Here is a 144,179-nt window from a genome sequence, read left to right as displayed (position 1 = left end):
GAAAATGATAGAAGAAAGACTAACAAGATCCAGAACCATGATTCGACAACCGGTGAAAATGAGGTAGTCCAAGTTCAGATGTTATGGCCAGTTGACATTATTCATCATTGCACTATCATGTCATAGCACAGCCATGTCAAGGTGTATTCACACAATGCACCACGTGATGGTACATCGAGTCGATTCAAGTCATGTGATCTCAACTCGCATTGCTGTCCTCAACTGATATTATCGCGGGAGTTGCAATCTTCGCAAGATGATTTACAACTGTTTTTACACGCGAAGTGCTCATACACAACGTGTAGCTCATGTACCTGTGTGCTCGAGTCCGAATTTGTACACAAATGACATTTATTGGACTCAAATGGTTTGCAGTTTGCAGGGAGAGCATGTATGTTAGAGAATGGAGAAACTTCCTGGCAGATTAAAACTGTGTGCCCGACCGAGACTCGAACTCGGGACCTTTGCCTTTCGCGGGCAAGTGCTCCACCAACTGAGCTACCGAAGCACGACTCACGCCCGGTACTCACAGCTTTACTTCTGCCAGTACCTCGTCTCCTACCTTCCAAACTTTACAGAAGCTCTCCTGCGAACCTTGCAGAACTAGCACTCCTGAAAGAAAGGATATTGCGGAGACATGGCTTAGCCACAGCCTGGGGGATGTTTCCAGAATGAGATTTTCACTCTGCAGCGGAGTGTGCGCTGATATGAAACTTCCTGGCAGATTAAAACTGTGTGCCCGACCGAGACTCGAACTCGGGACCTTTGCCTTTCGCGGGCAAGTGCTCCACCAACTGAGCTACCGAAGCACGACTCACGCCCGGTACTCACAGCTTTACTTCTGCCAGTACCTCGTCTCCTACCTTCCAAACTTTACAGAAGAAAATCTCATTCTGGAAACATCCCCCAGGCTGTGGCTAAGCCATGTCTCCGCAATATCCTTTCTTTCAGGAGTGCTAGTTCTGCAAGGTTCGCAGGAGAGCTTCTGTAAAGTTTGGAAGGTAGGAGACGAGGTACTGGCAGAAGTAAAGCTGTGAGTACCGGGCGTGAGTCGTGCTTCGGTAGCTCAGTTGGTGGAGCACTTGCCCGCGAAAGGCAAAGGTCCCGAGTTCGAGTCTCGGTCGGGCACACAGTTTTAATCTGCCAGGAAGTTTCATATCAGCGCACACTCCGCTGCAGAGTGAAAATCTCATTCCAGAGAATGGAGAGTCCGAATTTGTACACAAATGACATTTATTGGACTCAAATGGTTTGCAGTTTGCAGGGAGAGCATGTATGTTAGAGAATGGAGACAGAAGAGCAAAACAACACAAAGCAAGTGCGTGGGTCCGAAAAAATGTCATTACCTGGTACGGCAGGGGATACGGAGGAAGAGAAATCTGCATTTTATATTTTGGAAGGTCAAAGTATCAGTGTCTTTCGTTTGTTACGTCAAACTGTACCCACAATTACTAAAAGGAACACAGTGTTCCGAGTTGCCACCATATCCTGTTAAAATTTGGTTGGATTTAAGATTGACTTTAGTTGCTAGTCCAGTGCCAATTTTTGTTCAATAGTCATATCTCCCTTAATACTTTTCCCTTCAAGGATATACAGGTTTTCTTCAAATGTTGTATTTGGTTTTTAATAGTTCAAGTGCTTTATGTGTACTAGGGTTAGCTGATGAATCCATGTAAGTAATCACCATTGATGGTTACAAAACTGTTTCACTCACAATTCAGAGAGCTACTTAACAATAAATAGGCCAGCCTCAAATATCTATTCAAGCAAACAACTTGCAGTATTTGAAGGTTTCTGTGCATTTCTTTATGTAACTCAACCATTTCCTGACAACATATAAATAAATTTCACCTACTAATCAGTCTGATTCTACCCACTGTATTTCTTTCACTTCATGGAGCAATCCATTTCATTAGAAAAATATCAAATATGGTACTGACATGTATAAAAATAAACTTTATAAACGTAGTAGAGAGCAAGTAATTTAGTGTCATACAATTCAGACTGCTGATTAACTGCTTCAATTAATCTTTAATCATTATTATAAATGTTAACAAAATAAATAATGAAGCAAAACAATTATATAATAAATAATGAACAGAAACCAATTAAGTTTTAAATTGTGGATTAATTTGAGAATGTTACTGCTAATGATATTGTTGCTTCAGAGGAAGGGAACAGTATAACTGATTCTTGTGCAGATTGAAACGAAACGAAATATGGAGATCTTCACATGGCCATGTATTGGGAGAAAATGAGCTTGGTGATCACATGATCAACAACAGACGAATGATCGCAGCCATCAAAACTTTCTTGCTGAGAAACCTTGATAATGTCGTGATGTGACATGATGAGATGGGATAGCCAGTCTGTAAATTGTGGTAATGTCTTATGGGACCAAACTGCCGAGGTCATCGGTCCCACCAGTGTGTATGTCGCCATTTGAAATGCATTGCAGAATGATCTGACGGGACGGGACATGATGTGGCATGACGGCCAGTGTGAATTGGCCTTTAGCAGGCGACACCGGCCTCCAACACAATTTCAGTAGCGAAATTTCTTTCGCAAGAAACTTTGTGATGTCCTGTACGTTTGATGGCATTTGTGAATCGAGAAGTTTACAATCAAGTATTTAGCCATAATTTGAAATGCATTAAGGCCAATTCACACTTTTCGTCACAGCACCTGCACAAGATGGCCCCCGAGTGAAATCACAGGTATTTTTTTCACCCGCTAAAAGAATTTATTTAAGAGGAAATAGTGTCAAATTTAAATTTTCTTTCTTTTGTATACTTGCTGTAGTGTCCATTCTTCTCACACAATTGAATATTAGCGTCCCAGTAGAGCTTGTACTTGAAAAAACTTCGTGTTATCTGAAGTCCCGATAATTGCGACATAACCCACAATTTTGCGTGATATAAACACAAAAGAATCTATTAAAGTTTTCTTGATAGTGCAAAATTCGTTAATAAAGACAGCTACTAGTTTCATCAGTATCTGTTGCCGCAATACAAGTGTAAGTAAACGTTTCTAAATCGTATTTGACTAATACATTTCGTCCTGTTTACTACTATGATAGACGCGATCTAGGCCTAAATTTTCCGAATTATTAACGTTTAAAAACCTGGCCAAACACGCTTGATAACGTAAATTGTCTAAAGGCAAAGTAATTACTAATTAATTCTTCTGTCATTGTATCTCTAAATAAGTACAAAAGCAACGACAACCGAACATAAGACCTTTGTGTCGTTTTTTGTTTACATATAGCCAGTCTCGCGTCCTTGAGAAATTTAAAACATTCTTTAAACTTAATAATTCTTTCAAAACTGACCATGAGTGAGAAATGTGGAAGCTGTTATAGAGTAGTGAGTACAGGGATTTGAGGAAGAAAGGAAGGAACTGATAAGGATCAAGGCAGATAGGGGGAGGAAGGTGGTTGGGAATTGGCAGCTGGTAGGAGGATAGGAAGAAAGAGAACGTGATCTGACATTTTATCATCAACACCAAAAACAGGTATCTACCACTGCCAGAGTTAAGTGGAGAAGAGCCTCAGGTAGAACGAGGAGCAAGAAATGTGCAGCAACTTCAACTGAGGTCAAGAAGCCTAGGAACGTACTAAGTGTTAGGAAGATGAAATTGCTGCTGCTAGGTAGTAGCCGTGGGCGAGGTATACGCCCTCAGTTACAGGAAGGTTTAATGGCAGCGTATCAGGCCACTAGTAACTTCAAGCGAAATGCAGGGCTAAGTCATGTGATAGAGGACTTAGAGTCTTTATGTAAGGACTTTCCAAAGAGGACCGTGCAGTGATGGCGGGTGGGGTGGAAAGCAGTTTGGACAGGGATGGGGCATATGACATAGGTGGTGACCTGGACAAGATAGCTTTCCTGATTTATGGCACCAACGTACACTTTGTTGAGCTGTTCCGCCATCATAATCGACCACACCTTGATGGAGCTGTGAGGCGAATGAATGTGGGGCTAGGGATGGCTTTGAGGGCGGCCAACTTTGCTCAAGTTTCTCTGGTGCCTGTCGGTACTATCAGCAGGTGGGGGCCGGCCGCTGTGGCCGAGCAGTTCTAGGCGCCTCAGTATAGTAACTGCGTGGCTGCTATGATTGCAGGTTCGAATCTTGCCTCAGGCATGGATGTATGTGATGTCCTTATGTTAATTAGGTTTAAGTCGTTCTAAGTCTTGGGGACTGATGATCTCAGATGTTATGTCTTAGATCCATTTGAATCATTTTGAACAGATTCACTAAGGCATGGCCTACACCTAAACAGGACTGGGAAGGGAAGATCGGTACAGCTGATTCATGAAAGTATAGGGAGTGGATCTCAAGCCACACATGGTCAAATATCTTTTGTCATGGGTAGGAAATGTCTTTTTTTAGTATAAATCCAGACAACAGGTTCCACTACCTAACGAGTATCTCTGAAAGTTTAAAAAATACTGAAACAATCACTCACAAGACAGATTTTAACACCCCAAATATCACACATACCAGATGTCACAAAGAAATACAAACCATTGGCAAGAGTAACATGGGACATTTCACAGATTTCACAATCCTTCATAAAACATGCAATCAATAAAAAATAAAATACAGCTATTAGAAGTTGTGCTCCAATCTTTGAACTGTACAGTAGTTTGTTACTGAGCACTGGTGTAGAGACACAGAAATCCAACATGTGGCATTATGATTGTATGAAAGGGCCAACTCTTACTTCAGAACTGCTTCAAAGGGTGGAGGATCGTGCATTAATATCAGAAAAGGAACACAGTTCAAGTCAAGACATATCCTCAGTACAGTAAGTGAAGATAAACATTATGAAATATCAGCTACTGAATTAACAGGATGTTATATATATATATATATATATATATATATATACGTGTGTGTGTGTGTGTGTGTAAAAAAATAAATTCAAAGTATATTACAATTGCGTTATTAGCAATGTTGTACTTGTAGGTTTTTTGGCTAATCGGACTTCCTCTCTTACATTTCAATTGTAGATGCAGGCAGCAGACTTCAAGGACACCAGTTCATGTCAAAAATACGAAAATCCTCCTTATTTGGTTCCACTTCACTTCAATAAGAAATACTTAATACTGATATCAAAACTTCTCTTATTTCGAAACGTATATATGGTACAAAACAGTCATAGCCCATCATACTCCGAGCTGCACTTCTTAACAGAAACTTCTACACATGCCCTTTATTTGTTGGCTTATTTTTCATTTAATGGAATGGATATGTCAGCTCATCCCATGTTTGTTAAAGTTCTATGAGAAATTAAAAGATAATATAAATAAAATAATAGTCCATTAAATGTTTGAATTTAGTGTGCTGACTATAATGTTCAATTTACTTCGGCCTCACTATAGGTTTTCACGTATACGCACTGGCAGAATTGGCGACTAAGAACTAGTCGCTAATGGTCAACATGTTAGCTACTACCATCACATGTGCATGCACTCGTTTTCTTAGTGTTGGTTTCACATTGAGTGTCACACTTTCACCTCAGTACCAAACATTTAAGAACTGCTGTGGCGTTTGTCTTCATTCTGGGTGCAGTGGGTGTGTGATTATTGTTCACAATCTGAAGATCTCCATTTTTACGGCCTGAGCTTCATTATTACCCGTTGTACTCGCATTTTCAGCGGAGAGAACCCTCGGCAACAGCATCCGTCAATGAGAAGTACTGGCTCGAACGACTATAGGTCACTTATTAATGTGTCAAGCATTGTGAGCCACGATACTCAGAAATTATTTCGTTGCACACACATGTTAATGTCACCACACTTGACCAGCCACTTGTTGAAAGACACATTATAGTGGGCCAAAACATTGGATAAATTGCTTGTATCTAAAGTTCATTTCTTCACATGGAGTTTAGTTTCAAATACAAATTCATAAAAAGTATTGGGTTACAACAACATACTTTACATAATAGCTTAAACCTATGGTTGACATTCCACCCATAGCTTACATTACAAACATAAATTTCTTAAGTTTTAAAACTTCATAAAATTTTCATTAACTGGGTTCTGTTACTACAGTTTATTTGTTAGTTTTAACTTATTCCTGTTCACATCAAATATACAAATTGATTACATAACACATTATTGTGATACAATACCAGCATATGATAATTTATACTTCATTTTATAAACAGGCTTTTCTCACTTATGGGAGCTCATTTCAACCTTAGGTAAACTGGGTTCTGTTACCAAAGTTTGTTTATTAGTTTTAACTTATCTTCTTTCACATCACATGTACAAATTAATTACATACACATTATTATGATGCAATACAAGCATATGATACATTTATGCTTTATTTTATAGATAGGCTTTTATCACTTATGGGAGCTCATTTCTTCCTTAGCTAGAAGAGGGAGAAAACCATTGGAAATAGGACTAAAACATTATGCATTGTTGACCTAACTACACTTGGCGCTGTCTCCTTTGTTTGGGAGGGAAGAAAGGAAATACTCATCTAATGGTTCAAGGATTTATGAGGAAATGTTACTTGTACAGTCATGGGCTGGTTGTCAAGGAACTTTTGTTTCTTGGAAATAACGTGTACTGACTAATCATTCACATAGTATCATGTTGTTTCTTCCTGTGCTAGTGCTATTTACTTCAATTCACCCATATCATAGTGTGAAATATGACGTTTTAACCATCGTAGACTTATCTTTCTCGAATACATGGACATGTCATTATTCAAGCTTTCATGTGACATGATAAAAAATTATAAATTTTTGAAGAATCACATGCTTAAATGTTTATGTGTACTCTGCAGCGAGATAGGTTCTGATAAATGTCATGGAGATAGACTGTGATGATGCATATTTTTATTTTTCACTGTCATCTCCTTCTAACTAAATTGTTTACTCGAGGTGTGGCCTGTTTCCTTACTTTGTACCTGCTACTCCCGACGTAATTCTCTTCTTCTGTACTGTGATGATGCATTGGACACTGAAAGAAAAAAACTTAAAACTAAACTAAAACTAATTGCATTAAGTAGCTCAGTGGCCACTGATACATTTGACCATATTCACAGATATTTCCAGATTTTGTTTAAATTCGTAGACATTCGTTCATGACTATTTACCATGCAAAGAAAATTATTTGACATTACTTACGGTATTTTGTAATTTCCTCCTAACTTCCATGTCTCGTTTAATTTTTCATAATGCTTCCTTTTGCTTGTAAATATGTTGTATATAGCTCAGTACTTAATTGAATCTCTGTGTACATATATCAATAGGTTCTTTAGTTCTTAGACAGTAGATGCAATTGCTAAGTATTTCTGTTTACTTTGTATTTAAGTTAAGTACTTGTACATAATGCATTCGTATTTCGTTGCACATTCTGCCAGTCAATTGTGCTTGCACACAAATCAATGCCTCCTCTCCTACTACTGACCTCGGCTTATATTGTTGAGCACAGACAGATGAGCCATAGGCTACTTTTGCTTATACTTTCGCTTCACATGAAGTGGTGTATTATTCCTTATTGTGTTAATTTTATGATTACATGTACAAATCAAAAGAATTACTTGAGCCTGTACACACTACTTTATCTTAAAATACATTCCAGAACAAAAATTACACTTAGAGTTATGTACACTATGAACAATTATCTTGTGATAGAAAGAAAAATTGCTACCTAGCTTCATCATTCTATAAAAGCTTTTGTAACTTTGTGAGGGTGGGGACCCTTGTCTCTGCCCATTTTCTCATAGACTAATCTGCATGTTCCAGGGTATTGTATTTTGGAAATTACATATGGCCCTGAATAGAGTAATTGCCACTTCTTACTCAGTTTGCCAAATTTTGTTGATTTAAGGTGTGTCTGCAAAAGGGCTCATTGCCCTTAAAAAATAGCATAACACATTTCAGTTTCTTATTATAAACTTTCTTTCTTTACTCAGCCCTGTTTTCTAGTGTAACCATAGCTTGTTTGATTTTGTCATGTAGTATCATTTCTCTAGTGAGTGTGTTTGGTATTGGCGACTTCCACTCATTTGTTTGTTTTGTTTGGAATATCAATTCGTTAGGTGTGAAACCTGTTGAAGAATGTGGAGGGTTATTGACAACTTGTATGGAGGGAGTTACATATTCTACCCATCAAGACTGTTTGTGAGGGGTGGATGGCCTAATAAACCGGTTATATTCTTTAAAGACTCGCTCTGCTGGGCTTGCTTTTTGGTGAAAAAGCTTACTAGTATGTGCTTTATGCCCTGTGAGGTCATAAATTCTTTCCATTTTTGCCCAACGAAATATGAAGCATTATAAGCTATTAGTACGGCAACGGCCTTGCCACAGTGGTTACACCGGTTCCCGTGAGATCACCGAAGTTAAGCGCTGTCGGGCGTGGTCGGCACTTGGATGGGTGACCATCCAGGCCGCCATGCGCTGTTGCCATTTTTCGGGGTGCACTCAGCCTCGTGATGCCAATTGAGGAGCTACTCGACCGAATAGTAGCGGCTTCGGTCAAGAATACCATCATAACGGCCAGGAGAGCGATGTGTTGACCCCACACCCCTCCTATCTGCATCCTCCACTGAGGATGACACAGCGGTCGGATGTTCCCGGTAGGCCTGAAGACAGAGTGCTATCAGTTAGTAGTACCTTTGGTTTACCTACTCTTTTCAAATAGCCTCCGTCAATTCTTTTTCTGATATTTCTGTCTGTTGCATTTTTAATGGCATACCGTATAGTACAACTACGTATCTTACTTCTCCTTTAATTCTTGGGTATGGACCAGATATGTCCAAGGATATTATATCTAAAGGTTTTTTTTGTGAGTACTGGGTGTAGCTCACTATATTTTGACACATTGGACTGTTTTGATTTTTGACATATTGCACATTTTCTTAATACTGGTATGACTCGCCTTCTTAAATCTGGAGAATATCAAAGTGTTGCAATTTTTCCAGTCCATTTGCCTGCTTTATAATGTGCCCACACTTCATGTGTGTGTGTGTCTTATAAATTCGTCGATATAATCTTCAGCAATACATGATCACCATTGATAAGATTTTTCATGTTTCCTATGAAACATAACGACCTTGCCCTCCTGAAACCATTTATTTACTTTTCCACCTTCATCTTGCTAAAGGTTTTGCATGACTTTACTCCATCTGTGATCTTGCTGTTGTATAATTTCCCTCGCTCACAGAACGTATGGTAATCAGACTGTTGCATTGTACCTTGCATTAATAACGTTTTGATTTCTGCACCTTGCTCTGTTAATTCACCAAATACCTCAAAACCTTGTGGTAACCTAGACAAGCAATCTGCAATAACATTCTGAGTTCCATTAATATAAATGATCTCGAAATTCAATTCTTGTAAATATAGAAACCACCTAGCTAATCTATGGTGCAATAGTTTACATCGTAAAAGAAATTACACTGACTGATGGTCACAGTAAACTTTGGTATTCTTGCCCCTCAAAAAATATTCACTTTTTAAATGCCCATATTACAGCTAATCTTTCCAATGCTGACACAGTACTAGCAAAACTGATGACCTTGGGTACTTCTTTACCTTCTTCTTCTCGCATCTGGAACAAGCATGCCCCCAGCCCTTGAGATGAGGCATCTGTGCATAGACAAAAATCCTTGAACATGTCAGGGTGGCCAAGAATGTCTGCATTGTCTAATGCCTGCTTAATATCATTTAAGTCCTCCTGACACTTATCATTCCACAACCAAGGCCTATTTTTTCGTAACAAGTTCAGTAATGCTTCACTGTTCATAAGCTGCTGTGGTACGAATTTACGAAAAAAGGATGCTATCCCTAAAAAAGCTTTTGGTTGTTTTTTATTAATTGGAGCTTGACAATTGCGTATGGCATCAAGTTTTTTCCGATCAGATAATATGCCTTATTCTGACACAACGTGTCGTAAAAAGTTGACTTGCTCCCTACCAAAACCAGACTTTTTTAAATTGGCTGTTGCTGCATAATCTGCAAATCAATAATGCAACTGTTCAGTGTGTTTGATATGTTCTAACCAAGTGGTTGTGGCTATTAGCATGTCATCTACATAAACAGTAGCTTTGAGAAGCAATCCTGGTCCTAAAACCTTGTCCAATGCAGATATAAACACGCCTGCGCTAATGTTCAGTCCAAAAGGTAGAACACGGAATTCGTAAGTTCTGTCACCACGAACAAATGCTGTATATTTTCGACTTCCTTCGTGGAGCTTTATTTGCCAGTAGGATTCTTGAGATCGAGTATGCTGAAATATTTTGTAGTGTAAAACTTTTGAAGCTGTTTGTCCAAATTGTCTGGTCTTATGATTACTGGTAGTGTAATCTTAGGGATAGTCTGGTATCGAGAACTAATCTTAGAGAACCGTCCAGTTTACTTACTGGTAATACAGGACTACAATAGAATGAAAATGAAGGCTGTATAATTCCCTGTTCAATCATATGCTTGATCTTTTCTCTTACCGCCTGTCGTTTCGGGCATGGAATAGGATATGACATTACACAAAATGCTTTATGTGGATAGACTTCAAATTTATATTCCTAGTCTTTGATTACTTCTGGCTCCTTACTGAAAACACTTGCATACTTAAATAACAAGATAGAAAGTTCTTGTTGTTGCATATCATTTAATATGTCTGATTCACTTAGTTTCTGCTCTACCATTTCGTAACTAACCTCAGTGTTTGCTTCTTGCTTAGTATCAAATCTGTTTGTGTAACATATGGTTGAAAAGGAATACTGTACTATTACATTTGACTCTGGTTTGTTTCTGTTACTTTCATCACGCGTTTTGACTGAATCAATAGAAAAAACCAGAACCTTTACATAAAAGTGGCATTTACCATTACCTATGTCGATCTGTGTGTTGTATGTTCTAAGCCTGCCCATGCCAGTAAGACAATTAACTATAAGTTTGTCAATTATAAGAAAATTTCACTTCATTGTAAAATGTTCAATTTGTAGTGGAATAAATTCTGATGTTTAATCAATATAGTCTTACTGCCTGTAGCAGTTTGCACCTTGTGATTTTGGACAGGAAATGTTAGGAATTTCACTCTCTTCTTCAATTTACAGAAAAATTGATTTGACAGTAGGTTGGTAGTTGAACCTGTATCTAAAATTAACTGTGTGTGAATATTAAATATTTCCACCTTAATGATTGGTTGTACTTGTTCTTCCTGGATATTATTTGTTTTATCTAACTCATGCTGATACAGATCATCCTTGCTGTCACTTTGTTTGTCAAACCTTATGAAACATATTTGTAGCTTTGCTTTGCCCCCATGCCCAGAGAGCTCAGTAACGTGGAGTTTAACTACGACTTGTTGGTGTTTTCCGATGGGGAAATGTGACTTAATACATTACTTGGAGTAATTTCAGTTAGATACACTGTGTGGGTACTTCACCAATTTGTGTTGTTAGTTGCTGTGCCGTTATTTTTCTGCCCAAAGGTCAGCTGTAGTACAGCATAAGGCATGTCATTGTTGCCGCGCATTGGCCACTGATGCGGCTGACTGTTTCTGTTTATGTTCAGCATAGGGCCTTGTGATGATGGATTGTAATTCACTCGTGCGTTGAAATTACTCCTGTCGTTTTGAAAATTTTATTTAAATCATTTGATTTTGCCATTCCCATTTCTGTACTCATTACCTGTGGATATGTAACTTTGTTGTTGTGTGTACCATCCTTGCTGTGTGTTTAGATTACAGTTTACTGACTAATTTACATAACTATGTTGTTGATATGCCTGATTTTCTGTTGCTCTATTGGGTACAGGTCTGTCCTCATAGATTAAGCCGATAGAATGAAGGACTGAAAAAATATTCGGTGTCGTGCTCTGGCGCTGTGACTAATTTTTCTCTAATGTGCGATCGTAAATGACTTTTCAGAATTGTTAATAAATCTACCTGTGATATTGGGTTCATCCAGTAGCGTGTCTTGTTCAGGTATTTTTCTAAGTATCCACGTAGACTACCGTATTTACTATTGAAAGATGCGGGACTGAAAACCTCACGTCTGAGTCTCTCTTGCACTGCCTCAGACCAGTAGTTGTCGAGGAAAGCTCTTTCAAATTGGATATAAGTGCTGCAACAATCGGCCACTTCAGTTGCCCATGAAAGAACGTCACCCTGCGTATATCCCACGCAAAATCTGATTTTCTGTGCTTCCATCCAGTTGCATGGAAATACATGACGAAAAGCACTGATAAATGCTACTGAATTCATTCTTTTACCTTTGGTAGTGAATGTCGGAAACTGTCGATGTCTCAGCAAACCTTCATGTACAAAAATAGTTGCTAGACACATGGCATTTTAAGTCGTATTTATGTTGTCATTGTAGTTACCTGTAATTCCGATTGGTAATTGTTCAGGTATCCAATTTATGGGTATGTTTAAAATTTTCACTCTAAAGTGTCACTGGAACCTGCTATGGGACTCGTGACAGTTTGTGGATAAATACCGACAGGTTGTGGTTTGTTCACTGTAGCCTGTGTATTACTTACGTGGATATTTCGAGATCCTGTGATATTTTCTTTTAAAAGATCGCGGATCCTATTTTCGGCAGCTTGTAGGTTAATGTATACCTTGTTCAACCTTTCATTTTCTTTTTTCTGAATAGACTTTTCTACAACATCTGTGTATAACTTACAATCTGTTACTAACATCTCTGCAATGGTATATCCCTTATCTATCATACCTGCTTCAGCTTGACTAATGATATCACTCAGATTTTCATTGATCTCTCTCTACTTCTTAGCACATGCTGAGTCAACTTCTAATGTTGCTACCATTAGAGTAAGCTCTTCTACAGCGAGAGGTACTCTCCATAGTCTTTATTTCGTTTGTTAACGACGGTGGTTACCTTTTCTACTGTCGAAAGCAACTAGTTTTGTGTGGCTTCAATATTTGTGTTTGTGTCTGATTTTCTTTATCTGTTGCTCTACTCGATCATGATGCTCGTGAAAAGAATCTAACTCCTGTCTTATCTCCATAATGTTACCGTTAACTTCAGAAAGTACTTCATGCTTTACTTGTTTTTTCACATCATTCAATTTTTCGTCGATTTCAGTGCGAAAATTTTTGGCTAAGTCATCGAATTTCTGTGAGACCGTGTCTTGCAAATCCTTGAATACTTGTTTTTGTTCTTGTTTTCTTGTATTTAGCTCTTCTGTAATAGTGTTTTGTTGCTGTCTTACCATGTTCATATCCCCATCCATATCACTGAAATTTGAATTGATACTACCTAATTTCATGTTTATGGCAGATAATAACTGCCATAGCAGTGTGGCAGTTGTACTGCCACATGCAATTCCTGTCAGCTGTACTTTCCAAGTTAATGTCTGTATTGTGACCAAGTGGTGTTTGCAACGTATTGTCAAAATTCATGTAGGAATCGCTCTCCAATGTTTCATTTGTAAGTGGTATGTAACTCTCAGAGGTGCGTGACATTGTCTCATCAATTATAAACCTTGCAGCATCAAAGTTATTCTGCTGTGGAGCATCGCTATCATTTGTCACACCTATGACACCCATCTCTGACCTACTTAAACCTTCTGCAGTAGGCATGCAAGGCGCCTGAACATCAGTCGTTCGATCTCGCAATTCTACACCGTCTTGGCTGGTTTTGTTTTCGCTATTGCTGGCAATAATGGACATATATTTATCTGCCACGCTCTACGAATATACAAAAAAATAAAATTTCACAAAAAACCTTAAAATTTCATATGCTAACTATTAAACTTGATAATCGTAATTTACACAATATCAAAGCCTGCTTTACGTCTATTATGATACACAAACAATTGTATTGCAATTCTTTATGTTTTTACTGACAATGTGTAACACACTGGAAAAGTCCTGTAAATTTTTCACAATAAAATTCAAGGAAGGCGATAATGAGAAAAAGGTTTGTATCTACATCAAAAGAGGCACTACCAAGCTTAGCCATGCAAGCAACTTGCACAGCTGTCATACGTTGCTGCAATGAACAAAACAGCTTACTATGGAATATTTTATGAGACCTGGGTACAATTCTCATTACTTTCCAAAATTTTCTCCTCAGTTTTTGCCTTTTTGTAATACTTACTCCTTGTCGTGATTCATGCAAACAGAAAATACAGGCAATTAGTTTTTATGATTCATAATAACACCATAGAAGTTTCTTACTTTAACAACAGTTAACAAACACTGCTCACAATTGGTGCCCTGAAGTCCTGGCACATCGGTCGCATATAATACATGTATGAATGGAAAAAAATTATTTGAAGCATATTACAATCGCATTATTAGGAATGTTGTGCTTGTATGATTTCTGGCTAATCAGACTTCCTCTCAGACTTCAAAGACACCAGTGCATATAAAAAATAAGAAAATCCTCCTTACTTGGTTCCCCTTCACTTCAGTAAAAATACTTAATACTGATATCAAAACTTCTCTTATTTCGAAACATATATGATACAAAACACTCATGGCCCATCATACTCCGAGCTGCACTTCTTAACAGAAACTCTTCCATATGAGGGAGTGAGAAACAAATCGTGTACAAAGAAAAATGAATGACAATTTCTTTTTCATTTGTCTGCACCTTACTGCGCGTTCATAATTAATATCTTTGCTAACGATTATGGTCAATCGGTGTTTAATTTTTTTGTTTGTAACAAATTTTGACTTTACGAAATCCTGGGGGTCTTTTACCATGTACGTACACAAGGGCTCGATATCACCAAGAAATTAATCACTTTGTTTGTGTATATATATCTCCCAGTGGTAGTGTGCCACTTTTTTCAATAAAGTTTTGGCATTATTTATTTATTTATTTACTCGTCAAGTTCTATAGGACCAAATTGAGGAGCAAATCTCCAAGGTCATGGAACGTTTCAGTACATGAAATTACAACATCAAAGTAATAAGAGATAAAAATAAATGTTCATGGACGTTAAAAAAGTCAGTCCATAAGTTTAACTAAACGCTATCAGCAATACAATAAAAATCAGCTTACTTTTCAAGGAACTCATCGACAGAATAGAAGGAGTGACCCATGAGGGAACTATTCAGTTTCGATTTGAAAGCACGTGGGTTACTGCTTAGATTTTTGAATTCGAGTGGCAGCTTATTGAAAATGGATGCAGCAGTATACTGCACACCTTTTTGCACAAGACTTGAGGAAGTCCGATTCAAATGCATATTTGATTTATGCCCAGTATTTACCGAGTGAAACTAATATTGGTAACAAGAAGCGATAATAAGGAATATATGTATTGAGAAGCCAATGTCAAAATACCCAGACTCGTGAACAGAGGTCGACAAGAGGTTCATGAACTTACACCACTTATTGCCCGAACCGCCAATTTCTGAGCCAAAAATATCCTTTTAGAATGGGGAGAGTTACCCCAGAATACAATACCACATGACAATAGCGAATGAAAGTAAGCAAAGTAGACTAATTTTCGTGTCGAACGATCACTCACTTCTGATACCGTTTGGATAGCAAAAATGGCAGTATTAAGTCTTTGAACAAGATCCTGAATGTGGGCTTTCCACGACAGCTTACTATCTATCTGAACACCTACAAATTTGAACTGTTCAGTTTCATTAATCGTATGCGCGTTCTGTGAAATTAAAATGTCAGGTTTTGTTGAATTGTGTGTTAGAAACTGTAAATACTGAGTCTTACTGTGATTTAGCGTTAGTTTATTTTGTACATGCCATGAACTGGGGTCATGTACTACACTATTTGAAACCGAGCCAATGTTGCACACAACATCCTTTACTACCAAGCTAACATCCTTTACTACCAAGCTAGTGTCATCAGCAAACTGAAATATTTATGAGTTACCGATAGTACTAGAGGACATATCATTTATATAAATAAGGAACAGGAGTGGCTCCAACACTGATCCCTGGGGCACCCCCCCCCCCACTTGACAGTACCCCACTCAGACCCCACATCACAGCCATTATCATCATTGTGAATAATGACCTTTTGCAGCCTGTTGTTGAAGTAAGAGGTGAACCAATTGTGAGCTACTCCACGTATTCCGTAATGGTCCAACTTCTGGAGCAATATTTTGTGATCAACACAATCAAATGCCTTAGATAAATCAAAAAATATGTCAAGCGTTCGAAACCTTTTGTTTAACCCGTCCAGTACCTCACAGAGAAAAGAGAATATAGCATTTTCAGTTATTAAACGACTTCTAAAGCCGAACTGTACATTTGATAGCAAATCGTGTGATATAAAATAATCAATTATCCTTACATACATAGCCTTTTCAATAACTTTTGCAAACACTGATAGCATAGAAATAGGTCTCAAATTATCTACATTACCCCTTTCTCCCTTTTTATAAAGCGGCTTTACTACTGAGTACTTTAACTGCTCAGGAAACTGACCATTCCTAAAGGAAAAATTACAAATATGGCTAAATACAGGGCTGACATGTGCAGCACAGTACTTAAATATTCTGCTAGACACTCCATCATAACCTTGAGAGCCCTTAGTCTTCAGTGATTGAATTATTGATTCGATCTCCCTCTTGTCTGTATCACAGAGGAGTAATTCAGACATCAATCTCGGAAAGGCATTTGCCAAGAAAGTTATATGATTTCCTGTAGAAACTAAATTTTTATTTACTTCACCAGCAATGCTCAGAAAATGATTCTTAAATACTGTACATAAATCTGATTTATCAGTAACAGAAATATTTTTACTGCGAACTGACTTTACATCATCGACCTTGTGCTGCTGACCAGACACTTCCTTCACAACAGACCATATGGTTTGAATTTTATCCTGTGAATTAGCTATTCTATTTGCATACCACATACTCTTTGCCTTCCTGATTACATTTTTAAGTACCTTACAATACTTTTTGTAATGGGTTACTGTTGCTTGATTGTGACTACTTCTAGCATTTTGATAAAATTCCTGCTTTGTTCTACATGATATCCTTAACCCATTAGTCAGCCACCTGTGCTGCCCATTACTGCTAGTACCCCATTTAGAATGTTCTAATGGAAAGCAACTCTCAAAGAGCATGAGAATTGTGTTAAAGAATGTATTGTATTTATCATCAATGTTATCGGCACTATAAACATCGTGCCACTCTTGTTCCTTGACAAGTTTTAAAAACTCTTTATTGCTGTTGGATTAACTTTCCTACATAGTTTGTAATTAAATATGGCCTTGGTTTGAGTACAAAAGCCTTTTACTGGTAAAATTTTTGCATCATGGTTTGAAAGGTCATTCATGCTTTTACTTGCAGAATGCCCATCTAGTAATGAAGAATGAATAAAAATATTGTCTATGGCTGTGCTACTGTCCCCCTGCACCCTATTTGAAAAAAAACACATTTTGCATCACATCATTTGAATTTAGGAGATCTAACAATATCCTTTTTGTTGCACCATCATATAAAAAATTTTTATTGAAGTCACCACATGTAACTAGTTTCTGGCACTTCCTACAAAGTGAATCAATAACCCTCTGCAGCTTGAGCAGAAATGCTCTGAAGTTAAAGTTAGGGTACCTATTAAAAATAACAATTAGACGTTCAGTTTCACCAAATTCAACTACCACTGCACAACATTCAAATACCTGCTCAGTGCAGTGTCATGATACATCTACGGACTCAAATGGAATACTGTTTTTTACGTGCAGAGCCACTCCCCCACCCCACAGGGAACTCCTTGAGAAACAGCCAGCTAATCTGTAGCCTGGTAAAGGAAGCCTCTGAATTGTCAAATTATTTAAGTGGTGCTCTCATATACCAATAATTTCATAGTCGACATCTATAAGCAGTTCACTAACTTTATCTCTAATACCTCTTATATTCTGATGAAATATGCTAATTCCTTCTCTACTTGGAAACATTACATCCTCTGAAGGTGAGCCCTTAGTCAGAGGGACTTCCTTTAAGCAGGTATACCTATCAGCTGACTTCAATCTAAAAAAGGTGCACCTCTAACACCATCTACTACAGGAATTTTTTCATGAGAGACACCACCACCACCACCACCACCCACTACACTGTCACCTATAAGCTTAGCCAGCATCCCCTTCCCATACCTATTGAGGTGCAGGCCATGCCTAGTGAAACCCGATCTACTGATAGACCCAACTGGCACCACAGAGATGTGACCCATGCCCTCTGGCATCTGCGCGCTCTCCAGCCCTACGGTAGCGCACCTAACAGCCGCATTAAAGTGAGGTCGATCATGACCCTGAAACAGTTGCATGAAATGCACATTAGTGCCACCGGTTTGAGTAGCTGTCTTTACCATGTTACCACCTCCATCATATTCCCTGTCCCTATTGAGACTGTTCCCTGCTCCAGCCATTATCACAACGTGATCCTCCTTCGTAAAATTCCTACATAACTCCCCTATGCTGTCAGTCACCTGAGCCAACACTGCACTAGCCTTCACAATGCTGGTGACCTGGTACTCACTCACCAACACTTCCTGCAACTGCTGGCCCACACCTCTACTGTGAGAACTACCTAGCAGCAGAACCTTCTTCTTTCTGCTAGACTTTGCGACTAACTAGCCCTCCTATTTGCTGAGGACTGCTGCATGTTCCCTACATCCACAGCTACACGAGGCTCCTCTCCACTCAACTCTGACAGTGGTCATATCTATTGCATGTGCACAAAGTAAAACTGTCTGAATACCTCCTCTTCCTAGCTGCCTTCTTGCCAACTGCCAGTTCCCATTCCCCACCACCCTTCACCCTCCTGAACCTACCTCTAGTTCCTCCTTTGCGCATTGTAACTGCACCTGAATGGCACAGATCTTACGCTCCTGCTCCTCTATCAACTTATTTCTACTACAGATTCTGCATTTCCAGGAGAGGATCTCACTAAAATGACCACTGGCTTCCCCACTGCATTCCCCCTAATGAAAATACTTTGAACAAATCCCACATCGTAACCCACTACTCACAAACCTATGACAGAGTCCACACTTCTCACTCATGGTAAAAATTTACAGTTACTGAAAAAACTACATGTCCACGTTAGAAAAGTACAGTTACACCAGTAGAACTATTTAAGAACTATCAATAATGGTCTCGAAATTTTCTGCCTATTAAGAAAGCAACTACTCGTACTAATACCACGACACCACAGCTAATACCAGTACCAACTAAATTTCACAAAATTTTTTGCTAAAACCAAAAAATTCAAATGGCCACTGGAACACTAAGCGAAGTTAAAACACTGAATGAAAATGTTACTGAAATGTTTCACTAGAAACAATAATAAACGTCAGTTGAAAACTAAATTACGAAATTTATTAAACGACTTCGACAAACAGAAACTCTAAAAAAACACAGCGAGCGAACGACTACAAAAGTTTATTAAATCGTTATTTCACCACAAACGGCACGCAACACCGCTGAAAACTATTAAATTTAATAACTGTATTATAGAGCACAAATGAGTTTGTCAGTACTTAGCTTTATAACAGCTACAGCTGCAGTGCACACTACAAAATGTAAACACACTACTGATGCGCGAGACTTGGACGAACGACGCAACCACACTCAAGAATAATAGACCACCCGAGTCAATAACACAGGAAGAAAGACTGAGATTAATGAAAATCCACTAATAACTTACTTTTACGGCAAATACTAACACAAATAAAACTTCAAAATAAGTGAATGAAGTCAAAAGTTTTATAAAATATTAACGAGCAATTTCAATAGCAGCACGTATGCACGTGATGTCACACCAAAAAGGACGTCCTATTGGTCAATAGTGCAACAAGATTGCTGCATCAGTAATTGACCATATGGCCACAAATATGGACAGGGAAAAATGTGATGTAGCTGTAAAATATCTCAGACTATCAGACCATCTAAACTAAGGAACTCAATGTGAATATGAAATTCTCTAAATTCTCCACATTATTTAAATTGATAATTGAAAAGGCATTTCCAAAAGAATGCATGTCTGTATCAACATCTCACAAAAATGGATGGGTAACAGTAGGTATTAAGAAGTCCTCCCAAACACTCAAAAAGAGTCGCAATGATACAGAATTCTTAAATTTCTGCCATATATACAATAAGATCTATGAGAAGGTGCTTAACTGTCATTTAATGACATAATAATATATAATGCAGAGAATAAAAGGAAAGCAGCCTGCGATGTTATAAAAATGGAAATTGGGAGAGGTAAACAAATGCAGAAAAACGCTCTGCTAAGGGAGGGGGATAAGGTAATAAATGATCCACAATAACTAGCAAACTATGTAAACGAGCATTTTTCAAGTATTTCAGCGAAGTTACAGCAAAAATTCCCCAAAACAAATATGTTATTGTTGTTGTGGTCTTCAGTCCTGAGACTGGTTTGATGCAGCTCTCCATGCTACTCTATCCTGTGCAAGCTTCTTCATCTCCCAGTACCTACTGCAACCTACATCCTTCTGAATCTGTTTAGCGTATTCATCTCTTGGTCTCCCTCTACGATTTTTACCCTCCACGCTGCCCTCCAATACTAAATTGGTGATCCCTTGATGCCTCAGAACATGTCCTACCAACCAATTTAGTTAAGTTGTGCCACAAACTTCTCTTCTCCCCAATCCTATTCAATAACTCCTCATTAGTTATATGATCTACCCATCTAATCTTCAGCATTCTTCTGTAGCACCACATTTCGAAAGCTTCTATTCTCTTCTTGTCCAAACTATTTATCGTCCACATTTCACTTCCATACATGGCTACACTCCATACAAATACTTTCAGAAACGACTTCCTGACACTTAAATCAATACTCGATGTTAACAAATTTCTCTTCTTCAGAAACGCTTTCCTTGCCATTGCCAGTCTACATCTTATATCCTCTCTACTTCGACCATCATCAGTTATTTTGCTCATTTCCTAATCTAATTCCTTCAGCATCACCCGACTTAATTCGACTACATTCCATTATCCTTGTTTTCTTTTATTGATGTTCATCTTATACCCTAGTTTTAAGACACTGTCCATTCCGTTCAACTGCTCTTCCAAGTCCTTTGCTGTCTCTGACAGAATTACAATGTTATTGGCGAACCTCAAAGTTTTTATTTCTTCTCCATAGATTTTAATAGCTACTCCGAATTTTTCTTTTGTTTACTTCACTGCTTGCTCAATATACAGATTGAATAACATCGGGGATAGGCTACAACCCTGTCTCACTCCCTTCCCAACCAACGCTTCCCTTTCATGCCCCTCAACTCTTATAACTGCTATCTGCTTTCTGTACAAATTGTAAATAGACTTTCGCTCCGTGTATTTTACCCCTGCCACCTTGAGAATTTGAAAGAGAGTATTCCAGTCAACATTGTCAAAAGTTTTCTCCAAGTCTACAAATGCTAGAAACGTAGGTTTTCCTTTCCTTAGTCTAGCTTCTAAGATAAGTCGTATGGTCAGTACTGCCTCACGTGTTCCAATATTTCTATGGAATCCAAAGTGATCTTCCCCGAGGTCAGCTTCTACCAGTTTTTTCATTCGTCTGTAGAGAATAGACGTTAGTTTTTTGCATCCGTGACTTATTAAACTGATAGTTCGGTAATTTTCACATCTGTCAGCACCTGCTTTCTTTGGGATTGGAATTATTATATTTTTCTTGAAGTCTGAGGGTATTTCGCCTGTCTCATACATCTTGCTCACCAGATGGTAGAGTTTTGTCAGGACTGGCTCTCCCAAGGCTGCCAGTAGTTCTAATGGAATGTTGTCTACTCCCAGAGCCTTGTTTCGACTCAGGTCTTTCAGTGCTCTGTCAAAATCTTCATGCAGTATCGTATCTCCCATTTCATCTTCATCTACACCCTCTTCCATTTTCATAATATTGTCCTCGAGTACATTGCCATTGTATCGGCCCTCTATATACTCCTTCCACCTTTCTGCTTTGGGACCGATGACCATAGATGTTACGTCCCATAGTACTCAGAGCCATTTGAACCATGTTTGAGCCTTTCTGCTTTCCCTTCTTTGCTTAGAACTGGGTTTCCATCTGAGCTCTTGATATTCATGCAAGTGGTTCTCTTTTCTCCAAAGGTCTCTTTAATTTTTCTGTAGGCAGTATCTATCTCGCCCCTAGTGAGATAACCCTCTACATCCTTACATTTGTCCTCTAGCCATCCCTGCTTAGCCATTTTGCACTTCCTGTCGATCTCGTTTTTAAGACGTTCGTGTTCCTTTTTGCCTGTTTCATTTACTGCATTTTTATATTTTCTCCTTTCATCAGTTAAATTCAGTATTTCTTCTGTTACCCAAGGATTTCTACTAGCCCCCGTCTTTTTACTTCCTAGGTCCTCTGCTGCCTTCACTACTTCAAATCTCAAAGCTACCCATTCTTCTTCTACTGTATTTCTTTCCCCCATTCCTGTCAATTGTTCCCTTATGCTCTCCCTGATACTCTGTACCACCTCTGGTTTAGTCAGTTTATCCAAGTCCCATCTCCTTAAATTCCCACCTTTTTGCAGTTTGTTCAGTTTTAATCTACAGTTCATAACCAATAGATTGTGGGCAGAGTCCACATCTGCCCCTGGAAATGTCTTACAATTTAAAACCTGGTTCCTAAGTCTCTGTCTTACCATGATGTAATCTATCTGAAACCTGTCAGTATCTCCAGGCTTCTTCCATGTATACAACCTTCTTTCATGATTCTTGAACCAAGTGTTAGCTATGATTAAGTTGTGCTCTGTGCAACATTCTATCAGGCGTCTTCCTCTTTCATTTCTTATCCCCAATCCATATTCACCTACTACGTTTCCCTCTCTCCCTTTTCCTACTACTGAATTCCAGTCACCCATGATTATTAAAATTTCGTCTCCCTAAACTATCTGAATAATTTCTTTTATTTCATCATATATTTCTTCAATTTCTTCGTCATCTGCAGAGCTAGTTGGCGTATAAACTTGTACTACTGTGGTAGGCATTGTCTTCGTGTCTATCTTGGCCACAATAATGCGTTCGCTATGCTGTTTGTAGAAGCTTACCTGCACTCCTATTTTTTTTTTGTTCATTATTAAACCGGCTCCTGCATTATCCCTATCTGATTTTGTATTTATAACCCTGTATTCACCTGACCACCTGCCACCAAACTTCACTAATTTCCACTATATCTAACTTTAACCTATCCATTTCCCTTTTTAAATTTTCTAACCTACCTGCCCGATTAAGGGATCTGACATTCCATGCTCCGATCCGTAGAACGCCAGTTTTCTTTCTCCTGATAACGATGTCCTCCTGAGTAGTCCCCGCCTGGAGATCCGAATGTGGACTATTTTACCTCCGGAATATTTTACCCAAGAGGACGCCATCATCATTTAATCATACAGTAAAGCTGCATGCCCTCGGGAAAAATTACAGCCGTAGTTTCCCCTTGCTTTCAGCCGTTCGCAGTACCAGCACAGCAAGGCTGCTTTGGTTAGTGTTACAGGGCCAGATCAGTCAATCATCCAGACCGTTGCCCCTGCAACTACTGAAAAGGCTGCTGCCCCTCTTCAGGAACCACACGTTTGTCTGGCCTCTCAACAGATACCCCTCCATTGTGGTTGCATCTACAGTACGGCTATCTGTATCACTGAGGCACGCAAGCCTCCCCACCAACGGCAAGGTCCATGGTTCTTGGGGGGAAAACAAATATAACACCTGAAAATAATAAAGGGATGAAGAGATGGTGAGTTAGGGTAAAGTCGAGATGCACAACAGAGAGTGAGGGAAGGAAGAGACAGAATAATATAAGATTGGAATAAATAGATATCTAGTCAATGCCAGGTACCTCATCTAGTAGGAAATAAAATTGAGGCTGTTGTAGTTCAGTCAAGTGAGTTGAAGAAAAATGACTTTCAAAACATGTAGAAAACAGCTGTGATCATGTCTCATGTTACATAATACGTTTAAGTATAAGTCAGTTTGCTGTTATTAACCATCTGTTCACAAAGACAATGCAGCAACATTTCATCTGGCAATTACAGTGTTAAAATATATGGGTCATTGAGGGTGGCAACAGAGAACTTTCTTTATGTAATGGTCCGAATGGTATCGACTACAATGATAAGTGCTAGAATGTCAGTAGTAAACCTCTCGCTTCTTTACTATAGCTAGTCTATTAGAGGTTCATAACACATCATTTACGTGGTTTATCAGTTAATAAAAAGATCTGGACATCTGCAGCCTGAGGTGCCACATCATATTGTTAGTTTTGGCCCTCAGGTAAAAAAGTTTGACGACCACTGCTCTAGAAAAATTTTTGTAACTGCTTTTTTAATATTTTCATATTCAGCTTCAACATTGTCATCTTCTGGAATCGCTTTTAGTTCATTTTCTAATCTATGTTGAAATAAATCCTTGATGCTGAACTGATTCAGGAGAAAGAGTTTATACCTTGCCGGCTCTAACTTCTCATGATTGTGTGGTCAGCCACTTGTCCAGCTGTTGGTGGTTTTCTCGTAAATGGGTATGTCAACTTTGCTAAAACTAAGTAGTGATCATCCCACAATTGGCTCTCTGCATGACTCTACAATCATGCTTAGCAATGATGTAATCAATTATTGATTTCTGCTGTAATGATGGTCTCTCCAATGTATATCTATGGATATCTTTATATGAATAGTGTGTGTTCAGAATTTTCAAGTCATATTGGTTACAGAATTCTACAACATTTTCTCCAGAACTATTAATAACATTTTCTCCACATCTTCCTACTAATCCATCATTTATCTGTGAGCCAATCCTCGCATTAAAATCTCCTGCTATTATTACTGCTTGATGTTTTTTTGACTTGGTTCAGTAGATGGTCTAATTTCTGGTAGAAATGGACTTTGGTTTGCTGTACCACATCGTCCTTTGGTACATACATCCTTATTATAACTGTTTCAATGCCATGTAACTTGATGGTAATAATGACAATTCTTTTGCATATAAATGCTCATTTTATGTTTATTAACTCCAGTCCAAAAATGGATGAAATTTCCAAATTTCACATTCCCTTCTCCCTTCTTTTTTTGTTTCTGACAGAAAAATTATGTCCACCTTCAATTGACTAATTTCATTCTCAATTTCAGCATGTTTATTTGTCAGGCTTTGAACATTCCATGTACCAACTCTCAATGTTATTTTCCTTGCCAATAATTGTTGTAAAGAATTTCTATCCAATTTCCGAGGCTCCACTTAAGATTTTCGAGGTTGTAAAAGTTTTTTGTGGATAATGGTGTGCCGGACCATTGACTCAACCCCTAAGTTGGAGGACCAGGATTTGATATCAGGGTTTACTCCCCTAGGAGGGCTGGGTTGACCACACCTATAGAGAGCCCCCTTCCCCAGTTTGGCCACATTTCACATCAAAAATTACTGCACAAACAACTCAGTCCATGACCATGGAACAAGAGCTAGACTCAAACTATATTTAACAAGAAAGGATAAACATAAAACTCAAAACAGCACTTTCTACCAATGAAAAAAGCCGTACAATAAATTACCAAAAGAGATGAAAGAAATTGTAAAAAATACACTTATTTAAAAATGCAGCTATAAGATACCTGTTGTGTGGTACATTTTATACGTTGGAGGATTACTTAGATAAAACAGAGTAGGAGTTTGGTAAAAAAATTTATACCAATAAATAATAATGGTGATTAATGAAACGCTATAAGCTGTTGCGCTGATTGTGCTGTTAGCTTAATAGAACTTCCTGTGTTGTTTCTTATAAAATATCCAACATTTCACAAACCACCTTCACACTATGTTTTCTTCCTTCTTTTTTCCTTTTCTAGAAAAACTTACCCCCAAGCTATTCTTAGCACAACACTAACACCTTTTCTTCTTTCAGAGCTCAACATCTCACTCATTATAGGGGGATGCTGACTCAGTTTTTCAGGATAGCAAATGGTAAGTTGCGGTACAGAAAATGTCCCAGAGATCACCAGTTTGTGTATGCAGTAAGTGAAGTATTATGAAACAATGTGTGTATGGTGTGTGCAGTGACTGATAGTGTGATATGAGTGAACAATGTGGTATTACGTTATTCAATAAACTATTTATAAAAAAGGTATTGTATACCAGGAGTTATTTGTAAAAAAAAGTATTGTACATCAGGAGTGTGATATGAGTGAACAGTGTGGTATTACATTATTCAATGAACTATTTATAAAAAAGGTATTGTATACCAGGAGTTATTTGTAAAAAAAGTATTGTATATCAGGAGTAAATCTAATGATTGTCTCCAACTAGAAATCTGTAAATATATGTGTATACGAATTAGCTTACTTTAAATTGGTCTAAACTTGTAAATACTGAGACAGATCTAAAAACAGATCTACAGATGAATAAAGCTCCTACTGCTAGTACTATTACGATCACATTATGGTACCATCACATCAAGATGTATTCACACTGTCCATCATGTGACGGCATTCATATCATGCAATCTCAACTCGCATGGCTGCCGTTAACTGTTTGTTCGCGGGATTTCCGATCTTCGATGGATGGTTTTCAACTGCTTTTACTCACGAAGTGCACATACACATCGTGAAAGCATATTTAAGTATACATTGAGTCCGCATTTGAACGAAAATGACAATTATTGGACTTAAATCGTTTGCAGCTTGCAGGTATTGCATATATATTAGAAAGGGAAGACAGAAGTGCAAAACACCACAGAAAAAATGTGGGCTCGAAAAATATTATGTGGTGCAGAAAGGGAATTCCGCATGTTATACATGGAGGTCGAAGAATATGAATATTCACTTTATATTTCAGAAAGTTGAAGCACTAGTTTTTTATTTGTTACATCTTATTGCACCCAGAATTACGAAAAGAAACGCAGTGTTACGTGCTGCCATCACAATGCGTGATAAACTGGTTTGTTTAAGGTTAAGAGCAAATTTTAGTGCAATAGTCATATCTCTCTCAATACCTTTCCTTGCAAAATTAATATGTATTCTTTACGTATTGTATTCGGCTTTTAATAGTTCAAGTGCCCTATTCGTACATGGGTTTGCTTGTGAAACTATATAAATGCTTACCACGGCTACTTGCAAAACTGTTTCAACCGGGCACTTATGACCGTAGCAGTTTGCGCCCAAAACCTACAAGAAAAAAAAACTGTTTCACATCAGAATCAAGAGAGCTGCTTAACAATACGTAAGCCTGCCACGAACAGATATTTAAACAAACAACTTGCAGTGCCTGAAGGTTTCAAACCACTTCTTTCCAAAATGGTTCAAATGGCTCTGAGCTCTATGGGACTTAACTTCTGAGGTCATCAGTGCCCTAGAACTTAGAACTACTTAAACCTCACTAACCTAAGGATATCACACACATCCATGCATGAGGCAGGTTTCGAACTTGCGACCGTATCTGTCGCGTGGTTACATACTGAGCGCCTAGAACCACTCTGCCACTACGGCCGGCAGACCACGTCTTTGTGAAATGCTACAAATGCTGACAGTGTACAAATAAATTCGACCTAATAATCAATCTGATTCTATTGCAGACTCTTTTGACAGAACGTGACGTGATGGACAGTGTGAATTCAATTCAATTCCATTCAATTCGGTTCAATTCCATTCAAACCAATCTCTTTATTCATTCATCTACAATATACATTGTATGGATGTAGTCAATTACAATATAATTTCTTATATTTAATCTGTTTCAAAAACATGGATAATAAATACAAATATTTTATATCAGTATATATATATATATATATATATATATATATATATATATATATATATATAATATTACTTTTCCATATTCAGATATTCTTCTATTTTATAAAAACTATGTGTTAGTAAAAATAAACTAAGGTCTACCTTGAATTTATGAAATTCATTAATTTTCTTTATTGTAGCAGGCAATAATACTAAAGAGTATTATGGGCTGGTAGTTTACACTTTTTTGGTAGAGTGCTCCTTTGTGGTTGTCACTGTGAAAATCAGCTGTGTTTCTTGTTTCATGGTTATGAACCGGATTATTTAATGTTGAAAAATCCTGCTGAGATTTCACAAAGCAGACACATTCATAGATGTATAAGCGAGGAAGAGTCATTATTTTAAATTCTTTAAATATTTCCCTGCATGACACTCTACAGCAAACCCCTTTCAATATTCTAATAGCCCTTCTTTGAAGTTTGAAAGCTTGTTTTGGCATACCTGTATTTCCCCAGAAGATCACACCATATCTAACCTAGCTGTTCACATAAGCATATTACGCATACAACAATGATTCAGTGTTGCGACATTGCTGAAGCATTCTTAGCACATAGCAGCATTATTTACTTTTTTACTCAAAACTTCTAGATGCTTTTCCCATCGGAAGTGCTCATCCACCCATATACCTAGGAATTTTGTGTATAGAGCTTGTGCAATAACATAGCTCCCCAACTCAGTTTTTCTAACTTTAGTTTTAATATTACTGAAATTCATCAATACTATTTTATCCTTCTTCATTATCAAAGCATTGTCGCTAAACCATTTTCCTGGCTCGTTTATTGTCCTAGAAACACTCTGCTGCAGATTATCCTCCGTGTATGCTTCTATAAAAATGATAGTGTCATCAGCGAGAATCACCGTTCCTGCAACTGAGAGATGGTTTGGCAAATCGTTTATATACACCAAGAACAACAGAGGGCCTAACACGGAAATGTGGGGTACTCCATAGCTAGTTTTTTTGAAATCTGAAGATAGTTTTTTCCGTCATGAGATATTTGTACTTTCTGTTGTCTATCAGATGGATGCGACTTGAACCATTAGAAGGCAAGTCCCCGGCCCACATAAAAATTCTAGTTTCATAAGCAATAAGTCATGGCTGATTAGATCAAACGCTTTAGATAAACCTAAGAATATCCCGTAGCTTAATTCATTCTTGTCCTAGGCATTTTGGACCATTTTCATAAATTAGAAGACTTGCGTTTCTGTGGATCTGTTCTTTCTAAACCCATTTTGAGCATTAGCTTTGAGATCCGTTCCATCATGTGTGACTCGATCTAGATACAAATTCAAATGGGTAGTTGAGACATTATTCACATTTGTAAATCATTCCTGTGGGGTATCAGCAAGATTTTGAATTTCGCACTTTTAATTGTGATATATACAAAATCTGTAGTAAAAACGTAATTTTTTGTGACGAGAACCGTGTGCGCATGCGTTAGCGCAGGGAAATCGAACTTCGGCGTGCGATACGACTCAGTGGAGCACAGCAGTCATTCGAGATTCTTAATTCATCCAGTAGAGTTGTGTTTTGTAGCTGTTGTCACGAAGTGTAGGCCATTTATTCAAGTTTTTGACTAATCTAAATCTTAATTAGATATGTTTAGTTGTTTTTATTTACAATAGTTTAGAAGACTAACTCGAACTTTGTATTGCAGGAAAGAGGCCGAGACTTCAGTTTCGGCCGTTGGTGTAGGGATGATGGCGTGCATGGCTGTTGGAAATGGCTTGCTGAGGAGTACGCTTAAAGTTTCCCCTGTTATTTCGGGCAAGTTTCATATTTATACACAGATTAATAGTTGCTACTTAATTTTAGGTATATTATTCCTGTACTCGTTCGCAGTATTGTGGTACAAGGTTCACTCAGTTGGTCGTTAACCTTTGACCGACTGTAGCAATAATTCGCCTGTTGTTCACACCTATTATTTATAGTACCTGGGCTGTTGCTATTGCCCAACAAATTTCTCTCTAAGATTTTTTTGGAAATTTGTTGGTGCCATAGCACCAATAGTCATAAATGTAACAAAAATTTACAGGCCCGGCAAGATGTTTAAGTGTTACCTCTGCTGCACCTGGAAAGAAATCAGTTGTGGACAAGACTGGGAAGAATGTAGTTTTCGTGGATGGGGTCCGGACACCATTCCTGCTGTCCGGAACAGATTATGCCAAGTTAATGCCACATGAGTTGGCAAAAAATGCATTATTGTAAGTATACGCACTTGCACTGACGTAACAGTTTGATTACTTCGGTTTTGCTACAAGAATGTTTATATCATTTTAGCATAATTAATTTTATGGGAGGTGCACTGTAACTTCTACATGTTGCTGTTGTGCAGAATTTGTGAGAGCTTGTATTTGCGAAAGAAGTATATAATGATTTCTATTCAGGCTCTGTAATCGTGGTATAAATTGTAGTTTGATAAGCTGTTCATTAGGGGAACTGTATAAATCACCATACCTGTTTTTATGGGATACAAAGTTTCTTCAATAATTAGTAAAGTACGCCGTGATGACGTTAGTCTCATAAATCTGGGCTAAGAAGAGCAAGGTGCAGTTTATGTGTTTGGAACTTTCCATAACTTAAGATTTCGACAATGAATTAGGCCTCCATCAAATCTTGTTTTTTAATCAAGATCGCGTGCAGTACAGTTATTACAAATTACTTCTCAGTTATTGTGTGAATGGACAAGAATAGGTGAATCTAGTATATTTAAGACAATACTAGATGCAGGATATACAGATCTTCTTATAGCCTTAAAACACTTAATTGGTCTTGGCCTCTTTAAAGTTTCTCCCATTCTGTCTAGTTGCTGCCTACATGATCTTCCTCTCTGTTGTGTTCATACCAGCTACTATTCAAAAACCTTTTTTTTTTTTTTTTTTTGCCATTCTTTCAGTATCTGCCCTAAGGACATGACCAAGGCAGGCTATTCTCCTACTTTTTGTATATCTTAGATTGTCAGCTCCTTTTATGGAGTAGTCCAGTGTGGCATTTGTGTAGATGTCCAGAAACCATTGTTATATGAACTGCCCCATAGGTCTTTTGCAGGATTTTTTATTGAAATGTCCTTTGCTGCTGCTCATGAGTAAAATCTGTAGTTAAAGCTGCCCTTATCGTGACCCTATAATTTTGCAATTTTACTATTACACACACACACACACACACACACACAGTGTGAGGAAATATGATGGTTGATAAATATGCTAGGCCTAATGTAGATTTTAACTTGTAGCTAGCTTTTGATCTTAATCATAGTTCGCTATGAAACGGAGAGAAGATTGAGTATGTAAACTTTTGACTAATGTGATAGTGAGCCCCTCCTAAAATCTGAGTTGTGATTATTGATTGCTCTGTAGTGTAGTGCAAGGTCTGGGTTAGTTCCGATCGTAAAATGTTGCAGCCTTCCCAGTATGGACACGGTGAGCTGTCGCTGCAAGAGAGAGAGTATAGCAGCAATATTATGAAAAAGAAAGTTGCTACTCAACATATAGTGGAGATGCTGAGTCACAGATAGACACAACAAAAAGACTGTCACGAAGATTTCAGCCAGCAAGGCCTTCGTCAAAAATAGACTGACAAACACGTGACTGCAGTCACGGGTAACAGAAGCCACACTGCAATGGTGTGTGTGTGTTTGTGTGTGTGTGTGTGTGGGGGGGGGGGGCACGACGAAGGCCTTACTGGCTGAAAGCCTTATTTGCGACAGTCTTTTTGTCGCCAATCTGCGACGCGATATCTCCATTATATGGTGAGTAGCAACTTTCCTTTTCATCCTATTGCTACATTCCATCCTGGATTTTCCAGTGTTAGAAAACTTAATAGGTTACATTCAGCAGTCTAATTGCTTAGTAATAATTACAACTGGTCCTGTCTCCTTTCCTATTCATTGGTTTAATTATACCTAATGTGCACTCTTCTGCCATTCTTTCCTGATTCCATCTTAACTATTTTGTGGATTTCTGTATAGAAACCAGTTTCCCCAGTTTTCAACAGTTCTGTGATAATTACATCAGTGCCTTATGCTTTGTAATTCTTGAGGCAGTGTAATATCTTCTGTCCTTCCTCTTAATCTGAGCTGTTTCATGTTTTAGATCTACGGAATAAGAGTGTAGCTGCTTACATCTGGCAGTAGTATTGCCTTTGAAAATTCCCTTGAAGTACTTGCTTCGTACATTCAGGACATTTGGTTTACCTGTTGCCAAATTTTCCTCTTTGTCCTTACATGCTATTGTTCTTAGTTACTACTTTAATTTCTCTTTAAAATTGTCTATTTCCTCTTACCTTTCTCTGTGTGGCGTCTCTCTTCTTCTTGCTACGTATCCTTGCGGCCCCTGTTGTCTTAATTATATAATGCCCGAGTTGATTGAGTATTTTGTTGTAAACATTTCATCCTTACTTTCTTCTCCTGTTGTATTTCTGTCTATTTTTCCCATTATGCCACTGTTCTTTTCTAAATCTCCTTGATTCCCACAATACTTTACATACTGTTCTCAAAAGGCATTTTTCATAGCATCCCATACTTTATCTGTATAGTCACACCATCTTTTGTATATAACTTACGTCTGTCGTGATACTCTTGAACAGTAGACCAACCTTCAGTTGTTCTGTATTCCATTTCACTATAGTTATATTTCTTCCATCAGCTATTTCTGCCTCATTATTTCTCATGTTAGATAATTGCCAGAATCGGAATAAGCTGCTTAGTAAGTCCACGCATTTTCCATATTAGATTAAGGAAATTTGCAAGCTTTCGGAGCCAGTGGTAGAACAGGTGAAGGGGAAGGAAGAGGATGAAACAAATGGACTGGTGACGTTTAGGAAAACTGGGGAGTTCAGAAAAGTTGCCCCGAGTCAGGGCAGACTTGCCTTTCCTTCTCATCCCATCTGGCAAGTCTTCCCAGACCTGTGGCTCCTTGCTATATTTGGAACTCTCCCCATTTACTAAACCTTGTCAGAACTTTTTCTTCATTCCTTTTCCTTTCCCTTCAACCCTTCTGCCAGGAACAGCCACTGACTCCGAAAGCTTACAAATTTCCCCAACAGTTTTCTTCTTCCTTGTTCTGTTGCTGCTTGGGGCATTATTTTTTACCTATCCATCATTACAATGCCATACTCTTAAGTTGTATCATCTTTTCCTTAGAATAAAGGGATAGTTTCTACCCGTGAACCTGACCCCTTCTTTCACCTGGTTCCTGGAGTGCAACAACTCCCATTCCGTACCTCAGTGTTCCTATCTAAAACAGTGTACACACGTTTCATTTTCTAAATTTTAGGGGGTGTCAACCCCATGAACCATGGATCTTGCTGTTGGTGGGAAGGCTTGCATGCCTCAACCACACAGATAGCTGTACTGTAGGTGCAACCACAGTGGAGGGATATCTGTTGAGAGGCCAGACAAACATGTGGTTCCTGAAGACGGGCAGTAGGCTTTTCAGTAGTTGCAGGGGCAACAGTCTGGATGATTGACTGATCTGGCCCTGTAACACTAACCAAAACGACCTTGCTTTTGTGGTATTGGGAACGGCTGAAAGCAAGGGGAAGCTACAGCCATAATTTTTCCTGAGGGCATGAAGCTTTACTGTATGATGAAATGATGATGGCGTCCTCTTGGGTAAAATATTCCGGAGGTAAAATAGTCCCCCATTCGGATCTCCGGGCGGGGTCTATTCAGGACGACGTCGTTATCTGGAGAAAGAAAACTGGCGTTCTATGGATCAGAGCGTGGAATGTCAGATCCCTTAATCTGGCAGGTAGGTTAGAAAATTTAAAAAGGGAAATGGATAGGTTAAAGTTAGATATAGTGAGAATTAGTGAAGTTCGGTGGCAGGAGGAACAAGACTTTTGTCAGGTGAATACAGGGTTATAAATACAAAATCAAATAGGGGTAAAGCAGGAGTAGGTTTAATAATGAATAAAAAAATAGTACAGGTAAGCTACTACAAACAGCATAATGAACGCATTATTGTGGCCAAGATAGACACGAAGCCCACGCCTACTACAGTAGCAAAAGTTTATATGCCAACTAGCTCTGCAGATGATGAGGAAATTGATGAAATGTATGATGAGATAAAAGAAATTATTCAGGTAGTGAAGGGGGACAAAAATTTAATAGTCATGGGTGACTGGAATTCGACAGTAGAAAAAAGGAGAGAAGGAAACTTAGTAGGTGAATATGGAATGGGGGTGAGGAATGAAAGAGGAAGCCACCTGGTAGAATTTTGCACAGAGCATAACTTAATCATAGCTAACACTTGGGTCAAGAATCATGAAAGAAGGTTGTATACATGGAAGAAGTCTGGAGATACTGGAAGGTGTCATATTATATAATGGTAAGACAGAGATTCAGGAACCAGGTTTAAAGTTGTAAGACATTTCCAGGGCATATGTGGACTCTGACTGCAATCTTTTGGTTATGAACTGTAGATTAAAACTGAAGGAAAAAACTGCAAAAAGTTGGGAATTTAAGGAGATGGGACCTGCATAAACTGGAAGAACCAGAGGTTGTACAGAGATTCAGGGAGAGCATAAGGGTACCATTGACAGGAATGGGGGAAAGAAATAAAGTAGAAGAAGAATGGGTAGCTTTGAGGAATGAAACAGTGAAGGCAGCAGAGGATCAAGTAGGTAAAAAGACGAGGGCTAGTAGAAATCTGTGGGTAACAGAAGAGATACTGAATTTAATTGATGAGAGGAGAAAATACAAAAATGCAGTAAGTGAAGCAGGCAAAAAGGAATACAAACGTCTAAAAAATGAGATCGACAGGAAGTGCAAAATGGCTAAGCAGGGATGGATAGAGGACAAATGTAAGGATGTAGAGGCTTATCTCAAGAGTGGTAAGATAGAACTGCCTACAGGAAAATTAAAGAGACCTTTGGGGAAAAGAGAACCACTTGCATGAATATCAAGAGCTCAGACGGAAACCCAGTTCTAAGCAAAGAAGGGAAAGCAGAAAGGTGGAAGGAGTATATAGAGGGTCTATACAAGGGCTATGTACTTGAGGATAATATAATGGAAATGGAAGAGGAGGTAGATGAAGATGAAATGGGAGATGTGATACTGCATGAAGAGTTTGACAGAGCACTGATAGACCCGAGTCGAACCAAGGCCCCGGGAATAGACATCATTCCATTAGAACTACTGGCAGCCTTGAGAGAGCCAGACCTGACAAAACTCTACCATCTGGTGAGCAAGATGTATGAGACAGGTGAAATTCCCTCAGACTTCAAGAAGAATATAATAATTCCAATCCCAAAGAAAGCAGGTGTTGACAGATGTGAAAATTACCAAACTATCAGTTTAATAAGTCACGGCTGCAAAATACTAACGCGAATTCTTTGCAGACGAATAGAAAAACTGGTAGAAGCTAACCTCGGGGAAGATCAGTTTTGAATCCGTAGAAATGTTGGAACACGTGAGGCAGTACTGACCATACGACTTAACTTAGAAGGTAGATTAAGGAAAGGCAAATCTGCATTTCTAGTATTTGTGGATGTAGAGAAAGCTTTTGACAATGTTGACTGGAATACTCTCTTTAAAATTCTGAAGGTGGCCAGGGTAAAATACAGGGAGCGAAAGGCTATTTACAATTTGTACAGAAAGCAGATGGTTGGGAAGGGAGTGAGACAGGGTTGTAGCCTCTCCTCCAATGTTATTCAATATGTATATCGAGCAAGCAGTAAAGGGAACAAAAGAAAAGTTCGGAGTAGGTATTAAAATACATGGAGAAGAAATAAAAACTTTGAGGTTCGCTGATGACATTGTAAGGACATGGACATGGACGAGCATTTGAACGGAATGGACAGTGTCTTGAAAGGAGGATATATGATGAACATCAACAAAAGCAAAACGAGGATAATGGAATGTAGTTGTAATAAGTCGGGTGATGCTGAGGGAATTAGATTAGGAAATGAGACACTTAAAGTAGTAAAGGAGTTTTGCTATTTGGGGAGCAAAATAACTTATGATCATTGAAGTAGAGAGGGTATAAAATGTAGACTGGCAATGGCTAGGAACGCGGTTCTGAAGAAGATGATTTTGTTAACATGATTAAATGGTCAGTAAGTCGTTTCTGAAAGTATTTGTATGGAGTGTAGCCATGTATGGAAGTGTAACATGGACGATAAATTGTTTGGTCAAGAAGAGAATAGAAGTTTTTGAAATGTGGTGCTATCGAAGAATGCTGAAGATTAGATGGGTAGATCACATAACTAATGAGGAGGTATTGAATAGAATTGGAGAAAGAGGAGTTTGTGGCACAACTTGACTAGAAGAAGGGATCGGTTGGTAGGACATGTTCTGAGGCATCAAGGGATCACCAATTTAGTACTGGAGGGCAGCATGGAGGGTAAAAATCGTAGAGGGAGACCAAGAGATGAATACACTAAGCAGATTCAGAAGGATGTAGGCTGGTGTAGGTACTCTAGAATTTCCCAAATCTGTTAAAAACTGTGGTAAAAATACAGATAATTAACTACAAAATTCAAGTTTTCTCTAAACACCAAGTTTAAAACGTAACAGCCCAGTCATTTTTCCATAGATTAAATAAATTCTAGAGTTTCATACACCTGTAAGTATGGTTTGTAGGCTGTGCAAAATTCATCGAAGAATCTCTCTTACTTATGAAGAAAAGTGTACTTATAGCAACAAATGCAGCCAACAGTAAGTGAAAAAATAATCAAATTTCACATTTAAAAAATATTTTTTTTTCCGCTACTATGAGTGTGAATCCTGAATCCTTCCTGGTCATGCTGACAGTTTTATGAGTTTATTTTTAAAAGTTTAGACAGTGCAAATTAAAATGTGCTGTGGTGCCTCTCCTTCTCGAAGTCACAGTTTGGCGTCCTCAACCCCCCCCCCCCCCCCCCCTTAAGCACCGATGTATCCATACTTCTTTTCCTTGGTGCAGTTCATTTTTGTGAGGCAATCTGCTGTGCCGTGTTAAGTTATTCATGATGATGATTCAGAGAGCAGGGGTACTGACCCTGCACTCAACTCGATTAGAAGGACCAGGCTTCCATTTCAGGAGATTGACAACCTAGACTGTAGAGCTGCCCTCACCTTTCCCTGGTGTGAAACACATGTTGTCTGCCTTCTTTGTCAAGGCGAATCAAGTTTAAGTGAACCTTCCATTATTTATGCTGTCGCTGGCATAGCCCCCACTTCCTCAGAACAAAGAAGCCTACCTGTCTGGCACAGAAGGTGCCTTTGACAGTGCAGTGTCCCCTGGGGAGGATTAAATGTAGAAGGAAACTGTCTGGCAAACTGAAGCTTAAATATTTGAATGTGGATCAATGACTTTGAGTTAATGTCTACGAAGTAAATGTGAAGTGTGCTCATGTGTCTTCCATTGTTTGCAAAGTCCAGAGTATAAGTTAATGTTTTTCCGAAGTTTATTAGGTTAAGCATGTTTATGTACCTGTTGGCTGATAGAATGTCATTCCAAACACTAATAGAAGAAAACAAGATTTCTGTGTCACCAGGTCATTGTTTAGTTAGTAATACATCTGTGTGTAGTATATATCATTTGACCTAACCATTATATAGATTTTTCTGTTACTAGCACTGACTTTAGGTGTGTTGAGTAGCTCTAGTATTTTGCTTTGAGAAAAAGTGAAAGATGTTTGGAATTATAGGTCATGTTGTTGTTTCCAGAGAAATTACAAGAAAGACTGGAATACCACAGGACTTAGTGGAGTATATAATATATGGTACAGTTATACAGGAAGTGAAGACTAGTAATATTGCACGTGATGCTGCTCTCTGTGCTGGATATCCATTAAACACACCTGCCCACACTGTGACAATGGCATGCATTAGTTCAAATGTTGCCATAACAACAGGTACTTCATTGAGCTTAATTTACCAAAACAAATTTCTTCTTGTTTGTGTGCTTAAATTTCAGGTTACATTTGTTTTTCATTCTAGTAAAATTTTTGTATTTTGTTTTGTGACTTCCTGCGGCTATATTACAAACTGTACTACAATCGACCACATTTTGAAGAGGTACTTCTTGTACTGTATCAACAAAACTGCAGATTTTTATAATATACAAGTCACCAAACAGCATGTCAGCTTCAAAATTGTGGAAATGAAGATAGTGGCTACTTGATTTGATTCTGTTCACTATTCATAGCAAGCAAGATACACGTGATCTAGTCAGCCAATTGCAACATTGCATTTGTCATGTGCATACATAAAGCATAGGAGTAAGAAAAGCTATTCCTTCGCATATAATTTTTGTTGTCACAAATATGTGACAATGTCGTGTGTAGCTTTTATTTTTCCTCCAGGGATGTGAATTAACTTGGATGGAAGAGCGCGGCTTAAATTGCAGTCCCATTTCTATTCTTCGTTGTGTGAGAGGGTGTGGTTGTGCTTGGATGCAATAGCACAGCTCTTAATTTCTGTGAGTGAAGTATTAACGTTTGTATTCTGTCACAAATATTTGGTTGTTTCGTCTGCCGAATGTGTTGTGATTTTTGTCTCCAGGAGTGTGATTAGGCTCTGTTTCACTGTTTTCCCACCACCACCACCAACCCTCCACCCCCCCTCCTGCACCCCGTATGTTGTAATTGGCAATGGTTTGTTTAGACTGTAAGACAATAGAATTGCTACAAAATCCTGGTCGTGGTGATTCTAATCTTTAGGTTTGCCCAAGGTCCAGGCTAGGTTGGTAAATGAATTTGGGAGTTGAAGCCAACATATGTAGAAGCAAAAATACTGACTGTGATGGCAGACAAGATTTGTAGCTTAGCACACATCAGTGAAATGTATAATCCTGTTGTGAATATTCATCCATTTTTCCCCTAATATTTACAATTTCTGTGTGCATGGTTAGGTTGGAGCCTAGGAGTGAAATTTGTTGGTGCAGCCAGATATTTGTCACAACTAAGATTATAAATTTAAAGTTTCACAAATGTCAGGTTGTAAACACAGTTGTTGCTTGTTGTGGAAGGTTCATGTGTTGGTCCATATCCCATGAGCTCACACTGCCTGAGTCAGAGGTATAGTTATTGTTTAATCAGTGTCAATAGTGTTCAGCACTATGGTGGAGTTATGTTATTTTGAGCTGGTTTTAAAGCCAGTGTTGTTTGCTTAGTCCTAGCTCAGTGTTGAAAATGGATTGGAGTAGTTGTCCAGTGAAGGGGTGACTTTCTGTAGAATGAGTGATGCCGCATCATGTTTATGGGTGGTGGCCTGTTTTGCCAGGCATCAGGGATTACACTAAGTGCCATGCTCTTGCTAACTTCTAGCCTAATGAGAATTCATCCCATTGTTGGCACTGATTGAAGGTGAAGATGGGTGGGTGTATGGTGAATATGCAGTGCACATTGTTGGGGTGTGTGTGTGGCTCAGTACTTGATTCAGTAATTCACAAATGACATTACAAACAATCTGACATCTGTTGCATATGGGCCTACATGTGTTATCAGAATATGGTGATACTTCTCACAGATTTTCGGATGTCTGTGTACGGTGACTGACTGGTCTTCTTTCAGTGGTGAAGTTTGTATGGGTGATGAAAAATTCACACACATCACCCTGGGGGCTCATTAATCTTTGGTGAATCTCCTCTGACTTTCCATTGGATGGTCCTTCTGGTGCGAAGTCTGCATGGACTTGGTTCATGATCTTGATCTTGATTTCTGGTTTCACTCCTGCTGCTATCTTTCTTCTGATAGGGTATATGGTCCCCATTATTGTGTTTGAACTGCGATATTTTCCAAATTTTAGAGAAGTGCATGTTGTGCAGGAATGGTTGCCCACTGTGGTGTATGCTCCATGTCTGTGCCCTTACACCCTGCACGCTTTTTTCCTTTTTGTCATAGTACATCCAAACCCCAGCAAGATAGCTATCCGTTTTTGTGTGTGTGTGTGTGGGGGGGGGGGGGCGGGCAGCAGTGGAGGGGTTGTCAAGTACCTGTAGGATGGTAGCTCCCTGATCATGCACAGATCACACTGTTGATACCTGCACTGCACACTCCTCATTTATGACATGGAGTATGCACTCGTCGTGACTTGGACACGGGGATTCCTGGCAACGGATTACTACACTACGGAAACGATGGACACTATAACTCCATTGTTGTACACTCAGAGGAGCCTCAGCTTCTTTTCCCTTCGTGCATGTGCGCTTGATCAACAGTACTTCTGATTGTCTCTCACAGGTGAGGGCTCAAAAAGTCTTCATGGTGGATGAGTGTGTGTCTTCCACGGTATCCTGAATGAGATAGTGCCGTCATGTCAACAAGACCTCACTTCGTTAGCAGCAGGCAATGCAGCCCAGTGGCTGTGGTTGGGTGGCACCCATGGGGAGAGCCTTAGAAGGAACACAGGACAAGACAAGGAGCAAAATCCAAAATCCTCCTCCCCTTCTCTACCTGGTTCATACCACAACTGACAAGGACACACATTAGGCCAGAAAGCCTTTTTTTGTGGAACAAGTTGAAGACAAATGCAGGGAAGTTGTAGCCACCTCTAAGAAGAGCAGTCAGCTGTGGGCCAGCTTAGAGCAATGGAGTGTGCACTGAATCTGTTGTGCCCATAGGGGACGACGGGAAAAGAAGCTGCTACCGAGGTCTTCATCTTGGCTTTAGAGGATCATACATTGCTGGAGGAGGTCGAGGTAATAGTCTACCAGCGTGATATGAAACCCTATATTCCCCGTTGTATGGATGCTTCAGGTGTATGAAGTTCAGACGTGTATTCCCATTGCCCAGCTGCCCTGTCTGCAGGGATCGTAGATGTCCACTGTATGCAAACGTTTCTTGTACCTTAGCTCTTCTGTGTAAACTGCGGTGAGCTCCACTCTCCCTGCTCACAAGACAGGTTTTTTTTTTGCGTGCAAGAAAATCCAAGAATAAAAGACCCTGGACAAGTTCATGTATCAAGAGACCAGATAAAGATCTTAAGCTGCAGCTGCAATGTCATCGCCTTCTATTGACAGAGCATTCCTTTGTTGTGCCTCTTAATGTGGGCTCTTAGAGGCACCTGCTGATACCTGCCCTGCCAGACAGTCTGGGCCCATTCTGGTGCTTGCACTGTACCCACTTTGGTAGCATTGGCTCCCCACCTGCCAGGGTGCCTTATCCTCCTCTTGTTTCACTAGCTAGGAAGAGGTTCTTTGGGACTTACTTCCATGGTTTCTGCTGCTAAACAGCCAGACACCAGCTGTCAGCTGAAGGAGCTACAGACTGCTGGATTGTCGGTCTTTGGTTCTTCCTCTGTCTCTGAAAACAATCCCGGAAAAACTTATCAGAGCTCCTGGCGGCCCCTGAGGTACCAGATCTCCCCAGGCAATGTGCCGCAGAACATGTTAGTGGATCCCCTGATGTCTCACCCAGTGGCAGCACATGACCCTGGGTCATAACCCCTCCCAAATTCCACCCCCCCCCCCCCTTCCCCCCCATCCGTTGTTTCGTGCCTCACAGTATTCAGACAGTCTGATCTTCCAGTGGAATTGTAGCAATTTTTCCACCACTGGCTAACTATGGCAGCTTTTAAGCACCTACCCTGCATTCTGTAATGACATCCAGGAATGCTGGTTTCCAGCAACTCGAACCCCTGCCCTACGTGGCAACTGTAATTATTTGAAGAATCAGACTATGAATGGGTAACAGATGGAGTTTGTATGCATGTGTGGGACTCTATATACAGTGAGAACCCATCCCTGTCAGCATTACACAGAACCCATCTGGGCAGGTATCCAGGATCCAGGGGAGTAATAGTGAGGGAGGGACAGGAAGATCAGGAAGTGTTAAGTACCGCACTGGTAATCGTGGACCATCTCCAGTGGATAGACGGTAGAAGACCACGGCTGTAAAAGGAGAAATCAATGGCGGACTCTCCAATACCAGAACCACCACCCTTCACTTGAGCTTCTCATTGCCTTTATATGGTTCCCTGCCCATGTCCACTACTTCATAAAACAATGAAAGCAAGAATCCTAGGAATGGTATGTTTCCACAATTGGGTCGTGTACCTTTCAGTCACAGATATGGGCAAATATCAGATGCCTCTATGGCTTCCAGTCCCCTGTAGGTGTGGCAAGTATTTCCCTAGATGGTGACGTTTATACTGTTCCAGGTGCTTTTGTCGAACATTTTGTTGAGCATTATGCTCGTGCACCTGCGTCTGAGAACTAACACCCCTCCGTTTGGCTTTGAAAACAGCGGGTGAAGTGAATGCGCTTATCTTCTAATAACCACCACCTGGAGCTATAATGCTCCATTCAGTGATAGGGAACTCTCCAGTGCCCCGGCCCATTGACTGAGTGAGGTGAGGTGGTGCAATGGTTAGTACACTGGACTTGCATTCAGGAGGACGATGGCTCAAATCTGCATCCAGCCATCCTAATTTAGGTTTCCCGTGATTTCCCTAAATTGCCTCTCGAGATCGTGTCTTAGGTTTCTTTGAATGGGAACAGCTGGTTTCCTTCCCTGTCCTCCCCTAATCTGAGCTTGTGCTCCATCTCTAATGACCTCATTGGTGGGATGTTAAACACTCCTCCTCCTCCTCCTCCTCCTCCTCCTCCTCCTCCTCTCTAGCCCATTGCCCTTATATGGCCCCAGAGCAGACAGTGTCCACAACCAAATGGTGAAGTATCTCTCAGTTCATTGTCAGCATCACATTCTTGCCCTCTTTAATCGGGTCTGGAATGAGGGTGAGTTTGGGTATCAGTGGCGAGAAAGCAAAGTTCCGGTACTGAGATGACGTGAGCAGTTATCACCCAGTCAGCCTTACCGATGTCCTCCGTAAGTTGCTGGAACAAATAGTGAGCAAGTGGCTGTGTTGGCTCTGTCTCTCGGGGCCTTTTGGCTACATTTCATGGTGATATTCTCTCAGGCCACTGCACTGCTGGTAATTTGGTCCACTTAGAATCTAGCATCTGGACTGCATTTACACATCGTCAGCACCTCACCGCTGTTTTTCGACCTACAGAAGGCTGATTGTCATGACAATTGTCATCACATCCTTCATACTTTACGTGAGTGTTATATCCGGAGTCTTCAGATTTTTGTCATGAACTTCCTGTTGCACTATACAGTTTTGGTTCAAGTTGGTATTTAACTCAGTTTCACCCCGCACCCTCAAATATCAAAGAGAATGGGATTCCACAGGGCTCAGCTCTGTACTGAGAATCGTCCTCTTTTTGGTGGATATTAATGGCCCAGTGGTGTCGCCCTCCTCATATGCTGACAGCTTTTGCTTTTATTATTGCTCCTCTTATGCGATTGTTGCTGAGTATTGCCCACAGGGTAGCATACGAAAACCACAATCGTGGGATCTCACCCAGACTTCTTGTTTTCAGCCACCAAGACTCTGGTCATGCACTTCTGTCACTGTCATACTGCCCGACAACACCCAGAGCTTTATCTAGATAATCAACTACATCTTGTAGTTGAGACACAATGCTTTTTGGGACTGGTTTTCAATTCAAGATATGGCTTCCCCACCTTCAGGAACTTAACTAAAGTGCTAGGGACACCTCAGTACACTTAGCTGCCTCATTAGCACTAGCTGGGGTGCAGATCGCTCTATCCTCTTGCGGGTATACTAAGCCCTGATTCTTTACTGTCTTTATTATGGTTGTCTTGTATATGGTTCAGCATCACTCTTAGCATTGTGGATACTGGATCCCATTCATCATTGTGGCGTCAGACTTGTGACAGAAACCTAAACTACTACTAGTCAAGGCTCAAGTCCCTTCATTACCTATCAGATGCAACATACAACAGCTGCTGAATTGCGCTATACGCATTTGTAGCTTCCCTCAATTACCCAACTGCCATGCCCTTTCCCATGGAAGGGAGCTCCACCTCCCACAACAGCGTCCAAAACTGGGTTTACAATTGCTGTATGCCTCCAGTGTCTGTTTTGAACTGCAACTTCCTCCACTGTCGTGTCTGGTCAGGGAGGCATCACATCTGCCCCCATGTTTTGTGCACTGACCTTGGACTTGCCTCACTCTCTCCTTTGGTTCAAAAAATTCTGATGACTCTACATTTTTTGTCACTTGTTCTTGGCTGTCCTTAGATGAATCTGAGATTTGAACTGGTATTCACCAATGGCTCAACAGTCAATCAACAGGCTTTGGATACACAATGCATGGTGCATTGAATCCCACTCTGCCGAGTGGCTGCAGTATCTTCACTAGGCCTTAGCGATGTTTGTTCTTGCACTGACAATAGTATCCTAATCTAAAATTACTCCCTTAGCAACCTTCAGGCTGTTGGCCAGCGCTACTCTCTTCACACTGGTTACAGCTATCCAGGATCTAGTCTCTTACCTCCATCAAGCTGGATGGCCAGTTATTTTCATTTGGACGCCTGGTCATGTCGGGATTTTGGGAAATGAATGAGCTGACTGGTTGCCCAAGCTGGTCACCAGATGTCAATTCTGGAAATGGGGTCCCAGAACTGGATTTTTGGTGATTTATACCTATATTGCTGGAAGTCTGGCACTCAGAATGGTCTGCCCTGATCTCTGCTCACATACTGAGGACAATAAGGGAGACGATGACTATGTGGCAGTCTTCCCCGCATGCTTCTTGCAGGGAATCCACTGTCCTATGTTGAATCTACCTTGGCCACGTTCTAAGATGGGATCCCTTCACTGCTGATGCGGAGCCCACCTGATGGCCCCCTTACCCGTAGACTGCCCTAATTTGGCTGCTATAAGGTGGCATCTTAATCCTCGTGACATGCTACCTCTGGTGCTACGAGACAAAACCTAAGCTGCTGCTCTGGTGTTAAGTTTTGCCCGTGAAGGTGATTTCTACTCCACTGTGTAACGTAGGGGTTTTTGCAGTCATTGACCGCCTGAGGGGTTGGTGGGGCGCCCTGTGCTGCTCCCGCACTCCCACCCCACCTACACTGGGGTCCCTTGTTGGCCCTGGCTCTTTAGCCAAGCCTGGCGTCTACCCTTTCCACCCCTGTACTTTCTTTATTCTTTTTCATTTTTTGGTATTAATGCCTCGTCCTGACAGAGCTTCTAATGAATTCTGTGTGCTGTCTTTTTTCTGGGTTTTTGTCTTTTTTTATTTTTATTACACTCAGATTTTCCAGGATTTTGCTTCCTTCCTTGTGGACCACTCCTGGTTTGCCACTAAACAGATGAATGGGTAGATGACCTTGCAGTTCAGTACCTTTCACTCTGAACCAACCAACCAATTCACAACAATGAGGGAGGGCAACAGTCGTCCTTCAAATAGTTAGGGCGAAATTTAGGTAAAGGAAACAAGGAATGGGTTGTGAAATTCAGATAGTGAGTGCTGGGTGGAATTCAGAAGTCATACAGCACTTTAGGTACCGATATCTCAATGAAAATAATCAGTTGTTGAAAATATAAATAAAATATGGATAAATAAAAATCTGCTCACCAAACAGTGGTGGTTGAACACACATATAAAAGGTATTGCATAGGCAAGCTTTTAGAGGCAGTGACAGCTTATCCTGACTCAAGGTGAAGGGAAGAGGGATAAAGGAAAAGGACTGGTGAGATTTAGGAAATGGGGTGAAAGGGGTATACCTCGGAAAAGTCACCCAGAACCTGTGTCAGGGGGAGACTTGTCAGACAGGATGAGAAGGAAAAACTGATAGTTTGGCACTGCACCAGGTGAGATTTGAAAACCTGAGAGCTTGAAGGTGGAAGGTAGGGTAATATGCATGACAGAGAATATTGCCAGAACATCAGCAGGAGTTGATAAGAGTGAAAAGGTAAGTGCATTGTATGTGATAGAGGTGGCAGGGCGACAGCGAAACATAGAAAATGAAATATGTGATGGAGCGAAGAAGGGATAGTTACATGAAGAAATGCCGAGAGGGAAGAAATTAATGTAAATTAAGGCCAAGTGGGTGGTGAGAACAAAGGACATTTTGTAGCACCAGTTCGCACCTGCGGAGTTCTGAGAAACTTGTTTGGTGGAAGGATCCAGATGTGTGTGGTGAAACTGTCACAAAGGTCATGATTGTCATGTTGTAGAGCAAGTTCTGCAACACGATATTGTGTGATGCCAGTATACACCCTCTGCTTGTGCCCATTCATCTTAACTGATAACTGTGTATTGGTTATGCTGATATAAAAGGCCAAACGTTGTTTACATAACTGGCATAGGACATGTCGTTTCACAGCTGATGCTCTCCCTTTGATAGTTTGCCCGTTACAGGGCTGGTATAGGTTCATAGGGGAAGTTTTGCAGTGGGAACATCGTAGGGGTAGGAGCCATACGGTAGGGAGATGGGTGCAGGAGTAGTGCAGGGTCTGACGAGGATATTGCAGATATTGGGAGGACAATAGAAAGCTATTCTAGGTGTGGTGGGCAAAATCTGACAGAATGGACCTCATTATTGCAGGACATGTACAAGCATTGAAATTCCTGGCAAGAGTATACACAAAATTTTAACAGAACATTTTAGAATGTAGCTGAGTGGTTGTGAAGTGGAAAAAAGTATTTCTCTGTTTTACATGCTTTGTGACACAGCAGTGATAGCCCCTGGACTGGGGGTGGTGTCACTACTTAAATATTTTTACAGAGAGGTGAAGAAACACAATTCTAGTGAAATACATGTAAGTGGTTTTATTGAATTTTCAGTGCTCGGGACATGCATTAAGACATACAATGAAAATTTCTCAAAAAGCTGGTATGTCTTCGGTAAATTGATAGGTAACTAGTTTATCTGATGGCAGAACTTGACAGTGTCTAGAAGCAGTGTATTGAAAAGTCAGAAAACTGGGTTTTGTAGGTTTTCCAAAACAATTCAAAGTGAACAGTTTGAATCGGTTTAAGAGATACCTAAATCTTAAACACCTGAGAAACTGATAGCTCAGTGCAACAGTGGTGTTCCTTTCATGAGTGGCCACAAAAGTGAAATTCAAATCAGAATTAGAGATGTATAAAAATGCTCACTTCATTCATTATTATGCGCATCTGTTAAAGTTAACATAGTGTGACAGGGAATAAGCAAGTGCAGATCTTCTTGAGCAACTTGGAAGGAATTTGTACTTTTATTTCCAGTCTCCTAAATGTACAGCCATTTTTGATGAGCTAGTGAAAAAATGTATTCCTACTTGTCCTCAGCCCATCAGATGGAATTTCAAATCGCGGAGCGTAACAAGTGTTCTCAAATACCAGAAGGATACTGAGTGCATTGAAAAATCATTGATGATAGTAATGATTACAAAACAATGAACAAGGCTATTGGACTTGAGGGTTTCCTGCAAGACGGTTTCCTCTTCTGGCTACATTTTTCTTAATAAAGTCGTGCCTCATCATGACATTCTGTTCAACCAGCTCAGCAAAGTAGTGATACAATAAAACTGTTGAATATGTATCTGTTTGCAGCTTCTGTCGAGCATGTTAGGACCTCACTAGACACTGATGGTCAGTGGGCGCAGGAAGAGTCAGCTGTAAGACAAGGATGTTTCACTGAATCAAGAATAGTGTGTGGGCTCAGATCAGGGATCGATTCAATTTTAGTGATTACTTATCAGTTGCGCAACTCTTTGAGACGTTGTGCACGTGCGGTGTGTTCCCTCGAAAAAGGACTATTGAATCGGCCAAATTTCACTGAAATGGCCGTAGACCATTTTGCGGTGCTGAAGGGGAGATAGGTTACAAATGAGTTAAGATAAGCAAAAGTGCATTAATAGATGATCAGAAGCAATTCTTTTGTTGTAACTATCAGTTTAGCTTAGGAAATTAAGTGGATAAAAAGGGTAGAGTCAAATTTGCCAACACTTAAACACAACAAAATGTACCAAACACTTCACATTTTGGAGAGATCTATCGTGTGCTAGATCATTTGAAATGCATAATTTGTAAGACATAAATATATGTAGTATGACAAACATGGTATGTAAAATAACATGGCAGTTGCTCATGTCAGCCAGTCAAGCAAAAGATGTCACAGAAACATTGCTGTTTAGTCACGCGAACTCAAACGCCACGGTCTGAACACACACAACATTAGATGTCTTAAGTTTAGAAATTAAAACACCAGGAACGTTAAGCGTGCAGCGAATCTAACATACACCACATCAAAGATCTCACCAAAACACATCTTTTAATATGGTTTGTTGTAGTAAATGGTGGGGTAACAAGATGTCAGAGAATAAATAAGCTACTTGTAGATTTTATTTTGGAGTTAGCTTTTAATGTTACTTAGTAGTTGATTGTGAAATGGAAAGAAGATCTAGAATGCAGACATTTGACTAGTATGTGATATTGCATCCTCAGTGATGGTTCCCCTACCCATTTCAGTGCTGCTCATGTCACCTTTACTGCTATCGATCTCACGATCTACTCATCTGCTCTCGTGGCTTCTGTACATTGGTCACCCCATGATGATCTTGTGACAGTGACTACTTTCCGGCAATTCTGTTGTTCCCCTGCTGCTGCTAGGTAGATAGGCCCCCATGTTGGGCATTCCACACACAGTTGGCCTTTATATACGTTTGCTGTGCATTTTGACAACTCTCTTGGACTGCATTGATGTGGTCGTGCAAGACATATTTGCCATTGTCCTTATGTCGTTGACACTATCACCCTATCCACAAGTCACCCTCATCATTGACCAGTACCGTGGTGGACTGAGGATGTTGTAGTCACTATCCAGGACCTCCAGTGGGCACTGCAACAATTTAAACGACATCCTTCACAGACCAGTCTTATCACTTTTAAGCCTCTCTGTGCTAAGGTTCACTGCCTTATTAAGCAGAGTAAGAAAGAATGCTGGGAGCATTGTTTATCCTGCCTGGGGATATATGCCTCTTCATCGCAAGTTTGATGCAAGCCCTGTAGCCTCCTGGGCTGCTAATTACAATCATCTGTCCAGGGTTTTATCATACAGGGTGCTCTGTGTACTGATCCACCGGTCCTTGTCGACCCTGCGGGTCCGGGGATTAGAATAGGCCCGAGGTATTCCTGCCTGTCGTAAGAGGCGACTAAAAGGAGTCCATCCCCCTCACGGGGGTAGTTAGCGCCTGCGTCCGGAGACGGACGGTTCCACGACCTATAATTGTGGTCTTTCTGATTTTTCACTTCTCGTTTCTTCCTTCCTTTTGTTGGTTTCTTTCTTTGCTCTTCTCCACCTCACTGTCTTCCTTACTCTTTCCCTTGCCTTCTCCTTGCCTTCTCATTGCCCTTTTCTCATTGCCCTTTTCTCCTTGCCTTCTCATTGCCCTTTTCTCCTTGCCTTCTCATTGCCCTTTTCTCCTTGCCTTCTCATTGCCCTTTTCTCCTTGCGTTCTCATTGCCCTTTTCTCCTTGCCTTCTCATTGCCCTTTTCTCCTTGCCTTCTCATTGCCTTTTTCTCCTTGCCTTCTCATTGCCTTTTTCTCCTTGCCTTCTCATTGCCTTCTTCTACTTGCCTTCTCATTGCCTTCTTCTCATTGCCTTCTTCTCATTGCCTTCTTCTCATTGCCTTCTTCTCATTGCCTTCTTCTCATTGCCTTCTCATTGCCTTCTTCTCCTTGCCTTCTCTGGTCTCCGCCTCGGCGTTTGAGACAGTTTATCCTCTTTCTCCCTCTCTCTCTTCTTTTTCCTCTTCTTCCTTCCTCCCTGTGCGTGCCTGAAGGCCGACCCACGCGTTCGCACGCGTAGCCAGTGACGGGGTACCGCGTAAGTCCCCGCCCTGGGTAGACATGTAAGGCACGCGCGTACCCCCTGGTAAAGGCCAGGCCCGGGGAGGGGTGATTGCCTGAGCTGATACCTTCTGACCATGCCGATTGGTCCCTCCGTCTGTTTCTCGGGAGGTGTGACCTGAGGTGTAAACATTCACCTAAGGCGGGAGTGCCCTCTGAGATGGTCCCCACAAGGAAGGAGCACGCCATCGGAGACGCTGGCAATCATGGGGGATTCCTCCGCAATGGATTCCACTCCATCTCTCTCGACTTCTGCCCAAAAACGGAAACGTGACCAGCCAACAGTGACAAAAGTACTACCGCCTGCCCCACAGTTCCTCGTCGTTTCTCGATCTGAGGACGGAAAGGATTTTTCCTCTGTGAACCCTTTCGTTATCCAGAAGGGCGTAGATGCCATAGCCGGATCTGTCAAATCTTGTACCAGGTTGCGTAACGGTACCTTATTACTAGAAACTGAGAGTGCCTTTCAGGCACAAAAACTGCTTCGGGCCACACTCCTGTACACGTTCCCTGTCCGGGTGGAGGCCCACCGAACTTTGAATTCGTCTCGTGGTGTAGTCTATACTAGCTCCCTCGACGGATTGACTGACGAGGAGATTCAATCTTTCCTCGCTGAGCAGGGCGTGACGGCTGTCCATAGGGTCATGAAAAAGGTCAACAATGACCTTGTACCGACCCGGACACTTTTCTTGACCTTCGATAGTGTTAAGCTGCCATCGCGCATCAAGGCGGGCTACGAGGTTATTTCTGTTCGCCCCTATGTCCCGACACCTACGCGCTGCTACCAGTGTCGGCGTTTCAATCACACTCGACAGTCTTGTTCTAATGCGGCTAAATGTGTCACTTGTGGCAGGGATGCCCATGAGGGTGACTGTCCACCTCCGTCTCCTCGTTGTGTGAACTGTCAGGGTGACCATGCCGCATCCTCCCGCGACTGTCCTGTCTATAAGGAAGAACGCTGTATCCAAGAAATTCGGGTCAAAGAGAAAGTGTCCACCTCGGCTGCTCGCAAGCTATTGGCTAGTAGGAAGCCCACGCTGCTCCCAGCGCGGAAATACAGTACTGTCCTCGCCTCTCCTCGGACTACCAGGGAGGTAGCAACCCAGACATGCGATCTGACCTTCAGCACCACGGTCGTCCGTTCGGCCAGTGCTAAGATCGCGCGGTCGACGTCTCCTCTTCCTCCCATCACCCCACAGACACCAGCCCCTTCATCAGCTTCTGCTAAGACGAAGACCCCGAAGTCAGATGCACGGGCCTTCAAGAAGGAACCATCCCGTGCAGACTTCCTACGTTCCTTCGACCGGTACTTCCACCAAACGTCCTTCCAAAAAGGCTCATAGGAAGCACAGTTCTCCTTCTCCGCCACGGCGCATTTCTTCTCCTATGCCACCCAGCGGTTGCCGCCCCAGGCCGTCATCCGTTTCGCCTGGCCGCACCGCTGGTAGCCGTACATCTGGCCGTTCACCGGCGGAGGAAGCTCCCCCTCCCAGCCATCCTCCCGGGATGACGGATGAACCTATGGACCCAATGGACGATGACTGTCCGCCTACTGATAGCGGCGGCGGTGCTCGCTCGAAGCCATGCCCTCAGCGACCTTCGAGGTGACCCCTTTTTTCATCTTCCTTTTCTTACGATGGCACTTATTCACTGGAATATTCGCAGCATTCGCTCCAACCGAGAGGATTTGAAGTTGCTGCTCGGCTTGCACCGTCCGCTCGTCGTAGCCCTCCAGGAAAAGAAGCTACGCCCATGCGATCAAATTGCCTTGGCACACTACACCTCTGTGCGTTTTGACCTACCCCCTGTGGTAGGTGTCCCAGCTCATGGAGGGGTTATGTTGCTGGTCTGGGATGATATTTACTACGATCCCATCACGTTGCACACCGGCCTGCAGGCAGTTGCCATCCGCATTACTCTCCCCACTTTTACGTTTTCCTTTTGTACCGTTTACACTCCATCGTCATCTGCCGTTACCAGGGCAGACATGATGCAACTTATTGCTCAGTTACCTGCACCATTTTTGTTAACTGGAGACTTCAATGCCCACCATCCCCTTTGGGGCTCTCCAGCATCCTGCCCAAGGGGCTCCTTGTTAGCAGACCTTTTCAACCAGCTCAATCTTGTCTGCCTCAATACTGGCGCCCCTACTTTCCTTTCGGACACATCTCACACCTATTCCCATTTAGACCTCTCTATATGTACTCTCCAACTTGCACGCCGGTTTGAGTGGTATGCACTTGCTGATACATATTCGAGCGACCACTTCCCGTGTGTTATCCATCTCCTGCAGCATACCCCCTCTCCGTGCTCCTCTAGTTGGACCATCTCCAAGGCAGACTGGGGGCTCTTCTCTTCCAGGGCGACCTTTCAGGATCAAACCTTCACAAGCTGCGATCGTCAGGTCGCACACCTCACGGAAGTCATTCTCGCTGCTGCTGAATATTCCATCCCTCACCCTACTTCTTCTCCACGTCGCGTACCGGTCCCCTGGTGGACCGCAGCATGTAGAGACGCTTTACGTGCTCGTCGACGTGCTTTACGCACATTTAAACGCCACCCTACAGTGGCGAATTGTATCAATTATAAACGATTACGTGCTCAGTGTCATCGTATTATCAAAGAAAGCAAGAAAGCCAGCTGGGCTGCTTTCACAAGTACCTTCAACAGTTTTACTCCTTCTGTTGTCTGGGGTAGCCTGCGCCAGCTGTCTGGCACTAAGGTCCACTCACCAGTTTCTGGCTTGAAGGTCGCGAATGACGTCCTTGTGGCCCCTGAGGCTGTCTCCAATGCCTTCGGCCGCTTTTTCGCAGAGGTTTCGAGCTCCGCTCATTACCACCCTGCCTTCTTCCCCCGCAAACAGGCAGAGGAGGCTAGGCCACCTAACTTCCGCTCCTCGAATTGTGAAAGTTATAATGCCCCATTCACCATGCGGGAACTCGAAAAAGCACTTGGCCGATCACGGTCCTCCGCTCCAGGGCCTGATTCTATTCATATTCAGATGCTGAAGAACCTTTCTCCTGCGGGTAAAGGTTTTCTTCTTCGTACATACAATCGCATCTGGATTGAGGGACATGTTCCCGCATGCTGGCGCGAGTCTATTGTTGTCCCGATTCCTATGCCGGGGAAGGACAAGCACTTGCCTTCCAGTTATCGACCTATCTCGCTTACCAGCTGTGTCTGTAAAGTGATGGAGCGAATGGTTAACTCTCGTTTGGTTTGGCTGCTCGAATCTCGACGCCTACTTACCAATGTACAATGTGGATTTTGTAGGCGCTGCTCTGCTGTTGACCATCTGGTTACCTTGTCTACCTTCATTATGAATAACTTCTTGCGGAAGCGCCCGACCGCGGCTGTGTTCTTTGATTTGGAGAAGGCTTACGACACCTGTTGGAGGGCGGGCATTCTCCGCACCATGCATACATGGGGCCTTCGCGGTCGCCTCCCTCTTTTTATTCGTTCCTTTTTAATGGATCGACAGTTCAGGGTACGTGTGGGTTCTGTCCTGTCCGACACCTTTCGCCAGGAGAATGGGGTGCCACAGGGCTCAGTTTTGAGCGTCGCTCTCTTCGCCATCGCGATCAATCCAATAATGGATTGCCTCCCAGCTGATGTATCAGGCTCCCTTTTCGTGGACGATTTTACCATCTATTGCAGCGCGCAGTGTACACGTGTCCTGGAGCGCTGTCTTCAGCGTTCTCTTGACCGTCTTTACTCCTGGAGTGTCGCCAATGGCTTCCGTTTTTCTGCCGAGAAGACGTCTGTATTAACTTCTGGCACTACAAAGAGTTTCTCCCACCGTCCTTACGACTCGGTCCCGTTGCTCTCCCAATTGTGGAGACAACAAAATTTTTAGGCCTTACATTTGACAGGAAACTTAGCTGGTCTCCACATGCGTCATATTTGGCCACCCGTTGTACCCGTTCTTTAAATGTCCTCCGTGTTCTCAGTGGTATGTCGTGGGGAGCGGATCGAACCGTCCTACTTCGTCTGTATCGATCGATCATCCGCTCCAAGCTGGATTATGGGAGCTTCGTATACTCCTCTGCACGGCCATCCATCTTACGCCGCCTCAACTCCATACAACATCGGGGTTTACGACTTGCGATTGGAGCATTTTATACTAGTCCCGTAGAGAGTCTTCATGCTGACGCTGGTGAATTGCCACTCACCTACCGGCGCGATGTACTGCTTTGTCGGTATGCCTGTCGGCTACTGTCAATGCCCGACCATCCGTCTTATCGTTCCTTTTTTGACGACTCTCTCGACCGTCAATACGGATTGTATGTCTCTGCCCTGCTACCCCCTGGAGTTCGCTTTCGTCGCCTCCTTCAACACCTTAATTTTTCACTCCCTGCAACCTTTCGAGTGGGCGAGAGCCACACGCCACCTTGGCTCCAGGCTCAGGTCCGCGTTCACCTTGACCTCAGCTCGCTCCCAAAAGAGGTTACCCCCGGTTCGGTTTACCACTCCCGTTTTTTGGAACTTCGTTCAAAGTTCATCAACATGACTTTCATTTATACAGATGGCTCTAAGACCAATGACGGGGTCGGGTGTTCCTTTATTGTCGGGGCACAAAGTTTCAAATACCGGCTCCATGGCCATTGTTCGGTCTTCACAGCTGAGCTCTTTGCCCTCTACCAGGCTGTTCTTTACATCTGCCGCCACCGACATTCTGCTTGTCATCTGCTCCGACTCCCTGAGCGCCATCCAGAGCCTCAGTGATCCGTACCCGGTTCACCCTTTCATACACCGGATCCAACGCTCTCTTCAGCAGCTGGTGGACGTCGGTTCTCCGGTTAGCTTTATGTGGGTTCCTGGCCATGTCGGTATCCCTGGGAACGAAGCTGCAGATTCCGCGGCCAAGGCTGCGGTCCTCCAGCCTCGGACAGCTTCTTGTTGTGTCCCTTCGTCCGATTTTAGCAGGGTCATTTGTCGGCGCATTGTGTCGCTGTGGCATGCCGATTGGGCTGCACTTACAGACAACAAGATTCGGGCCTTAAAACCTCTTCCTGTGGCTTGGACGTCCTCCTCACGCCCTTTCTCGGCGGGAGGAGGTAGTTTTGGCCCGGTTAAGAATTGGACACTGCCGGTTCAGCCATCGCCATCTGCTGACGGCTGTGCCAGCGCCGTTCTGCCCATGTGGGCACTTGCTGACGGTTCGACACATTTTAATGTCCTGTCCATATTTTAACACACTGCGTCTAGATCTTAACCTGCCAAGTACTTTCGATGCCATTTTAGCGGATGACCCACGAGCAGTTGCTCGTGTTCTTCGTTTTATCAATTTGACAAACCTCTCTCAGGACATTTGATGATGCTGTTTTTTAATCCTATGCCTGTCAGTCTGTCTTTTATCGTGTTTTCCCTTTTAGTTGTTGTTGTCCACTTGTGCCTCGTGGTGCATTCTTAGAGTAGTCAGGGCGCTAATGACCATTGAAGTTGTGCACCCTAAAACCACAAAAAAAAACCCTCATAAAGCACTTCGAGACAGCATCAGCACCCTCTTTCTATCCTGCTACATTTCTCTGGCAGAAACTGAGTTGAAGAAACCCCTCCTCCACTGAATGGGAATTTTTGCAGGCCCTTACCTCTTCACATGGCACAGCCCCAGGCCTGGATTCCATCCACAGCCAGATGATACAACACTTGGACCTTCCCCAGAGGCAACTTCTGCATAGGGTCTTCAACTGCATTTGGCTCATGGGTGCCTTCCACTCACAATGGCAAGACAGCATAGTTATTCCTGTCCTCAAGCCCAGTAAGAAACCAATGTCTCTCAACAGGTACCACCCGATTAGCCTGTCCAGTGTACTTCGTAAACTGCTCAGGAGGATGTTAGGTTCAGATTGTTGGGTATTCGAATCTCAGGACCTTTTGTCCCCTTACCAGTGTGGCTTCTAGGAAGGATGATCTTCAGCTGATCATTTGCTCAGATTGGAAGCAGTAATCTGACAGGCTTTTACTGACTGCTGGCACCTTGTTGCGGACCTCTTTGATCTACATACGGCATACAATGCGGCTCAGCATCTTTACGTTTTAGTTACCCTTCGTGACTGAGGTTTTCGTACCACCATCAGATTTTTATCTGAGAGTTTTTGTCCCACCTGGTCTTCTGTGTTGGAGTTGTCATTTCACTCAGCACCCCTTGAATCCATGGTTCTAAGTTAAGTGTCACTCTCTTCCTCGTCGCCATCAATGGGCTTGTAACCTCTGTTTGGCCTCTGGTTACCCCGGCATTGTAAATTGATTTTTGTTTCTGGCGCTCTCCCATGGCTTAAAGTTCCCTCCCTCCAAAAGGCGGGTTATGCACCCCGATCTAGAACTTTAATTAGGCACCCAGCACCTAGATGTTGTAGCATAGTCCCGCTTCTTAGGCCTTTTTTTTTTTTTTTGGAAAAAAGGTACAGCTGTCTCATTTGCCACATAAATACTGCTTAGTGCTCTCCACCACCTGGCCCACACATCTTGGGTGTAGACTGTGCTACTCTTCTCCACCTTTCCCATGCTCTGGTTTTGTTCAGACTAGATTATGGTTGTCAGGTTTATTGCTCTGCACCTCCTTCCACTCTGAAACTACTTGATCCTGTTCATCATTATGGGGTGTGTCTGGCTATTGGTGCTTTTCACACGAGTCGCATCGACAGTCTCCTCAAATAAACAGGGATTCCCCTTCCCCAAATGTAACTGAGCCAACTCCTGGTATCTTATGCAATCACCATTTGACAATTCCCTGACCAACCCATGTACTCCATCCTCTTTGCAAATGAGGGATGTCTCCCTTCTGATACCCTCCCTACCATGGGACTGGCAGTTGGAATGCGTCTCGCTTCCCCACGTCAGGATTTCTGTCTGTCACCAGAAAGCTAGAGGGACAGATTCTTAGCCCGATTCCTTTTCATGGTTCTAGGTGTGGATGTATGGATACACACACACACACACCTCTCTCTCTCTGCCCAAAAGTGGAATGACATCTGGTGTGCTATTGCTCTCAGTAATAAACTCTGCCCAATCAAGGAGACTACTGCAGTTTGGCCCTCTTCCTTCCGCTCCTCTTGGAATGAGTACAGTGTCTCAAGCCATCTGTGTATCAGTCATAGTAGGCTCACCCATTGTTTTTCCTTGTGTAACAAGTCAATCACACAGTGTGGCTATGGAGTCAGACTGATGGTGTCCCATATATCGGTGGAATGTCCCCTTCTTTTGGTCCTTTGTACCAAGTACAGCCTTCCAGATTCCTTGTCTATAATATTGGCAGACGATTTGCAGATGGTTGAACTGGTCCTCTGTTTCCTACATGGAATCAGTTTCATTTCCTGTGACAAGGCTTTGATTTACTCCTGAAGCAGGAGGAGGGTGGTTGTGGTTGGGGCCTTTCTTCATCTATTCTAGGTTTGGGACCAATGACCATTCCCCTGTGCAAAGTTAGTTCTTTCATCCCTCTGTTTTTCCAGCTGTTAGTTTTTGCCTACATTTTTAAGCCTTTTGTGTGCTTTTTATCTTCCTCACTTAATAGTTGGACACCTCTGACTGGATCCGCCCACTTTTAGTGGACCCTCTATCTTATGCAAATAACTTTCGAATTGCGGGATGATGACCTGGCCATTTAGTCCCATAACCCCACTCAATCAAATCGGGGCACAATTTTAGAAAGTCGTGGCCTTGTCGAAGTAGCTGATTAATACATTCAAGATCGGGATAATACTGAATGAAAGTGGTGTACTCCTAAGTTGTTTCTTGGAGGGATCAGCAGCATGAGGATTGGATGTGATGGCCCAAGAAACTGCATTTGAGCTTGGTTGGTGGTGTAATTATGTCCAGTGCCAGCTGAGGTGAGAGTGGTGGTGGTGTATGCTGTAAAGTGTCTGCATCTGAACAAATGTTTACTTAGAATACCAAGGCTGTGTGGGAGGGAACATTTGATTTGAAAGGGGTGGCATCTGTCAAAATGTAAGTACTGTTTGTTAGGTTTAATGTGGACAGAAGTGTGTAGTTGGTTTTCAGTAAGAATGAGATCAACATCAAGGAAATAGGCAGGGATTCGGAACAGGAACCTCTGAAATTTAATTGGGAAGAATATTTATAGATAGTAGGAATTTTAACAGGTCAGCCTCACCATGAGTCCTTATGCAGGGTGTATATGCTCCTGGAAAGATCCGGGCATTTTTCATCCAGGAGAAAACTAGGAAAATCTGGGAGTTTTTCATTGTTTAGTCTTCAGTTAAATTTTTGTAATTTTGATTGGTAAGAAATGATAAATAGCAAATAAATCAAAGACTTTAGGATGAAAACTGTGGAATACTTCATAACAATAAACTGCTGTCAAAGTGCATGACATCACAAATTATAACATTAAGCTTGTTTGAGCAGTTACCCACGGGCCCATGCACTTGCAGAATTGAGTTGTGTATGGGCACAGCTTATTGCCACACTTCAAGTAGCTGGAAGCAGGCAGTGGCAACAAGCAGCCATATGCTACCCAGAATAATTTATCTAGCACACTGAGGGTGCAGTCTGGGTTGGAGAGAGGGGTTAGTCTCCACGCAAACTGTGTTTACGATTAGTGATTTTGCTGTTCCCTCTTTATTTACACTTCACATCAAATGAAAACAAAATGGATTTCTGTGGTTGGGAGCTATCAAATGAATTAAAATATCTTCACATAATTACAAATGGCTAACATATGTTATTAGTTTTAGTTTTCCGATTTTACTTTATTTCCCCGTTTTTGGCAGTCAATTGCCTTGCAGAACAATGAAGTTATCTTTGTCAATTTGCTAGATAAATGTGGCTTTTCTTAATCGTTTCCATAGAGACAGTCAGTTTATTAGACATGGAGTGTTTCATTCTGCACATTTCATCTTCTGGCACGTGTGGCATTATGCCACAATAAAGAACCAAACAAGAGACAATACAATACTGGTACTCAAAGAAAATCTGCATCTCGAAAACAGCACTGAAATGCTTAATATCAGGTTAGGGCTTACTTCATTGTGAATCTGGACATACGAATGTGCACTTTAAGCCTGGAGAAGTGTGTTTTCATTATGGGAGAAGTGTATGAGGGTATTTCGGAAAGTAAAGATACACCGTACGCCAGAGGAACAGAAGAGTTTTGATGAGCAAGTTGGCAACACTGGTGTTAATCTTGAACTGTTAGCTTTCTCCTCACAGTCGTTTGGCAGTTGAACGTTGCTTCTGGTTGGAGTAGGTAGTGTTTAGAATGGCTGCGCCGATTCAGGATCCCGCCAAATGCGAAGTGCATTCTGTCGTACGTTTTCTTAGTGCAAAAGGTCAGCGACCAGGGGATATTCACAAAGAAATTGTTTCTGTTTATGGGAACATCATGAATCGACAAAATGTAACGAAATGGTGTCATCATTTCTCTGAAGGTAGGACTGATGAACAAGGCGAATAAAGAACAGGTCGGCCATCTGTGATCTCTGATGCTCTTCTTCAGAGAACGGAGGAAGCAATTCATGTGAATAGACGTGTCACATTGAAAGGATTGCATCAGATCATACTGGATGTGTCAATGACAACTCTTTATGACGTTGTGACTGTCAAGTTAGGGTACAGGAAATTGTGTGCGTGCTGGGTTCCAAAACTGTTAACGGAAGAACACATAAAGAAAAGGATGGGCTTTGCACTCGACTTCCTCACACGCTATGCTGAAGCAGGTGACGAGTTCCTTGATCACATTGACAGGTGACGAGACATGGGTTTATCACCATACACCTGAATCCAAGCAACAATCAGTGCAATGGCACCATTCGAATTCGCCAAAAGCCAAGAAATGCAAAACGTTGATTTCAGCGAAGAAATGTGGCACAGACAAAAGGCATTCATCTGTTGGAATTTATGCCTCCTGGAATGACAATTAATGCTGCTGCATATTGCCAGACTTTGAAAAGTCTTCGAAGGGCAATTCAAAACAAACACAGGGGAATGCTGACAAGTGAAGTCCGCTTGCTTCGTGACAACGCTCGGCCTCACACAGTGCTCGTAACCAAAGCACTACTCAATTCAAATGGAACGTATTGGACCATCCGCCATTCAGCACGGATCTTGCGCCCACCGACTTCAATGTCTTCCGCTACCTGAAGTCACATCTTGGTGGAAAATCATTCCATGATGACGAAGAGGTCAAAGATGAAGTTGAAATGTGGTTCCGACAACAGGCGGCAACCTTCTATGGCTGGGATAAAAAGCTTGTGCACCGACTTAACAAATGTTTGGATAACGGGGGTGATTATGTCAAAAAATAACAAATAATCCAGTTAATAAGATGTAACTGACATTTTCTAAATAAATGTTCTATTTAAGAACTGAGAGCCATTGTATCTTTACTTTTTGAAATGCCCTCGTGTTTTCATCGTGGAAGAAGTGTGTTTTCATCCGTCCTTTAGTTGTTGGCGTCAAAGCATCAACCTAACATATATCTGCCTTAGTTGATAAACACATGCAACCCATAGTACTAAGGCTTCCCTCCCATATTAAAGATACCAAGCATTTCCTAGATCCTTGCCTGTCTCACTGCCACCACACAACTTGCTTGTCGCCATTGATGCCACCTCCCTGTAAACCATAATCCCCCCACGTACACGGTCTGTCTACAGTAATGACGTATTTGCCATATGGACTCATGGTGAGGTTGATCTGTTAAAATTCCTGGTGTCTCTGAACACATTTGGAGCAATTAAATTTCACATGATCCTATTCCCAATCGCTTGACGCTTTCCTTGATGTTGATTTCATCTTCGCTGAAGGGCAGCTCCACGCTTCTGTCCGCATTAAACCTACTAGCAACAGTAGTTGAGATTTTGAGAGTTGCCATCATTTCCATGTCAAATGTTCCGTTCCATACATACGTCCTTGGCATTCGAGGCAAATGTATTCGTTTCGGTGCAGACTCTTCACAACAATGCACCACCACTCTCACCTTAGTGTTAACTGGACATAATTATCCCAACAGCCCAGCTCAAAAGCAGGATTTCCCAGGTCATCACATCCAATCCTGGTACTGCCAATCCCTCCAAAATACAACTTCATAGTGCACCACTGGTTGCTCAATATTATCCTGGTCTGGAATGTATTAATCAGCTACTTTGACAAGGCCATGACTTCCTAAAATTATGTGCTGAAATGAGATCCATTCTGAGGTTTGAATAGCTTTTCTTTGCCCTCCCAATCTCTGCAATGTCCTTGTCAAGTCCTATGCTCCTTCTGCACTCATCACCCTACCCTATGGCCCCTACACCTGTGACCGTCCCCACTGCAAGACTTGCTCCGCGCACTTTTTTACCACCCTGTAACTGGCAAAGCATACTCTACCAAATGGAGAGCCACCTGTGAAAAGACAAGTCATATACCAGCTGTTATGTAAACACTGTTTGGCCTTTCATATCAGCACGACTACTACCAGATTACCTGTTAGGATGAATAGGACTAGGTTTACCGTCAACACACAATATCGTGTTGCAGGGCATTCTTTACAACATGTGTCATGACCTCTGTTCTTGTTTCGAACATGCACCATCTGGATGATTCCCTCAGACAAGAGTTTGTCAGAACCCCGCAGTTGGGAACTAACGCTATAACATGTCCTTGTTTTTCACCACCCACTTTGCTTTAATTTATGTTAATTTCTTCTGTCTCAGCATTTCTTTACAGTAACTGTTGCTTTTAGTTTTCTTCATCTTTCAGTTTTTGGCTTTAAATTTTTCACTGTCCCTCTCCCGCCTCTGTTACATACAATGCACTTACCTTTTTACTCTTATTAACTCATGGATGAGGTTTTAGCAGTATTCTGTCTCGCATATTGTTCTGTCTTTCCACCTCTAACCTATCAGGTTTCCCAATCTCATCTGGTGCAGTCCCCAAAAGTCAGTCAGTCTTTCTTTCTCATCCTGTCTGGTAAGGTTCCCCTGATGTGGGGTTCTGGGTGACTTTCCCGAATTCTACCCCTTCTCCTAAACCTTACCAGACCTTTTCCTTCACCATTCTTCCATCACCTTCAACCCTTCTGCCCGGAGGAGCCACCGGCTCTGAAGGGTGGCATATGTAATAGCTTTTATGTATAAATTTTCCTGCCATCACTGGTGAGCAGATTTTTTATTGATCAAATTACAGTGCTTTTCAAAAATTATTTTCGTTAACAATAATTTTGCAGTTGTGTGTGGTCTCTCTCTCTCTCTCTCTCTCTCTCTCTCTCTCTCTCTCTCTCTCTCTCTCTCTCTCTCTCTTTATTTATTTATTTATTATTTTTAAAGCATCCGCATAACTTTGTCTTGAGTGTTCTCAACACGTTCTCCACTTGTAACCTTGGTTCAGTTAAATATTAGTTTCACTACGGGTGTTGTTCTTCGTCGTGCTCTCCAACTAAGAAAAGAGTGGTTGTTAGGCCTAAAAAAGCTTTACCTGACTTGGAGTCTCACTTGTGCATGGGAAAAATGCGGGAAAGGTGCATTCTCTGAGGTTATCTCTGTTAACTTGAACTGGTGGCAGTATTCCTCGGCTCATGCTTCTAGCAATGGATATCCCTTTCTGGTGAGAGAACTGCCATGTTGGCTCTAGTGGCTTTCGCACATACTTTTCCTCTTATGTGAAATTTGAGCCCATATTAGATCAGAAAATTAATTAGGTGCAAACCAAATAAGTTTCTTATGTCATCTTTACGCTTGTTTAAATCAAACATACATTAGCTGATGAAATCAATTGCTCAGTAATCAAAGTGGAATAACATGGAGTGGAGCCTGTACTTAATCTCAGTGCCACATCAGAATGTGTTGTAACATTGAACATCTGATTTCACTAGTGCTCTTTAGTATGGACTTTTTTAGTGGCCTTTCTCTCTCTCTCTCTCTCTCTCTCTCTCTCTCTCTCTCTCTCTCTCTCCAGGTAATGTACCTACTAACACTAGTTTAAATTTGAAATTTCAAATTTTTTGACCTTTGGTTTTTGAGTTTCAAGGGTTTAAAAATCAAAAAAACCTATGTTTTTGATGAATCAATTATTGTTTTAAAATGCTGTAGCTCAAAAACTATGCAACCTAGAGAACTCAAACTTGCACCATTGTTTTCCTCTAAAAATTCCCTTCATTTTATATGTAACATGACTATGCTACCTAAATCTGAAAATTTCAAACTATTCCAAAAAACATTTTTTGAAATTTCCAACATATGTACCCTTGGATTTTTTTTATAAAAATTGTATGTGTTGTCCATTCTGACTACATGCATGCAAAATTTCGAGATGGGATCTCAATGGGTTCTTGTATAAAATAATATTTTACTACAGCAATGCACACTAGTGAAGTGAAAAGCTGACTATTTCTAGGCTATGAATACTAAGGTAGGCCTATGTAATCCTAACAAACTTAAATTATTGTGTTAGCCTTTTTATGCAACATTACCCTCTTATTGTATGTTAATTCATTAAATGATATTTTAATGCGAGCTTAAAATTTATAAAAAAAAACAACTTAAGAATATTACAATTTTATACAACATTCACTTTTTTATTATTAAAAAACGCGAGATTTTTTTATATATGATCAAGGCTCTAGGTTTGTGTCCATTATAATTATCCGGGCTGTTATGCCGTGGTCGGTTGATGAATGCTGTGGTGATTCCCAACGTTTCGTCTCCGACTGCGGGAGACATCTTCAAGGGGGTCCGTAGCTTGTTGGAAGATCCAACACACACACTGGCTCGCTACTGACTGCCGCTAAATTCCGTGTCCGCGCGCCCCCGCGCCGCGGCGTGACGTCACGTGTTTTGAAAACGTCAGTGCAATTGGCCGCTGTCCGTCGCCGTCGATCGCCGTTGCCATCACCCAGTAGTGGACGAGTGGTACACATCTTCTTTAACACCGGCATCCATATACCGTTTAATTTGACGCCCTCCTCCTTTCTGTTGAAATTATTTGGGTGTTTAGCGATTTCGATCGCCTCCCTGTAGAGCCTTTCGTAATATCCGCTCGTGGCCGCTAGTACTTGCGTCTCCTCGAAACGAATATTGTGGTTCCCTGGCTGGAAAGCATGCTCCGCAACAGCTGATCGTTCTGTTTCTCCTCTTCTACAATTTCCCTTGTGCTCTTCCAAACGTTTAGAAACAGTTCTTTTAGTGGTACCCACATAAACATCACCACAGCTGCATGGGATCCTATACACTCCAGATTTTTCCAATGGTTTGCGAGCGTCCTTGGCAGGCCTAAGGTATTCCTGTATCTTCCTGGTGGGCTTGTAAATTACGGTAATATTCCGCTTCGTCAAGATCCTCCCTATTCTTTCCGTTACATTTTTAACAAATGGCAGGAAAACCTTAGATTTTGCAGTAGCCTGTACGTCAGTATGATTTCTGCGTGGCTGCCTCAACGCACGTTTTATTTCGGCGGACGAATATCCGTTCTTCGTTAGTGCATTGTGGAGATGTTCCATCTCAGCGTCGAGCAACTCAGGTTCACAAATATTTCTAGCTCTGTCCGCTAACGTCTTGATAACACCCCGCTTCTGTTGTGGGTGGTGGTTCGAATCCCGGTGCAAATAACGGTCCGTGTGCGTGGGTTTGCGGTACACTGAGTGGCCCAATCTACCATTTTCGTTTCTAAACACAAGCACATCGAGGAAATGTAGTTTGCCGTCTACCTCCTCTTCCATAGTAAACTGAATTCTTGGGTTTATACTGTTCAGATGTTCGTGGAACCGGCTTAGTTCCTCCCTACCATGTCTCCACAACACAAACGTGTCATCCACGTATCGGAACCATACATTTGGTTTCTTGCTGGCAGTACCTAAGGCCTGTTCTTCGAATTTCTCCATAAAGAAGTTTGCAATTACGGGACTTAGGGGGCTTCCCATAGCCACGCCATCCGTTTGCTCATAAAACTGTTCATTCCACTTGAAGTATGTGGTCGTCAAACAACACTTAAACAGCTCTAAAATATCGGCAGGAAAAATTCGATCCAGCTGTTCCAATACATCATTAAGTGGAACCATGGTAAACAGCGATACCACATCGAAGCTGACCAATATGTCCTCCGGCTGGACCACTATGCCATTCAATCTGCTGATGAAATGTGTCGAATTCTTTATATAAGAGTCCGAACGGCCCACATGTGGTTTTAACAGCGTAGTCAAAAACTTGGCTAACGAGTAGGTGGGCGAACCAATGGCACTTAGTATCGGTCTTAACGGAACATTTTCTTTATGAATTTTGGGCAATCCATAAAGCCTCGGTGGTAGCGCAACCGAATTGCAGAGACCTTTCTGTACACTCTCTTCAATGGAGGACTTTTTTATTAACCGCGACACAGTTCTGAGAACGTTGTTAGTGGGGTCCTTATTCAGCTTCCTATATGCTTGCGGATCCAGTAGATCCGTAATTTTTCTCTGATAGTCGGCCACATCCATAACCACCGTTGCGCTTCCTTTGTCAGCTGGGAGAACCAAAATACTACCGTCGTCATTCAGGAGTTTTAAAGCTCTTCTCTCACCCACAGTTACATTACTTTTCGGCGGTTTTGCATTGGCTAATATTCTCACTGTTTCTATACGGATTTCTTCAGCTGTTACAGAATCTACACTGCGAATTCCTGCTTCTACATTGGCTATAATTTCTTCCGTGGGCACAAAACGCGGACTAACAGCAAAATTTCCTCCCTTGGCAAGCACAGATGTCTCATCGTCAGATAACGAACGTTTGGACAAATTGATAACGGTCCGGGAAACGTCTAAATGCCGAACAGTTTGATTAGGTAGCAAATTATCAAACTTCTTCTTCTGTCTACTAGACGTCGTCAACATACGCTTCCCCATGGTATCATGCAGTAGTCTATCAATTTTATCCCAGTCACCGCTGCACAGTTTATTACTGATCGTAATATGGAGAGACATTAACTTACAGTTTGTGCTTGCCAAGTCCCGTCGGGTCTGCTGAATGCGCTCTCGTAGTAAGGCCTCCTCAGTCCGTTTGAAAATGCGTTGTGCCTTTCCCGAATAGAACAGTCGCTTTATCTTCAGAAACTTCGGTATAACGCCGACGGCTCTGCAACGGGACAGGAATGTGAGGGAACACAAAAGCTGCACTCTCTTCTTCTGGAGTCCTTCCAGGCGTCGCACTTCTCTTGACATTTCCTCCCCGTAGAGGCGTCTGATACTAAAATGTAAACTTTCACGGCCGGAAATATCATGTCCATTATAATTATCCGGGCTGTTATGCCGTGGTCGGTTGATGAATGCTGTGGTGATTCCCAACGTTTCGTCTCCGACTGCGGGAGACATCTTCAAGGGGGTCCGTAGCTTGTTGGAAGATCCAACACACACACTGGCTCGCTACTGACTGCCGCTAAATTCCGTGTCCGCGCGCCCCCGCGCCGCGGCGTGACGTCACGTGTTTTGAAAACGTCAGTGCAATTGGCCGCTGTCCGTCGCCGTCGATCGCCGTTGCCATCACCCAGTAGTGGACGAGTGGTACACATCTTCTTTAACACCGGCATCCATATACCGTTTAATTTGACGCCCTCCTCCTTTCTGTTGAAATTATTTGGGTGTTTAGCGATTTCGATCGCCTCCCTGTAGAGCCTTTCGTAATATCCGCTCGTGGCCGCTAGTGCTTGCGTCTCCTCGAAACGAATATTGTGGTTCCCTGGCTGGAAAGCATGCTCCGCAACAGCTGATCGTTCTGTTTCTCCTCTTCTACAATTTCCCTTGTGCTCTTCCAAACGTTTAGAAACAGTTCTTTTAGTGGTACCCACATAAACATCACCACAGCTGCATGGGATCCTATACACTCCAGACGGGACTTGGCAAGCACAAACTGTAAGTTAATGTCTCTCCATATTACGATCAGTAATAAACTGTGCAGCGGTGACTGGGATAAAATTGATAGACTACTGCATGATACCATGGGGAAGCGTATGTTGACGACGTCTAGTAGACAGAAGAAGAAGTTTGATAATTTGCTACCTAATCAAACTGTTCGGCATTTAGACGTTTCCCGGACCGTTATCAATTTGTCCAAACGTTCGTTATCTGACGATGAGACATCTGTGCTTGCCAAGGGAGGAAATTTTGCTGTTAGTCCGCGTTTTGTGCCCACGGAAGAAATTATAGCCAATGTAGAAGCAGGAATTCGCAGTGTAGATTCTGTAACAGCTGAAGAAATCCGTATAGAAACAGTGAGAATATTAGCCAATGCAAAACCGCCGAAAAGTAATATAACTGTGGGTGAGAGAAGAGCTTTAAAACTCCTGAATGACGACGGTAGTATTTTGGTTCTCCCAGCTGACAAAGGAAGCGCAACGGTGGTTATGGATGTGGCCGACTATCAGAGAAAAATTACGGATCTACTGGATCCGCAAGCATATAGGAAGCTGAATAAGGACCCCACTAACAACGTTCTCAGAACTGTGTCGCGGTTAATAAAAAAGTCCTCCATTGAAGAGAGTGTACAGAAAGGTCTCTGCAATTCGGTTGCGCTACCACCGAGGCTTTATGGATTGCCCAAAATTCATAAAGAAAATGTTCCGTTAAGACCGATACTAAGTGCCATTGGTTCGCCCACCTACTCGTTAGCCAAGTTTTTGACTACGCTGTTAAAACCACATGTGGGCCGTTCGGACTCTTATATAAAGAATTCGACACATTTCATCAGCAGATTGAATGGCATAGTGGTCCAGCCGGAGGACATATTGGTCAGCTTCGATGTGGTATCGCTGTTTACCATGGTTCCACTTAATGATGTATTGGAACAGCTGGATCGAATTTTTCCTGCCGATATTTTAGAGCTGTTTAAGTGTTGTTTGACGACCACATACTTCAAGTGGAATGAACAGTTTTATGAGCAAACGGATGGCGTGGCTATGGGAAGCCCCCTAAGTCCCGTAATTGCAAACTTCTTTATGGAGAAATTCGAAGAACAGGCCTTAGGTACTGCCAGCAAGAAACCAAATGTATGGTTCCGATACGTGGATGACACGTTTGTGTTGTGGAGACATGGTAGGGAGGAACTAAGCCGGTTCCACGAACATCTGAACAGTATAAACCCAAGAATTCAGTTTACTATGGAAGAGGAGGTAGACGGCAAACTACATTTCCTCGATGTGCTTGTGTTTAGAAACGAAAATGGTAGATTGGGCCACTCAGTGTACCGCAAACCCACGCACACGGACCGTTATTTGCACCGGGATTCGAACCACCACCCACAACAGAAGCGGGGTGTTATCAAGACGTTAGCGGACAGAGCTAGAAATATTTGTGAACCTGAGTTGCTCGACGCTGAGATGGAACATCTCCACAATGCACTAACGAAGAACGGATATTCGTCCGCCGAAATAAAACGTGCGTTGAGGCAGCCACGCAGAAATCATACTGACGTACAGGCTACTGCAAAATCTAAGGTTTTCCTGCCATTTGTTAAAAATGTAACGGAAAGAATAGGGAGGATCTTGACGAAGCGGAATATTACCGTAATTTACAAGCCCACCAGGAAGATACAGGAATACCTTAGGCCTGCCAAGGACGCTCGCAAACCATTGGAAAAATCTGGAGTGTATAGGATCCCATGCAGCTGTGGTGATGTTTATGTGGGTACCACTAAAAGAACTGTTTCTAAACGTTTGGAAGAGCACAAGGGAAATTGTAGAAGAGGAGAAACAGAACGATCAGCTGTTGCGGAGCATGCTTTCCAGCCAGGGAACCACAATATTCGTTTCGAGGAGACGCAAGTACTAGCGGCCACGAGCGGATATTACGAAAGGCTCTACAGGGAGGCGATCGAAATCGCTAAACACCCAAATAATTTCAACAGAAAGGAGGAGGGCGTCAAATTAAACGGTATATGGATGCCGGTGTTAAAGAAGATGTGTACCACTCGTCCACTACTGGGTGATGGCAACGGCGATCGACGGCGACGGACAGCGGCCAATTGCACTGACGTTTTCAAAACACGTGACGTCACGCCGCGGCGCGGGGGCGCGCGGACACGGAATTTAGCGGCAGTCAGTAGCGAGCCAGTGTGTGTGTTGGATCTTCCAACAAGCTACGGACCCCCTTGAAGATGTCTCCCGCAGTCGGAGACGAAACGTTGGGAATCACCACAGCATTCATCAACCGACCACGGCATAACAGCCCGGATAATTATAATGGACATGATATTTCCGGCCGTGAAAGTTTACATTTTAGCTCTAGGTTTGGCCACTATCCCACTTATGGCCACCTTGATGTAACGGGTGCAATTTTAAGTTCCTTTGGAATACCAGCCAGTCCTACCATAGATCATAATAAGCAATATGAAATGTGCTATTCAGTTGTCTGTAGAAACATTTCTTTGATTGGTCTTGTTTGAAGTCATCGTTTAATGAAAAGATATGTGTTGCAGAAGTTGAGTTATGTAGTGTTTTTCTTTAAGCAACACACAGTCTGCTTTTTGTATTCTACATTTTGTACAAAGCATCAGAAGAAACTTAATCTATTGAGAGGTAAGGTTAAGTATTATATTTTCATTTCCTACATGTTAAACATGATAAAACCTAAAAACATGTGATTAATGTGGCCGTAAGTGGACCCTTGATCCTACATTGAAATGTGTATGAAATAATCATAGAAAAAAACTTAGAGTGCTCTACATTGTACTGTTTTTTAGTGTTAAGTTGTCAAAGTTATCTAGTATAGAGCGGTGTAGTCTTAGTGTACGCTGTGCCATGTATGTGGTAAAATATCAAACATCATAAGATTATTTACTATATTTATTTTTTCTAGAATGTTCCAAATAATAGAACTGTAGCTATTTAAGTTGTATGTATATATATTTACTTTTTGATAGTAGAATTTTGTTACCTTACAGAAATGGCATCTCAGAAGAATTGGGCGATGCTACTAAATGTTGTAACCCTTTTAAAGTAGAACAACATAAGAAAGTCCATGTACAATCATTAAGAAATGTAACAGACTGGATGTGCTCTCTAGACTTAGGAATCATTAGTGGCATGAAAATATGTGATGTATGTAGGAAAAAGGTTAGTGACAAACAAAACAGAAGAATAAGTTTTGCAGTAGCGAAAGTGTAAAAGATTCTTTTATTGATCCTCAATCTTTTGTAGACTATCAAGCCCTGAAGAAGTTACTACTGAACATTCCGAAGATGAATCAGAGATTATTCAACAGTTAAAAGAAAAGTTTGCTCAAACAAAAAAAACTGAAAACATGATTTTTGTCTCTTACCTATGAGTTGGAGTGGTCAGAAACTAGAAGAATAATTTGGAGTGACAAACTACATGGCAGTGAAACTGTTAGTAAAAGAAAAAGGAATTTTGTCAAATCCTAATCCTAAACCTGGAGGAACTCTAAATGAGAATATTGTTGACTGTGTAAAAGACTTCAATTCTGACGACTTTAGTAGAATGATGCCGGGGAAAAAAAAATTGTGTGATCATAAGAAATAAAGATGGAAAGATCCATGTTCAAGAGAGTCTAGTGTTGGCAAATTTGCAAGAAATATACAAATTATTTAATGAAAAAATCCCTGCAAACAAAATTGGATTTTCCAAGTTTTGCGAATTAAGACCAAGGAACTGTATCCTGGATGGAAGAAGTGGCACACATACTGGTTGTGTGTGCACCTTACACAAAAACATTAAGCTAATGATGAGTGGTGCTAAGATACAAAATTTTGTTTTGGATGGAGATAAAACTGCTTTGAAATCTTATCATTCCTGCCTAGTCAAGATGCTGTGCAATCCACCATCGCAGCAATGTTTTATGGATATTTGTAAAGAATGTCCTGGTGTCTCTAGACTTAAAGATCTATTGAATGCAAAGTTTGCTGACGATATGATTGATGAAGTTACCTATAAAAAGTGGGTAACTGTAGATAGGTGTTTGATGGAAACTGTAGTAAAAAGTACTGATGATGACTTCATGGATGAGTTTTTGGACACTCTAATGATGGTAAAAACTCATTCATTTATAGCTAGTCAGCAGAAAGAACACTACAGCGAAATCAAGGACACTTTAACTGAAGGCCATGTAGTAGTAAACTGTGATTTTGCAGAAAACTACTCTTTCAAAAGTAGTACAAGATGAAATACAATCCTTCCACTAGACTACCACCCAAGCTACACTGCATCCTTTCATCATGTAATATAAATGGGAGGGAAAACTAAAACATCTGCAGTATGTCTTCACATCAAATTGCCTGAAACATAAGTCTCTTTCTATGTATTCCAGAAAAAACTGCTAGAAATCATAAAGCAAACCTTGCAGCGCTGCACAATATAAACATAAGAAAAACTTCCTTAATTTGTGTTTGCATAAAACTGATTTTGAAGTTGAGGCAGAGTGGGAGTTCTTTGCAACATCCCATGGCAAGAGTGCATGCGATGGCCTGGGCAGAACTGTTAAGCGGCTAGCTACTAAAGCCAGCTTACAAAGGCCATATGACCAACAAATCTTAACACCCAAATCACTTTATGTATCTACCATGGAAAACATAAAAAACATTGACTTTGAATATTGTGCAACAGAGGACTATGAACTGACAAAAGCATACTTACTTCCTCGGTTTAGTGAATCAAAAGCGATTGTGGGAACACAAAAGTTTCATTCATATAATCCCTGCACAGAGAGTCAAATTACTGTCAAGCCTTATCATTTTAGTCTGGATGAGTCTCTGGAATATGTGACAACACTGAACCAAATAACACCGTCACATATGGAAAATACTGCTGCTGGTTTTGTGACAGTAGCTTATGATGACTCTTGGTGGCTAGGATGCAATGAAGAAAAATACCATGACGTGTACCATATAAATTTTTTACACCCAAAGGGTCCAGCCCAGTCTTTTTACTATCCACAACCAAGAGATATATTAGATGTCCCAGGAAATACTCTTTTACAAACAGCGAATCCAACAACAGCTACGGGAAGAACCTACACTTTAAGTGCTAAAGAAATGAAGTTTTCTTCTCTTGCTTTGGAAAAATATCTTAAAAGATCATAAAAGAAACAACATTTAAATTGTTACACCTACCCTTACCAAACACTAAGTTGTATAAATACCATGTGTATTAACTTTGTAACAATTAGTATTAGAAATACAGTTCTATCCATGCAAATATCAAGTTAATCTTTTTCCCAAGTGAAATTAATTATATGCCAATTTCTAATATAAGGAACTTGTTGTAAATGATTACAAACAACACTGGAAAACTAGAAAAAGATAATCTCTGCCATTTACAACTAAGGATGAAGGTGAGTGGATTTATTCAAAATTTTAACTTGTAGCACGTATATTACCAATTAAAATGTGTTCACTTCGTTCTGATGCATAGTTAAAAGAATCATGAACATTAAATTAAAACACTATATCATTTAATGAATGAACAAACAATAAGAGGGTAATGTTGCATAAAAAGGCTAACATAATAATTGAAGTTTGTTAGAATTACATAGGCCTACCTTAGTATCTGTAGCCTAGAAATAGTCTGCTTTTCACCTCACTAGTGTGTATTGAGGCAATAAAATATTATTTTCTACAAGAACCCCTTGAGATCTCATCTTGAAATTTTGCATGCATGTAGTCAGTTAGACTGGACAACACATATAATTTATAAAAAAAATCTGAGGGTACATATTTTGGAAATTTCAAAAAATGTTTTTTGGAATAGTTTAAAATTTTCAGATTTAGGTAGCATAGTCGTGTTACATATCAAATTGAAGGGAAATTTTAGAGGAAAACAATGGTGGAAGTTTGAGCTCTCTAGGTTGTATAGTTTTCGTGCTAAAGCATTTTAAAACAATCAGTGATTGATCAAAAACAGATCTTTTTTAATTTTTAAACCCTTGAAACTCAAAAACCAAAGGTCAGAAGAATTTGAAATTTCAAATTTAAACTAGTGTTATTGGGTACATTGCCCGAAAAAAAAATTCTTCCAAATCTTGAGAGGTGATGGTTCAAATCATGTAGTAGAATTAGTTGATTTCACATGGGATGACCCCAGGGTAGAATACAGGAAATGTTCTTGAAGTGTATAGGCATCACACCAGCAGTTTCATAGAGGGTGGGCATTGCTCTTCCTGATATGTGCAGCTCACCTGCTTGAAGGGCTTTGTGAAGATTGTACACTAAATACACACCCATTCAAAATTTCCTCGCACTCCATCTGCATACGAAACTGGTAATTGGCATCTGCTAATGCCACTAACGCAATACTGAAAGTGTCTATATAGTTTTAGTAGGCTTAGTCCATATCAATTCAGGCAGGCTAGGAAAAAATCTTACCTTCATAGTCTTGGATGTTAAAATGAAGAATTAAGTAAGGAGCTAGTATTTGTTGTTTTCTCCAAAAAATATTTCTGCTCAGGGGTACAGTCCTTGAAAGATGACACTGCGCATACCATTTTGAAGATGCAAATTTTGGAAAAAAATTTAAAATGCTATATCTCTGGAACAGTTGTAGATATTTTGTTGGGGTTTCTTTTATTTGAAAGATAATTGCTTTATGATTACAAAGAAATCCTCCATTTGGACTTATCTGTCAGTTCTTTTACTATAGTGCTATAAACCTTTTTATAATTTATGGAATTTTTTTTTCAAAAATGCCAATCCATAAAATTTTGAATTCCCCCCGCCCCCCCCCCCCCCCCCCCTGTTGGTTAGTACCAGATAGTTCTACATTCCCTCAAAAGGAGAGCTTCCAATTCTGGGTTGAACGGGTTTTATAAACAATTGAAATTTTAACCAGCAAATGAGCTAAACATGTGTTCCATTGCTTTAGTATCTTACTTGATATAGTGATACCTTCCTGTTGAACCAATAGCAACTGGAGCACTTACAATCTTCAAAACATTGTGAATAGGAAGTGATCACTGGTGGTGTTGTTGCTGGGCTTCAGCTGGTCCATGTGGTAGTGTAAAGTTTACTGCAATTTTGTTTAACTCATAACAGGTGTCTATAATCTCTGCAATCCACCAGGCACAGTGATACACACGTCACAGTCCTCCCCCTTCTCAGGTTGTGAATCTGAATATTATCCTGCTGTTTCTAAGAGGTGTTGGCCAAATGAACAACATTTCTTCTTTCTTGTTTTTTAAAGTATGTGCAATACCAGTTTGCCCATCAATTTGAGTCCAAAAATGTCTTCTGAATTCCTTTCACTGGAGTAGTTTGTTTGGACCATTCTTCTTTTTACTGCTCACGGAATTCAATTTCCTCTTTGGACAAAAGAATGAGAGCTGTGGATGTGTAAGATTTCACGACTCTCATAAAATCCTCAGCATTCTGAATCACAGCTGTATTTGGTCTGGAAAGATTGTTTTGTAACATGGTGCTTCAGCAGGCATCGTACGCCTTCAAAAGTCCTCTTCTGGTGATCAGTGGCACTGTGTATCCAGTCAGTTGGCACAAGTGACTTACTGAATTCAAACAGCTGATAACGATTTTTAAAATGATTAGAAGCACCATCAGAAATAATGATTATCTTTTCTGCCCCTGTTTGCATTTGTCGGATTTTGCGCAATGCTAGCAAAGCATGTGCCGAGTCATGTCCCGTGTCATTTATAATTGCAACACTTGGGGTCTTGTTTTGAAAATGTTACTCATGTAAAAATTGAAATCTGGTCATTGCTCCAATGATACCTTTGTACTACTTCTAGGAGAATTGCAGACTAGTTCTCAGCAACGTCACAGTGAAGCACTAAACATAGTTCTTCAGCCCTTACACACCCTTTGACTTCTGCAATGTGTTGTTGCAATTTCTTCAGATGCCAGTGTGTTACCGCTTTCATTGACCGTTTACCAAGTTCATCAATGAAACTGTCAAAAGCAACAGTTTTCTTAATTAGTTTATCTGCCTTCCATGTCGCATATGTAATTTCTGCAGAGTTATCTGCTACATCTTCCAGGCCAAGTGTTTGCAAAGACAGTCCTCCCTTTCCAGGGCAGTCACCACATTCTTGAAACAAGTAAGTCTCTCACTTTACGTCACAAACTACTGAGGACTTCACACACCCAACCAAGGTGTCGTGTCACATGCTCCAATAAGTTCTTCAGTTACCACACAAAGTTCAAAATTTGCGCAGTACACACATAGACATCTCTAGGTGGGCATGGAACTGTCCACTTAGGCTGTAGTGAATAAAATTTTGATCTTACAATGTGTGAAGTTGTATAGTTGCTCTTATAAATTGCAAAAATTTCCTTAATACTGTGTCACGTACCTCTTCACTTTAACAACTTTTTGACCTCCAACTGTTTCAGTTGAAGTGTCTTTTTTGTTGCCACTCTGGTGAGAACAGTCCCAATTATCTTCCAGATAAAATGACTGCACTGTTTGAACTCGAGCTGCTTCTACAGGATGACCATAATAGGAACTGGTCTTCCAAAGACTTCTTTTACAGGCCTCACATTTCTTGCTTGCACATTTTTACTGTAGGATAAACAATATTCAACAGCTGAATTGATATTTGTGAAAAATTCCTGGCAAAAGGTGCAAGATTGCTTTGATCCATTTTATTCTGAAGATGGAATTTCTATTTCAGAGAGTGGTCAGTTTTGCTGTAATGTGTTTATCCATAGCTTTAGTAATTTATAAGCACTTTCTTGTTTTATGTATCTTATGACTTGACATACACTGACCACGGTTTCTTAACAGGTCTAACACCTACCTCTGTAGTTGACTGATTCAGGGTATTTAATTCTGCCTCTACTGATACAAAATCTGCATCTGCACCATGGGAGGCTTCACCTTGTTCAGATACTATCATTGTTGTAATTATGTCAAAACATTTAGCACACAAAATGTCATCACTGGAAACATCTTCACTTTGAAACAGTCTTCAAATGAGAACTTATTCCCAACCTGAACAAAGTCTGTTTATACATAATCACTCTTTCATGGATGTGCAGATAGTCAGCTGTGGCTCCATCAGAAGACATTTCAAACAGTCCTTTTCAAAAAACACACTGCAACTGTGTCGACTGGCAAATTCCTCACAAAAACACAGAACTCACTGGATGGTCTCAGATTTGTTGGAAGCCTCTTCAGTGAACAAATTAGCACTGAAAAAATACAATTTCAGAAACCTGCGATGAACAACTACGACAAAGAAACTGACAAGAAGCTACAATGAAAGTGAAAAGAAAGAACTGCAACAATGAAAGTGAAAAGAAAGAACTGCAACAATGAAAGTGAAAAGAAAGAACTGCAACAATGAAAGTGAAAAGAAAGAACTGCAACACTGAAAGTGAAAAGAAAGAACTGCAACACTGAAAGTGAAAAGAAAGAACTGCAACAATGAAAGTGAAAAGAAAGAACTGCAACAAAGACAGTAGAAGTAAACATCTTCAGTGAAGACATACATTACCTTTGAAAGTTAAAAAAAATGCTTTTTTAAAATAAAACCTGTCCAACTTAATTACAAGTGGAAGCTCTCCTTTACAGAGAATACTGTATGTGGTACTAATCAGCAGAAAAATCTAACTTTTCTGGATTGGCAGTTTTGAAAAAATCTGTAAATTATAAAAAAATTAAAGACTGGACAGTAAAAGAACTTGGACAGTTATGTCCAAACGGAGGATACCATTGCAATTGTAAAGCAATTATCTTTCAAATAAAAAAACTCTTGACAAAATATGTAGAATGTTACTGTACAGGATGGGGCGTATGGGCAGGCGGTGGGTGTTGTGGAATAATAGGGTAATTTTTAGAGAAAGGCCATTTATTGGCTAAAGCATGATGAAAAGGGGCTACATAGGCCTAGGGAGGTGAGGGTGAGCCAGAGCTTATAATTTGGCGAACGTCGTTCGCGAAGCTACCGAAAGTTGTTGTCTGCCAAAACTAAGTCCACCGTGCCGCAGCACCGGGAGAAGCGGGAGATGTTCAGTGCTACAGGGCGCGCATCTGACTTGCAGGTGAGCAAGAATACAAGAGCGCGAGCCCGGCGACTGGCGGCTGGGTATATTCGACGCTCCACGCGGCTTCCTCCGCCCTGATTGCTCAGGACCGAGCAAACCGTGCGGACGACATGGAACTTTCCAGAGAGTTGCCTGCTAAGCGACACTTGGGGCGGCGTTACCTCGTAAGCACATGAGAGAGTCGCGTGAACAAGGTGCCCTTCATCGGTGCTGACTTCCTGTTACTAGACCGTGGGAGAAAAGAATTTACATACAGCTAACACTGCCGGCCGTGGCTTGGACGCAATGGAAAAATGAAGTTACCAGTTGGAGGCTCATATAATAAAGTAAAATCTCTTATTGTCTGGCTCATCCTTTACATTACAGAGATACAGCATTTTTAAAAAATTCCAAAATTTCCATGGAATAAATGATGACTAACTGAAACCCTCAGCTGCCGACAGGTGTTGTTGATATACCTCGATGGACAGCTGAAAATGTGTGTCCCGACCGGGACTCGAACCCGGGATCTCCTGCTTACATGGCAGACGCTCTATCCATCTGAGCCACCGAGGACACAGATGAATAGCGCGACTGCAGGGACTTACCCCTTGCACGCTTCCCGTGAGACTCACATTCCCAACTGTCCACAATTCTACATATGTAATGTACCTTACAGACATTTGCCCATTCACTCATTACTCGCGCACACTTTGGCGATTCCCGTAAGAGTTTGGGCAACCTGTGCGCATTCGCACAGATAGAGGTCAATGGCTGGGTAGCCTTTACCTATATATATGAAGACAGTAACCGTTCTTGAAAGAACAGAATACTGTTCATGACAGGTTGCCCAAACTCTTATGGGAATGAGTTTTCTGCAGATGCAAGTGCAGTCGCAGAGCTATGCTTTTTGAGTGTAATTAATGTAAATGAGGGGCAGCTGAGAAATGTTTACATTTTAACAAAGAGAATTGAGTTTTACTTTCCAAATCTTTATCTGAAATGGTAATTTCACAAGCTAGTTGGTGAACAAAATTGCGTTTTGTGTTTGTATTTACCTGCCTTCAGAAATAATAACCTCAATCTTGCCATCAGATAATAGTTATCTTAATTCCTCTTCTCCATTCAAAATTGCTTGCATTTCAAGACTACTGATTATTTTTCTACTTGTATTTAAACCTAAGAGACACTGAGGAAAACACTGACAACTGAGACAAGAATCCTTAACAGTGTGTACAAAAGTAAGCAGGAAATATCATTTTCACTGTTGCAGATTTTTTGTATACAATTGTTTAGTGTAACCAGCATTTTTCTATTTTTGTAATACATTACAGATACTCTGTGTAAAAGGGAAAAGTCATGTATTTTGAAAATAAGAGAAATACACATGGTCCAGTTGCATTATCACCTTTTTTGTTAGACATCAGTGTGCAATAACCATTCACAGATGGCATGAGGCAGCACCAGCAGTGGAGGGTATCTAAAGTGGGTTGGGGAACATGGAAAACAGTGCAGTTACCGTAATGTGGAAATGCAGCCTTTATCTGATGTCCAAAAGAGCATGACAGTTGGCGGTCGGGCCAAGGGTGGAAGCATTTCCAAAACGGCTAAGTGTGTGAACTGTTTGCATGTCATTATGGTTAAAATTTACTGTGTGTGACAAAAGGCACTATCCAAATCCAGCACTGAAGCAACTGTGGTGCACTACAGGCCATAGATGACAGGGGTGAATGATGGCTGTAGAGATGTATTGCACAAATAGACATGCAACTGTTTGAGCAGCTGATGACCCAGGTGAGCAAAGTGGCTATTGATAGTGTCTCCTCAACCATTGTCCAGTGAACATCGCTGCATGTTCCTCTGCATGCACCCATGCTGACTGCTATTCATTGGTGACAAAGGCCAGAATTTCACACCAATACCACACGTGGACATCCACTGAGTGGCTGGCTAAACATCTTTTCCAGGTGAATCACTTTTTATGGATCAACACAAGTATGTGTTTGTCCTTGGGGACGGTGCAGTTTTTTTTCCTCAGTACGATGGCACCTACCAGCAGGACAATGCAACATGTTGCACTGCTCGCAGCATACATGCGTGGTTCAAAGAGCACCTGAATGAGTTTACCATGTGCCCCTGGCCACCAAATGCCCCAGATTTAAACCAAATTTAGATTCTGGGGCCACCTTGATCTGGCTATTCACACAAACTGAGAAACCTTGCGCAGCTGGCCACAGCACTAGAATTGGCACAGGTCTACATCCCTGTGTACCTTCCACAAACTTACTGACACTCTTTCTGCACGTCTCGTAATAGTCTACGTGGCAAAAGGTGGTTATTCAGGCTTCTTATTCATGTTGATGGATACCAAAAAGTGGATGTTTAGTGGACATTTGTAAGCTGATTTATATTATTGTTTTTCCATGGGGGGGATTAACTTACTGTACGTAGCCTATAGTATTTGTATTAAACCCTCTGAAAGATAAATTATTACACATAATTAGAATAGAATTTTGTTTTATCCAAATTATGAGCAACATCTGTCCAGCTTTGTGTATTTGGTTTTCTCTTGTAGGTTAATCTGAATTTAACAATTGATAACCCTACTTATTTTTAACCTTTTAGGGTAATTAAATTAATTATACTTAATAATTAATAAAATATTTTCTGTGTGCTGAAGTTAGTTTTTTGTCAAAGTATAAATTTAATGTATACTGTTCAGTTATACCCCTACAAGTGGCGCGCGCGCGCGCCCGCGCCCACACACGCCTGTAACTTTATGTATCGACCATGTATAACTTTCTTGATTTTGTTTCACTGGTATAAATATTTATTAGTAATCCATTTTTTATGATGGCCTTAGAAATAAAGAATACATTGAGTAGTTATACTCATTAAGATTCTGTAAGTGTGCATGCTGACATAAATTTATGCTGGAAAATGCATTGTCAATTAAAGGCTTAATGTAACGGACATCCAGAATAAAATGCGTGAATTTTCTCTTAGGGATTGGTTTAATTGCATCTGGAGCCTTTGAAATAATAGTTGCTGGTGGTGTAGAAACAATGTCTGATGTACCCATTAGGCATTCACGCAAAATGCGTAGCCTGATGCTGAGGGCGAACAAAGCCAAAACTTTAGCGCAGAAATTACAGCTTCTGGCATCCATCAGACCAGGTCACTTTGTGCCTGAGGTAAGTCTTAAATAGGTTATTTAAGTGTAGGCATATAGCTTTGTTAAAACTGTTCGCAGCACAACTCTGAACTTATACTTTACCTACACTGTAATGAAAATTATCTTAATACTTACTGAAATTAGTTAAACATTTTTACATTGTGTGGTGGATGGTGTATTGTTATAAAGTGATTCCTGATTATTATGCAGTAATGTATATAGTTCAGAGTTCAAATCTGTTAATTCAGAAAGGTACGTTTTTTCGGGGTGTCTTAATCAGGTTACACAAACAGTTGTTTCGCAAAATAGAGTACCTTGTTTCCTCTATGCATTCTACTACATTGAATATATGTTAGTATAGTGTGAATACTGATGATGAAAAATGATTTTAATTCAATTTCCCTTAGTTGCCAGCTGTATCCGAATTCTCATCAGGTGAAACTATGGGTCATTCTGGTGACAGGCTGGCAGCTGCATTTGGAGTCACGAGGAAAGAACAGGATGATTACGCTCTCCGGTCACACAAACTCGCTCATGAAGCTCAGCAGAAGGGTTACTTTACAGATGTAGTGCCAGTTAAAGGTAAATTATGGGCTCTGTTAAAGTTTATGAAGCTTTTTGGCCTCATCCCCATTGCAGATATGGAACTTTCAAATACATTAAGTTGTCCCCAATTTGTTGTATAGAAAAACTACTGCTTACACGGAATGTTTGTATAAAAGGTACTGAATTTTCCTAACATATTTTTTATTTTATATTGATTTATTTGTGGGACACAATAAATTCAGTAACAGATACTTTCAATTTTTGTAAGAGCAAGGATATTTCAGGACATAAAACTATCATTTGGACTAATATGGTGAATTCTCAATTTTTTCAATTTAATACACTTATTTCGAGAAGGTAAAATTCATTAAAATAATAAATTAAAATTTACTACTTGACTCCAAACATACCAGTATCTGCAGTTCACCAACTTCAATCAAACTTGTTCCCGTGATTTTGTCAAAAGATCAATATAGCTTTTAAGTTTCATCATTCATAAACCCTTCATAAACTTAGTTTTAGGCCTCTTTCTGATGTTCTAGCATTTTGACTGTAAGGAGTACTGGCATATTAACTAATTTCTGTAGTAGATACTGTAACCAAATGGTTTCTTTGGTCCATTACTACTGCATCTGTGGAGGTTGCCACTACTACTTGCAGCTGCCTTTTCCATCATTCTGTCCCCCATCTACAGCTACATACTTACTCCGCAAGCCACCGCATAGTACTTAGCAGAGTGTACCACATACCACTACTAGTCATTTCCTTTCCCATTCCACTCGCAAATAGAGAGGAGAAAGACTGGCTAGAAGCCTCTGTATGAGCCCTAATTTCTGGCATAATTGTTGGGAGTAGAATTGATCTGCAGTAAGCCTCAAATATCGGTTCTCAGAAATTCTGCAATAATACCTCCAGGTATTCCCATTTGTGTTCACATAGCATTTCCACAATATTTGCGAGCTGATCGAACCTACCAGTAACAAATCTATCATCATGCGTCTGGATTGCTATGATGTCCTCCTTTAATCACATCTGCTGGGATCCCAAACACATGTGCAGTACTCAAGAATGGCTTGCACTAGCTTGCTATACCCCTATCTGCTTTATAGAGGAGCTATGCTTACAGGAGATAAAAGAAGAAAATATAAAAATGCAGTAAATGAAGCAGGCAAAAAGGAATACAAACGTCTAAAAAATGAGATTGACAGGAAGTGCAAAATGGCTAAGCAGAGATGACTAGAGGACAGATGTAAGGATGTAGAGGCTTATCTCACTAGGGGTCAGATAGATACTGCCTACAGGAAAATTAGAGACCTTCGGAGAAAAGAGAACCACTTGTATGAATATCAAGAGCTCAGATGGAAACCCAGTTCTAACCAAAGAAGGGAGAGCAGAAGGATGGAAGGAGTATATAGAGGGTCTATACAAGGGCAATGTATTTGAGAACAATATTACGGAAATGGAAGAGGATGTAGATGAAGGTGAAATAGGAGGTATGATACTGCGTGAAGAGTTCGACAGAGCACTGAAAGACCTAAGTCGAAACAAGGCCCCGGGAGTAGACAACATTCCATTAGAACTACTGGCAGCCTTGGGAGAGCCAGTCCTGACAAAACTCTACCATCTGGTGAGCAAGATGTATGAGGCAGGTGAAATTCCCTCAGACTTCAAGAAGAATATAATAATTCCAATCCCAAAGAAAGCAGGTGTTGACAGATGTGAAAATTACCAAACTATCAGTTTAATAAGTCACAGCTGCAAAATACTAATGCGAATTCTTTAGACGAGTGGACAAACTCGGGGAAGATCAGTTTGGATTCCGTAAAAATATTGGAACAAGTGAGGCAATACTGACCCTACGACTTATCTTAGAAGCTAGATTAAGGAAAGGCAAACCTACGTTTCTAGCATTTGTAGACTTACAGAAAGCTTTTGACAATGTTGATTGGAATACTCTTTCAAATTCTGAAGGTAGCAGGGGTAAAATACAGGGAGCGAAAGGCTATTTACGATTTGTACAGATAGCAGTTATAAGAGTCGAGGGTTATGAAAGCGAAGCAATGGTTGGGAAGGGAGTGAGACAGGGTTGTAGCCTCTCCCCCAATGTTATTCAATCTGTATATCGAGCAAGCAGTAAAGGAAACAAAAGAAAAGGTATTAAAATCCATGGAGAAGAAATAAAAACTTTGAGGTTCGCCGATAACTTTGTAATTCTGTCAGACAGCAAAGGACTTGGAAGAGCAGTTGAATGGAATGGATGGTGTCTTGAAGGGAGGATATAAGATGAACATCAACAAAAGCAAAACGAGGATAATGGAATGTAGTCGAATTAAGTCGGGTGATGCTGAGGGAATTAGATTAGAAAATGAGACACTTAAAGTAGTAAAGGAGTTTTGGTATTTGGGGAGCAAAATAACTGATGGTCGAAGTGGAGAGGATATAAAATGTAGACTGGCAGTGGCAAGGAAAGCATTTCTGAAGAAGAGAAATTTGTTAACATCGAGTATAGATTTAAGTGTCAGGAAGTTGTTTCTGAAAGTATTTGTATGGAGTGTAGCCATGTGTGGAAGTGAAACATGGACGATAAATATTTTGATATTTTGGACAAGAAGAGAATAGAATCTTTCAAAAGAAGGGATCGGTTGGTAGGACATGTTCTGAGGCATCAAGGGATCACCAGTTTAATATTGGAGGGCAGTGTGGAGGGTAAAAGTCGTAGAGGGAGACCAAGAGATGAATACACTTAGCAGATTCAGAAGGATGTAGATTGCAGTAAGTACTGGGAGATGAAGCTTGCACAGGATAGAGTAGCATGGAGAGCTGTATCAACCCAGTCTCAGGACTGTAGACAACAACAACAACAACAACAACAACATGCTTACACAAATTCTCCCCACGAAACGGAGTCAAGAATTCGTGTTTTTCCTGATGTGCTTATCCTATTTCGTATCGCTTTGTTACGCCTAGATATTTAATTGATGAGTCACAATGCACATTACTAATGCTGTATTCAAACATTATAAGATGGTCTTTCTACTCGTCTGCATTAATTTACATTTAAACAAATCCCATGCCACTTTCCTTGACGTTGACCTCCACCTGTCCAATGGCCAGCTTCACACGTCCGTCCACATCAAACCCACCAGCAAGCAACAGTACCTCCATTATGACAGCTGCCACCCATTCCACATCAAACGGTCCCTTCCCTACAGCCTAGGTCTTCGTGGCAAACGAATCTGCTCCAGTCCGGAATCCTTGAACCATTACACCAACAACCTGAAAACAGCTTTTGCATCCCGTAACTACCCTCCCGACCTGGTACAGAAGCAAATAACCAGAGCCACTTCATCTCCTCAAACCCGGAACCTTCCACAGAAGAACCCCAAAAGTGCCCCACTTGTGACAGGATACTTTCCGGGACTGGATCAGATTCTGAATGTGGCTCTCCAGCAGGGATAAGACTTCCTCAAATCCTGCCCTGAAATGAGATCCATCCTTAATGAAATCCTCCCCACTCCACCAAGAGTGTCTTTCCGCCGTCCACCTAACCTTCGTAACCTCTTAGTTCATCCCTATGAAATCCCCAAACCACCTTCCCTACCCTCTGGCTCCTACCCTTGTAACCGCCCCCGGTGTAAAACCTGTCCCATGCACCCTCCCACCACCACCTACTCCAGTCCTGTAACCCGGAAGGTGTACACGATCAAAGGCAGAGCCATGTTTGAAAGCATCCATGTGATTTACCAACTGACTTGCCTACACTGTGAAGCTTTCTATGTGGGAATGACCAGCAACAAACTGTCCATTCGCATGAATGGACACAGGCAGACAGTGTTTGTTGGTAATGAGGATCACCCTGTGGCTAAACATGCCTTGGTGCACGGCTAGCACATCTTGGCAAAGTGTTACACCGTCCGGGTTATCTGGATACTTCCCACTAACACCAACCTGTCAGAACTCCGGAGATGGGAACTTGCCCTTCAGCATATCCTCTCTTCTCGCTATCCGCCAGGCCTCAATCTCCGCTAATTTCTAATTTCAATTTGCCGCCGCTCATACCTCACCTGTCTTTCATCATCATCTTTGCCTCTGTACTTCCGCTTGTGTCTGTGTATATGCGGATGGATATGTGTGTGTGCGAGTGTATACCTGTCCTTTTTTCCCCCTAAGGTAAGTCTTTCCGCTCCCGGGATTGGAATGACTCCTTACCCTCTCCCTTAAAACCCAAATCCTTTCGTCTTTCCCTCTCCTTCCCTCTTTCCTGATGAGGCAACCGTTGGTTGCGAAAGCTTGAATTTTGTGTGTATGTTTGTGTTTGTTTGTGTGTCGATCGACCTGCCAGCGCTTTTGTTTGGTAAGTCTCATCATCTTTCTTTTTAGATTAATTTACATTTATCTACATTTAGATCAAGCTGCCATTCACTACACCAACTAGAAATTTTGTCTGTCATCTGGTGTCCCCCTCCACATGCTCAAGGATGACACTTTGCTATTCATGAGAGCGCCATCTGCAAACAGCACTAAATTACTGTTTTCCAGCTTAATAATCTGAAAACTTGTTCTTAGACGGTTAAGAATGGTTTTGATGAGATTAGATTTCCTTAATTGACTCGTCTTTCAGGTATGAATTTCTTTCAGACCTAATGAAAGCTGCAGCATTGATATATGATGTATTCTTCACTGTACTAACATTGGTTGAAACAATGCCCTGTTCGTGAAGGGTGATACTGAGACACTTTATAAAAATGTATGAATCCCTAACAAATTGGTAATATATACCCATTGTCGTGTTCCATAATTTGATTCATGGCTTGCGAGTAGTCTTTTACACTGATTCCACTCATAAAGGCAGCTGTTACTTTACTTAAGTAAAATCCAATGTATGTGCCACCCCCCCCCCCCCCTTTCCCTCCATCTGAATAGCTAGTTATGATTCTTGTGACTATGTTTACATTATGGTCAGGAGACTCTGTAGTTTATAGTGCTGTATATCTTGTCTACCTCCTTTTTGTGTAGCAAAACAATTTTAGCATTGGTCTTGTTTTGGGGGAACTGGCTTCCTCTGAAAACCTATTGTAAATAATTATGCAAGTTATTGTTTTACTTAGCTTGAAACACCTTCTTGCTCCAGTTCAGATTTTATTTTTATTCTTATTTGTAACTGTAACAAATTTTGCTGTTTAAATATGTTTGCTAAATAATTTCTTCCTTTGTAATGCACATAAAAATAATGAAAATATTTCTTGTGTATTGACACCCTTAATAATTTTTATCTTTATGAATATACCTGAAGTCAACAAAATGGAATGAATGCAAACTTGAAGTCAGTGGACATAACCTGTGTGAAATATTTACTTCTGTGGTTTGACTTGTTCTTTTGCAAATAGAGAAGGTAAATTATGTTGCTTATCGTCATCATTTATCGCATTAATGGGCCTTTGAGGCCTACAGCAGAACAACAATAGAAAAAAACATTACAAACACAAAAACCTCAATATGTTGCTCAAGGATAAAATTAAAGCATGCTCCGTGTAAATATATAGGGAGATAGACAGCTCCTAAAACTACCATAGCAGTGAATACAGTCTTTTAGTTCTTAAAATGTACATCTGTTCTAAGTAGTTCTCAGAGAAAGTGTTTAGTATTGTTTTGCAAGATGTCTTGCCACTCGCATCACTTAAACTGTGCATAGCAGAATAGATAGTCTAATAATCAAACAACCTCGATGATGGTATGATTGGGAATACATATGTCAGTAAGTTGAGGTTTTCTCTAAAAGTTACATCTGGGAATGATTGTGGTGGTCAATAGAAGGACCCAATTATAAGTTTATGCCCATCTTAGTGATCTTCCTTGCAGCCTCATTTTCCCCTCTTAGTGCATTTGAGCTTCTTTCTACTGAGACAGATGCATCACCTTAATTTTCTATTACCAATTGATCACTAGGATTTTAGTAGTTTTGTGTGTGTTTTGGAGGAGCGACCTTCTCTGGGTCCTAGGTTAATATTCGTACAGCTGATTGAACAGTTGCCTAATCCAAGGGGGAAAAAGTGCGTGCACCCTGTACAGTCAGCTGCCTGGATAACCGCTTCCGATCTGTAGTGCATCCTTAACCCATTTAGGGGGGGACCCTACAGTCATCAGACCTGTAGCACATCTAGAAAAGACAGCAAAATTCGTCACAGAACATTGAAGTTTCTGGTTCAAGCCTCTTACTCAACTCATTAGGAAACCACACAGCATCAGATATTTTTATGGTTTTATTTTTGTGGTATTTGAAGTTCAGAACTCCAATCTAAATCTGCCAAAGTACATAGATAGATCTCTCGATATCTCATGGATCATTTATGTATATAGAGAAAGAGGTTGTGTCGCATTTCCCTGGGGCTTTCTTGACAATACCCTTGTCCCTGGACAACTCTCACTGTCAAAGACATTGTGCTACATTCTATTACTTAGTCTTTGAGCCACTAACATATCTAGGAGCCCTCTCCATATGTGTGGACCTTTGCCAGTAGTTTGTAGTGGGATGCTGCATCAAATGCTTTCTGGAAATCCAGGAGCATGGAATCTGCTTGTTGTCTTCTATCCATGGTTTGTAGGATATCATGTGAGAAAAGGGCAAGCTGAGATTTGTGTGAGTGATGCTTTCTAAATCTGTGCTGGTTTGTGGACAGAAGCTTTTAGAGGAAATTTATTACATTCGGACTTAACAATGTTTTCGAGAATTCTACAGCAAACAGATGTTAACCCTGAAGTAGTCCTGTAGGTGATTGTTACCCAGTGATTTTCTTTGTTTTGTTGTTGCCCGTTTAGGTTGCCCAGACATGGATTGATGTTGCTTAGAATTCCGTAAGTTTATCCACATTGTGTGCTCTGTCACATGACTACTGCAGGGTTAAGGATCTACATCTGTGCTCTACAAACAACTATGAAGTGTATGTACTGTAGAAGGTAATTCCCATTGTAGCATTCGTTTGGATATCTTCGTGTTTCATTCTCAGGACAGGAAGAATGAATCCTAGGATGCCTCTTTGTCCATGGTAGTTAATCTAATCTTGCCTTCATTGTCTCAAGAATACACTATGTGATCAAAAGTATATGGACACCTGGCTGAAAATGATTTGAAAGTTCATAGCTCTCTCCATTGGTAATGCTGGAATTCAGTATAGTGTTGGCCCATCCTTAGCCTTTATGACAGCTTCCACTCTTGCAGGCATACGTTCAATCAGGTGCTATAAGGTTTCTTGGGAATGGCAGCCCCATTCTTCCCAATGTCGGTCGGTGAGGCCTGGCACAAAGTCAGCGTTTCAAATCGTTCCCCCCTTGCAGGTCCGGGGGTTTAGAATAGGCTTGAGGTATTCCTGCCTGTTGTAAGAGTCAACTAAAAAGTGTCTCGCATGTTTCGGCCTTTGTGATGGTCCCCTGTAGGGTTTCACCTCCATTTTTCAAAATTTTCCCCAACAGCAAGCCAATTGGGGAAGGGCACCTTACATGGTGCATAGTGTCCATCACGCGCTGAGACCTCTCGCATCCTTCATTGATGTGGATCTGCACTGCCACTCACTCTCCAGCTGTTGGGTGAGGTCACCCTCCTGGGTGAATTTCCCTCCATCCTTTGTGCAGTATCACGTTCTGCACTGTTGACGATAATGAACTTCTTAGCTTGTTTCCACCAAATACCCAGCACGGTAGCCAGTCTGTTGTGGTGGGGCGGCCGTGTACCCTGTTGGTTGTAGCCCCCTGACCACATAGGGATTGCTCTGCCTGATGCCTGTGCCGTTGACTCCCCACGTATGCCAAGGAGTAGATGCCCATCACCCTGGGGCATTGGGACTTCCGGCAATGGCCATCCTCCCAGGTGGTGGCTGCTGCTGCTAGGTGGCGCCTGTGGGGAGGCCCCCTGGTCAGAGTGGGTGGTGTCAGGGCAGATGACACGTATTGAAGCATAGTACGTGATATCTTCCTGGTGGTGGTCAAACACCAGCAGTCTGTAAGCGATCAGGGTCTTAACCTTAATGTTAGGAAATGTGACACAAAATCGTCCCCCTCCGACAATACCATGGGAGGAACGCCAGGCTAAGGATGACAGTGAAGCTTATTCACCCCTGTACCTCATGTAAGAGTGTTGACGGGGAATCTTTCTTGTCAATAAGACCTCAGTTTTTTGTGGAGCATTTAGAGGACGAGTTTTAGGGAGGTGGAGGGCTTGTCCAAAATGAGATCTGGTCTGGTCTTGATCAAAACAGCATCCTCTGCCCAGTCGAGGGCATTACTTGCTTGTGACAAGCTGGGGGATGTTTCTCTATCTATCACACCCCCATATGAGCTTAAATATGGTCCAGGGTATCATATTTCACAGTGACCTTTCGCAGTCTGACAATGAACCACACACCAATTTAGAGCAGTGAGATATCCAACTCATCTGGCACGTCCACTGGAGTCCAAAGGATGATCAGATTGCCACCAGTGCCTTCATCTTGGCCTTTGAGGGTCACACATTACTCGAGGTGATGTAAAGCCATATATTCCACCCCCGATGTGGTGCTTTAAGTGTTGGAAGTTCGGCCATGTGTCTTCCCTCTGTACTTCCAGCATCACCTGTCAGTATTGAGGACATTCTTCACATCCCATTACTCCGTGTGCCCCGCCTCCCACCACCTTTTTTCACTTGCGGAGAGTGCCATTCACCTTGCTCACCAAACTGCAAGATTCTCCAGAAAGAAAGAAAAATAATGGACTACAAGACCATGGACCGACTGACCTGCATTGAGACTAAGAGAAAATATGGGAGGCTACATCCTGGGCATATGATGTCAACCTATGCCGCCGCTATGACAACATCTTTTGTTCGCCTCATACAGTTGGCTCTCAGAGCTGTCAGACTCCACCTGCCCCCTTGATGATGGGGGTGGGGGGGGGGGGGGGGGCACTTCCCTCCCTGTTGCTCCTGCACAACTTACTTCAGGAGCAACATCTCCCTTCCCCACCCCCCACCCCCAACCATCGTGAATGTCAGTCCCCACTTCTGATCCAGAGAAGCGTAAGTCTTCTTCGGCTCCTCTCGCCAGGAAGGGATCCCTTTGGGGTCACTCCCTTCCCAGGTTCCTACCAGTGCCAAAGCTGGCACTCATCAGTGGCTGAAGCAACCACAGGTAGCTGGTCGTAGAGTTTCACGGACTTCCTCAGTTCCTAAGACTGAATCAGTGATTCCCTCCCAGCCAGTCCTACCTAAGGAGCAGCGAGAGAAACCGAAAAAGAAAAGACCCCCAAGAACCAAGGCACTGCGGTGACACCCACACCACTACTACATACGAGCACTGTGTCTGAGGATGAGGTGGAGATTCTAGTGTCCATTGAAGAACTAGATCTTGCTGGGCCCTTGGTCACAATGGATGTCGATCGCGCAGGTACTCATCTGGCGACAGAAGGTGACCCTGAGGTGTAGACTGCCTCATTGAATGTTTCATGCCTTCCCAGTCTCACAATCACATAGTCCTCCAGTGGAATTGTGGCGGTTTTTTCCACCACTTGGCTGTGCTATGGCAACTGTTAAGCTTTACACCTGCTTTCAGTATTGCCTTCCAGGAAACCTGGTTCCCGGCAATGCGGGCCCCTGAATTCCCCGGCTATAAGGAATATTACGGGAACCGTAGCGACTATAATAGTGTCAGGTGGAGTTTGCGTCTGTCCTGAACTCAGTATGTGCCCCTTCAAACCCCTCTTGAAGCTGTGGCTGTCAGGATAAGGGTGACACAGGAAATAACTGTCTGCAATGTATGTCTTCCTCCAGAAGGTGCAGTACTGCTGAACGTATTGGCTCCACAGATTAATCAACACCCTAAACATTTCATACTTTTGGGAGATTTTAATGCGCATAACCCCTTGTGGGGTGGTGCCATGCTTACTGGCTGAGTTAGGGAGGTTGAAAATTTTCTGTCACAACTCGACCTCTGCCTCGTAAATACAGATGCCCCCACACATTTCAGTGTGGCACATCGAACATGTTCGGCTATTGATCTCTCGGTTTGCAGCCCTGGCCTTCTCTCATCAATCCACTGGAGAGCACATTACGACCTGTGTAGTAGTAACCACTTCTCAATCTTCCTTTCACTCCCCCAGCACCATGCCCATGGATGCCTTCCCAGATGGGCTTTAAACAAGGCAGACTGGGAAGCCTTCGCCCCTTGTCACCGCTGAATCTCCCCACATGGTGCCATCGATGTTGTCATTAAGCAGGTCACTACAACGATCATTTCTGCAGCGGAAAACGCGATCCCTTGTTCTTTAGGGTGACCTCGGCGAAAGACAGTCCCATGGTGATTGCCAGAAGTCGATGAGGCATTTAAAGAGTGTCGGCGAGACGTAAGCGGCACCCTTCCCTAGAGCACCTAATTGCCTTTAAGTGGCTCTGTGCCTGCGTTCGCCAGCTTATAAAAGGACGGAACCAGGAGTGTTGGGCGAGGTACAGGTCGACCATTGGGTGCCGTAAGTCACCTTCGCAAGTCTGGACGAAGATGAGGCATGTTTTTGGGTACGAGATCCCAATAGGTGTCCCTGGCATTAACATCAATGGCGTGTTGCCTACTGACACAAACGCGATTACCGAGGACTTTGCTGAGCACTATGCTCGAGCCTCTGCATCAGATACCTACCCCCCCCCCCCCCAGCCTTTTGCACCTTCAAACAGTGGATGGAAAGGAAAGTCCTCTTGTTCACTACACGCCACTGTGAACCCTATAAAACCCCATTTACATAGTGGGAGCTCCTCAGCACCCTTGCACATTGCCCCGACACAGCTCCTGAGCCAGATTGGATCCACAGTTGGATGATTAACCATCTCTTATCTGACTACAAGTGACATCTCCTTGTCAACCATCTCTTATCTGACTACAAGTGACATCTCCTTGTCATCTTCAACCGGATCTGGTGCGATGGCATCCCATCACAGTGGCGATAGGACACTATCATTCCAGTACTCAAACCTGGTCAAAACCCACTTCATGTGGATAGCTACTGGCACATCAGCCTCGTCAAGTTTTTTTGTAAGCTGCTGGAAAGTATGGTGTGTCGGCAGTTGGGTTGTGTCCTGGAGTCGCGTGGCCTACTGGCTCCAAGTCAGGGTGGCTTCCGCCAAGGTCGCTCTACCACTGATAATCTTGTGTCCCTCGAGTCTGCCATCTGAGCAGTCTTTTCCAGGTGCCAAAATTTGGTTGCCTTCTTTTTTGACTTACTTAAACCATATGACACGACCTGGTGACATCATCATATTGTCACATTGTATGAGTGGGGTCTGTGGGGCCCGCTCCCAATTTTTATCCAAAATTTCCTGTTGCCCCGTACTTTCCATGTACAAATCAGTGCTGCCTCCCATTGTTCCCCCCTGTATTCAGGAGAAGGGCATAGACTGTGTGTCTATTTTTAGTGGCTATTAATGGTCTAGCAGCAGCTGTAGAGCTGTCTCTCTCTCGTTCTTTTTGTGGATGACTTGAGCATTTCATACTGCCTACAGAGTGTCATTCACGAGGCTGTCATGGACTCTAGCCCATGGATTCGTTTTCAGCCACGAAGTCATGTGTCCTGCATTTCTGTTGGCATCACGCCATTTATCCAGAACAGAACATTACCTTCATGATGATCCATTCACTGTAGTGGGGACATATCGATTCTTAGGACTGGTTTTCGATACCCGATTGACTTGGCTTCCTCACCTTTGTCAGCTTAAGTGGAAATGATGGCAGCACCTCAATGCCTTCCACTGCCTGAGCTACACCAAAGGCTGCAGATCGCTCTACACTGCAGCAGCTGTACATAGCCCTTGTTTTGTCTCACCTTGGCTATGGGAGTCTGGTTTATGGTTCGGCGGCGCCCTCAGCCTTGCATTTACTCAACTTAGTGCACCACTGTGATGTTCGTGTAGCGACTGGAGCTTTTAGAAAAAGTCCGGTAACCTGTGTACTGGTGGAGGCTGGAGTCCCTCTCCTTGAAGTCCATTCTTAATATATGATGTTCTTAATATGTATTAATGACTTGCCATTCTATATTCATGAAAAGGCAAAGTTAGTTCTCTTTGCTGATAATACAAGTATAGTAATCACACCTGACAAACAAGACTTAACTGATGAAATTGTTAATACTGTCTTTCAGAAAATTACTAAGTGGTTCCTTGTAAACGGACTCTCACTGAATCTTGATAAGACACAGTACATACCGTTCCGTACAGTGAATGGTATGACGCCATTAATAAATATAGACCTTAATCAGAAGCATATAGCTAAGGTAGAATATTCCAAATTTTTAGGTGTGTCCATTGACGAGAGATTAAATTGGAAGAAACACATTGATGATCTGCTGAAACGTTTGAGTTCAGATACTTACGCAATAAGGGTCATTGCAAATTTTGGTGATAAACATCTTAGTAAATTAGCTTACTAAGCCTATTTTCACTCGTTGCTTTCATATGGCATCATATTTTGGGGTAATTCATCACTGAGGAATAAAGTATTTATTGCACAAAAGCGTGTAATCAGAATAATAGCTGGAGTCCACCCAAGATCATCCTGCAGACATTTATTTAAGGATCTAGGGATATTCACAGTAGCTTCTCAGTATATATACTCTCTTATGAAATTTGTTATTAACAACCAAACCCAATTCAAAAGTAATAGCAGTGTGCATAACTACAATACTAGGAGAAAGGATGATCTTCACTATTCAAGATTAAATCTAACTTTGGCACAGAAAGGGGTGAATTATACTGGCACTAAAGTCTTTGGTCACTTACCAAATAGTATCAAAAGTCTGACAGATAACCAACAAGTATTTAAGAAGAAATTAAAAGAATTTCTGAATGACAACTCCTTCTACTCCGTAGAGGAATTTTTAGATATAAATTAAAAAATAATAATAATAAATAATAATAAAAAATAAAAATAAACACAAAAAATGAGAGTTGTTATATTAACTTAAGTATGTTGTTATATTTAAAAAGAAAGATGATGAGACTTACCAAACAAAAGCGCTGGCAGGTCGATAGACACACAAACAAACACAAACATACACACAAAATCTGGCTTTCGCAACCAACGGTTGCCTCGTCAGGAAAGAGGGAAGGAGAAGGAAAGACAAAAGGATATGGGTTTTAAGGGAGAGGGTAAGGAGTCATTCCAAACCCGGGAGCGGAAAGACTTACCTTAGGGGGGGAAAAAGGACAGGTATACACTCGCGCGCGCGCACACACACACACACACACACACACACACACACATATCCATCCATACATACAAGACACAAGCAGACATTTGTAAAGGCCAAGTATGTTGTTAAATTAACTTAAGTATGTCATGTATTGGAAAATTTGACTCGTTCCACATCATTACGAAATATCGTATTCATGATCCATGGAACTAGTATTAATCTAATCTAATCATTCACATACACCTCCTTAGTGTACACCTAGTCTGCAGATTCTTCTGGACCTTTCGCATGGCTGTAAGGACTCCGTTAACCCTGCTGCTCTCCACTATCACTTCCTCTTGTTTCTTGACGTGTACTGGGGCCATGAGGTGATTTACACCGACAGCTGGATGACTGATGGGTCATGTAGGCTTTGTGTATGTTGATGGAGGACATACTGAGCAACACTACTTGCCAGATGGCTGTGGTGTTTTCACTGCAGAGCTGGCAGCCATATCTCGTGCTCTTCAGCACGTCCGCTCATGTCGTGACGAGCCATTTCTTCTGTGTACTGACTCCTTGAGCAGCCTACAAGCAATTTCTATATTTTTAGGAATTATATTGATTCTTCTTTTTTATTATTTTCCCTTTGTTCTTAATTACTTCAGGTTAGAGGCATTATTTCTGTTTGTAGAAAGAGTATCTACCAACCATTAAGTTTCAGAAGTTTCAAAGCTATAAATGAGGAGCAGAATATTACGTATGTTCTTCTTTTTTGTCATTTTGTCAATCGGATTTTGGCTTCAGTTGCCTTGATTAGACTTAGACTATAGTTGTCGGGGTGCAATATTCTACTACTGCTTTAGACAACACTAGCAAAAATGATCTGTCATGTAAGTCTAAGTTCAATTAATGAGAAATTAATACTGTGAGTGTATACATTATTGTGCTTTTCATTTATAATTATGAAGTTGTTCAACAAATAAGTGACAGAAGACTCAATTAATGTAAGTTTCAAACCTTTACTCCAGTATCAATGCTTTAGCTTAAAGTGAGGCTCTTGAAAGCAATCTTATTGTCTTAATGGCTGGCTGTGCTGCTGGCATGCATGCTGTAATAGTCAGTATGGAGCTGTACCTGTTACATAATAGGTTTTAAAAATAAGGCCTTCAGAATTAAATCCAGTAGCAGTTTTTTGGATGTCAGCTACTGACATGAATTCCTATGAAACATGCACATATTATTACAAAACTTTTATTCTGGATAAGCTGTTTTACCAGCACTGCTATCAGTTTCCATTCATAGTTAGTTTGTCTATACACATTATTCAGTTTTGATCACAATACTAAAGAGCTGAACTTCACGAATTCCCAAATGCTTGTACTCACATTGCGGCAGCCGACATTAAACGACTTCAGAAACGAGTAGTTTCCAGATTGTGGGGCTTTGGTGTCCATATGTGTTTATATTTCCTGCTCTCATCAATTTACAAGCATAGTTGCAATGTTCTTGAGTGACAAATCAAATGACCTGTCCCCCCCCCCCCCTCCCCCCAAAAGAAAGGCAGTTTTGAGCCCCACACTTCCCTCCATTACCAAATTAACCCTTTCACTACTGTGGGCATGTATACACCACCTGCTACACTGTTCCCCAGGTGCAGTGGACACGTATACGTGCGCCTCTTGTGTTTTTTTACATGTATGAAAGCATCCTGAGGCGCCAACCTCTCCCTGCTGTGGACGAGTTACTTCTCTACATCTAAATCTACATTTATACTCCGCAAGCCACCCAACTGTGTGTGGCGGAGGGCACTTTACGTGCCACTGCCATTATCTCCCTTTCCTGTTCCAGTCGCGTATGGTTCGCGAGAAGAACGACTGTCTGAAAGCCTCTGTGCGCGCTCTAATCTTTCTAATTTTACATTCGTGATCTCCTCGGGAGGTATAAGTAGGGGGAAGCAATATATTCGATACCTCATCCAGAAACGCACCCTCTCGAAACCTGGCGAGCAAGCTACACCGCGATGCAGAGCGCCTCTCTTGCAGGGTCTGCCACTTGAGTTTGTTAAACATCTCCGTAACGCTATCACGGTTACCAAATAACCCTGTGACGAAACGCGCCGCTCTTCTTTGGATCTTCTCTATCTCCTCCGTCAACCCGATCTGGTACGGATCCCACACTGATGAGCAATACTCAAGTATAGGTCGAACGAGTGTTTTGTAAGCCACCTCCTTTGTTGATGGACTACATTTTCTAAGGACTCTCCCAATGAATCTCAACCTGGTACCCGCCTTACGAACAATTAATTTTATATGATCATTCCACTTCAAATCGTTCCGCACGCATACTCCCAGATATTTTACAGAAGTAACTGCTACCAGTGTTTGTTCCGCTATCATATAATCATACAATAAAGGATCCTTCTTTCTATGTATTCGCAATACATTACATTTGTCTATGTTAAGGGTCAGTTGCCACTCCCTGCACCAAGTGCCTATCCGCTGCAGATCTTCCTGCATTTCGCTACAATTTTCTAATGCTGCAACTTCTCTGTATACTACAGCATCATCCGCGAAAAGCCGCATGGAACTTCCGACACTATCTACTAGGTCATTTATATATATTGTGAAAAGCAATGGTCCCATAACACTCCCCTGTGGCACGCCAGAGGTTACTTTAACGTCTGTAGATGTCTCTCCATTGAGAACAACATGCTGTGTTCTGTTTGCTAAAAACTCTTCAATCCAGCCACACAGCTGGTCTGATATTCCGTAGGCTCTTACTTTGTTTATCAGGCGACAGTGCGGAACTGTATCGAACGCCTTCCGGAAGTCAAGGAAAATGGCATCTACCTGGGAGCCTGTATCTAATATTTTCTGGGTCTCATGAACAAATAAAGCGAGTTGGGTTTCACACGATCGCTGTTTCCGGAATCCATGTTGATTCCTACATAGTAGATTCTGAGTTTCCAAAAACGACATGATACTCGAGCAAAAGACATGTTCTAAAATTCTACAACAGATCGACGTCAGAGAGATAGGTCTATAGTTTTGCGCATCTGCTCGACGACCCTTCTTGAAGACTGGGACTACCTGTGCTCTTTTCCAATCATTTGGAACCTTCTGTTCCTCTAGAGACTTGCGGTACACGGCTGTTAGAAGGGGGGCAAGTTCTTTCGCGTACTCTGTGTAGAATCGAATTGGTATCCCGTCAGGTCCAGTGGACTTTCCTCTGTTGAGTGATTCCAGTTGCTTTTCTATTCCTTGGACACTTATTTCAATGTCAGCCATTTTTTCGTTGGTGCGAGGATTTAGAGAAGGAACTGCAGTGCGGTCTTCCTCTGTGAAACAGCTTTGGAAAAAGGTGTTTAGTATTTCAGTTTTACGCTTTTCATCCTCTGTTTCAATGCCATCATCATCCCGGAGTGTCTGGACATGATGTTTCGAGCCACTTACTGATTTAACGTAAGACCAGAACTTCCTAGGATTTTCTGTCAAGTCGGTACCTAGTATTTTACTTTCGAATTCACTGAACGCTTCACGCATAGCCCTCCTTACGCTAACTTTGACATCGTTTAGCTTCTGTTTGTCTGAGAGGTTTTGGCTGCGTTTAAACTTGGAGTGAAGCTCTCTTTGCTTTCGCAGTAGTTTCCTAACTTTGTTGTTGTACCATGGTGGGTTTTTCCCGTCCCTCACAGTTTTGCTCGGCACGTACCTGTCTAAAACGCATTTTACGATTGCCTTGAACTTTTTCCATAAACACTCAACATTGTCAGTGTCGGAACAGAAATTTTCGTTTTGATCTGTTAGGTAGTCTGAAATCTGCCTTCTATTACTCTTGCTAAACAGATAAACCTTCCTCCCTTTTTTTATATTCCTATTAACTTCCATATTCAGGGATGCTGCAACGGCCTTATGATCACTGATTCCCTGTTCTGCACTTACAGAGTCGAAAAGTTCGGGTCTGTTTGTTATCAGTAGGTCCAAGATGTTATCTCCACGTCTCTCTATGTCTCTGAGTAAAGTTCAGAGTATTTATCGTTTACATATGCCTCTCTCTGCATGCCAACATTTGCAAAAACCTTGTTTCAGTATCTCAGATCTTTTATAGAGACATAGTGGTTATGACGACACATTTTGCAGTGTGCGAGAACATGAGTGGGTGTGTTAAGCGGTTGTGCTTCGGACAAAAACTCAATAATTCAAGAATGAAATGAGATATTCTTCTGCTCTCAATTTTAAATAAAATTTCAATATCTTATCTCATTCACTGCAATACATGAGCTATAAAAAAAAGAAAGAAAAAAAAAGGGGGTATGCAAAGTTCATGTGACACTTTTTACCTTTGTAAAATCTTTAAAATTTTGCACAATGTTTTATTTAATTTCATGCAATATAGTAACTGTGGCATGTAATGAAAAGAAATTTAGCCCTTCGAGTGAAGATACCAGACAGTAAGATGCATAAAACTAGTTTCTACCCTAGTAGTTTTCTTAAAAATAGATGATTGTGTTTCATAGCAGGCGGCAAGTCCACACGGACAGAAATTGGATTGTCATTCCAGATATTCCTTCAGATAGAAAACCCAATAACTCAAAGGTATATCATTGTGCTCACAGTTGTAAATGGAATTTTGATATTCTTTGAGTGAAGACACAACACTTCAGGATGTGCTAAAACCAAAATTTTTGTACCTGATAGTTCATGAAACATTGGATGACAGCATTTGATATTGTGCAGAATACCATCTCTCAGCACAGGCACCAGCATTTGAGAAGCAGTACAGCTATAATAAAAGCCACTATAGCACGGAGCACATATGTAGCAGTCAAGGGGTCAACTGTGCCATAGTGACAGAATGTGTACTAACAGTGTAATGTTTCTTTTACTCAAATTGTGCCATACATTTTTGCCTGTCAGATTTGATTCAGTATGTCATAGTTAGATGTCCAGTCTATCCGTTACTCACGTTCTCCTTAATAATAATATTTTAAAGTTGCTTTTGTTAATGTAACCCTCCAGAAAGTTCATCGAAGCAGTGTAAAGGTTGCAGGCAGTTACGTGTAATATGCTTCAGTAAAATTTCCAGTGTAGGAAAAATTCATTGAAACTTAATTTAGTCACTAAATTTAAGATTTCATTTCAAAGGCAAAAGTTAACTTACAGAGAAGGGTCATGTAAATGTACTATTATTTGCTACTGCAAAATTAAATTTGTTAAGCATTTATCTCTAAGCTAGTCACTTCATGCAACTGTGTGGTATACTCCTAAACACTTTTTGCAGTAGTTAACTAGAAAATGCCTGTTTGCATGCTGCACATGAATTCATTTTAAGTTGTTGTTGTTGTTGTTGTTGTTGTGGTCGTGGTCTTCAGTCCTGAGACTGGTTTGATGCAGCTCTCCATGCTACTCTATTCTGTGCAGGCTTCATCATCTCCCGGTATTTACTGCAACCTACATCCTTCTGAATCTGCTTAGTGTATTCATCTCTTGGTCTCCCTCTACGATTTTTTACCCTCCACGCTGCCCCCCAGTACTAAATTAGTGATCGCTTCATGCCTCAGAACATGTACTACCAACCGATCCCTTCTTGTAGTCAAGTTGTGCCACAAACTCCTCCCCAATTCTATTCAATACCTCCTCATTAGTTATGTGATCTACCCACCTAATCTTCAGCATTCTTCTGTAGCACTACATTTCAAAAGCTTCTATTCTCTTCTTATCCAAACTATTTATCATCCATGTTTCACTTCCATGCTCGATGTTAACAAATTTCTCTTCTTCAGAAACGCGTTCCTTGCCATTGCCAGTTTACATTTTATATCCTCTCTACTATGACCATCATCAGTTATTTTGCTCCCCAAATAGCAAAACTCCTTTACTACTTTAAGTGTCTCATTTCCTAATCTAATACCTTCAACATCACCCGACTTAATTCGACTACATTCCATTATCCTCGTTTTGCTTTTGTTGATGTTCATCTTATATCCTCCCTTCAAGACACCATCCATTCCGTTCAACTGCTCTTCCAAGTCCTTTGCTGTCTCTGACAGAATTACAATGTCATCGGCGAACCTCAAAGTTTTTATTTCTTCTACTCCGAACTTTTCTTTTGTTCCCTTTACTGCTTGCTCGATATACAGATTGAATAACATTGGGGGAGAGGCTACAACCCTGTCTCACTCCCTTCCCAACCACTGCTTCGCTTTCATAACCCTCGACTCTTAAAACTGCCATCTGCTTTCTGTACAAATTGTAAATAGCCTTTCGCTCCCTGTATTTTACCCCTGCTACCTTCAGAATTTGAAAGAGAGTATTCCAATCAACATTGTCAAAAGGTTTCTGTAAGTCTACAAATGCTAGAAACGTAGGTTTGCCTTTCCTTAATCTTGCTTCTAAGATAAGTCGTAGGGTCAATATTGCCTCACGTGTTCCAATATTTTTACGGAATCCAAACTGATCTTCCCCAAGGTCGGCTTCTACCAGTTTTTCCATTCGTCTGTAAAGGATTCGCATTAGTATTTTGCAGCTGTGACTTACTAAACTGATAGTTAGGTAATTTTCACATCTGTCAACACCTGCTTTCTTTGGGATTGGAATAATTATATTCTTCTTGAAGTCTGAGGGAATTTCACCTGTCTCATACATCTTGCTCACCAGATGGTAGAGTTTTGTCAGGTCTGGCTCTCCCAAGGCTGCCAGTAGTTCTAATGGAATGTTGTCTACTCCCGGGGCCTTGGTTCGACTCAGGTCTTTCAGTGCTCTGTCAAACTCTTCATGCAGTATCACATCTCCCATTTCATCTTCATCTACATCCTCTTCCATTTCCATAATATTGTCCTCAAGTACATCGCCCTTGTATAGACCCTCTATATACTCCTTCCACCTTTCTGCTTTCCCTTCTTTGGTTAGAACTGGGTTTCCATCTGAGCTCTCGATATTCGTGCAAGTGGTTCTCTTTTCTCCAAAGGTCTTTTTAATTTTCCTGTAGGCAGTATCTATCTTACCACTCGTGAGATAAGCCTCTACATCCTTACATTTGTTGTCCAGCCATACCTGCTTAGCCGTTTTGCACTTCCTGTCGATCTCATTTTTTAGACGTTTGTATTCCTTTTTGCCTGCTTCACTTACTGCATTTTTGTATTTTCTCCTCTCATCAATTAAATTCAGTATCTCTTCTGTTACCCACAGATTTCTACTAGCCCTCGTCTTTTTATCTACTTGATCCTCTGCTGCCTTCACTGTTTCATTCCTCAAAGCTACCCATTCTTCTTCTACTTTATTTCTTTCCCCCATTCCTGTCAATGGTACCCTTATGCTCTCCCTGAATCTCTGTACAACCTCTGGTTCTTCCAGTTTATGCAGGTCCCATCTCCTTAAATTCCCAACTTTTTGCAGTTTTTTCCTTCAGTTTTAATCTACAGTTCATAACCAACAGATTGCAGTCAGTCCACATATGCCCCTGGAAATGTCTTAAAACTTTAAACCTGGTTCCTGAATCTCTGTCTTACCATTATATAATCTGGCACCTTCCAGTATCTCCAGACTTCTTCCATGTATACAACCTTCTTTCATTATTCTTGAGCCAAGTGTTAGCTATGATTAAGTTATGCTCTGTGCAAAATTCTACCAGGCGGCTTCCTCTTTCATTCCTCACCCCCATTCCATATTCACCTACGCCCCCAGGGCCTCAGCATTCATTTGCTGGGTACGGGCTTGGCGACCCCGGGGTTCCTGAGCTGGGAACTGGTAAGCGCCGCCAGTCCCCTGTCACCGTAAGCTCTGAGCATACTTCAGCGACCACCGTGCGGCGCGGCGGTGGAATGTTGTGTGTCTCAGGGAATGGGCATCTTGGCTTGACCGCCTGGATCGCGAGGATGGAATAAACCTCTATAAACAACCCCTCAATCTCAAGGTGTGCTGCGTGCTGATGAGATGCATGGCTGTTGAGGTGGAACAGTCGTTAGCGGGCAACCTCTGGGGAACCTGCCACACCTCAGTTGTATAAGGCTTACCTAGGCACGCGGGGCTCTGTCTAGGTGGACTCCTAGTTCCCTAGCTGCTCGTGGGACCGAGATGGAACCCTCGAACTTTTCTTCTTCTCCTCCCAGCGGAAAGGGTGGGCCGCTGGTAGGTTCTAACACCCAATCTCACAAGAGGGCTCGTGTAGCCAGTCCTCCTGATTCAGGTAATAGTAACAGAACGCATGCTGCTTCGCAGAATGTGTTTCTCGTAATTAGAAGAAAAGATGGGAGTTTTGAAAAAGTTTCGCCATTTTATATACAGAAGGGCTTAGAAGGTATTGCTGGCACATTAAAATCTGTAAAGCGCTTGCGAAATGGCACCTTGTTGGTTGAAACATCTAGCTTCCAGCAAGTCCAGAACCTTCAGAAGGCACAATTTCTTGGGGAGTTTGCGATTGAGACTGAATTTCACAACACCTTGAACTACAGCAAGGGTGTTATGACTTGCAGAGATCTCGTTGACATTCCGCAAGACGAACTGAAGGCTATTCAGCCCGGGAAGGAATTGTGGACGTGCAACACGTTATGAAATGGGTGGATGGTGCTTTCATGAAATCTGACTCGTTTATCCTTACGTTTAACAGCACCAAATTGCCCGAGCATGTGAAGGCAGGTTTCCTACGTCTCAGTGTACGGCCTTATTACCCCAACCCCAAGCGGTGTTTTAAATGCCAACACTTTGGACACACTACCCTCAGCTGTAAAGGGGAAGCCACTTGCGGGAAATGTGGTAAAGCTGCCCATGAGGGAGTTGGTTGCTCCTCCCCTCCCAAGTGTGTCAACTGCTCTGGGGATCACCCTGTGTGGAGTAGGGAATGTAGAGTTTTCCTTGAGGAATGGAAAATCCAGGAACTTAAAACCACCAAATGCATCCCGTACGGTGAGGCAAAGAAAATTTACAAGTCCCTGCAGCCGCCCACGTTCGCTGCTTCCTTTTCTTCCGGTCTGAAACAGCCAGTCTTGAAAACTGATGCCGCTACACAAACGGAGGTTGCTACTGTCAGCACTGGCATCTGCGTTTGTCAATGTACATGTGCTGCTGCTGTTCCTGTGAAGCCTGCTGCTCCTCCTCTGCATTCTGACCAGGCCGTGGTAGCTGACATCATGGAACTTCCTGCCCCTTCCCAGGTCCAGTCTTGTGCAATGCCCAGTGCTGCTACACCCCCTACTGCTTCTGAGGTTTTGGCTCCAATGCCACCTCAGGCCAGAAAATCGAAGCCCAAGCCAAAGGTGAAGACTCGCCCGCTAAAGGAGACTGAAGTTCTACAGTCTGCTGATGTTGATGTCATTCTCTCTGATGTCTCTCTCGACTCCTCTTCAGAGGCGATGGAGGTTGATGTCAGACTGGGGCAATCATCTCGCCCCAAAACTGAGCCTCCACCTGTTGTGGGCTCTCCTCCCCGACAGAAAGTGAGGATGAAGGTACTCCCACCCTGATAGATGGCTACCATTATACAGTGGAACATGAATGGATTCCCGGCACATGTGGAGGAACTGAACCTCCTAGCACGGCAACGCCCCCTGTGGTTGTGTTTACAGGAAACGCATTTAAAACCATCTGATGCTCCTGTACTAAGGGGCTATACGTCATATCGCAAAGATGACCTGATTGAAGAAAGGGCCAAAGGCGGAGTCGCTGTGTTTGTCAATAATGACCACCACTCCTCTGCTCTCCCCCTGGATACTGACCTGCAAGCAGTTGCAGTTGAAATTCATTCACCTCGGAGGCTTACCGTTTGCTCCCTTTATTTACCCCCTCTGGATGCAATGACCTAAGACGCTCCCACAGATCTTATCGACAACTCCCCCGCCCATTTCTCCTCCTGGGAGACTTCAATGCCCATCATATCCTGTGGGGCTCCACTTCTCTTGGCACTCGAGGTCGAATTTTGGAGAGCCTCCTAACATCTCAAGTGTTGTGCATCCTCAACACAGGTACTCCAACTCATTTCTCTACTGCTACAGGGTCATTCTCAGCCATTGACCTATCTTTCTGCTCTCCAACCTCTGTTCACTGGGAGGTCATTGACGACCTTCATTCCAGCGATCACTTCCCCATCCGCATTCATCTCCTGGATGGTGTATTGCTGGAGCAGAGGTCGCCATCGTGGATGATTGGCAGGGCTAACTGGCCTCTGTTCACTCGGTTGGCTGTCTTTGAACGCCACAACAGCATACAGGAATTGGTGGATCACATCACACTTGTGATCCATCATGCTGCTGACCTGTCCATACCAGTCTTCTGGCCCTCCTAAGCGGCGCCTTGTGCCTTGGTGGACAGAAGAGTGCCGTTCAGCCATCCGGGACAGGTGTGCGGCTCTTCACCGATTTAAATACCGCCCAACAGCGGTCAATATTACCGCCTTTCGGATCGCGAGTTCCTGGACTCCATCAACTGTTCCACTTGTTCCACAAAAGTATGGGAAGCCATCCGGAGGATTTCTGGTAAATGCAGCCGTCTACCAATAGCTGCAGTCCTGAACCAGGGATGCCTCCAAACAACACCCAGAGCCATTGCTCAGATGCTGGCAGAGCATTTTGCACAAAGTACTGCCACTGCAACCCAGGATCCAGCATTTCGTCGCTACCGTGCGACTGTCAAACGAGCGAAGTTGGACTTTCGGTCGAACAGTTCTGAGGCCTACAACTCCCCTTTCTCCATGTGGGAACTTGAATCGGCACTTACTGCGACTTCTGACACTGCACCAGGTTACGACCGCATCCGGTACTCCATGCTTCGACATCTGCCAGCGGCGTCAGAGGAAATCCTCCTCAGAATGTTTTAATCTGATATGGCAGACAGGAGTGTTCCCCACCTCGTGGAGGGAGGCAATCCTCATCCCTGTCCTCAAACCAGGAAAGGACCGCACATGTCCCAGTAGTTATCATTGTATCGCCTTGACAAGCTGTGTCGGAAAGACCCTGGAACTGATGGTTAACCGTCGTCTGGTCTGGCTGTTAGAGACTAGACAGCTCCTTAGCTGCTTTCAGTGTGGATTCCGAAAATTTTGGTCCACGGTCGACAACCTGACCCTCCTAGAGGCGGCTATTCAGCAGGCTTTCCTCCGTCAGCTTCACTGTATTGGTATCTTCTTTGATATCAGTAAGGCATATGATACTACTTGAAGACACTGTATTCTTGGACAACTGCATCAATGGGGCTTTCGTGGGCGCCTCCCCATTTTCATTCGGTCTTTCCTGTTTCAGCGGTTTTTTCGGACCCGCGTTGGTAACACACTGTCTGATTGCTTTGAGCAAGAGAACGGTGTCCCCCAGGGCAGTGTTTTAAGCGTTACCCTCTTTGCCATAGCCATCAACAGTATAACGTCTACAGTGAGGAGTCCAGTACAGTGCTCCTTGTTTGTGGACGACTTTGCTGTTTTCTGTTCCTCCTCCAGTGTTGCAACCGTGAGCCGTCAGTTGCAGCTAACAGTGCGGCGGTTAGAGGAGTGGGCTGCAAAGACAGGTTTTCGGTTTGCTGCCGATAAGTGTGTTTGTGTTCATTTTAATCGTTGTCGTCTTTTTACTTTGCCTGCCTTGCATATGGGGGATACTGTCCTACATTTTAGAGACACAGTGCGGTTTCTGGGCCCAATTTTTGACTCCAGGTTGTCATGGCTGCCACACCTATGTGACTTGAAAGCCAGACCCCTGAAGGCACTGAACATCCTCAAGTGACTCAGCCACAGGTCTTGGGGAGCGGACAGGGCGCGTCTCCTTCAGTTTTATCGGGCTTTTGTGCATTCACGGCTGGACTATGGGTGCACAGTATATGGGTCAGCAAGGCCGTCTTGTTTGCAGATCCTTGACGCTGTCCACCATGCTGGGATTCGACTGGCCACAGGTGCTTATCGGACCAGTCCCATACCCAGCCTCTGTGCTGAAGCTGGCGAACCGCCACTTACCATCCGGCGGCAGCTCCTGCTGGTGTGCCAGGCTTGCAAGTTTCTTGCAGCTCCCAGCTCGCCTGCTCACCGCCTTGTTGCCCACCCACCTCTGGACCGCCTTTTTTCCCACCGTCCCTGGGCTATGTTGCCATTTGGGATCCGTGTGCAACGTGTGCTAGAGTCGCTCGGTGTGGAGTCTGTACAACCCCAAATCCAGAGTTTTAACCGCCTGCCACCCTGGTTACTGAAGAGGCCCGGAGTGATTTTAGATTTATTGCAGTACAAGAGAGATTGCACTCCTGCCACCGTTTTTAATGCAGCATTTTCTGCTATTTTATCTGAGCACCACGACTATGTAGCTGTTTTTACGGATGGGTCGAAACAAGGGGATTCCGTTGGTTGCTCAGTTGTTTTTCCGGATCGTGTCCTCAAGGTCCGACTGCCTCAGACTTTCACTGTCTTTGATGCAGAATTGTCTGCGATCTTGCGGGCGCTGGAGCAGATGAGACATTCTTCCTCTCCTAAATTTCTTGTCTGTTCAGATTCACTCAGTGCCCTTCAATCATTGCACCATTTGTATCCGGCAGATAAAGTAGTCCAGACCATCCAGGATGCCCTCCACCGACTACAGTGACTGGGGAAGGTTGTAGCTTTCTGCTGGGTTCCGGGGCATGTCGGCATTGCTGCGAATGAAAGGGCAGATCTCGCAGCCAAGGAGGCGTGTCTCGATCCACACGTATCTGTGTGCTATCCCCTTGCGCGCACACACCTCGCTGTTGAGCTCACGAGTCATGTGTCGGTGGGAGGATGAGTGGCTGGAAGTGACTGACAATAAGCTCTGTCTAGTCAAGCCCACAACGCGTGTGTGGTGTACTCCCTTTCAGCCCCATCGACGGGATGAGGTTCTCCTCACTCGGCTTCGAATAGGCCGCAGCCCTATGACGCATGGCTTCCTGCTCCGGCGGGAAGACCCTCCAATGTGTGCAACGATTTTAGGGAGAAGATTTTAATTTGCTCACTGTGCGACAAGCTCGCCCATATTTTATGTAAGTAGCCAGCCAGTGACAATTTCAGTGGCATTCTTGTTGCTAGGTTTTCCCTTTCCTTCAGTTTTACTTTCTTATATAGCATTTTCTTTCTTTTCCTGCTTTCTTTGCGTGTGTGCTTCAGTTTTCTTAGGTCTGTCCACATTCGTTCCTTTTAATGTGTGTCAGGGTGCTGATGACCTTGATGTTGAGCGCCCATAAACACCAACACACACACACACAAACACACACACACACACACACACACACACACACCTTCACCTACTAAGTTTCTTCAATTTCTTCATCATCTGCAGAGCTAGTTGGCATATAAACGTGTACTACTGTAGTAGGCGTGGGCTTCGTGTATATTTTTTATTCATTATTCATTATTAAACCTACTCCTGCATTACCCCTATTGATTTTGTATTTATAACCCTGTATTCACCTGACCAAAAGTCTTGTTCCTCCTGCCACCGAACTCCACTAATTCCCACTATATCTAACTTTAACCTATCCATTTCCCTTTCTAAATTTTCTAACCTACCTGCCCAATTAAGGGATCTGATATTCCACACTCTGAACCATAGAACGCTAGTTTTCTTTCTCCTGATAACGACGTCCTCGTGAGTAGTGTCCCCCCCCTCCCGGAGATCCAAATGGGGGACTATTTTACCTCCGGAATATTTTACTGAAGAGGACGCCATCATATTTCATCATTCAGTAAAGCTGCGTGCCCTCAGGAAAAATTACAGCTGTAGTCTCCCCTTGCTTTCAGCCGTTCACAGTACCACAACATCAAGGCCGTTTTGGTTAGTGTTACAGGGCCAGATCAGTCAATCATCCAGACTGTTGCCCCTGCAACTACTGAAAAGCCTACTGCCTGTCTTCAGGAACCACATGTTTGTCTGGCCTCTCAACAGATACCCCTCCGTTGTGGTTGTACCTACGGTACAGCTATCTGTATCGTTGAGGCACGCAAGCCTCTGCACCAACGGCAAGGTCCATGGCTCATGGGGGCATTTTACATATACAATGCTTTTTAACAAGGCACTTACTGTGGGTCCTGGAGTATTACACAATTTTTGTTGTCATGTATTGATTTTTGGTTTAAAACAGTTAATGGAAATGTATTGTATGATAAAATATTGCTATGAACTGTTTTTTAAGTCTTAAAAACCAATGTGTGAAAATGAATAATCTGAAATACTTTGGGACATGCACTGAAGATGACTTGTCAGAAAAAGTGAAACACATTCTGAACTAAAGGGAAAAAGAAATTGTGTGGCATGACGAAAGGTGTTTTCTCGTAAATCATTTAACCGATCAGTGTACTATAGGAAAAGGAATTTGAAAGTGGGCCAGCTGCCTATTAGAGTGCTTGAGAAGTTAACTCATTTGTCAGTTGTTTAACTTGGTATGGCACTGAAATTACTTTTTAACTACAGTATGTTCTTGATTTTTAGTGCCTGGAGTTGATGGGTTTGTGGAAAAAGACAATGGTATTCGTGTTTCAACCCCTGAACAACTGGCTAAACTGAAGCCTGCTTTTGTAAAGCCACATGGGACTGTAACTGCAGCAAATGCATCTTTCTTGGTGAGATTTTAGACACCTGATTCCATTTAATGTTAATATGTTAATTTACTATGTATTATATGGATAGATAATACTTTGTGCAGAAGTAACTGTTTATTGTTAATATAATTTTGCTTGTTGTTTATATTTAATAGTGTTCTCCTTATTCAGTATAATTTTTATCTATAAGCATATGACAGTGGCTTGCCATGTTGACTATAGTATTTTCCAGTAAATGTGGATAGTGTTGCATCATCTAACTAATGGCTTGTAGGTTACTGGTTTACCAAATTATTTTATGGTGTGTAAATGCTCAGTGTTTCTCTAACTGGGAAATACATTTAATCTGTTTAAAAAGTTGTGGATTTGGTGTATTAGTGCACAGCGGGACTTCTATTGGCTTTGAGGTTGATGAAATGTACAGCAGTGGCTTAGGCCACAAAATATGGATCTTTTCAACACAGAAGAAATGAGTATTCATTTCTTACTCAAATGGTAACTAAACTAATGAGCTAGTCACAAGTCGACAGTATAGAATTCTTCTTCTTCTAGACTTCTAAGGGACTCTAAAGCTCCCATGCCGATCACACAATTCCTCCTAAATGCTTCTGTCTTGTGCTATTTCTTGCTGATTATTTATGCCTGTTATGTTACATATTATTTTAATTTTATTTGCTCATGTACTTCTGGACCTCTTCCTTACCTCTGTGTACATTGTTGAAATCACCTGATCCTTGATCATTCCTGTCAGATTGCCCGCCCGTAAGTCTTTCAGATTTTTTCTGCATGCTATAGTTGCTTCTTATGACAGCATGTGAATTTCTGTGTTCTCTTCTATTCCAGCTTTGAGATTCATCATCAAAATGCAGCTGTTTGCTGACGATGTTGTGGTGCATGGGAAGGTGTCTTGGTTGAGTGACTATAGTGGAATACAAGATGACTTGGACTAAATTTTGAGTTGGTGTGATGAATGACAGCTTGCTCTAAATTTAGAAAAATGTAATTTAATACAGATAAGTAGGAAAAACAAATACATAATGTTGGAATAAAGTGTTAATGGTGTGCTGCATGACAGTCATCTTAAGTATCCAGGTGTAACATTGTACAGCAGTAAGAAACGAAATGAGCATGTAAGGTGTGTGGTAGGGAAGGTGAATATGGTAGTCTTCGGTTTATTGTGAGAATTTTAGGAAAGGATAGTTAATTTGTAAAGGGGACTGCATATAGGATATTAGCCTAACCTATTGTTGAGTGCAGTTAGTGCTAAGGGTCTGCACCAGGTTGGATTAAAGGAAGACATCAAAGCAGTACAGAAGCATGCTGCTAGAGTTGTTACCAGTAGGTTCGAACAACACGCAAGTACTATCGAGAAGCGTCGGGAACTCAAATGGCAATCGCTGGAGGGAAGGAGACAATATTTTTGAGAAACACTATTGAGAAAATTTAGAGAAGTGACATTTGAGTCTAACTGCTCAAAGATTCTACTGCTGCCAAGGATCATGAAGATACGATTAGAGAGATTATGGTTCATATGGACAGCAGTTTTTCCTTTGCCCTATTTGCGAGTGGAAAATTGCTAGCAGTGGTACACGGCACCTTCTGCTATGCACCATACAGTGGCTTGTGGAGATGTATGTAATTGTAGCTAATACGGACAAGAGATTTTCCTGTGAACTTTGTTTTCAAATATATTTGGTATTCTATCTTTTTAGTTAAACTTCATGTTTCTGCACCATAAGTTTGGACTGGTCTGATGAGAATGTGATATAGCTTCAGTTTAGGTTTCTTTGTCAGTAGTTTAGACCATAGAAGGTTTTGTAGTGGGTAGTAGTCTGTTCGCATTTTACAGTGTCATTTTTGTTTCTACTTTTCTCAATTTGTTTGCCCAGTGTTGCACCCAGAAATTTGAACTGTTTGATGTGCTGACTTTGTGTGCCTATTATTACATGTGAGTGGTTCTCTTTCATCATGACACATTTGAACTATCGTTTATTGTTTACTGATCTTCTACTTTTAGGCTCCACAAACAACTGCCTTATTTCTTTCACTTTCTCTAATGTGGGCTATATCATCTGCATAAGTTCAAACATTAACTTTGTTTGGAGGATACCAGCAGGTACTAATTTGTTTCCCCACATCTCTCTCCAAGTTACATGAAAGGAAGAAGGGATAGAGTATCTCCCTGTCTTGGTATAGTTTTAGTTTTAAAAGGTCAGATTTTATTCCTTATAGCAAAACTGTGCTTATATTATCACCTATGCATATTTTACAGAGATTTACAAGTTTAATTAGAAGTCCCAAGTCAGTCATTAAATGCCATAGCCTTTGACAGTGAATGGAGTCATAAGTTTTCATAGACTCAGTGAACAAGTTATGTATTTTTTGTTTACATTCCCACACCTTCTGTTCTGATTACAAGTACACTGACAGTAGTGGATGATCTATTCCTGTGAAAGCCGTTTTGATAATCCCATATTATATTTACTGTTATGATTTCAATTGGTTTAGTAATGAAAATTCAAAATCCTATATTTTTTGTTAACTAGTGAAGTTCCCCCAGTAGTTCCTGAAATCTTCCACATCTCAATTTTTATGTATCTGGACTATTATTAATTCTGTTCTTTCGGTATAGCCTGTTTTCCAAATTACGCTTATCAGCTGAAAGAAACATTTCTGCGGTGCTTTTACATGTTTTAGTATCTCAGCTATAATTCTGTCACTCTGTTGCCTTGCCTTTTTTTTAGGTGTTTGATACTTCCCAGCTTATGTTCATATGTCAGTTACAGTATTTGGTCATTATTAGGGCTGCTGGTGGAATTTGTAAGTTGTTGTTCTGGATCACAACATTTCAGTAGATGTCAAAATATTCCATGATTGGACTGTCCAGATTTTGTATGGTTCAGTAATCATTTGCCATATGTACCCTTCATCAGCCTAGATTTGTAATTAAAACATCTTTTAATTTTGTGTGTGTCTGCTGTAAATTATCTGAATATTATGTGGGTGATAGTTCTGAATATTGTGTCTGTTTTAGGTATTGTTTCTTTTCCTTTTTGTTTTATGTGCCTTTGTTCCTGCTGATAAGATATTTCAGGATTCTTTTTTGCTTGTAGCCATTTCTTGTCATTTTATAACCTTTTCTTCAGCTTATCAGATTCATCAGACTACTACTTCCTGCATTTTTTCCTCTCTGTATGTTATTACTTGCAGCTGTGTGAATGACTCTTTTTATTTAATTCTAGCACTCATTACTCGTCATTTCATAACTTACTCTGATACTACTTGAAACCACATATCAATAGGAAATCTCAGCTTTGTATTTTAGTATCTCCTCTGTCACGATTACATTTTCCAGATCAAATTTGGCCATGTTTCTAGATCAGATACTTGTTGTGTGTGCTGCCTTCAACCTGATTCTGATTATTACTAGATTGTGGTCTGATCCTTGGAAGGATCATACATCACTAAATTGCCTTTCTGTGTCTGTTAACTATGGCAGTATGGTCAACTTCATTTGCTGTTTCATCGCTTGAATTCCAGGTTTCCTTATGTAAAAGTTTGAGAGACTGTTGTGCTGCTAGATGCAGCGAAATTTCAGTCCAATGGCATTGTCATTACTTTTCTCATGTAAACTTTCGTTTCCAATAGTAGGTTTAAAAAACATCTTCTTTATTTTTACATTAAAATCCCCCATTAAAATCTTGCTGTTGTACTTTGGCAGTTTGTTCCATAAGTCTACCACGTTTGTGTAGAAGTTTACTTTATTGCGTCATTGTTATTTGTTAGTGCATGACAAGTTCAACCATTTGGTTCTGTCTAAAATAGCATAATCTTTCAAGAACTGCATCTATGAATGTTGCTGTTGATACAAATAATTTTGTGTGCAGAATGGTGCTCAAAATCGACGAGAAATATACTTTCTGCTGAACAGTACAGCTTTGTTGTTTTTTTTTTACTCCCTTGCAGCAAGATCCAAGAAAAATTCCAATAATTTGCAGTAGCCACTTCTGCAAGTAGAGGAAACTGCTGCTTATGCAAGCAACCTATGGAAGATTACTTGGTAGTAAACATCTGCCTTCAGAGTGGATTAAACTAGTGTGTTAGCGTTGTTCTGGTGTCCTGTTAGGTTTGCTAAAAATGCTAACACTAGATTTCTGTGCAGGTCATACTACAATGGCTGTAAAGAGAAAATTGGTAGGAGGTTGAACAATTTGGCTCCTCCCATTACCCCTCGCCTCCCCTCCCCCAGTTCCCCCCTCGCCTCCCCTCCCCCAGTTCCCCCCTCGCCTCCCCTCCCCCAGTTCCCCCCTCGCCTCCCCTCCCCCAGTTCCCCCCTCGCCTCCCCTCCCCCAGTTCCCCCCTCGCCTCCCCTCCCCCAGTTCCCCCCTCGCCTCCCCTCCCCCAGTTCCCCCCTCGCCTCCCCTCCCCCAGTTCCCCCCTCGCCTCCCCTCCCCCAGTTCCCCCCTCGCCTCCCCTCCCCCAGTTCCCCCCTCGCCTCCCCTCCCCCAGTTCCCCCCTCGCCTCCCCTCCCCCAGTTCCCCCCTCGCCTCCCCTCACTCCCCAGTTCCCCCCCCCCCCTCGGCTCGCTTCCCCTCACCCCCCAGTTCCCCCCCCTCGGCTCGCTTCCCCTCAGCCCCCCCAGTTCCCCCCCCCTCGGCTCGCTTCCCCTCACCCCCCCCCCCAGTTCCCCCCCCCTCGGCTCGCTTCCCCTCACCACCCCAGTCCACCCCCCTCGGCTCGCTTCCCCTCACCCCCCCCAGTTCCCCCCCTCGGCTCGCTTCCCCTCACCCCCCCAGTCCCCCCCCCCTCGGCTCGCTTCCCCTCACCCCCCCAGTCCCCCCCCTCGGCTCGCTTCCCCTCACCCCCCAGTCCCCCCCCCCTCGGCTCGCTTCCCCTCACCCCCCCAGTCCCCCCGCCCTCGGCTCGCTTCCCCTCACCCCCCCCCAGTCCCCCCGCCCTCGGCTAGCTCCCCCTCACCCCACCCGTCCCCCCTTCACCCCCCCAGTCCCCCCCTTGGCTCGCTTCCCCTCACCCCCCAGTTCCCCCCCCCCTCGGACCGCTTCCCCTCACCCCCCCCCAGTTCCCCCCCCTCGGCTCGCTTCCCCTCACCCCCCCAGTCCCCCCCCCCTCGGCTCGCTTCCCCTCACCCCCCAGTTCCCCCCCCCTCGGCTCGCTTCCCCTCACCCCCCCAGTTCCCCCCCTCGGCTCGCTTCCCCTCACCCCCCCCAGTTCCCCCCCTCGGCTCGCTTCCCCTCACCCCCCCCCCCCAGTTCCCCCCCCTCGGTCGCTTCCCCTCACCCCCCCAGTTCCGCCCTCGCCTCCCCTCGCTGTGGTGTCAGGGAAGGGATGGGTCTGGGTATGTGATATGGTTTAAAAAGTAACGAAATACGCTTTTAATATGTGTGAATTCAATGTAGAATTTTTATTGTAAGTGTAGTAAAAACATTGACATTTCTACATCCCCTTTTCTTCCCAACAGACTGATGGTGCCTCAGCATGCTTGATCATGCCTGAAGAAAAGGCAAAATCGCTTGGATTAAAACCAAAGGCTTACTTAAGAGACTTTGTTTATGTCTCTCAAGATCCTGTAGATCAGCTGCTTTTAAGGTATATGAATTTAACATTACATATTATGTATAATTCAGTTTATGATGCCATTGCATTCACAGTGCTGCACTAATCTTCAACAACTGAAATTCTTCTGTTTTAATTGATTATCCATTTCAGAAGCATAATTTACGTTGGAGAAGTTTCCTTGTCATATGTAATGAAAGGTGATTATGATAGTCTAAATGAGGTGTAAATTAATGTCGCAATTGTTTTAATATTGAAATTATTCAACTGTTGAAAGTCTTGTAAGTATTTACCAACTCTTTGTTCATCTTATGAAGTATCAAGTGTGTGTTCAAATTTTTCAGAAAAGTGAAGGTAAAAATGCTTAAATTCAGTCAGTGAAAAGTTGTTGATAAAAAGTTAAGAGGAGGTCTGGTCTCATAGCCTCGGATATGCAGCCTGTGTAACCAGGATCACCATAAGTACTGTTACTGATTTCTATTGAAGCCGTTTAATGTGCCATGTTATTGTCACTAGGCATGTGAAAATTTCTTGTAAATGATGGGAATTAAAATCGAGCAATGTAATACAAAATCCTTGCTTTTAGCGAACACCATAAAAGTTAGCAATTGTGCCATGCCTCTTCAAAATTTGTAAAGCTGAGGCTAGCAGTTTACTAATATTAGCTATTGTGTTTGTTTATTGTTGAAACTGGATCTTGCCCTTTTTTTCCTCAAGGCTCAGGTTCACATATAATCTTAAAATGGCCATTCAGACCCCACACAAACAACCGATGACTTAGATGTGATATTACATGAAAGTACACTATATTGGAATCAGACTAGTGTTGAAAATAGTCACCTGTCACATTTCCTTACACTGGCACAGCAAATTAAACAAAATGTGACACATTGTAGAGAGAACATCACTGTAATCATGGTTATGACTTATCAGGGAAACTGGTAATTCAATTGGAAATTGAATTGACAAGTGTTTTTTTTTATGGAAAGAAATGTGCTTAGTAATTCTATTAAAAATAACATAGTGAATGTAAGAATCTTGTCACATAGCAGTGAATTTCATTTGCACAAGATAGGGTGGTTTATTTTATTGTGGAAGATACAAAAACTGTTGCATATTTGGACTTGCAGGTTAGCAAGAAATATTCAGGCTTCAGTTAATTTTTACTCAAAGGGTGGTCATAGTAGTAGTTAGCCTCACTGATAGGCAGCGGCAGTACGTGCATCATCCCCCCCCCCCCTTCCCCAAACTTTTAAGTCTCTATTGTTAAATTGAATCATTGTATCCAGTAATTGGGTGTAGCCAGTTGAAAGTGCTGGCAGGTTGACAGACACACAAACGAACACAAACATACACACAAAATTCAAGCTTTTGCAACAAACTGTTGCCTCATCAGGAAAGAGGGAAGGAGAGGGAAAGACGAAAGGATGTGGGTTTTAAGGGAGAGGGTAAGGAGTCATTCCAGTCCCGGGAGCGGAAAGACTTACACACACACATATCCATCCACACAAATACAGACACAAGCAGACATATTTAAAGATACAAGATACATATTTGGTCTTTAAATATGTCTGCTTATGTCTGTATTTGTGTGGATGGATATATGGCTTGAGACTAGCTGAAATTAAATTAACGTTCATAAATGTGCATGGTAGCTCTCCTTAAATTTCCACTCCGAAGAAATTGCTGTCAGCTTTAAATGAAGCTATAAAAGCGGAGACTGTATGAAAAATGCAAACACACCTGAAATAGTAGAATGATAGGATCTGGAAAGATCAACATTGAGAGGTTGTGAAATTGCCAAACTGTTGTAATGGTTTCAAAAGAACATGTGCACTACCTTTTGCGTGAAGAATTACATAAGAGAAAGCTTCACACCTTATGGGTTCTGCACCGGCTCATGGCAGATCAGAAAAATTCTCACAAATTGTGAACAGTGTTCTACACAGCAGAATCCCCCCCCAGGCGGTCCACAACTCTTTTGTGGATACGTGCGTAACGAGCACGGGACCCCGAGCTAATGTGGCCCTCCTTCCTTTCCGGGCTGCATACCTTCCTTTTTCGCATCCTTCCCTGTCCCCCATCTTCGCCCCTCACCTCTGGCTCTTTCCTTCCCTTTCTCCCCCTCTGGGAGTATGGTTTGTGCCTACGTCCGGAAACGGACGCTCATAAATGTAACGCATTCTTCGCCTTCTCTGCTTGTATGTCTTCATCCTTCCTTTGTCCTTCTCTTTTCCTTACCTCTTCTCTTTACCCTTTTCTTCGCTGCGACGTTTGAGACCTCTCTCTACTTTCCCTTTCTTTGTTTTCCCCTTTCTCTTTCTTCCTCCCTTTCTCTTTCTTCCTCCCTTTCTCTTTCTTCCTCCCCGGTGACGGGGTAACGCGACTTCTCCACGGTCAACCCTTTCATTATTCAGAAAGGTGTCGACGCAATTGCAGGTCCTGTAAAGTCTTGTTCCAGACTACGGAATGGCACCTTGTTGTTAGAAACAGTCAGTGCCCTCCAGGCACAAAAATTGCTGCGTACTTCACTTCTCCACACCTTCCCTGTCTGGGTGGAACCGCACCGTACATTAAATTCTTCGCGTGGAGTCGTTTATACACGCTCCCTCGATGGATTGTCTGACGACGAAATTCAGCACTACCTGTCTGACTAGGGCGTAACGGCTGTTCATAGAGTTATGAAAAGGGTTGACACGAACATCATTCCAACCCGCACTGTCTTCTTGACATTTGACAAAGTTCAACTACCATCCAAAATCAAAGCAGGCTATGAGATAATTTCCGTTCGCCCTTACGTCCCAAACCCTACGCGTTGCTATCGGTGTCAGCAGTTCAATCACACCAGCCAGTCCTGTTCCAATCCGGCCAAATGTGTTACGTGTGGCAAGGATGCCCATGAGGGTGCTTGTCCACCTCCATCCCCTCGCTGCATCAACTGTATGGGTGACCACGCTGCTTCCTCTTGAGATTGCCCCGTTTTTAAGGACGAAAAGCTCATCCAGGAAATAAGAGTGAAGGAAAAGGTGTCGACCTTTGCTGCTCGAAAATTATTCGCCAGTCGACAGCCCACCGTGCCTCAGACAGGAAAATACAGCACTGTCCTTGCTTCTCCTCGGCCAACAAAGGAGGTGGCCACGCAGACTTGTGACCTCACCTTTAGTGCCACGGTCGTCAGATCGGCCAGCGCAAAGATCGCCCGTTCAATCTCACCACTTTCGCCTGCCCACTCTACGGCTGACCCTTCATCGGGTTCTGCTAAATCTCGAGCCCAAAAGTCAGACACCAAGACTTCGGAAAAAGAGCATACTCGTGAAGATTTTTTACGTACCCCACCTTCACAACCATCGGTTCCTCCTTCATCTAAACATCATATTTCCAAGAAGGCTAATAAGAAACCCAGTTCTTCTCCTTCTCCACCAAGGCATGTCTCATCTACAGCACCACCTGGCGGAAATCGCCCTCGGCCGTCTTCTGTGTCGCCGAGGCGAACTGCTGGCGGCCGATCGACCGGCCGATCGCTAGTGGCAGGAGCTGCTCCCGAACAACCTATGGATCAGGATCTTCTGCCTTCGGCTGAATGCCATTCCATGCTGTCGGTCGCAAGCTGTGAGCAGTCGTTGAGTTGACGGCAACCTTGGTCACATTCCTCCATTTTCTGTCCACCCTATGTCCATTATCCACTGGAATATCCGCGGCATTCGAGCAAATCGGGATGAATTGTCGATCCTCTTTCGATCCTACTCGCCAGTCATCTTCTGCCTTCAGGAAACAAAGCTGCGTCCCCATGACCGCTTTGTTCTCCCCCATTTTCAGTCTGTCCGATTTGATCTCTCCTCTGTTGAAGGCACTCCAGCCCATGGAGGACTCATGATTCTTCTCCATGATACTCTCCATTATCACCCAATCCCCTTAAACACTTCCTTCCAAGCTGTCGCTGTCCATCTTTCCCTTTCTGGATACACCTTTTCTCTTTGTACTGTATACATTCCATCGTCCACACCAATGGCACGATCTGATCTCCTTCATCTTCTTGGTCAGCTTCCACCCCCCTATTTGCTGGTTGGGGACTTCAATGCCCACCACCCGCTTTGGGGATCTCCACATCCTTGTCCACGTGGCTCACTATTGCTAGACGTCTTCCACCAAGTGGATCTAGTTTGCCTCAACACTGGGGTCCCTACATTTTTGTCTGCCTCTACGACAAATTTCTCACATTTGGACCTTTCGGTCGGTACTGTTCCGCTAGCTCGGCGCTTCGAATGGTTCGCCCTTGATGATACACACTCGAGTGACCACTTTCCATGTGTCCTTAGACTGCAGCCTCAACTGCCATATATGCGCCTGCGACGCTGGAAGTTTGCCCAAGCCAATTGGATGCTTTTTTGTCTCTAAAGACATTTGATGACCGTTACTTTCCTAGCGTCGACGATGAGGTCATACACATTACCGACGTTATTCTTACAGCTGCGGAACGTTCAATACCACGCACCTCCGAATTGTCCCGGCGCCCCCCAGTTCCTTGGTGGAACGAGGCATGCCGTGACGCAATACGTGAGCGACGACGTGCTCTTCGCGTTTTCCGCCACCATCCTACTTGGGCCAACTGTATCCGCTATAAGCAGTTCCACGCGCGATGCCGTCGCGTCATCCGCGATGGCAAGAAGGCAAGCTGGAAATTCTTTATTACCTCATTTAACACCTTCACTCCCTCCTCGGAAGTTTGGAGTCGGCTTCGATGGTTATCAGGCACGCCTAGTTTCTCCGCGGTTTCTGGGCTCACTGTCGCGCGTGATACGTTAATGGGCCCCGTCGCAATTTCTAACTCCTTGGGTAAACACTTTGCTGAGATTTCGAGCTCTTCAAATTACCCGCCAGCGTTTCTCCCAAAGAAACGTGCAGTGGAAGTGCAACCTCTTGCTTTCTTCTCTCAAAATCGTGAAAGCTATAATACTGTTTTCTCCATGCGGGAACTCCAACATGCACTCTATTCTTCTCGCTGCTCCGCCCCAGGACTGGATGGTATCCACATGCAAATGTTGCTGCATGTATCAACCCATAGTCTGTGTTACCTCCTTCGCATTTATAATTGAATTTGGACCAACAGTACTTTTCCCAGACGATGGCGGGAAGCTATTGTCGTTCCTGTTCCGAAACCTGGAAAGGACAAACATCTCCCCTCTAGCTATCGCCCCATTTCTCTCACGAGTAGCGTCTGTAAGGTTTTGGAGCGTATGGTGAATTGCCGTTTAGCTTGGTGGCTGGAGTCCCGCAGTCTTTTAACACCTGACCAATGCGGTTTCTGAAAGCATCGTTCTGCAGTTGACCATCTTGTTGCTCTCTCCACTTATATCATGAACAATTTTCTCCGAAACGCCAAACAGTAGCAATATTTTTTGATCTGGAGAGAGCATACGATACCTGCTGAAGGACAGGCATCCTCCGCACACTGTTCTCTTGGGGCTTTCGAGGTCAGCTGCCCCTTTTTCTTCGCAAATTTATGGAAGAGCGCACATTTAGAGTGCGGGTGAACACTACTCTCTCCCGTACTTTCTCCCAAGAAAACGGGCTACCCCAGGGCTCCGTGCTAAGTGTTGTACTGTTTGCTATTGCCATAAATCCAATTATAGATTGTCTCCTTCCTGATGTCTCGGGCTCCCTCTTTGTGGACGATTTTGCGATCTACTACAGCTCTCAACGGACCAGCCTTCTTGAACGGCGTCCGCGGTAGCGTTCTCGCTTCCCGAGCACGGGGTCCCGGGTTCGATTCCCGGCGGGGTCAGGGATTTTCACCTGCCTCGAGATGACTGGGTGTTTGTGTTGTCCTCATCATTTCATCATCATCCAGGAAAGTGGCGAAATTGGACTGAGCAAAGATTGGGTAATTGTACGGGCGCTGATTACCACGCAGTTGAGCGCCCCACAAACCAAACATCATCATCATCATCATATTTGAACGGCGTCTTCAAGGATGTCTCGATCGCCTCTACTCTTGGAGCACCGAAACCGGCTTCCGTTTTTCTCCCAGTAAGACCGTTTGTGTTAATTTTTGGCGACGTAAGGAGTTTCTTCCACCCTCCTTACATCTAGGACCTGTCAACCTTCCGTTTTCGGACGTCTCTAAATTCTTGGGTCTTAGGTTTGACAGAAAACTGTGCTGGTCCTCCCACGTTTCCTATCTTTCGGCTCGCTGTCTGCGATCGCTCAACACCCTCAGTGTCCTGAATGGCACCTCCTGGGGAGCGGACCGAGTGGTCCTTCTCCGCCTCTATCGCGCATTAGTGTGCTCCAAATTGGACTATGGAAGCATAGTTTACTCCTCGGCTCGGCCGTCTATTCTTCATTGTCTCGACTCTATCCACCACTGTGGATTACGTTTAGTGTCTGGGATCTTTTAACCAGCCCTATGGAAAGCCTTTATGCTGAGACTGCTGAACCTCCGCTGTCCAATCGGCGAGCAGTCCTTCTGAGTCGTTATGCTAGCCATCTGTCTCCCATGCCTGCTAATCCAGCCCATGACATTTTTTTCGACGCCTCCTTTGATGTAGGGTATGCAGGCTGCCCCTCCTCCCTACTACCACCTGGAGTCCGCTTCTGTCAACTGCTCCATTCTCTTTCCTTCCGCTGTCCTAAAACCTTCTTGACAACTTGGGGTACAGCACCGCTTTGGCTCCATCCCCGGATCTGCCTGCTCCGTGACCTTTGTCAATTTCCCAAGGATGGCACCCCTTCACTTGTTTGTCGTCGGGCATTTGCTGCTCTATGTGCACAAATGAAGGAAGCCACATTTATTTACACTGATGGCTCGAAAACATCGTTGGGTGTAGGGAGTGCCTATATTGTTGGCGACACCCCAAATCAATTTCGGCTTCCCGACCAGTGTTCGGTGTATACTGCAGAGCTTTACGCTGTTCTCCAGGCTGTCCACTACATCCGCCGCCATCAGCAGATGCAGTATGTTATCTGCTCAGATTCTCTGAGCTCTCTCCTCAGTCTCCAAGCTCTTTACCCTGTCCACCCTCTGGTACACCGGATTGAGGACTGTCTGCGCTTGCTCCACCTGGGGGGCGTCTCGGTGGCGTTTCTCTGGCTCCCGGGACACGTTGGTATCTGTGGAAATGAGGCGGCTGATATAGCGGCCAAGGCTGCACTCTCTCTTCTTCGGCCAGCTATTCAATCGATTCCCTTCGCCGATCCTGATCTACGGAGCGTTTTATGTCGTCGTGTTGTTCTTTTATGGCACGCACATTGGTCGACACTGCCCCATAATAAATTGCAGGACGTTAAAGCTCTTCCTTGTGCTTGGACCTCTTCCTCCCGAACGTGTCGTCGGGAGGAGGTAATTTTAACTAGACTCCAGATAGGGCACTGTCTCTTTAGCCATCAACATCTTTTAAGCCACTCTGTCCCCACTGCTCTCAGCTGTGGACGGTAAGACACCTTTTAATTGAGTGCCCCTTTTTTACTCCGTTACGCGCCCGTCTACAGCTGTCGCCTGATATATCGTCAATTTTAGCAGATGACACGCGCTCGGCCGATCGCGTTCTCGAGTTTTAGTGCCAGTGAAATGACGTCAGTCATTTGAAGCTTTTTTTGGGGACAACCAACCCCTTTCTGTAGTGGACTTTTAAGCCTTCCTTCTGCTTTTAGTTTCTCCAATTTTTTGAGTTTCGTTCCCATTGCTGCTGGTTACCATTTTCAGTTTTTACTGTTTGCTAAGTCACAGACCGGGCGGCAATGATCATAGCAGTTTTGCACCCTAAAAATAAAATAAAAAAAAAGGGGGGGGGGGCAGAATCAAAGCAACAATTTAGTCTATGGACAGCAGCTGGTTCTGCAACTGCAAAAAAGGAGAGCTTATGAGATCGTTCTTTTGGGATGTGAAAAGAATTGTTAAATAACTCCAAAGAGGTTCAGCCTGACCCAAACTTCCATATGTTGTCAACTATGTGTCTGCATGTGTGCATGCATTCATGCCTGCATGTATGTAGATAGGATCATTACATTGTAATTTAGAATAACACAGGTGCTGCAGTTGTTGAACAAAAAATACCAAGTGCTCTCATATTGCTTCAGGGAAATCTGGAATTTCAATTTGGAAAAACTTGTAAATCTTTAGATACAACAGCTGTCATCCTGCATAGTGCTGCAATAAAACTGAATACTGGTATATACTTACTGTTCATGTTTTGAGATTACTATTCGGGCAACATTATTAAAATGAGTATCGCAAGCACATAAAATTTAATTCTATGCTTAATCAACCCTTCTTCAAAGTGACTGACATCCATGGAATAAGTGTAATCAGGTTATCAGGTAGTTTTGAAACTTGATATATTGTTTTCTACTGAAAAGGATCCAAATCCATGTAAATAAATTGCACATAACTTAAAAGTGTGCCATTGTTGATGGGGTGTTACCAAACTGTCAGTTTAATGAATCATTATTACAAAAAATTAGCTGCTGCTCATCATATAGCATAGGTGCTGAGTAACAGATAGACACAACAAAAATACTTGTCAAACAAGCTCTTGGCCAGCAAGGCCTTTGTCAAAAAGAGCATGCACACACGCGCACACACACACACACACACACACACACACACACACACACACACACACTCTACAGCAGTTCATGATAGGATAGTTAACTGGGTGGGGGTAAGGAAGAAACTGGGGCGAGGAGGGGGACAGTAAAATGTGGAAGCATGCATGGATAAGGTGGAGAGAGGGAAGAGGGAGAGCAGCTATGTACAGTTGGGAGGTGGGATGGAAAGTGGGAAGGGGGGGGGGGGGGCAGAAATAAAGTGAAGTAAAAAGACTGTGTGTGTTGGTGGAGCAGAGGGCTGTGGATTGCTGAAATGGGAAGAGAGAAGTGGCTAGATGGTGAAGGACGACTAACAAAGGTTGAGGCCAGGAGGATTACAGAAATGTAGGATATATTGAAGGGAGAGTTCTCATCTGCACAATTTAGAAAAGGGTCCGGATGGCATTCACTGTTATGCAGTCACTGAAATGAAGAATTTCCTGTTACGTGGCATGCTCAGCAGCAGGGTGGTTTGTCGGGGGCCATTTGTAGGGACAAACAGCTTGTTGGTTGTCATGCTCATGTAGAATGCAGCGCAGTGGTTCCAGCCTGCCTTTGATGGGATAGATGATTGTGACTGGACTGGAGTAGGTGGTGGTGGTGGTGTATGGGACAAGTCTTGCATCCGTCTCCTCCTCCTGTCTCAATTCATCCTTTCAACCAAAAGACTCTGTGACTTTATGGTTTTTTGTCACGTGTTCCTTGATGCATTCCCAGGTTTGGAAGTGGGATACAGTGTATTCACTGCTGAAAAGTTAGCCATCAAATGAGCCCTTAATTGTGCTCGTTCTTGCTCCAGCAAGATGCCTCTAATCTGCATCGAATCCTTGTGCAGCCTTCAGGCTATAGGCTTGTGCTACCCTCTTCATACATTAGTCAATACTATCCAGAATCATCTTTCTGGCCACCATCAAGCTGGATGGCTATTCATCTGTGTGGACATGTTGAGATCTTAGGGAATGGAAATGCTGGCTGGTTGGCAAAGTTGGCTACTAGGATGCAAATTTTGGAAATGGGGTTCCCAGAACTGTATCTTGTTGGACTCTATGCCTGCCATCAGTTTTTGGAGGCCTACAACTCTGACTAGTCTGCCCTGGACTCCCTAAGGCAATAAAGGAGACTTATGACCATGTGACAGTCTTCCCTTCTTGCAGGGAATCAGCTGTCCTTTGACAGTTGTGCGTTGGCCACACTTGGTTGACCCATGGCCACTGTACTGTCGAAGTGTTGCCTCCCTGACAGTGGCCCAAATTCTACTAGACTGCCCAAATACAGCTGTTTTAGGCAATATATTACAATTTCTGACATGCTACCTCTGATGCTAGTGGATGACAACACAATCTTGTTTTAACATTTCACTGGTGAAGATGGTTTCTGCTTGTCTTTTACGTGGCACAATTTGGTTTCATTGACTGCCTGGGGATTCGAAGAGCATTTCTTGCTGCCGAAATTTTCACTCTACAGCCAAGTGTGCAGTGATATGAAACTTTCTGGCAAACTAAAACCGGGTGCTGGGCCAAGACTCCAACTTACGACCTTTGCCTTTCGTGGGCAAATGCTCCGTGGGCTGAGCTACTCATGACTTGTACTCACAGCTCTAATTCCGCCAGTACCTCGTCTCTTACCTCCCAAACTTCACAGAAGCTCTCCAGCGAAACGTGCAGGAGAAACTTGTTAGTTTAAAGCTGTAAGGACGGATCATGAGTTGTTTGGATACGTCACTTCATGGAGCATTTGCCCATGAAAGGCAAAGGTCTCGAGTTTGGGTCACAGTCTGGCACACAGTTTTAATCTGCCTTGCCTGCTCTGGCCCAGTCCTTGCTTGGTGGCCCAGTCTGGCTCCTATTCTCCCCACATTTTAATTCTATTCATTCTTTCACATCTGCTGTTTTTAATGTTTTGTCTTTCCTTACGTTTTATCATCTTAGCTGTGCTACTTGTTTTCTTGGGGTAATGGACGGCGAGGTACGTTGGTCAGATGCAGAGGGGTGCATTTCCCATCGCATCCCAAGCCCTGGAGACCTCAAAATGCTTCTGGGCGTAGTGATTCTCTCTCTCCCTCCCCCCCCTTCTCTCTCTCTCTCTCTCTCTCTCTCCCTCCCCCCCCCCCCTCCCTCTCCCCCCCCCCTCCCCCCCCCCCCCCCCTCTATCTCTGTTTCCTTAACTGTTTTACAGATGGGCTTCCCAGGATTTGCCTTTTGAATCCTTCCTCCGAGGATTATTGATGGTTCGATACTATAGGATGATGGGGTAAATGATCTCTCAGGTTGGTCCTTTTAAATTGAAAAAACTAACCTATTTCATAAAGCCATCTTCTACACTGTCTTTGGGAATTTTTTTCATATTTAGGAAAGATGTCTTTCTTTTCTTCTGTTTTAACATCAGTTTGTTTTCCTTTCATTGTTCTGCTTTCTAAGTATGCTTTTTTTCCAAGCCTTAATTTGAGTAACACGGAAAATGTGAATTAATTGGTGGGAGGGAGGGGAGGAGAGGTAGCAGATTTGTAGCCTATCTGGGGAAGACTTTTATTTTCTGGAGAAACACTTGAAGTTGTGTTGACATTAATACTTATCTCGGCATATAGCTTCAAGACAACCTAACCAAAATTTATATCATACGAGGTCTGTTCAAAAAATTCCAGGATGTTCGTATTTTTGGGCCAGGTGTGTTGGAGTGAACGGCAGTTGGTGTTCCTGCACATGCCTGTGTTTAATATGTAGCTGCCAGAATTTTCATTGTTGTATGTCTGTTATTGTTCAGTTGTGTATTGAGTATAACATTGGGTTGCACTATTTGCAAATTTTGAGATGACAGGGTTAGAGAAGCAATGTGTCTGGATTAAATATTATGCGAAACTTGAGAAACCTTTACAGGTGCGCATCAAATGATGCAGAAAGCCTATGGTGATGAGTACTTAAGCTGTACTTAGCGTTACGAAAGGTTCGCATGGATAAAAAATGGGTGGACAGAAGTTAAAGATGACACATGACACTCATTCAGGGCACCCTTTGACATCTACCAGTGACGCTCAGGTCAGGAACATCGATGAAATTGTGCATGGCAATCTAAGACTGACTGACTGTCAAAGAGATTGCAGAAGAATGTAACCTTTCAGTTGGATCACGTCATGAAATTCTGACACAGCATCTTGGAATGCATCGTGTTGCTGCCAAGTTTGTCCCATGGCCCATGAGTCAGGACCAGAAAGACCTTTGCTTCGCTATGTGTGAAGAGCTTTTGGATGAGAAAGAGATGTTCCTTAAGAGAATCATAACTGGTGGTGAGATGTGGGTCTACAGTTACGATGTTGAACCAAGGTTCAGTCTTCAGTGGGTCAAGAAAGGTTCTCAGAGACAAAGCAAGCATGTCAGATCAGGTCAAATGCCAAACCCATGCTGATCGTTTTCTTTGACTTTGAAGGATTAGTTAATCATGAATTCATGTGCCACAGCAACATATTGTTAATCGATGGTACTATATGGATGTGGTGCGACATCTGCGAGAAAATGTGAGAAGGAAACCGCCTGAAATACGGAAATACAATTCATAACTCTCTTGTCACTAAAACGCAACAGCACAGTAATTCCTGTTGGTGCGCGACTATTGCACAAAAAATGAAATGACTGTGATGCCTCTATTTTCTGTACTCTCCAGACTGCGTACTTTGTTATATTTCCAAAGTTGAAAACCCCTTTGAAGGGATGAAGATTTTCAATGATAGAGAACATAAAAGAAAATTCTCCGACTGCTTCCGGAAGTGGGAACGGCATTGGGAGCAGTACATAAATTGTGGGGAAGATTATTTTGAAGGAAACATGCCCAATAAATAAAAGGTAAGATAGAAAAATTTAGTGGACAAAGTTCCAGAATTTTTTGACCAGACCTCATATTGGGCTTCAGAAAAACTTTTTAAGACATTAACTGGAATACTCTTGAATTATTTAGGTACCTGGGATAAAATAAAAGAAGGAAAGGGCTAACTAACACTTGTACAGAAACCAGACTGCAGTTTTGCATCAAAAACATCGAAAAAAGTAAAAACGTGTAACAAATTGTAATCTAATAAACTGCGTAAGAAATTCTCAGTCAATATGAAATTGTGCTCTCAAGAACATGTATTTTGAAGTACAGTTAATTGGTGTGGTGTTACGGGGTTCATACCGGTTCATTAAGCCATCATCATCATCATCATCATCATGGATGCTGCAATTTGGACTTTGTGCAGTAGGAGCACTTCTGTCTCATCACATGACGAGGTGGTCTGCGAGCTTAGGTATGAGTGTGAATTGGGCCCACAGGTCACCGAAGGTTGTCCATGTGTGATCTACTCTAAGCAGGTTAAAGTGGTTGTAAGTTGTAATTATACAGAGATGAAGAGACTTCAGCAGGATAGACCAAATAAGTTCCTGGACTGAAGGGAACTGTTCCCTGGTTGTGCACCCACTGTCCTCCCATGAAGAATAAACTACCAAGGTGTCTTAATAGACTTAACTATGACAAAAACTTAATTTATAACTGTGGGAAAGAGAACTGCCTCATTTAAGCAGCATACTTCATTCTCAATGATTAATAAAACAGGAGAATAGTAATAACTTTTTGTTGTGTTTTGTATTAGTAAAGTGCATGTGTCACATTTTATTAATTTGTTTTTCCAGTCCCTCATACGCAGTTCCAAAGGTTTTGGAGCGAGCAGGACTTCAGGCTAGTGATATTGATGTTTGGGAAGTCCACGAGGCTTTTGCAGTAAGTACCATTAAGTAGTTTTTACCAGGGAAAAGACTGGGACGTGATATCAAAAATATTTCTGACTGTGTTTCTTACTATGGGGGTGTTGAAAAGAAAAGGTACAAAGCAGCACTCTGGGTATAATTGAAGTCTTTATTCAAAAGTAATCTCCACAGGCTTGAACATAACTAACCTAATGTTTCATGAACTGAAGGAGTCCTGTTCCCCAGAATTCATGTAGTTGTGATAGAAGCCAGTCCTCCATTGCATTCTTCAGTTCATTAGAATTGATGCGCTTCCCTTTGAGATGTTTTTTAGTGTACTGAAATTGCAGGACGATATGTCTGGGCTGCTCCCATTTCAACTTGGCCATTACACTTTGTGTGGCATTGGAGATGTGTGGATGTGTGTTATTGTGGAGTGAAATCACTCCCTGTGTAAGCAGCCAAGGCCGTTTGCTTTTGATGGACATGCAGTAAGCTACAGTGTATCTCATAGTAGACGTAACTGTTAATGGGTTTTCCTCGCTCAAGGAATTCGACGAGTATTGGCCCTTCGACTTAGAAAACAAAAATGGCAAGCATTACCGTGTCTGCTGAGGATACAGCTTGGAATTTATTTAGGGAGGGTTGACGACATATGTCCCTATAGTGTGCTTAAACTGAGACTTTACACAGTTCTGTACAGGGCGAGTAGTTGGGAGCATAGTTGCCAACGTGCACTGAGCACATCAGCAGGTGGCAGTAATGATGCGCCTACCTTAGGTTGCGACAGTTAGTGGCCTGTGAAAACTTTGGCGTTCATATCCTTATGGTAGTTGCCATGCTTGTTGAAACGAAAAAGTAATGGAATGAAGCCATGAGCAGAGCCAATGTGGATGACACTTATCCTGCCACCCTTTCCTATCGGTGTTTCTGTAGTGTCTTGTGCTGTGCGATCAGTCTACACCTTTGTCAATGTGCGAAATGGATTAACCCATGTCTCGCCCAATCGCACAATGTCTTCCACTGTTTGCAGCTACTGGCTTCTCCAGGCCTCTGTCATTTATCTCTATGCTAAATGTCAGAGACGAAAACTTTGCCAGAAGCCAAGCTCGTATAGACAATTTCAAAGTGATGATCTAATGCCATTGAACAGTTCTGCTTCTTTGAGGCTGAAAAGCAGCTTATTTGAAGTAGGGTATACCTTGCACTGATAAGGGTATACGAGGGTGGTTCCATAAGTACCCGACCCAACAAAGAAAACACAGATTTTGGAAAAAAATTTATTTATTTTGCAACATAATCTCCTTTTAGCTCTATACACTTTTCCCGGCAATGTTTAATAAGTTTGATACCTTTTTTAATAATGAGATTTTCCTCAAGATAGCCACTAACTACTGACATTATGTCTTCATTTGTTGAAAACATTCAACCACTGAGCCATTTTTTTCAAATTTGGGAACAGAAAATAATCCAAGGAGGCTAAATCTTGGTAAATAGGGTGCATGAGGTAGCAATTGAAACTTTAATTCATTAATTTTGGCCATTGCAATATCGGACTTGTGAGTTGGTGTCGTCCTGAAGAAATAACATTTTCTTTTTGGCCAAATGTGGCCATTTTTGCTTGATTTCTTTGCTCGAATGTTGCAATAAGTTTGCATAATACTTGCCGTTGATAGTTTTACCTCTTTCAATGTAGTCGATGAAAATTATCCCACGCGCACCCCAATAACTGACACAATGACTTTCCCTGCAAATGAAACGGACTTCGCCTTCTTTGGATTTGGTTGTCCAGTTCGTGTCCATTGTTCTGATTGATGTTTTGTCTTGGGAGTGAAGTGGTGGGCCCATACTTCGTCCATGGTTATGAAATGGCACAAAAAATCAGCTTTGGTGCTGCGAAACTTCGCTACAAATTCAACCATGACAGTTTTTGCTCGAGTGTGAGCCAACACGGCACAGACCTTGCATACAGTTTTCCCATGTCCAAATTTTCAGATAATATGTGATGTACTGCACTTTTTAAATGCCTTGTGTATATCTGCTAGCTCGCACACATTCAGGTGACGATCATCCAGTACCACTTTCTGGATTTTCTTCACCATTTCTGGAGTCGTCACCTCATTTGCTTGACAACTGCGATGCTCGTCTTTGCAGCATGTGTGGCCTCATTTAAATTCGGCTACTCAATATTTTACTGTTGTCAACGAAGGAGCAGACTCTCCCAAAGTAGAATCTAGCTCAGCTTTAATATTGGTTGCGCTGAAGCCTTTAAGAAAAAAAGTCAGATAACAATGACCAATTTTCTCCATTTTCCTAAGTTCACTCACAACATTCACTATTGATGGTTGCCCAACAAATACTAAACAATTTGGCGTCTTCAAACGTGTAACATATGCTTCATAGATCATGTACTTCCAAATGCAGACATATTTTTCGACGACGATTGCCATCTCTCGATGTTCTGTCCACTACTATTGTAACATCTAAAATTGGACCGCTGTCACTGCACTAGAGTTCAAAATCACTGCGTGTAGAGCACATTCATTCGTGACCTTGGCCAGAGACTGGAATTCTGCTTCCAATGCGCGATATCTTTTGCAGCCAGTGAATCTGTTCTTAGACGATCTCTTTTTTTATTGCGAATATAATGTTCAGATCTGGTACACTTTTGTTATAACACAATGCTAACACAAAAACTTAAATTCAGAATACCTGCCTGCTGCAGCTCACTTAAATGACAAAAAAATATAGCACCTCACAAAGAGCTGATGAACACAGAAACATCTTATTCACAGCACCGGTGTGGTACTGTTTATCCATGGCATGGCAACAGGGACACATTACCAACCGAACTGCTGGAGGTATGGTAGGGAAAGCTCACTTGCCATTGGCAAGAGGCAACGGGGTCACGTCCCTTCTGGTAAGCCAAATGTCAAAAGTCACAACTAATTTTAAATGCACTAGAGCCCCTAGATGTCTCCCTGTGTTATCCCATAGCAGAATATGCAGATATCAACTAGTTTGGTTGTTACGACGTTTCGTACCTTTTCATTTGAACCTTTCAACTTTCCTTATATTACCATATCATGTGAGATGTAATCACATGCATCTCTCTCTCTCTCTCTCTCTCTCTCTCTCTCTCTCTCTCTCTCTCTCTGTGCATCGGACAATATAATTGAAATCTAATCGAACATATTGTGTAACAGGGACAGATTCTTGCCAACTTGAAGGCAATGGATTCAGATTGGTTTGCTCAAACTTACATGGGCCGTTCAAGCAAAGTTGGTGCTCCTCCAATGGATCGTTTCAATTTGTGGGGTGGTTCCTTAAGCATTGGGCATCCATTTGCAGCAACAGGTAAAACCTCTGATGGAACAGTCTAGTGACATGTACAGTTCTGCAAAGTCCTTATATGCTTGAAAATTGTCAATTTTGCTCTAGGTGTGCGGTTGACTTCTCATGCTGCAAACCGCTTAATTCGTGAAGATGGTCAGTTTGCCTTGATAACTGCCTGTGCAGCTGGTGGTCAGGTAATTATTATTGTTCCTTGAAGTGTGCTTCATGGGAAAGAAGATAATTTTGTGTTCTGCTGTAATTGATTGTGTGAAAGTGTAAATAACCTAATGCTGAAAAGAGACTTGTTGCTTAAAAGCTACTCCTACTGTCAGACCTTTAATAGTGTCAATGTGCACTTAAAAATTTGCCAATGAATGTTATTTTTATTATTTAAATTATTATAAATATTAGTATTATAAATATTACTGTTATAAATATACGCACACTGTCTGTAACTGGTTACCCAGATGTCTGGAAGGACGGCGTGTAGTCATTCTGTGCATCTCATCAGTTCAAGGGATGCATCCGCGTCGCGCACCCCTCATCCCTCGGCCCAAGATCCTACCTTAACCAACCCTGTCATGGAATGGCTCCAGGCAGTGTGCCAGATTAAATAGAGACAACAGGGCCAGCAGCCTATAAGGATTGGCTGTTTGGTAGTATAAGTCTCTGACATTCTAATTTTATTTTACACAGATTTTTGTCTGCTCTTAATGGAATTTATGTCCAGGAGCAGCCTTTGAATTTTTAACCACTTTTATATAGTTTTCTTTTCTTTCCATTTGTTATATTTCCATGCAATAAATGACAAATATTGCGCACTGTTCGCAGGGTGTCGGCATGATTGTGGAAAGGCATCCAGATGCGCCATCTTTCAAGTGATAAGACTGTGAAACAAAGGAAGATATTTACTACAGTTTTGCCTGACGTACATTTCCTTGCATCCCCCAAATGATGATTTGGGAAAACTAAACTATGTTTGGTTATAAATTTAGAGAAGTGTGTACATAGCCTAGAAGCTTTTATGATGTTTTCGGAACTGATGTATAATACCACTGTAAAGTTATTTAGGTATGTGTGCATATGTGTATATTTTGAGATACGGAACCTGATTTTCAATGACAAACACAACTGAGAACTGAACACATGACGTGATTACTTGTATTTATTAGTTACTTTTTCATAACAACTTTTTCTCTAGAGTCTTTGTATATTTTTCTAAAGGTATTAAATTTTTTATTCAATTATCCTTTTGCATATGTTTCTTGTTGTCCCCATAAGTTGACATAAGACTTCCAGGCTCTTAAATATGGATTCTCTGTTTACAAATTTCTCTTTTATTATTGCCAGTCCACCTTCTATCCCATCTCTCTTCTGGCCATCGTTAATTATTTTACTGTCCAAATCAAAAGCTCATCTTCTATTAGTGTACCATTACGTAGTCTATTTCCCTCGCTAGCGCCGTATTTAGTTACACAACATTCCATTATGTTTTACTGTCATTCCTGCTCACCTTAGTCTTTTTTCAAGACACTATCCATCCCATTAAACTGCTCTTCCAAGTCCTTTGATGTCTGACGGAATTAGTGTCACTGACAAAATTGCTTTAGTTCTCCTCTCTGCATTTAAATTCCTTTCCAAATTTCTCCTTTGTTTTCCTTCAGTGTGCTCACTGTATAGACTGAATAACAAGAGAAATAGACCTCTCTGCCCTCTCTTGCTTCCCTTTCATTTCCTTACACTGTTAACTGCAGTCTAGTTTCTATATATAGTGTAGATGGCCTTTGTCCATGCTTATTTCGGAATTTCAGTGAATGTACTCCAGTAAACATTGTCGAAAGCTTTCTCCAAGTCTAAAAATTCTATAAAAAAGGAAGGAAATGTTTGTGAAAACAGTAATGGAAAGTCAGCAGTTTTAAGTGAAATAACACGAAATCGGGTATTTTTCGAAATATCGCAGAAGTAGGCATTTTCGGTACAAAAATCTGACGACAGCATTAAAATGTCAGTCTCTGATGTCAAACAAAAAAGTGCTCTACAATTACAAGAGTATAGTCATGTCTTCAGCAAACATATTTTTCTTATTAACACCCAAACATGTTGAGATACCACGCTAACGTGCAGTACAGGACAAGTAGTAGGAATTGTGGAAGGGCGTAAGAATGGGCGGCTGTCAGTTACACTCCAAACATGACAACAGTACAGCAACTTCTAAACTTGACTGTCGACAAAAACGTCTTTAATTCTAAAACAGCTGAAGGCCCAGGAATCAAATACAATTGCTATATATATATATGTAAAGGCCAAGTGATGTAAGACTTAACTAGTCAGATTAAGCTTTTGAAAGCAGCTGAATGCTGATACATTTAAAACAATGTAACTTCAGTAACCTTTCAATAGGCAGAAGTCCCAAGCTTCATGACTATTAAGAAACCAATTTTCCAAGGCAGAAGGCCCAAATCTTTTAACCTTAAATAGTATTTAAGCCCAAGTGATGTAAAAATTGATAAGTAAGAATCCAAAATTTTAAAGCGGCTGAAGGCCCATCATTTTTAGATCAGTACAACTACAATAAATTTTAAATAGGCAGAAGGCTCAAGCTTTATCTTCAGATGTAAGACGTGTCCAATTTAGAAAAACTTACTTTCAAAACAGCTGAAGGCTATTGTTTTTAAAAACACAATTACAAGCATACAAACTCCAACCATCGGCTATGAGCCATTAAAAATACACAATTAAATGCTAATAAGAAGGCAGTATAGGCAATGGTGCTCAGGTTTCAGGGGGCTCAGTCTGCCCTTGAAATCTTAACGTCCGTTTCGGTGAGACAAGAAGTTGGCCCAACTATACTTGATCTGCGGGCAACACAACCAAGAGACAGTCAGGGACCCACCAACAAGACTACTTGCTAACCACCAACCAGTATATGAGAATTCCAAAGCCAAAATGTTACAGACATAGCCGCCCACAACCAAAAATACTGAGAGGCACCCACACGCCTTGCTCATACTGTGGCATCAAGCAGTCAGGCCTGCAAGATGAGTGGTCTGCCAAGCGAGTGGATTCATTCTTATCTGTCGAGTAACATGAACTCTAGCACTCACAATAAAGTTAAAAATTATCCTCCTGTATGAATAATGCGCAACGGAAACGCTTATCTGACTATTGGCAATTTACAGAACTCTGACTGTTCACTACGCACTGGCAATACCACATTTTCATTCCCCCTTTTTTTATTTTTTTATTTTTTTTAACGGCTTTTATCAACACGTGGCCATCGCACTGAATATGAGTGATGAGTGGCGCACACATTACAAATTCTGGATATCATGACTACATACAATTCGCAGGAAAAGGCCACCAACCTTTTTCTTTTCACTATCTTATTTATTCCGATAAATTCTATAACCTAATTCCGCCCAGTGGGCATGGCTTTACATTGGTTCTCTATCTTATGGTCTCTCAATTATTCAACGCTACAGTGCACTTTCTGGATAGGATGGGGGATCCTTTTTTTTTTTTTTTTTTCTTCCCTCACACTTCGACACTCACAATCATCATCACGAAACTTTCTTCCAGACCGAGCAGTACAAAAGGAACACGCATAACCCACTACCTCTGAAACTACCTTGCTACTCTCCCATGCAAACCACACATACTTAAATTACATGACATACACCACACTACAACATGAAATACTACACAGGGAATAGTCACAACATTATCACTTTCAGCTTTCCCACTTCAATTAATATTTATCCCAGTTTCACACGACACTGCCCCACTTCGTAATTCTACTTTCCTACTATGAACTCTGGAGATATCTGCACATGTTCCTGTGCAATGCAAGCCAAGTGGCGTTGCTGGATAGACGGCTGACTCACCTTGTTTCTCTCTGAGTGTTGTAGTTTGAATCAAGCGTCACACGGAAACATATCTCGCAAAGTAATATTAAGAACATATTCATCACACACACGAGTCCTCAACTGATACCATAGACGAGTACTTCTCTTTATCCTTTGTTTCATACACAGATTGAGACCCACACAGTATTCACCACGTGGAAGTACTCGCCTCTAATTTAAAGTCCTGCACACGCTATTTCTTAAATATTTCAACTTATAGTACACACGCTAGTAATTCAGCCTAACTTAAGCACACGGACAAATTTCAACTTATTGCTACACGTTCCGAAGATTACTACGATCCCATTAATATTACCTGCCTGACATTTAATTCTCCCCACATAAGTTCCTGAAATAGAGAAATTATTATTTCAAACTACTCTTAAATATTCCACATGCATACCATGTCTCCACGGAGCACAACTAAGACAGGTCTTAACAGCACAAGATCCAGCGGCAGAGTGCTGAAACATGGCTGTTCTTCAGGTCATCTCGCACCTCTGTCGAGGTGGGGGAAGACCATGCTACCGTATTGGTCAGCCACATTTCAGACGCTCAAAGCTCCGGTAAGTTTCATCTCTTTGGTTCCACCAAAGGTGGTCAAAGGATCGTCTCAAAGATGATCATATATTCACATTCACTATCTGCGGTTAGCAGACGACCATACATTCATTCATTCATTTCACAGATCTCACCAAACTGGAAGTAGGGATTTATTTTTGTGGGAGTGCACATGTGATCAGTTAAATAAATAGTCATTCTTTCCCACAGTGGTATCCGGCTTCGATGTATTAATTGAAATTGAGTTATTATTAGAAAAAATATGTTGTTCAGACAAGAATAATGAAGTATGTTGTACCTATTTTCAATGTCGGGCGGTCCTGTACCCTTTCACCACCGGCTGCCCATGCAGAAAAAAATGGCACGGTACTATCCTTGCAATGCAAGGGTAGTTCCGAACATTTTTTTTAAGAAAGCTGTATTAGAACAAACGTAGCAAGTCATCAAAATAATCAGGAGGAGACCTTAGCCCCTGGTGACCTCAAATAGATGACCAAATGCTGTTACTTTACCAAATTATTGACACAGTTGTTGCATTATTGTACTCTCCACAATTCGGAGTAACGTACACACACATATTTACAACAATCCAAATGACAAATAAAACATTACATCATACATACAAATAAAAAATAATGGTGAGATAAAAATTTGCTTAGTTACTGGGATCTTCGTTATTTTTATGAGTAATCCAAACTTCACTAATTCTATGACAAATAAAAAAAATACTAATTGTACTCATGAAATTTTAAATAGCTCACCGTCCAAAAACAGAACAAGTAATCTGACATTCATAAATTGCGTTGTAATAATCTTTACACGGCAATGTCTAAATACAAAACAAAATCAACAAAAGAGAAAAAATTGCGTACACTAGTTACATGTAGAATATCAGGCTCAATATCAGTACTCTAAAATATACATCATACCTACAGAGAAATAAAACTGAGAAGAAAAACAATGATATACACCACAAGTTTCATACTGGTTACGTAATATAGTCAACCTTAGGTCATACCTCATTAACTATCATCACTTAAGCAATTGCCACCACTACTAGACCGTGAGTTGAACCTTATCCTTGTCCACCAGTACAAATACCTGCTGCTGAGCCAGTCAGTCCATCAACTTTGATCAATACACGCAATAAATAGTTAGCAATAAGTGCTTGAATCCACCAGTAGCTCTCGTATCTTACTCTACTGCTCATTTCTCTGTTGTTACACATTTAGACGACAAGAACTTGCATTTCGACTAGCCTTCATTACACTTTAATGTGAAATATCACCACTGTGATAATGCAAATAAGTGGCTTCAGTCAACACACCAACAAGATCATTACTGTCCACGACATCAAAATGCATCAGTTAATTCCGATATTTGTTGTGCAATGCAAACTCTTGTCCCTGTGACAACCTTACTGACCAATGCAACAAGAACCGCTACGTTACTATTACGCCACTGGCTAATAAATATTCTAATAAACATGTTACGTGTACTTGATAACCCAGAACAAACAAACAAACAAACAAAACAAAAAAAAAACACACACACTAACTATTCTAAACACAAATGTTAATAAAATACAATTACACTTGCTGTCCCTTCAGGAATGAAACATATAAAAAAATTTACACAATTACAAGTACAAATACATTATTCCCTATCTTGCGAGTCACAAGGAATCATTTCATTCTGCGATTTTCTTGGGGTCAAAAAAGTTGCTGACAGGTTCCCTAGAAACACTGTCTCGGTGTCAAAGCTCTCCCATGGTTACCCGGACGAAAGTCTTTAAGTCACTCAAATCGGCATTTTGAACACGCACTGAACAGTAAACTGTATCTCACATTAAACACAAATGTCAGTCACTCTCAGAGTACCATCCACATGAATCTGGTCGTCCAGAAATGGCCCTACAACTACTATTACCCATGGTTCTGTCCTTTCAGTTCATGGTGTAATTAAGTCGTAAGTTCCAACAAACAGCACTTATTCCCGCACCAATTAAAGAAATGTCTCCTACTACAGACGCAAATGTCAATGTCCCACTTTAGTTTCTTGCATTCATACAATAATTAGTCGCCAAACGACAACTGTCCTCTTTAAGTATACCAAGCGTCCCACATGCAATTCACAAAGCACACTTAACAAGTCACTGCCAAAAGTTTATGGATCCTACCGTTCAGTGGTCAAGACAAAACAAAACAATCGTCCTGTCTGCTAAAGACAAAATCTTTTCCACCACTCACAACGTGGAAACACCAGTCCTTCACATTCCACCTTATGGAGACATACGAGCAGTCATCTTGTTTCACGGCTCCACTGTCCAGTACTAGTTAATAGTTGCTGGTAAAAATGCCCGCCGGACTCTGCCCCACGTCATTCATTCTGCCGTGGCGCCGCCGCGCGAGCCGTTGAGCAGAAGAAACCACCCGCTGTTGCCTCCACGGGATACTTTCCCCAGTCGTAAGGGTGGCGGAACTTATGAATGGCCTGTGGTACGTGCGTGTCACCCCAGACCGTTGACCTGCATAGCGGGCGCGTGGAGTGTACCCCGACCGGCAGTGGAGTGGGGAGTGCCGCGGTTCTGTTGCCTCTCCCATGGCGACGTCAGCTCGGCCTCCCGCCTTCTTATGCAGGTACGGGCGCATTCTGCATGAGCACCTCAGCGCTACGACACCCAATCAGTCAGACCCTTCCGTGCATCTCGCAACATTACAGACAAAAGGATATTCTTACATTATTTAAATACTCATTGATTACATGTATGATCTATTAGATACATTGGTAATAAAAGAATCTTTGTTCTAAAAAACGTAAAATTATACACCCTAATTTTCTACACATACATCAACATTTATCCCTTTTCTATATACAGCCCATACTTGTGCTACTGATTGTACCTGTCGTCCCTTATACAAAACATGAAAGTGTTAAAAAAAAAAAGGAATAAGAAACAATCTATACAGCTCATAATTACCTACCACATGTTATTAAATAGTAAATTACTTTAACATCCTAACACAATAAACATTTTAGAAACTGATGACTCTAAATCTACAACATACAATGCACCTTTGTGCATGTGGCACTGAAATTAGTATCTCTTTATATATTTTACCTTTTTATTATTTATAACAACATTTCTAGGACATGTATGAACAATCCACATGATGTCAGATCCTGACCTGCCATCGAGGTTCATCCAAATCAAACAATAAAGCACAATAATGTTTTAGTTATGGATCGGTAGCATCCCCTTTACAGGAGTGTGCGCATTGATCACACCACTTTACGACTCTCACTCACCAGACATCACATTTTCCTTCTCATTCAATACATCAATACACTAACAGAATAGGTCTAGAAGTCAACTAACCTTAACACCACCACAGTCACGACAACATACCATACATTTGCTCCCTTATACTCAACCACATAACACATGAAGCTGTTTCGGAGATAGCATTCCCGTCTCCGAATTCGTCCTTTCACTCTGGCACCTCTCTCCATCGGCTTACCTCTGCATTCACTTTACCGATTATTGATCCTGCTAAATATCAACTTAGAATTGCGACATTTCATCTAAGAACAAAAAATACACAAATTATTCATCCTGCAAAATAACTGTACACATTCTTGGTACCGTTTTTATTAGTTATACTGGTACCAGGCTTCAACGACGACAAAAAATATTATTTTTGCCAAATTGCAAATGTTATGGTAAGAATTAGATTTACACTTATATTACATCTTACGTCAGTATTCCACAACATTCACCATCTGGATCTCATACTCTCTTTATGTCCTTTCACGCTGTGCAGTTGTCCTCATCTCGTCATTCGTATTTCGGCTCTCCATCCGTCCACTACTTCATCATTTCCTGGTCTTCCTTCGCCATTGGCATCAATCTCTATTGCAGCATACACAGGCCTCTCTGTGACATACATCTAAGACATCTCCACATTATTAATTCTACTCACCTTCATTTACCAGTGTTTCATCACGTCGAATCTCTCTTTATTAATCACACTGCTTCACGTCTCTTCTCTCCTTAAATATCACCTTTATCCACTGCTATTTATCACGTCGCTTCTCTCCTTAAATATCACCTTTATCCACTACTATTTATCACATCGCTTCTCTCTCTATCTACCATCTTTATCCACTCATTAATCATCACGTCGTTTCTGCTTGATCCTTATTCATATGACAAAAAATACATACATACACCACTCTGTCGATCCCGTTCATGACTCATTCGACCAGTCTATTCCGTCATACTTCCCTGACATCCCGCCTGAAAATTCTTATGTTAGATTTGACCCTGCACAACGTTACACACCACAAATAAATACACTGACTAGCTACCATAAATTGCCTACTTTCGATCTATCTTTAACTTTTCCATAATTTGATGTTAGAAATGTGATGAAGCCCACGCAATTGTTTTCCCTTGATCGCCTCAATCAGTACAGCATTTTCCTGGACAATCCGCCTCACTCTGAATGGTCCACTATACACAGTAAATAATATGCTGGTTAGGAATCTGAGCTTACATGAAAATTAAATGTGTGCAGAGAGTATACAAGCTGGGAGAGATGGGACAGCCCAAGTGTTAGAAACTTTGGTGCTAGTGGCCTCTTTCCCTAACACCAGATTCCGAACAACCATACGCAGCACCTCATAACTGTCACTATGACAATGACATACCACCGATCAGATGGCAGCTAATCTAAAAACTTTGGTCACAATGTTGACTTTTTACATTACTTGTTAAGTACCTGCCCTAGTCAAATCGCACTAATTAAACTGGACTCATTGGCATTATTACATAACATTTTTAGCAACTGGTCTTTGAGGAAACAGTCCTTTTACTTTAGTGTTCCAAATGAAAATTAGCAGATTTTGCTCTGAGAGACCAGCCTAACAGATTCCATTACTGGTGTTTTATTCTGTGATCAGAAGTATGGTATATGCACTCCTACATATCAGAAGAGTATGTCTGCTACATAGACAATTTTCAGTGCCAGTGGCAAGTGTTTTAAGGCAACATGCTAAGGGCTGATATGTTGGATCCATCAATCTATTACGAAAAGAAAGAAATACCAGGATTCCATGCTCTCCTGTCATTCTGGTAGTTTCTGCTGCTCCTATCCTCAACTCTGTCTGACCTATGAGTCGTATCTCCGTTTACGATGTTGCTCTCATTACCAAGTTCCTGTAACAAGTGCTGAAATGACGAAGAATCGTCTAAGCCTCTGCCTGCTATCACTATATCTCTGCGCAGTTTCACTGGCAACTTCGTTATACAGGTCCTAATGAGCTCCCCAGGTTTGTACGACACCTCCAAAAACCTATTCCGTCTCAGCATTTCCTGATAGCACGCCACTGGATCTCTTATACCACCTTCGTTACAATTTGGCATCATCAATATGCTTTGCGTAACCTGGTCCTGCTTACTTTTCGACCAGAATTCATTTAAGTAGCTACTACAGTCTTTAATAACTTCCTGCATTTTCGCTCTAGCCTCGTCCCTCAAATGGTTACACACAAACTGCATTTTGAGGAGCGGTCCCCACGATGAAGGTAATGAATCTTGAAATTGAGACAGCCTTGGACTATACCCAGTTGGGTTTGCCACCTGTTTTATCCGACACAACCGTTCTTCTGACTCCCTGAATTCGTCTTCCTCTTTCTGCCTATTTTCGTTTTTTGAATTTATCTCACTAACCCTCTGCAGTCTACCTGGTGGTGTTTCACCTTCGCTTCTGCACGCTAATTGCAACTGTGTTAGTTCTTCCCTAAGTTTCCTATTTGTTTCTAATTGTGCCTCTTTAAACTGTAATAGTGATTGTATCTCCCCCTGGTTGGCATAAGCCTCTCGCTGCGTACTGTCAGAGCGTGTCTCGCCTCTTATACTGATCTTTCCTACATCTGCACTAATCTTATTCATTCTGACCATTACCTCTTTGATTCACTCATCTGGCAACACGTCCCTATGTTCTGTAATATCACTCTCTATTGCAATTATTCGTACCTCCAAATTATTGGCTTTTTCTTTCACGGCGTCACATACTTGCTTCAACGCACCCAGATTCTTCTCCCTCTCATCTAACCGATTATTAACTGCGGGCAGACGCTCATCAATGACTGAGTGTAGCTTCCTCATTGCCTCTTTATTTCCCTTATCCATTGCCTCCAATCTTTCCTTATTTGCTTCCAATCTTTCCTTAGTCTCTCTATCTCTCTCCTTATTATCTCTATCCATCGCTTCCAATCTTTCCTTATTTGCCTCCAATCTTTCCTTAGTTTCCCTATCCATCGCTTCCAATCTTTCCTTATTTGCTTCCAATCATTCCTTATTCTCCCTATCTCTCTCCTTATTATCTCTATCCATCCTCTGTAAAAACTGCAGTAGCACATTGTCATTTGCTACTTTCGGTGCGCTCACCTCGTTCGCCTGAGAAACCGTAGCTTCGCCAAGGGTAGCTTCACTTTCATTGCATACCTGACCTAGTCCCGGCTCGTCCGCGTCGTCGGGAAAAGCCCCCGTTTGTGGACAAAGCCCGCCACATAAAGGATCACCTAGCCGCGGTCCGCTGAACAATTCAGCCCCTTCCGAGTGTTTGCCGTTCTCGCCCATTAACCCATGGTCGACAGCTACTTCCTGCTGCACTGCTACGTTCACGCCAGAATCACTATTCTCCATGGTGACTACACTTTCCGACTGCGACCTAGTTACTACGGACATTACGCAAAAAAATTATACAATGATCTTCCAACCTTAGATGACGTAGCAAGCGATTACATAAAAAAAATACAAGATCCTCACCAATCCAGAAAGAAATTGCAAACAAAAACAAAATTTTACTTCTTAGCAGTATCACAATATATTCCATCAAAAGTAATCTTAACAGCAATAATCCTGGCAGGGTCGAAATTATGAGAGGCACCCACATGCCTTGCTCATACTGGGGCATCAAGCAGTCAGGCCTGCAAGATGAGTGGTCTGCCAAGCGAGTGGATTCATTCTTATCTGTCGAGTAACATGAACTCTAGCACTCACAATAAAGTTAAAAATTATCCTCCTGTATGAATAATGCGCAACAGAAACGCTTATCTGACTATTGGCAATTTACAGAACTCTGACTGTTCACTACGCACTGGCAATACCACATTTTCATTCCCCCTTTTTTTTTTTTTTTTTTTTTTTTTTTTTAACGGCTTTTATCAACACGTGGCCATCGCACTGAATATGAGTGATGAGTGGTGCACACATTGTAAATTCTGGATATCATGACTACATACAATTCGCAGGAAAAGGCCACCAACCTTTTTCTTTTCACTATCTTATTTATTCCGATAAATTCTATAACCTAATTCCGCCCAGTGGGCATGGCTTTACATTGGTTCTCTATCTTATGGTCTCTCAATTATTCAACGCTACAGTGCACTTTCTGGATAGGATGGGGGATCCCTTTTTTTTTTTTCTCACACTTCGACACTCACAATCATCATCACGAAACTTTCTTCCAGACTGAGCAGTACAAAAGGAACACGCATAACCCACTACCTCTGAAACTACCTTGCTACTCTCCCATGCAAACCTGCAAATGTTATGGTAAGAATACATTAAGCTGTCAAAAACTACCCACCAAGTTGGACAGCAACAACAGGTGAGTAAAGGACACTGCTTGAATTTACCAGCGACCAGGGCAGGTAACCGGAACTCTAATGGCCACAAGGCAGAAAATTCCGCTGGTGCACTTGCATTTCAAACTGACAAATATAGTTAATTCCACCACATGGCGGCTAAATCTTAACCAACTCGAACACTCGCTGTTGCTCCCAGGAATACCGCCGACAGCGAACCACCTACCAATGGGACCACGTGAACAGATGTGGCTTCAGTAATAAAATCACCACTCAACTTTCGTGTCCTGGGTCGGTGAGCCACAAACCTCGTAGCACTCGGAACAGCCCCCACACGCTCTGACACTGTGTAGGTACCGCCAGCAGCCCTGGCTGACAGTGCTAACCTAAGGACATCACACACATCCATGCCCGAGGCAGGATTCGAACCTGCGCCCGTAGCGGTCACGCAGTTCCAGACTAGTGCCTAGGACTGCTCAGCCAATCCACATGCACAAGCAAGTACTCCTCATGCACACATGGCCACCAGTTCAAACATCTCAGGGCCTGAGCTGCTGGAGTTGGCCGTCATGCACATGAAGTATGCTTGGTTGGCTGTGTGTATGTATTCATTCGCTCTCTCTCTCTCTCTCTCTCTCTCTCTCTCTCTCATGAAGACTGACCAGAAGCTTTATGTAAGTGTCTTAATTGTGCCTGTGTGCAACTTAATATTTCTGCTTTACGGTAAGTAGCAAACTATCCTTTCCCTACTTCTTGATATTCATACCTGAAATTTTGTATGTCTATTCAGTTTCCTTCCATCAGCCAAACACAGGATACATAGTCATGCATATGTCAGACGGAAGAATTTAAATAATGTTGCACAAATAGTACAACTGATACATTCTCTGTGATGGTTTACCACCAGAAATGTTTTTATGACACATTCTATACTGTGATTTGCTGATAAAAGCAAGTTGAGTAGGTGCCATGTTGATTTACATTTTTGTGAAACTAAAGTGCCACATTTTTTAGTATTTGTACTTGGATGCTACGAAAATTTGCAGTTTAGTTAATGCATTAGATTAATGTCTACAAACTGTGTTGTTTTTGGTAAGATTTGTTGTGCACAACTATTGGAAATGCGTTGTTGCTGAATGAAACTAGTCCAAATTAAGATTCCTTCATTATGGGAAAAGGAATTCCTGGCAATGCAATCCAAAAGATTCTGGAAAATATGAAGGGGCAGATACAGCAGGCGTTGGCGAAGGAAACGCACAGTGGAGTGCACCTTCAAAGTGGGCTAACAATAGGGTAAGGTGGGGTAAATCTGACCTAGTAATTTCTTGTGGCTGTAAAACTGTTATCAGAGGTCGGATCTTAACAATATACACTCCCGGAAATGGAAAAAAGAACACATTGACACCGGTGTGTCAGACCCACCATACTTGCTCCGGACACTGCGAGAGGGCTGTACAAGCAATGATCACACGCACGGCACAGCGGACACACCAGGAACCGCGGTGTTGGTCGTCGAATGGCGCTAGCTGCGCAGCATTTGTGCACCGCCGCCGTCAGTGTCAGCCAGTTTGCCGTGGCATACGGAGCTCCATCGCAGTCTTTAACACTGGTAGCATGCCGCGACAGCGTGGACGTGAACCGTATGTGCAGTTGACGGACTTTGAGCGAGGGCGTATAGTGGGCATGCGGGAGGCCGGGTGGACGTACCGCCGAATTGCTCAACACGTGGGGCGTGAGGTCTCCACAGTACATCGATGTTGTCGCCAGTGGTCGGCGGAAGGTGCACGTGCCCGTCGACCTGGGACCGGACCGCAGCGACGCACGGATGCACGCCAAGACCGTAGGATCCTACGCAGTGCCGTAGGGGACCGCACCGCCACTTCCCAGCAAATTAGGGACACTGTTGCTCCTGGGGTATCGGCGAGGACCATTCGCAACCGTCTCCATGAAGCTGGGCTACGGTCCCGCACACCGTTAGGCCGTCTTCCGCTCACGCCCCAACATCGTGCAGCCCGCCTCCAGTGGTGTCGCGACAGGCGTGAATGGAGGGACGAATGGAGACGTGTCGTCTTCAGCGATGAGAGTCGCTTCTGCCTTGGTGCCAATGATGGTCGTATGCGTGTTTGGCGCCGTGCAGGTGAGCGCCACAATCAGGACTGCATACGACCGAGGCACACAGGGCCAACACCCGGCATC

General features: G+C 42.1%; 1 protein-coding gene, 1 non-coding gene and 1 pseudogene across 3 annotated transcripts; 2 read left to right on the top strand and 1 right to left on the bottom strand.

The window, feature by feature from the left end:
- The first annotated feature begins 8,316 nt into the window (after positions 1–8,316).
- On the top strand, positions 8,317–8,434 carry LOC126093073 (5S ribosomal RNA; annotated as a pseudogene).
- Positions 8,435–29,115: 20,681 nt separating this feature from the next.
- On the top strand, positions 29,116–131,108 carry LOC126091922 (trifunctional enzyme subunit beta, mitochondrial). Of its 2 annotated transcripts, XM_049907241.1 has the most exons (12): positions 29,116–29,265; positions 29,372–29,481; positions 29,750–29,918; positions 37,367–37,554; positions 79,255–79,442; positions 79,831–80,005; positions 107,547–107,677; positions 113,136–113,263; positions 126,472–126,559; positions 129,732–129,882; positions 129,967–130,055; positions 130,693–131,108. In XM_049907241.1, exons 2-12 carry the CDS (start codon positions 29,412–29,414, stop codon positions 130,741–130,743), a joined length of 1,428 nt encoding a protein of 475 aa, XP_049763198.1. In that variant the 5' UTR covers positions 29,116–29,265; positions 29,372–29,411; the 3' UTR covers positions 130,744–131,108. The 2 variants fall into 2 exon arrangements, with proteins under 2 accessions (XP_049763198.1, XP_049763199.1); XM_049907242.1 differs by lacking the exons at positions 129,732–129,882; positions 129,967–130,055.
- On the bottom strand, positions 76,751–76,825 carry Trnat-ugu (transfer RNA threonine (anticodon UGU)). The gene has a single exon. It is a non-coding gene; the product is annotated as a tRNA-Thr (tRNA).
- Positions 131,109–144,179: the final 13,071 nt, after the last annotated feature.

The sequence above is a fragment of the Schistocerca cancellata genome, chromosome 7 (genome assembly GCF_023864275.1).
Source record: "Schistocerca cancellata isolate TAMUIC-IGC-003103 chromosome 7, iqSchCanc2.1, whole genome shotgun sequence".
Taxonomy (NCBI): Eukaryota; Metazoa; Arthropoda; class Insecta; order Orthoptera; family Acrididae; genus Schistocerca; species Schistocerca cancellata.
The sequence above is the reverse complement of the archived record's forward strand: the minus strand, read 5'-3'. Positions and strand labels throughout refer to the sequence as shown.

Excerpts from the sequence above, each read along its gene's own strand:
- LOC126091922 (XM_049907241.1), top strand. The coding sequence starts at position 29,412 with ATGATGGCGTGCATGGCTGTTGGAAATGGCTTGCTGAGGAGTACGCTT. Across the intron at positions 29,482-29,749 it reads AGTTTCCCCTGTTATTTCGG|GCCCGGCAAGATGTTTAAGT; the intron begins GCAAGTTTCATA and ends AAAAATTTACAG. Across the intron at positions 113,264-126,471 it reads GTAGATCAGCTGCTTTTAAG|TCCCTCATACGCAGTTCCAA; the intron begins GTATATGAATTT and ends TTGTTTTTCCAG.